We start from the raw sequence: 143,134 nt of genomic DNA on the forward strand, positions 1-143,134 counted from the left end.
CCTGGGTGGTGCCCCGGGGCGCGGGGTCCAGGACGGACCCTGGGGGGCCCGGCAAGTGGGGGTGTGGAGATCCGGCCAAGGAGCAGGAGGAGAGTCCGGCAGGGGCCAGGACCCCGGACAGTGACCAGCGGGCTGGGGAGGTGGAGGCCGGAGAAAGGACGGCGGGACCGGGGACGTCCGTCGGGACCGGGGATGTCCGGCGGGACCAGGGGATGTCCGTCGGGACCGGGGACGTCCGGCGGGACTGGGGGATGTCCGGCGGGACCGGGGGATGTCCGGCGGGACCGGGGATGTCCGGCGGAACCGGGGACGTCCGGCGGGACCGGGGACGTCCGTCGAGACTGGGGATGTCCGGCACTTTGCAGAGGGCATCCTAGCGGGGTCAGAAGCTGGACAGCGAAGCCCTGAGAGGACAGGACAGGCCTCCTGGAGGGCGAGCCACGCAGGCAGAAGGTCCAGAGAGGGGCTTTTCAGAAGGGACCGAGGTGGGAGCTGAGGTGGAGGTGGGAGGGAGCCGGTGGGCATGGGCAATGCCATTCCCAAACTCCAGTGGGCAGTTGAAGTGAGAGACCCAAGGTCAGCGGAGTCTGCCCAGCTTCAGGCCCCAGAAAGCTCTGCCCAAGAGGCAGAGCAGGACTCTCCCCACCTTTGCCCAACAGCCCTCCACCCTGGCCTCTGGGGTATGTTGGCAGGTTTCATGTCCCGGATTTGGGGGAGGGGGATGCTTTCACCCAACTGCTCTGCTGCCATGCCTCTGGGGTCTTCAGCTCCCTGTGATGGCCACCCCTATCCCGTTTTCTGGGGCCGTCTCTTCCTCCCCTTTAGACTGTAAGTCCTGGAGGGCAGGGGCTGTCTTTAGTCATTGTGTGTATCCCCAGTTCTCAGCAGTGCCTGCCCCGTAGTAGATCTTAATAAATACATGTTCTTTGCACTGGGTTTTTCTGTCCCACCTTAGCGAGATCTCCTTTCTCCAAGCTAATCAAGTCTGGCAGATTAAATAATATCAGTAACCTTGATGATAACCTTGGGGAGAGGGGAACCACACTGGTGGGGGCTCATGAACTATATAGCATTAGAAAAGACCCCTCCCCTTCCCCAACCCATTATGGTACCCATGGAGGGGAGGTAGGACTGTGCTCCGCTGCTCTACCTACCTGTGCCCTCCATCCCTGTCTCTGTGCCTTTGAAGGGTCCTCTATGTCAGGAATGCATTAATCTCCAGCTTGCTTCAAAGCTCAGTTGAAAGACCACTTTCTATATGAGGCCTTGCCCACCTGCCTGCTCCCCCAGCTTCTAGTAACCCCCCCAAAAAAACCCTTACCTTATGCTCATGTAGATGCATACGTGGTATTTCTAACAACAGAAGTGAGCTCCCTGATCTCTGACTGCAGGGACAATCTCATTCATGTCTTTATATCCTCTGAACTCAGTTCACCTCCACACAGCGCATACAGCAGGAACTTAATAAAATGCTTCTTTCTTGGTTGATGACGAGTGCCTTTCATTCTCGAGAGTCTGGAAAGGGTGGGGAGAGTAGAACTTAACCTAGATCCAATTCAATTTCACAAATATTGATTGGGCACCTACTATGTGTTAATAACACAGCCTTTCAAATTGATTGATCACCTACTATGCCCAGGCACTGCATTTGGTCAGGGGCAGTGAGGGGGGATGAAGAAATGACAGCGCCTGCTTTCCAGCTCTCTCCTGGGTGGGGCATCTTGTGGATGAAACATCTCTCTGGACGTGCAGGCTCTCAAGGTCCAATGGTCCTCAAAGCCTCCTCCTGGACCACCTTTGGACTCTAGGCCTGTAGAGCACATGTTGAGGCAGGTTCTACCATGCCAAGTGACCTCCTGTGCACCCATGAGGCATCTAGACTGTCTGCCATTGAAAGACCAGCCTAGCCCAGTGCAGGCAAGCTCCATACCCAGCCAGGGGTCGACCCCAGAGAATAAAAGTTTTTTAAACCAATCAACAACTCTAGAAAATGGTACCCTAAGGCATACAGACATTAGGATCCAAATCATGGAAGAGAATCCTGAATTTTGAGAAGGTATAGAATTGAGGTCAAAACCATGGGTCTCTCCTTCAACCAAGCCCAGAAACAATGGCAGTGAAAATACCCCCAGAACTGGGTCCCAGGATCCCAGGACCTCAGTGCTGACAGGAGGGGCTGAACAAGAAGCTCCCAACAAATGGGCATCCGCAGGGAGCCCCTCTCACAAGTAAGAAGTTACCTGACAGCAGGCTTCCTAGCCTTTGATTTGCATTCAAACTCCCTCCGATCTTTCTCAACAGGTAGATGAGTTTTCCTCATGAGTCCTTTGGAATTTTCTTAGCTCATTTGTATTGCTGAGAATAGCCAACTCTTTCAAAGCTGATCATCCTACAATATTATTGTTCCTGTGCACAATGTTCTCCTGGTTCTGTTCACTTCACTTTGCACCAGTTCATGTAACTCCATGTTTTTCTAAAAGTATCCTGCTTGTCATTTCTTACAGCACAATAGTATTCCATCCCAATCATATACCGCAACTTGTTCAGCCATCCCTTAATGGATGAAATGAAATTCCAATTCCTGGCCACTACAAAAAGAGCTGACATATATACACACACACACACACACACACGTATGTATGTATGTATACACACACGTATGTATGTATGTATAAGTCCTTTTCCCTTTATCTCGTTGGTGTACAGACCTAGTAGTGGTATCTCTGGGTCAAAGGGTCCACAAGGTTTTACAGCCCTTTGGGCGGAGTTCCAAACTGCTCTCCAGAATGGTCAAATCAATTCACAACTCCAACAATAGTACAAGTGTGCTTGCTTTTCCACTCCCTCCCAACATTTGAGATTTTCCTTTTCTGTCATATTAGTCCATCTGAGAAGTGTGAGGTGATATCTCAGAGTTGGTTTAATTTGCATTTCTCTAATCAATTGTGATTTAGAGCATTTTTTCATGTGACAGTAGATAGCTCTGATTTCTTCTGAAAACTGCCTATTTATATCCTTTGACTGTCAATTGGAACTTGTATTCTTAAAAATTTGACTCATTTCTCTCTATATTTGAGCAATGAGGCCTTTATCAGAGAAACTTGTTGTAAAAAAACCCAAACTTTCCCCCAGTTTTCAGCTTTCCTTCTAATCGTGATTGCATTGGTTTTGTTTGTACAGAAACCTTATAATTTGATGTAATCAAAATGATCCATTTTACATCCTGTAATGCTTCTTATTTCTTGTTTGGTTATAAATTCTGGCTTTATCCATAAATCTGACAGATAAAAATGTCCATGCTCCCTTAATTTGCTCACAGTATCTCCCTTTTTGTCTAAATCATGTACCCATATTGACTTTATCTTGGTATACGGTGTAAAATGTTGGTCTATGCCTAGTTTCTACCATACTGTTTTCCAGTTTTCCCAGCAATTTTTGTTAAATAGTGAATTCTTTTCCCAGAAGTGGGGGGTCTTTGGGTTTATCAAACACTAGATTACTGTGGGTCATTCACTGCTATGTATTGTGTACCTAACCTATTCCACTCAACCCCTGCTCTATTTCTTAGCAGATTATTTTGATGACTATCTTTAATACAGTTGGAGATCTGGTACAGCTAGGCCACTTTCCTTCACGGTTTTTGATTAATTCCCTTGATATTTTTCACTTTTTTTTCTTGCAGATGAATTTTGTTACTATTTTTTCTAGCTCTACAAAATAGTTTTTTGTACTTTGACTAATATGGCACTAGGTAAATTAATCTAGGTAGAAGTGTCATTCTGTTATATTGGCTCAGCCTACCCATGAGTAATTCATATTTTTCCGATTGTTTCGATCTGATTTTAATGCTAGGAGCCTTCTTTAAGGCCTCTCTGTATGCCAAGCACTGTGCTGAGAGTCCCTGCCTTCAGGAATGTTACAAGACCACCCACAAAAAGGAACTGGATAATGGGGAGACTGGTGGCTAAATCAGAGATTCATAGGCACAGGTAGAAAGGAAATTAAGGATGACTCTCCTGAGCCCACCCCCAAAGACAGGCCCTGAAGGAATGTCCCAATGGGAAGAGGGGGCCAGCCCAACTGAGGAAAGTTCATATGTGACTAGCCATCAGCTCTATCACTGCCTGGTCTTTCACCCATGGGCATGTTCTCCATGGACCTGCTCCCTGTGACTTCCCTGTACAGTATGGATCCTCAGCAGAACCCCAGCTCATCACTTCCATTTTGGACAGCAAACCTGAGCAACTGATGGCCCCTTGGGTTCCTCTAACAATTGATCTCCTAGTCGAGAACCACGTGGACCTTCTATGTTTGAAATGCTGTAGTGCCAGTCCCAAGGTGAGCAAGGCTCTCTCCCAGCTGAGCCTGGGAGTATCAAGTGCAGGGGTGGATACTGATCCCCAAAGGGCTTTGACACAGTACATGCTTAGAAAAGGGCCAGGAATGTGGCTAGACAGGCCTTGCTCCTGGTCTCTGGGAAGTGAGGACTGGGAGGGGAGGAGGGAAGGCTGGAAGCAGTAACTAGGTAGTGTGAGAGCTTCTGCAGCTGAGGAGGAGCACAGGTGAAGCTCACCCAGGGCAAGGACTTGACCTCCACAAGAGCTGGAAGGAGAAGGGAGCTCCCAGGTTTGTGGGGAGCCAGGGAAAAAGTGACCAGCAAGAGCCTGGGGATGGAGCACAAGTCCAAGAGGGAGCCAAGCCCAGCTGCTGCCTGGCAGCCACCAAGACTAGGTGGCTCAGTCCCAGACCAGCTGTGGACCACAGCTCTCCCTGAGCCATCCTGGGGCCACCCTTATTTATCTTGCTGTAGACAAGCTTTCCCACCCCAATAAAACTCCCCAGTCACCATGTGAGTCACTCTGTCCAAGGCTTGAGCTGTTTTCTTCATCTACCCCCAATCCAGCATCTGAAGACTGCTCTTTGGTGGCCCACCTTGTTTTCAAGGCTGTGCTGTCTCAAGACCACGTGGAAACCTCTTTCCTTGTAGCAAGGCCTGAGCTGGGACCCATCCAAGGAAAACCTGTTGGCCTGCCAGGCATGGAGGTGATTCTGTAGGTGGGGCTCTTTCCTCTGAGTCATGCTTGAAAGAACAGGCGAGCATTGCACCGGGGAATGCAGTCCTGTTGGAGGCTTCCCTTCCCCTGGAGGGCCTACTCTGGGTGAGTAAGGGGCTCAAGCCCAAGTCCCTGGCATGCTTCAGATGAACCTGTGAACAGTTTGTGCTCCTGAATGAAGCAGATCAGATTTCAATCTTTTCATCTCTCAGAAGTTAAATAGACCATGCATGGCATGCCTCAGTCAGTCCAAAGAGATCCATGACTACAAGAAAAACCAGAGGAAAATGGACAGAAGAACTTCTCACAGACATGGGAGAGAGGTGACCCTAGGTGAGAAATTCAGGCATTTGGGTGACAGAATAAAGAAGCTTTTGCATGAACAAAAAAAAAGGAGAAGAAGGAAATCAACCATCGAGGGAAATATCTTTGCACTAAAATCTCTTCTCAGTCTGGTATCCAAAAGATGGAGGAACATTAGCAGCCAGTCAGTCAGTCAATAAACTTTTATTAAGTGCTTGCTGTGTGCGTTAACAATCGGTCAGTCAGTAAGACCCAGGCCACCATCAATATGTGGTCAAAGGATAAGAACAATTTCTAAAAGAAATTCAAGCTCTCAACAACAACATGAGAGATTTCTCTAAATCACTAATAAGAGAAGTGCCCATCAAAACAGCCCCAAGGTTTCACTCAGCGGTGAGAAAACTGGCAAAGATGACAAAAAATGGAGGGACTGTGGGAAGGCAGGCCCAGCTAGTCACTCTTAGAAGAACTATGAATTGATCTACCTACCCGTCGAGGGCAGTTAGATGGCTCAATCGTTAGAGTGCCAGGCCTGGAGTCAAGAAGACTCATCTTCCTGAGTTCAAACCTGGCCTCAGATACTTATGAGCTGTGTGACCCTGTGCAAGTCACTTTACCTGTTTGCCTCAGTTTCCTCATCTGTAAAATGAACTGTAGAAGGAAATGGCAGACCCCTCCGGTATCTCTGTCAAGAAAACCCCAAATGGGGTCATGAAGAGCCTGACGCAACTGAACAGCAGCAAAGGCATTCTGGGAACCACATTCAGGAGGTGGAGTGAAGGTCCTGGAGTGAACTGAACACTCAGTTGGTCCTAGTGAGATGAGGCCTCCTTCTTGGGTATGGGTTGGACTGGAGGGCTGCTGAAGTAGTTTCTGTTTCCATACAGTCTTTTAGAAAGGTGCTTTGGGGACACCTAGGTAACCCAGTGAATAGAGCACCAACCCTGGAGTTAGGAGGACCTGAGTTCAAATCTGGCCTTAGATGCTTGACATTCAGTAGCTGTGTGACCTTGGGCAACTTAACCCCAATTGCCTTGCCTTCCTCCTCCAAAAAAAAGGCAGAGGAGGTGGGCAGTGCAGTGCTTTTATGTAGTATGATTTTATACTTTGCTTTGTACCTTGAGACCTAGAGTTTCAGGGCTTTGATGGGAGCAAAATGTCAACCAAAAAGAATGCAGAGAGATTGAGAATACTACCTTCTGCCACCTCACACCTATCAGATTGGCTAACATTACAAAACAAGAAAATGATAAGTGTTGGAGAAGATATGGGAAAATTGGAACCCTAATGCGTTGTGGGTGAAGTTGTGAACTGATCCAACTGTTCTAGAGAGCAATCTGGAACTGTGCCCAAAGGGCTATAAAACTGAGCACCCGGCTTAGATTCAATCCAGCTCAGACTCTGTCTGTCTGGGATTGTGTCTGGCCCGTTTGTGAATACAAGCGTCACAAATGCTTAGGCTCCTTAAGAGGCAACCCAGTTAGGTGAATCCTTAATAAACTTTGTTTTCTTTGGCTTTAAAACAAAACGAAACAACAACAAAAAAAAAACTGAGCACCCTTTAACCCAGCAATACTGCTGGTAGATCTGTATCCCAAAGAGATCATAAAAGCAGGGAAAGGTCTTACATGCACAAAAATATTTATGGCACCTCTATTTATGGTGGCCAAGAGTTGGAAAGTGAAGCGAGGTCCATCAGTTGGGGAATGGCTGGACAAGTTGTGGTATATGATTGCGATGGAATCCTATTGTTCCATAAGAAATGATGAGTAGGCAAACTTCAGAAAAAACCTGGAAAGACTTAGATGAACTGATGCTGAGTGAAAGGAGCAGAGCCAGGAGAACAGTGGACACAGGAACAGCCACGCTGTGCAGTGACTGACTTTGATAGACTCACCTCTTCTCAGCAATGCAATGACCTAAGACAATTCCAAAATTCTCCTGATGGAAAATGCCATCAATACCCAGAGAAAGAACTTGGGAGTCGGAACACAGATGGAAGCAGATGATTTTTTTTCTCCTTTTCTTTTGTTGGTTTGTTTCTTTCTTGTGGTTCTTCCCATTAGTTCTAATTCTACTTTATATCATGACTAACGTGAAAATAGGTTTAATGTGAATGTAGAAGTAGAGCCTATATAACATTGCGTGCCATCTTGGGGGGGGGAGAGGAGAGGTGTCGGGGTTGGAAGCTCAATTCCGTGTGGACAGTCTTGGGCGGGTAAAGGTGGGAACTTCTAAATCTTAGAGCTCTCACGAGACCCCCCCAGGAAACGGCTGGGAATCGAGGTGAACCGAGCTATCTCGTGTATTTCCGCCTCTTCCCGTGAGAAACGTGATGGGAGAGAGATCTCCCCGCCCTCGAGATTGTCCCGGATCTGGGCACACTATTGTTATCTAACAGCACGGTATTTAGATGCAAACTATGCGACTGGAGAGTTAAGTAGGATCAGGGAAGCCTGAAAGCTCTCTTAGCACGTGAGGAGCCAAAGAGGACACAAGGCTCTGCTTTTCCTCTTCTCCTTCTCTCCCCTCCCCCTCTCTCCCTGCTTGTACTTCTACTTCCAATCTCTTATTGTAAGATCTTTGCCTCCTTGGGAGATTCTTCTATCCCTCCTAAGGAAGAATTCCCCTGCACTTGTAACTAGACCCTGAAATAAAGCTCAACCCTTGTTCGACTCTGGAACGTCCTTTCTCTCATACGAGCATCTGGTTTGGCCAACCGAAGACCTCGGGAGGTGAGGTAAGAAGACTCGGGTAGCCCACAGGCCTCTAGGCCTGGCAGAGAGGGAGGAACAGAATTCAAAACTCAAAATCTTATGGAAGTAAATGTTAAAACTAAAAATAAAGAAATAATTTTTCTTTAAAGAAAAATGCCACCTTCCCACTGGACACCATCTCCCTCCCTCCATGTGTGTCCTCAGGGCCTTGGGCTGGCAAACATCACCTTTCAGACCCGTTATAAGATTCTGTGTTGGGGCAGCAGCCCCAGGAATACAAGGGAGGGACAGTTGGCTGCTGGGGTGGCCTTTCTGGTTCTGATGACCAAAGAAGCTCCACTGCTTCCAAAGAAAATCCTCTGTGTGGCCTTCAAATCCTTCCCCATCGTTTCCCACCTTTATCCTCTTCTGTGTCTTCTTTGATCCAGCAACGCTGATTTTTCTGTGGTTCCTCACATAAGAAATCCCATCTTTGGACCTAAGGCATTTGCACTGGTGCCTCTCCTTCCTCTCTCCCCTCTTCTCTGGCCTCTGGCTTCCTTTAACCCCTTCTCCCCTTTCTAGATCCCCTCCATACTAGAGCCTGGCCACCTCTACTCTACCCCATAGGTAGCTTATATGGACATGATGGACCTGAGCTCCTTGAAGGTGGGAATTGCTCTTGCCTCTCTTTGTATCCCCGCTGCTTAGCACACATAGTGCCTGCCTGGCATATAGTAGGTCCTTAATACATGCCCGGTGCTGGAGGAGAGCTTATGCTTGTTCTTATCAAGTTGCCTGGGGAATAAGCTTTCCCAGCATGTTCCCTGCCTTGGTGCTGCTTTCTAAGGGGAGAAGGAAGTGGTAGAGACCCCACATCTCTCCCTAATGTTACCCTTTCATCTGTGCGCTTGTATTGGAGCAGCCAATACTGACCAGCAGAGATCTTTAGTTCTCTGGAGTAGGTTTTCCAGCTGCCCCATGGTCCCATCTGTAACCAGGGTGGTGGGAGTGTGACACAGGCCCCATCGTCTCAATTACATCAGCAGGAATCCTCACCAGCCCAACTAACTCCACAGTCTAATAAACAAGGTTGTAGTTTGTCTGGGGTAAAAACAAGCCAAGAGTAGGTGCAAAGAGGGAAGTATTTGGAATAGGTTAGTGATTGTCAATCCAGACGAAGCCATTTAAAGCAAGACTTGAGGCAAGAGTCAATAGCAATTCATGCCTTCAGCAGGGAGTCAGTGCTTCACAGCTGCATGGGCCTGAGAGCTTGGATATGATGGGTGGGCTGCTCTAGGTTGCGAACACTGGAAATTCCCCTTCTCCTGGGTTAGCCTAATCCCATGATTTGGATAGAATCCAAGTGTGGTAACTCCTCCACGTGGGCAGCTAGGGGATGCCACAGTGCACAGAGTGCTGGACCTGGAGCCTGGAAGATTCATCTTCCCAAGTTCAAATCCAGCCTCAGACACTTACTGTGTGACCTTGGGCAAGTCACTTCACCCTGTTTGCTGAAGTTTCCTCATCTGTAAAATGAGCTGGAGAAGAAAATGGCAAAGCACTCCAGTATCTCTGCCAAGAAAATGCTAAATGGGGTCATGAAGAATCAGACACAACTGAAAAAACAACAAGAAATCAAGAATTCTAGACAGCAATAATGACTCCTTGGATTTAAAAGGCCTAAGCCGCGGAATGAAGGGACTGCCAAGCAAAGCGTTTGGTAAGCACTTAACCGCATGCAAAGCGTTTGGTAAGCACTTAACCGCATGCAAAGCCCTGTTCTAAGTGCTGGGGACGCAAAGTGAGAAGTCAGAGAGTCACTGCACTCCTGGTAAGGTGGCAGGGCCGGGCCGGCAGCAAAGCAGATGGTGGACTTCTTCCACATGACTTCCACTGACCATATCCGTCTTTCTCTGGTGCCGAGCCATCTGACAGGGTCAAAGACTTTGGTGCCAAGCACTTTGTCTTCTGGGTCTTTAGTAGCCGTAGCCATGGCACCATAGGAGCAGGTTGAGGCTGTGCCCCCTTAGAGCCAGCTTCCCAGGGTTCAGGGTGTGTGGCACCAGCCTCCTGGGTTCAGGGTCCTGTGCTGTCTCCATAGTGGTCTAAGGAAAGAAGGTTTTCCAGGAGGTGCTAGCAGTTTGACCTGCCTGGCACATGCTGCCACTTGTCTCTCCCTCAGGGTATGTTGCTGCTTGTTTGCTGTTGATAAATTGAGTAAGGTATCCATCCAGAGTCAGTCAACAAACATTTATGAATCCTCTATTACAGTGGCAGTCATTAGGCTGAGTGCTAGATGGAGGCAGAGGGTCTCTAAAGTGTATCTCCACCATCTATTTTTATTGATTTGAATGGGAAAATGGCAGGATTATAGGGTCATAGAATTGGGAGGTACCTTTGAAGATCATCTAGGCCGACTCCTCCCTTTACAAATGAAGAAACTATGTCCCAGAGAGGTTAAGCTGCAGGCCCAAGGTCACAGAGCTGGAATTTCAGTTCAGGTCTTTACTCAGCACTCTTTGATGTCCTGCAGGGCACAATGCCCTAGATAAGAGTACTGCTTGAATGCTGAATCAGCAAAAAGCCCCCTCCCCCCTCCCCAATACACAGACAGAACTGAGAGACCCAACTGATCCTGTCCTGTTCCAGAGGGATTTATGCATGCATGGCCTCACACGTGGCTTGTATAAGTGGTTTAAGTTTACCTTGTTTGGTTGGATGCTACAATTCACCTTCATTTTTTTTCTCCTTAGAGCAACAGGCACATATCTAGCTTTTCAATGACTTAGTGCAACCTCTGGAGGCAGATGGAATAAGACTGGCTTCCCAAGATCAACTCCCAGGTTCTCCCAAAGCACCAGAGAAACCTCCTGGCTACTGGCAGTCCCCATGCTCACTGCCTCTGTGTGGCTTTCTAGGGGAGGAGGAAGTGGTAGATTCGCCACATCTCTTCCTACATTGAACCTTCCATCCATATTCTCACACTGGAACACCCAATCCCTTATCTCTATATGCAAATTCCTGCCAGGATTTATCAGACTCAGCTTAGTTTCCACTTTATTGCTGCCCCACACAGACAAGTAGATCTTCCGCAGAGATCTTTAGTTCTCTGGAGACCAGAAATGAATCAGGCATGGCCTCTTTGTTGCTTCTCAGAGCTGGAAACCACAGGAAGTAACACAGAGCTCATGAAAAGGAGATAAATGAAGGAATGAAACTCAGTCCCAGTAGCACCCTGAAGTCTCACCTCAGGCACCATCTAGAAAACAACCTGGGAGCGCCAGAACGAGTTGGCAGACCTGTGTCCTGAAGGTTCTCCAGTTCTCCATTTCCCAATGCTTGCTGACCAGAGTTAGGCTGCTCTTGTAATGCCAGTGCTTTGGAAGTGGAATCATAGGGAGTCAAGCGTTCCTTTCCAAGTGCTGTCTGCTCTGCCTCCTTGCAATGAGGAGTAGAATTTAAAACCTAAGCTCCTGGGAGGCAAGGGCTGTCTCACTTTTGCTTCTGTATCCTCAGCACCTAGCACAGAGCCTGGAACAGAGTAGGCACTTTTTCTGCCTGTCCTGCCCATTCGCAGCACAGCTGCTTGCAACACAAACTGGTTTGTTATTGTAGTGTTGAAGCCTATATAGTGATCTTGCTACCTTCGGCTAAGGTTGCTATGTTGCCTGTTTCAACTCCCACCTGTCATTCATGAGCATTTAGGAGAACTAAGGCCAATAGAATCCTGAAGCTGCTACTGCTCTGAGGCCTGCCCATCCGGATGGCCAGACACTGGGCCACCGGTTCTGCTCTGAGCCTTCCTCAGTATTCTGACTACCAATGTATTCAGCAAATTTCCTCACAGCATCTCTACACTCATCTCTCCCACACCTCCACCGGACCTTCATAGCCAAAGCCAGGATGAGGACTTTGGAGCTGAGATGCAGAGAGGGTGACTTGGACATTTCTTACATCCTGCTGACCCCACAGACAAGGGCTCTCTTCCAGTGGCTTCTGAATGATGTCTGTATTCTAAGTGGTTCCTGGAACCTGAGATGTCTCATGGAGCACACTCCCCAGCTTGTGACTTCCTACCACAAACATCAAGTTTTGTTCAGTCAAAGGGGCCACCGGCAGACTTCACTGTGAACCTAGAAGGTGATCCTGTCCAAATGGTATTTAAAACTTCTCAGCCTGGTATTTAAAAGATTTTTCTCAGTCAAGCTTCCACCCTCCTTCCCAGACTCATTTTCTAGGACACTTCTTCATGTGCCCTGTGTTCCAGCCCAACTGGCATCCTGGCAGATTCCTGGTTCTCTCTCTGCATGCCTAGAATGCACTTTCTGTGTGCTCCAGACCTCCTAGAACACTTACCTTCCTCCAAGGCTTAGCTACTTAGAACCTTCTCTAATCACCTCCATCTCTTGATGTCCTTTGTAGCTTCCCTCCTCAAATTGTCTGCTTCTCTGATTCGGAATGGAGCCCCTGTGTAGGCAGGGGTGGGTGAGGGCCCTCTGGTCGGCAGTCTCAGTGTCTAGCACACAGGGTACTTTGGATAGAGCAGACATACTAAAGCCTTGTAGAAAAAAACTGAGTGAGTTGAACTTCAGAAAGCACAGCTCGGGCTGTTGAACGTCTGTCCCTAATCCCACAAGTTCAACAATTGTTTGTTTGTAGGGAGAGCTGAGTGCGGGATCTCATTAGGGCCTGCCAGGATCAGGGCAAGGTTCACCCCCCAGCTCTACTTTAAAGCAGAAGCACTTCCCTTCTCACTGGGAATTCCAACCACTTGGTTGAGTCAAGGCTCGATGCTTAGGTCTGCAGGCCCAAGGACTAGTGCTTGTTCTCAACAAAAAATGGCCATTTCAATATATGAACAAAATTTTTTTAAAAGTAGCTTGTATTTGGAACTGTGAATTTCTCTCATGTGCAGTTTTTAGAGTCCTGGGGGTTCATGAATGTCACTACAAACCCCACTGCTTGCCAGTCTCTCCAGAAGATAGAAGCCCTCCTTCATCCTTGGCATCCCTGCTCCCTCCCTGTAAAGTCTCCAGACTGGTGAATGGAACGTGGCCCAGAGGAGGTGCTTACTACACATTTGCTGGAATCCATTGATTTCAGTTAACTGCAGTTAAGCATTAATTAAGCATCTGAGTGTTTGGACTCAGGACCTAGAGACACAAAAAGACCAGAGCCCCAGAAGGAAGAGCTAAATTCTTCTTGTGTAAGGGAAGTGGGTGATCCCCAGAGTCCCAGGCTACAGAGAGGTAGAGACCATTTGGCAGCTAAGAGATCCTTAGTATCTTTGGAGAGAGCAGTTTGGGTGGAATGTGATGATTGGAAGCCAGATTGTAAAGGGCTAAGAAGAGAAGAGAGGGGGGTGGAGGCCCCTGGTGAAGACCAGGGGTTTAACTACCAAGGGCAGGGAAGAGATAAAATGATAGCCAGCAGGAATGGAAAGATCTAAGAGAGAGATTTTTGTCAGGTTGGGGGAAACTTGGACATGTTTGTGGGTTGTAGGGAAGGAGCTGGCAGAGAGGGAGAGATTGAGGGATGACAGAGGGGACGATCTGTTGGAGGAGATGGGCTGGAAGGGGATCACTGGTGCAGGTAGAGGCTGGCCTTGGTTGGGAGTGAGGCTGCTTCATCCTGTGAGACAGGAGAGGAGGAGGAGGAGAGGGGGAAGAAGGGAGAGCTCCCAGAGAATGGCCTCACTTTTTTCTGTAAAATATGAGGTGAGGATCTCAGCTGAGAGAGAAGGGGGAGAGGTTTGAGGAGGGATGAGGGGGTTTGGAAGGGCCTCTGTGAAGAGTGGGAGAGTGAGCTGGTGAGGGTTAGAGCAGGACTGCCTGGCAGTGGTGAGAGCCCAGTGGAGGCTGTGTAACGTGCATTCGGATGGGTCCCAGTCAGGATGCTTTGTGATAATATCCTTCACTTACTAGAAGGTGTGTAGGAGCAACGGTGAACAGCGGTAGTGAACCAAGAGCGAGGCTTGTCTGGATGTAATCCGTGAAGTGATCGGGGGCCATGGATTCCAAAGAAGACAGTGCAGTTGAATTGAGGCCCCAAGGGGTTAAGAGGGGGAGGAGAGAGAGAGAGTGGCTGGTGCCGAGGATATGGCCTGGTAGAGAACGGAGGGGGCAGAGAATGGAAAGTCAGACACGTTCACTAGAATGGATCCAATGTGTCTGGAAAGAGAGCCTGGGGTCTGACTGCTAAGGGCTCTCAATTCCAAGGCTGATCTTGGCCCTGAAGGCAACCCTTGTGGCTTCTGGGGTAGGGAAGGGGGCAGATCAAGCCCATGTCCCCCCCTCCCAGGACATGGAACTAGAGGGAGTCAGTGTGACCGGAAGCAGCAGGAAGACTAGTTAGGAGGCTACCGCTGAGGTCTGGGGGAGAGTGCTGGGGAGCTGAACTAGAGGTGGACACGGGTTGGAGAGGAGACAGTGAGTGTGACAGCAATGACTGTTTTCACAGCGTTTGGAGGTTTGCAAAGTGCTTTTCAAATATTATCTCATTCGATTCTCATGGCAGCGTCACTATCCCCACTTTACAGCTGAGGAAACCGAGACAGGCAGGGGAAACAACTTGCCCAGCAGTGTCTGAGGCTGGATTTGAACCCAGAGCTTTTTGATTCTGGGTCCAGGACTGAGCCCATGGTGGCACCTTCTCAGATGCCTAAAACCTTGAATGCGAAAAATGGATTGGAGGACAAATGGACAAAACTTGGCAATTCATTGGCCAGGACCAGAGGGGCGGTGGCCTGATGCCTCTACTTCCTTACTTCCCAAACACCCTCCTGTGCCCTCAAGCACCACTGGCTTGCACTAGTGGTCAACCATCTCTCCTCCTTCCCCTCCCCCTACAAATTCCTTTGTGGTGTTTTTTATGTTTCTGATCTGCTTCCTTACATCCATGGTGGATACTGTCAACACCATGTACATTGGGGGAACCATCCTAGGATCTCAGATTTGGAGCTGCAAAGGAACATAGTCCAATGCCCTCAGTTTTATAGCTGAGAAACTGAGGCACAGATGCTCCAAGCCTTGCACTGTTGGGTGTCTGTGGCAGGATTCAAACTCAGTTATGTCATCTCTGCGCTCTGTGTCCTCTTAGCTGCTCCATGTTTTTCCTTTCTGTCCAGTGTCCTTCGGAATGAGCATAGATGCTTGATGAAAGCTTGCTGAATGGACTTGAATGGTGCAGAGCTCCTCCTTTGGGCATCTTGCTAGAAGTGTTCAGGCCCGGGCTGTGCTTGTGCTGCTTTTTTGGACCCTGCTCAGAGCAGGCAGCATGCTGTAGCAACAAGATAGACCAGGGGAAGGTGACCAGGGCGCAGAGGGTTTCGAATGAAGCCAAGTCACAATAGAATAGTGATAAACACAAAGCTCCCATTTCTAGAGTGCTTCAGGGCTTTACAGGCTGTGACCTTTGATCCTGAGACCCCAGTGGGTCGGTGGGCTCGGGTCCACATTTGAAAACAAGGAAATTGAGGCTGAGAGGGGGTTAGCAACTGGCTTAGGGTCACAAGGCTGTAAGTATCTGAAGCAGAATTCAAACCCAAGTCTTCCCAAAGTCAAGTCTGACCCTCTAACCACTGAGCTGCCTAGTTGCCAAACGAGACTCAGGGAAAGGAGCTGAGACACCACCTCAGGAAAGGAAGAAAGGAGAAGAGGACAGACTCATGGGGGCAAGCATGTGAAGGCCTCTCACTCTGAAGAGGGAGAAACCCTATTGGGTTAGGACCCAGGCAGGCAGTTGTTTATAGTTGGCTCCACAAAGGGAAGGATTCTTCCCACAGGCAGAGCTCTCCAAGGTGCCAGGGGCCCTGGTCTGAGCCTAGCCTCCAAGCTAACACTGGGAATACTAGTTTGCATCCCGAATCAGAGAGAGCCTCAGAGAGCACACAGTGGAATCCTTCACTGTTCAGAGAAGACAGCAGGGACCAGAAACGAACTGTCCAAGGTTCCAGAGAAACAGGCATTAATTAAGTACCAGACCTGAGTGTAAAGACCCAAAGCCCCAAGGCTACTTTCTGCTGTATTTTACACTTTGCCTGCCTTGCCCATCCCCCAACTGTCCAACCATGATTGCTAACCTCCTCCATCCCAGGAGATCTTCTGGAGGATGAGTGGATACATGGGCCTTGCCTCATACAACATGGACCTCAGGGTGGAGGATGGGACAGAACCACTGGGACAACCTGTCCTCAAACACCAGGTCCTGATCCTTTCTGAAGGGGTACCCGCATGGATTCCTATTCCTCTGGCCTATCCCCGCTCCCTCCAAGCCCCATTCTGGTCTGGATCTCTCAAGCCCTTCCAATTCTGAGATTTTATTACTTAAGGATACAGAACAACACTATTGCTATGAAATGGGACCATTTTGTTGGCTAGTGTGGATGAACTACCTTTGTTCTGAGGAAATATTCGATGTGGGGAGAGACAAATAATGTTGAGATAATAGTGTTGTCAAAAAAATCCGCAGCAGAATGCTCCGCTTAGACAGCTCAGACCGATCCCCCTCTGCTGCCAGGAACTCTGCATTTACAATAATTTACTGTTTCTTCTAGGACATCGTGGAGTCTGACTGGTGCCTTTAGGACAGATGGTTAATAAGAATGTCACAGTAAATATTCCCTAGTGTTTTAAGTTTTGTAAAGTACTTTATAAATATTCTCTCATTTGATTCTTACTACCACCCTAGGAGGGAGGTGTGAATATTCTCCCCCTTTTACAGATGAGACTGAAGCAGGGAGAGATCAAGTGACTTGCCTAGGGTCACACAGCTAGGAAGTGTCTGAAGCTGGATTTGAACTTGGATCTTGTCACTACATATCCAGTACTCTCTGCCCATAGAGACAACTGACCTTGGAGGGGGATCTTGCCCCGAGCAATGCTTCAGGTCTTCCCTAGAACTGAATCTTGCCTGACCTGTTCCCAGGGCATTAGTGAGAATTAAAATGACCATCCCAGAAGAAACAGGGAGGCACCATTTCCATCCTGGCTCTCTTTTCCTTCCCCCAGACTGGGGTTTCCAATGGCTTCGAGGAGTTCTTGCCTTGGATCTCCTGTTGAGACTCGAAGTTTTGTCTGACATGGATGAATTCTGAGTCATCCCAAGGGTCAAATAAACAAAAGAAAGACACTGTGTCCCATTGGATTGTGACCAGCTGAAAGGTCAGTGATGGTTCTGACTCTGATATCTCATTTCCAAAGGCCCTCTGACCATTGCCCCTGTTTTCTGTCACCAGCAGGCTAGAACCTGGGAGGTTCAGACAATGGGTCCAAAGCAAGAAAACTTTCCATCTTGCCAAGACCCCACGAACACTGCATCCAAGTGGCACCCTCCTCTTTTCTGAGCTCCTGGAATCTGGAGAAAAAGCTGATGGTAAATGCCCGAATGCTGCCAGCTCCCTGGGGCACTGGCCAAGAAACGTGTTCCAGGAATGTAGGCTCACTGACAGATAATTAGCAGTCAAAGGGAAACTCCGACTTGATACAAACATTCTGCAGTATTGAAGAGTGGTGCCCAAATCAATCTAGAATCACAGGCTGAATCTGCCTCTGGATGGATGGAAGAAGCGTTTGGAGAGAAAATAAAGTGGCCAATAAATGCATTAAAGGAAGAGTCAACTTGAGCACAAGAGGCAAGGAAAGGGAAATGGAACAACTCACCAAAATGCACCAGGAACATCAAAGGAAAAAGGGGAAAGCTGAATCAATGCAATGGAACAAAGTTTACAAAGAATGAAATCCAAGAAGGGCCTGAAATGTCACAAGAATATAAACACAGTTAATGGCAAGGTCAGATTGAGAAACAGACTTGGAAGGGAGACTAGGAAGTTCAAACACCAGAGGTGAGAGGGAGTACAGAGTCCATATTAGAAAAAACAGTGAAGAAAGTTGCCCAGAACGGTCAACAGAAATTCCTTTGTAAGTGGGAAAATTTAGTAGTATTTCAGCATGAAGACACCTAAAGCCTGTAACTCTAAAATTTCAAAATGACCAAGACAAAGAAAGAGTTACTTTTAAAAATAAGTTTTGCTGATATCTCCTCTGTCCCAAGGAATCCCTTTTCCTCCCTTCCCAGAGAACTACCCCAGACTAAACAAAAACAGGCAAAGAGAGCTGAGGAACCCTAAATAACACACAAGCCAAGTGCAGCCTTTACTTGGTGCCTCTGTGAAGAAGCTGTTGGGACAAGGCAGAGGGAGAGGCTGCTCCTCCATTGTCTCTGGGCTCCAACTCTGTCAGATGTTACACCATTCAGTTTTAGTCCCCTGACTTTTCTTCTGCCTGTTGATGGTGTGACCATTGCTGTGCATTGTTTTCTTGGCTCTGCTTACTTCCCTTTGCATCCATTCAGAGAAGTCTTCCCCTGATTCTCGGGGTTCATTCTCATTAATGAATCTTGTAGCACAACAATATTCCATATATTCACGGATTGAACTTGGTTTAGCATCCCCCAATCAATAGTGAAGTACTTTGAGTCCAGTCTTTTGCTATCACAGAAAATGCTGCTATCAGTGGTTAGGAGGGAATTCAAGGTCAGTAGGCAAGAATTTATCATAAAATACAGCGACATTGTGGAACCCCAGCAAAAGTTTTTAGGTAAGAATTTTAAGTAAGATGTAATCTGTACAGGAGTTAATAACAAATTTTAATTTGAAATAAAAATGGACAAGTGTAGCCTCACATGTGCAGGGAAAGCCACATGTGGCAAGAAAGCCTCTTGTGTGTGGCTGGCAGGGAGGCAGAATGGAGACCTCTGGCCTCTTCTTTCCCCACCTTTCTCCAAGGGAGACTTTTAATTCCTGCTGAGAGGAAGCAGGAAGTTGGGGCCAGAGGCCACTTTTGTCTCCTCCAGAGGGTTTATGGGACTAGAAGTATATCTGTCTGCTCCCTTAAATATTGTTCATGTAGGGGCAGCTAGAGGGCACAATGGCGAGAGCAGCAGGATCTGGGTTCAAATGTGGCCAAAGACACTTACTAGTTGTGTGACCCTGGGCGAATCACTTAATCCTGATTGCCTTGGGAAAAAAAGAAGGTTTATTCTACAGTGTTTGATGACTGACTTTGATAGACCTAGCCTTTTGCAGCAATGCAAGGACCTAAAACAATTCCAAAGGACTTATAATGGAAAATGCCATCCACATCCAGAGAAAGAACTATGGAGTCTGAATGCAGAATGAAACAGACTATTTTCTTTTCTTTTTTTTCTTTTTCATGGTTCCTCCCATTAATTCTATTTCTTCTGTACATGACTAATGTGAAAATACATTTAATACGAGTGTATATGTAGAGTCTATGTCATCTTGGGGGAAAGGGAGAGGGGGAGGGGGAGAAAGCTTAAAACTTATGGAAGTGAATGTTGAAAACTAAAAATAAATAAACTTAAAAAAAATAAAACTAAGTCCAAAAATTGTTGTTCGTCTAGTGAATATGATCATGTTTGAGTTAATTCCTGATTGCTTTGTCATTTTGGGAAAAAAGGACCCCAAACTCTCTATCCATGCCTTGACCCCTTTCTTGCTTAACATCACAATGAATATACATAGTAAATAGCAAAGAAATCCAAATGATGGCAAAACAGAAATCAAAGAAGACGCTCATGGGAGAATCTGTACCAGATGATATGAAATGAAGGAGCTCTCTCTCTCTCTCTCTGTCTATCTGTCTGTATGTTCAGTCAAGAGAATGGGGTCCTTCAGCACATCCTAGGGAAAAATCCCCTAAGTCTTAGGAGTACAAGCTAGAAATAGGGACATGATAGACATTTCCAGATCCTCTCATGTCTTCCCAGAATCTTCTCCTTCAGGGACCTGGGATTCTTCAGGGATTGGCCTTGTCCATCTGCCCACTGGAAGCCAGAATCTGACTTGATGGCCAAAGATGCTTGAAGCTTGACATTTGAAGGGTGCTTCCTGAGGGGCACTGGGGAAGGCTCTCATCAACTCCACCTGCCCCTCAGAGCATTAGCCTCCACCAATAAGGACTTCAAGACAGGAGTTACATAGGTTAGGAAAAAGAATGAAATAGCTGTTGCATCCTAAGTTAGAAAGAATTTAAAATGGATGAGGAAGAATGACTACCAAATATGGGGCTGGGGGTGAAAGGAGTTGATGGTCCTAAAGCAAAACTCCCATCTTCTACAAAAAGAGGTCCGATCAACATGGAATCACAGTGAGTGGCTAGTTTCAAAGACAGTTGGAAGCCTAGCTTGATTGGATTTCTTAATTAGTTTTAATGGGTTGTTGAGGCCCAAGAGCTTGTCATATTGTGGCCTGCCTGGTGGTGATTCATCTCTTTGTACGTGGCCAGACTGGTCTTGAGATACAGGACACAGAATTGATCACAGGGCCTGAACTAAAAGCCTTTGTAACTTGGTGGGACCTGTCAGAGTTTACCAAACTCTGCCTGAATGAGCTTAGAGACCCTAGGGTCACCTGAACCTTATCACAAGGCATTAGAGGAGACTTTACTGCTTCACATTAGAAATAGCTAGAGGAAAAAATATGATTAATTTTACCTCTCTAGACATTAGTAAAAAATGGAAAAATGTCAGAAACTGAGATTATCTTCTATTTGCATTGTAAATATATTATATGTACAGCTATTTGCCTCTTTTCTCTGCTGTTAGAATGGGAGCTACATGAAGGTAGGGATTGTGTTTTTACCTTACTTTGTATCCCTAGAACTTAGCACAATGCCTAATGCATAGTAAATGCTTATTGATTAAATGGGAGGAAAAGTATAATGAGTATTTATTTATTATATTAAATGTCAATAGTATAGATTCTCCTCCTAAAAAGAAAAGAGCTATAGAAAAGTTTTTAAAAAAAAAATGAAATTCATTAACTTATTACTTACAGGAAATACAGTTAAAGAAAAAAGATTTAAAATAAGAGGTCCTAAAATAGATCACCCCAAGTGCAAGTCAAAAGAAAAGTAGCAATACCAGTGACAACCTCGGATAAAATGGAATTCAAGTGCTGTGAAAAGGCACCGAGGCTATTCTACAATGTGAAAAGAGCTTCAGATGACACGCAGGTGTGGGACACCAGGCACCCACTCATCATTATTCACAAAAGACTCTTTCCATGTGGACACTTCCTCAGCCCATACAGGTCACAACTAGCCTACAACGGAGCAAGTAAGTTCTAGGGAGTTGCTTGAGGCACAAAGTTAAGTCATTTGCTCCTAAGTTTCAGCAAGAGATTTCTAACTCATTTCTCCTTGACTCCAAACTCAGCACTCTGGCCATTCTACCACACTTCCTTTCCAATAAATACATACTAACGTTAAATTTACATGTACCCAATACTTTGGCAGGCCAATTTATGAAAGACAAATAGCACTGCAAGAAGTACATATGTCGTAATAGACTTCAATGGTCCATTGTCAGAATATTTTAAATCTTGTAAAAAGATTTAATAACAAAGGTAGCAGACACGACAAACTGATTCTTAAGTTCTGAGTAACATATATATGGGCTACTAGGTGTACAGCAGAACCAGGAAGACTCGTCTTCATGAGTTCAGATCCAGCCTCAGACACTGAACTAGCTGTGTGACCCTGGACAAGTCACTTACAGATGTTCCTCATCTGTAAAATGAGCTGGAGAAGTTCAGTCTCCAAGGCCATGGCCAACTACAATCAATGACTAGCACTGAGCTTGGAATCAGGAAGACTCATCTCCCTGAGTTGAAGTCTGACCTCTACACTCACTAGCTGGGTGACCCTGGGCAAGTCACTTAACCCTGTTTGCCTCAGCTCCTCATCCGTAAAATGTGTTGGAGAAGGAAATGGCAAACCACTCCAATATCTCTGCCAAGAAAAACCCTCAGTGGGGTCACAATGAATTGGAAATGAGTGAAATGATTCAACAACAACAAAAACTTATATTTGAGGCAATTAATTAAAAGAAACTAGGAGTATTTTCTTAAAGAGTCCACATAACTCCAATAAAAAAAATTGTGGACTTGGGCAGGAAGACACTGGGTCAATTTGAAAAGACAATTGACACAAATGATTTTCAGATAATGTGCAATACACTGTGAAATAAAAAACAGAAACGAGGTAAAAGATATGAGGCTACTTTGAAGGGACAAATGGTTGGACCAGAATTCTGTTTAAGGAGACATCAGAAAACCAAAATGGAACATTTAAAAGATAATAACATTCATACCATTCATCCAAATCTAAGCAGCCAAGACTGTTCTTAGAGGCAAGTGGATAGCACCACATGAGTGCCTACTTGGATAAGAAAGAGAGATACTAAAGGAATTTTGAAGGAAGGTTGGACTTAGAGTCGCCCAAAGGCATTTTAAAAAGAACAGTCCTAATACAAAGGACAGGAGCAAAGGAGTGGCAATAAATACTGGACCCCAAATAATTAGACCAGTCATGGAAAAAGCCCTCCCCTTGATAAACATCACCAAGTCCTGTTTTTTTAAGCAGATCAATAAAAATGAAGAAAGAACTAGAAAATTTAGTAATAATAGGAAATCAGCAGAGTGGAAATGAAAAAAGAGCACTATAACAAATGTGAAGGGAATTCAGCCCGTCCTCAAGGCAGATCCACATATACCAGTGACAACGTAGGTGAAGTGAATGCCTAAGTGCAAAAAAGAAAAACATTCAACATGAACACAAAGGGAAATCTCAACCTGACAGATTCAGAGGAAGAAAGTAGACAAGTTATCAATGAAGTGGCCTCCCCAGAAGAGTCATCACGATATGGTCAGCTGGTCAGTTTTTCCAAGGAACAAACAGCCCTGACCTAAACAATCTGTTTCTAAACTTGGAGTTTGAATTTTCCTCAGTTCTTCTCATGAGGCAAATATGACTTGATCCTAAAAACTGGTAGACATAACTGTGAAAGAAAATTACGGGCCAACTTCATTGTTGCGGTTTTTTTGAGGGGCAAAGCAATTGGGGTTAAGTGACTTGCCCAAGGACACGCAGCTAGTTAGAGTCAAGGGTCTAAGTTGGATTTGAACTCAAGTTCTCCTGACTCCAGGACCAGCTCCATTCACTGTGCCATCTAGTCGCCCCACCAACTTCATTGTTAAGTGTAACAAAATACTAAACAGTATTAGCAAACAATACATCAACACATTTTTAAAAATTTGCTCGTATGATGAAGTTGGATTTTGAACCGGTGTGTAAAAAAGGCTCTGTGTAAGAAGTGCGCCAGGACAGTACATCAAGGTACTAGGTTATCCACCTTGGGGTCTGAGGGGAGATGACTGACTCTCAGGGTGATGGTGGTGGCTTTATTTGCCTGATCTGGGCTGCTTCCTGTGTCTTGCAGCTTCTGCTGCCCTCTGGGTGACTGTTAGAGAAGATGCCAGGCCCTTCTTCATAGGAGTTATCTCCCTGGATGAGGGCTCCAAGGAGTGTGCTGAAAGCAGACCTGAAAGTTTAGGGGTAGGGTGGGGAGGGTGCTGCTACCCCTCAGGCCTGTTGGATTTATGGAAGGAAGCTGGAATTTTTAGCCTGGAGAGTGGCAAGTGTGGGGGCAACATGTTATCTCCCTGCGAGCATAGGAAGGACCATTGCACACAGGAGAATAATTAAGGCTAGTCCTTCATGGTACCACACAAGAGCAGAGGCATCTGATTCCCAGGTGCGAACTGGAGTGAGACACACAATTCCTGAGTAGGGGGCCTTGGACAAGTTCCCCAAAAGTTACTGTTTATTTATTTTTAACATTCTTTTCTTTTTTAATTGAAGAAATGATTGAGGATAAAATGGTTGGATTTTAGATTGCATCTAAGCAAGCGTTATGTGATCCATACAAAAAGAAAAGTAACAGATTGGGAAGAAATTGAGGTGGTGATAGTTGACAAAAGTCTGACCTTGAGAATCTGTTACAAACTGCCACGAAATGACAAGTGATGTGGTCTTAGATGGATAAAGAGAAGGACAAGATGATGGGGAGAGGGAAGGGAATGAGTACTTATGGAGCGAGTCCCTGCTCACCATGCTCTGTGCCAAGCGCTGATCTGCACAACTCTGGAAGCAGGGGATATTATCATCCCCATTTCACAGTAGAGGAAACTAAGGCAACAGAGTGAAGTGACTTGCTCAGGATCACAGACCTAGGAAGTGTCTGAAGCCAGATTTGAACTCTGTCTCCTGACTCCAGACCCAATGCTCTATCTGCTGTGCCACCCACCTGCCTCTGATAATTGATAGGCACTGAAATTCTGGAAAGCAGAAAAAACAAATGATTATTAATTATTGAAAAATTGTTCAAATTCTGTTTTTGTCTTTCATTTTTATGACTTCATGGATTGATGTCTTGACTTGTGCATGAATTGGATTGAATTGAGACACAAAGTTGTCAACCTCAGCCTCTCTTCCAGAGTCATTGAGGTTCAGGGGCAGAACAAAAGTCAGATGGCTGGAGATGACTGGAGATTGTTGTGGGTAACCTTGGCATTGTTGATGTCAGACTAAGGTCTAAGTTCTCTGCAGCACCCGCTTCAGATGCCTTAGCGACCACTGGAACAACCTGCTCCCATCCACCCATTCTGATGGGAAGTCGTCACATGTTCAGGGGAGACGCCCCCCATTCACTGGTAGGCCTGAGATCTGTTGGCTAACCTCGTTTAGCCTGTCTGCCCAGATACTTTTCTGGGCTATGGCAGCTGCTTGTGCTCCAGCTTCTGGAGCCCCAGTTGAGAGCTAAGTGACAAGGGGATCCCACAGGTGGATGAGCAGCCCTCACCCTAGAGGGGCTCATCCTCCTGAACACCTCAAGTCCCAAACTCTCTAGTTATCCAAGAAATGAGAGTTAAACAGCTTGAGAGTACCACTTTACACCCAATGGACTGGTAAGAAATAGTTAAAAACAAAACTCAGTGTTAGTGGAGCTGTGGGAAAACAGGCACTCTCTTACATACAAGTTGGTGGAATTGCAAATTGGTGCGGTCTTATTGTATGACTCCCTGGAAACACATCGGAAACATCACAAAATGATCATGGCTCTGTCCTCTGCCCTGGTCAGATCACTCCCAGAGGACAGTGGTCAATCCTGGACCCCAGGGTTGGAGAGAGTCCAGAGGAGGCCACCATGATGGAGAAGGGCCAGACTTGTCCCTGTGATGGGAGGGCAGGTTGAAGGACATAGGAATGTTTAGCCTGAGAGAAGAAGAGATTCAGAAAGACATGAGAGCTGTCTTCAAGGCTCTGAGGACCCCAGACTCTTTGGACTCAGAGGGCAGAACCGGAAGTGCTGGATGGAAGCTGCAGAGTCCAATGCGGTGCATGGAAGGAAGAATGCAGGCTGCCGCCAAAGGTAGGGTCACGTGTCAGGGATGGGAATGGGGGATTCCTTCGAGGTGTGAGCTGTACTTAAGGGAACCTCCCAGCTTGCAGATTCAGTGATTTTCAGATTCTGCTGATGCCTAGGTGCCTGACCCTAGTCTCCTCTCAGTTCCTCAGGTTCTGTGCTCCACCATCCCCAGAGCACCCTGGACAAACACTGGGCTCTCTTCTACTTCTCTGCCCTCACACTGACCATTTGTGGGTGGCAATGTCATTAGTCTCAAGAGCATGCATTTATTCAGTCAAATGCCCTCTCCCCATATCTGCTGCATTTCCATGGAGTTCAGTCATACACATGCCATAAAGGTATATAGCTCTTTTCCAACAAAAGGAATAAAATAAAATGTGTTAACACAGAAAACGGTACTGTGGGCGTTTCCTTCCCACTTACAGCCCCTCCCAATCCCAGGCAGGTCTAGGCAGCTGGGGGCAGGGGGTGGTGCCTGAGGAACCCTGGGGTGTCTTCCCTACTACTCTGTGTCCTGTGGCCTCCCTGGGCATCCCTGCCACTTCTGAGGAGGAAATCTTGCCACCATCACCAATCGGTTCATTTTGTGTCATTCCCTGTCACCGTTGCTCATACAGGGCATACAGCATTCCTGACAGTGGTTCAGGAAACAGGCTCAGTGGAGGAAGCCTTGCAAAGCTGGGGGTTGGCAGGCAGCGTGCCAGGCTGCTCATCAGCTCTCCTCAGTTAGCTCCCTGGCTCCCTGTGGTTTTTGGCAAGCCTGAAGCCATGGGAACACTGTGTGTGGAGAAGGTGGTTGAATGCCCACAAGTAATCGGTAGTCAAAGTCCAGAGAGGAAGAAGCAGAAAGGTAGTGGGGGGAGGACAGAGAATCCCTGGCTATGGCTGCCTTACTCCCCCTTCCCTCAGCTGTGCCTGCTGCATTCAGCCTGGGTCCCCTACTCCCCAAGGTTGAAGGGGGCTAGCAGAGCCAGGCAAAGGATGGACTCTCCAGCTCCCAGGAGGGCAGTGCTGGCAAGAGGCACTTGGCTCAGAGGCCAGGGTAAGTGACACCCTGAGCTTGGAGAGGATGAAAGGGTGCTGGCCCCACCAATGTTGCTAAAAACAAAACAAACAAACAAACAGGCTGGTGACCGGGTGCCGCTGTGGGCCTGGTGGGACATCTGAATGGCCCATGTCCTCCTGGCTTTTGTTTGGCCTCTAAGACCCCTGAAATCCACGCTCTCAGGTCAAGGACAGAGACTGTCCACTACTGGATACACTGGGGTGTGGACAAGGAGAGTCAGTCAGTCTAGGGGGAGGTGCAGAGAGTACCAGATCCTTGGCTGTCCAGGGGCCAAGGCAGCAGGAGGTTGAGCAGGTGTGCTCAGGGCTCTGTGAGGACAAGGCAAGGCTTGCCCATGTCACCACTAATCTGGGACAGCTGAACTGGCAGGAGAACCTGGGCATATCCCCTGTCATACTGGATAAGGCTTTGGAAGAATTGCTGCATTTCAGAGGTGGAAGGAGCTAAAATGTCCTTGTGTCCAGAGTTTCCTAAGATCATTTGGCCCCAGAATCCTCTGGGGCTTGAAATCTAACAATGGACAAAAGAGGAAAAAGCAGAGAGGATGTTCATGGGGAACATGTCCTGTGTGCCAGATGCTTTTTTCTCTTAGTGCAGGCTCTTGCTTTGGAGGGACTCGGGGGCCACGACCACCTCCTCCCAAACTCCTGTCCCCAGATGGTGCTGACAGGGCTGGTCATAGACTTCGATGATCTTCTGACTGGCAGGGCCTCAGCATGGACCTGAACAAGGACCCTGGGTCTGACATCCCTAACGCTGTGCAGGGGGCCTTGAAGAAACTCCAGGGGCCCACAGACCTGCCATTTCCTCCATTGCTTTGCCTTCTTCCCTCTGGGGCCAAGCAGGGTGGACTGTAAGTCAGTGGGTCAGTCAACAGATATTCTCCAGTGTCCACTCTGCACCAGGCATGGTGTGCTAACACCAGATAAAATTCATATTCCCTTCCACGTCTAGTACCTTGTTAGATGGGGACCTTCATATCCCCCTGATGTCTTCTTTTCTGCAGGCTAAAAACTCTGAGTCTTGATCCTCATGTGGTGGGAACTCAGGACCTGTCCTTGTCGGTTCTCCTGGTCCTTCTCAGACTGTGGGAACCAATTCCATCCTTCCAGAGGAGGCCTGACCACCCCAGAGTGCAAAGCAGGTCCTTCCTCTGTCTGCTATGAAAACTTTTTTCATTTAGCTGAAGGCTGGAGGTGTGGGGTGGGGTTGTTTTCTTGGCTGCACTGTCAGACCATTGGTGCACATCAAACTTGCACTCAGAACCCCAGATCTTTTTCAGATAGATGGGTTCCATTGGATGGTGCCATTGGATGAGGCCCATTGTTCTAGTGGCCAAGCTCTTTTTTGGATCTTGTCTGTCACGTGGTCTATGAGCTCTTTCTCCCCTTCCCCCCCCCCCCCCCCCCGCCAGGTGCATGTTATTTAATAAACATGTGCCTTGCTAAGATGTTGCCCAGAAGAGGGCTGGGCCTGGGCCCTGTATCCCATCACTAATGGCTTCCTTTGTCTCTCTTTGCTTCCTGGCCCTTAGTCATCACTGGATAACTGTTTGTTGCCTGATTCCCTCCAGATGAACTCCGTTAATCCCAATGACTCTCCCTAGCTATCCAATCATCCCATACATGCTTCTCCACCTTATCCCCAAAGATGGTGTGAGGGACTGGCAGAAACCTAGGTGTGCTATGCCTGCAAGTGGCCTACTTGGCAGCTCTCTTGGACAGCACATGTGCCCTGCCTCCATTCGAGTTGTTGACGAGGCCCTGAGTGGTGCAGGGCCTGGCCTGATTTGGGTCCTCATGGAGGCTGGTTCTGGGCATTCAGTTGGTGCTGAATCCTCCATCAACGTCTCTTGTCCACTGAAGGAGACATGGTCAAACTGAGACAAATTCTGCCATATTTCCTTGACCCACTAGCCTAGGGACCCTGGTAGGCAGGCAGGCAAGCATTTCACATTTATTGAACACCTACTGGGTGCTGGATACCATGCTGCACTGAGGAGCTAGAGCAGGCTAGAGGCTCCCGGTCTGCAGAGGGCTGAGTCAGAGGCCTGGCTGCCCCTAGCCAAGCCTTAGTCCTTCTCTGCATCTCAGTTTCTTTACCTCTAATGTGAAAGAATTGGCCTGGGTGCTTACTAAAGTCCCCTCATCTCGGTCTCCTGGGATCCTCCCAGGAAAGCTGCACCTCCTGTCCTGCTAGTGTCCACTGAGGACCCCCTTGGGCCCCTGAGGAGGAAGTCAGGGGCTCAACCCAGCGAGAACTCTGCTCCTCGGAAGCTTCTGGGGTCCCTGGCTGGTCTGCTTTTCTGCTCAGGCCTTGGGTGGGGCTCAGTGGGGCTCTGTCTCCCTTGGTGGCCTCAGTGCCAAGTGCTGTGTGCCCACCATCTCTTGCCCACCAGGTGTGATCCCTTCCTGGCTAGCATTTGCACCACAAAAGCACTCTCAGGAGCAGGTGACCAAACCCCTGACCACCCCTTTATCTCTTGTCCTGCACTGTCCTCACAAGCAGGTGCTAGGGAAGGTCTAGGTAGTTCTGACCTGTGGGTGTCCTCCTTTCCTCCTTTACCTCTCATGGCCCTTCCCCAGGGATAGGTTCTTTAAGCTCAGGCCTCTCCAGGAATTCTCCTCTGTGAATTATTTCATATTTATCCTGCAGAGTTTGTTGTGTGGCTGTTTGTTTGCATGTGCTCTCCCCCATTTGATTGTGAGATCCTTCAGAACAGGAGCTGTCTTTCCATAAATTTGACTCAGTTCTCTACATATTTGAGAAATAAAGCCTTTACCAGAGAAACATACTGTAATTTTTTCACAGTTATAATTACTGTGCATTTCCCTCCATCCTATCTTCTCTCTCTCCTTTTACCCTGTCCATCCTCAAAAGCGTTTTGCTTCGGACTTTGGCCTCCACCAATCTGCCCTCCCTTCTATCAGTCTCCCCCCTTCTCTTGTTCCCTTCCCCTCCTACTTTCTTGTAGGGTAAGACAAATTTCTATGCTCAATTGTGTATGTGCATTATTCCCTCTTTGAGTCAATTCTGATGAGGGTAAGGTTCAAGCATTCCCTACATCCTCCCCCATCTTCCCCTCACTATAAAAGCTCTTTTCCCCTCTTTTATGTGAGATAATTTCCCCCACTCTACCTTTCCCTTTTCCCTTCTCCCAGTGCATTCCTCCTTCTTATCCCCCTTTTTTAGATATCCCATTAAAATTAACTGACACCTATATCCTCTAGGTATGCTCCTTCTATTTGCCCTAACGGTGATAAAGTTTTTAGGAGTTACAAGTATCATATTCCCAAATACTTTACTATTTCCCTTTCCTGTTTACTTTTTAACGTTTTCCTTGAGTCTTATATTTGAAAGTCAAATGTTCTACCCCCTGATCTTTTCATCAGGAATGCTTAAAAGTCCTCTATTCCATTGAATATCAGTTTTTTTCCCCTGAAAGATTATACTCCGTTTTTCTGGATGGGTGATTCTTGGTGGTAACCCCAGCTCTTTTGCCTTCTGAAATATCCTATTCCAAGCCCTCTGACCCTTTAACATAGAAGCTGCTAGATCTTGAGTTCTCCTGACTGTGACTCCACGATACTTTGTTTCTTTCTGGCTTCTTGCAATATTTTCTCCTGGACCTTGGAGCTCTGGAGCTTGACTCTAATATTCCTGGGAGTTTGCGTTTTGAGATCTCGTGCAGGAGGTGATAGATGGGTTCTTTCAACTTCTATTTTACCCTCTGGTTCTAGAATATCAGGGCAGTTTTCCTTCATAATTTCTTTATTTGATCAAAGTTTTTAGGTAGTCTGGTAATTCTTAAGTTATCTCTCCTCAATCTATTTTCCAGGTCAATTGGTTTTCCAATGAGATATCTCATATTTTCTTTTATTTTTCCCCTCTTTTAATTTTGTTTTTATTGCTTCTTGATGTCTCATGGAGTCATTAGTTTCCATTTGCCCAATTCTAATTTTTAAGGAATTATTTTCTTCATTGAGCTTTTGTATCTCCCTTTCCTTTTGGCCAATTCTGCTTTTTGAAGGAGTCCTTCTCTTCAATGGAGTTTTGTGCCTCTTTTCCCATTTGACCCACTCTTTTTCTAAGGTGTCATTTTCTTCAGTATTTTTCATGCCTCCTTTACCCAGCAGCTGACACTTTTTTCATTATTTTCTTGCATCATTCAATTCTTTTCCCAGTTTTTCCTCTACCTTCCTTGCTTGAGCTCTTGCAGGACCTGAGACCATTTCGCATGTTTCTTTGAAGCTTTGGAAGCAGCAGTTCTGCCTTTGTTGTCTTCTGCTGAGTTTGTGTTTTGCTCTTCCCTGTCACCATAGTGACTCTCTGCAGTCAGGCTTTTTTTTTTTTTTTGTAGCTGTTTTACTCATTTCCCCAGCCTAGTTCTTGACTTTTAACTCCATGCTATAGTTTGACTCTGTTTCTGGGGTAAAGAGGACACTGTGCCGAGCTTCAGGGGTCTCCTGCTGCTGCTTTCAGGCGGTGGGACCTAAGGAGAGGTGAGGTCGCTGCTCTCCTGGCCTGCGCTTGGACCACAAGCACTCTTTCCTGCCCTACAGCTATAAGGAGGGTTCATGCTCCTCTGTGGCTCTGGTGTGCTGGTACTCCTCCTCAACCTGGGAGTGTGACCGAGAACTGTAACTCAGATCCATGTATGGACAATTCAACAGGCTCCTGCACCCAATGCTAGCCAAGGGACCCCTGTGATCTCCTTCTGATGTTTTGTCTGACCCCCTTATCATCTGTGGGCTGAGAACTCTGCAGTTCTCACTAGTGATTCAGTCACTTCCAAGGCCTGCTTTTGGTTTACTGAGGCCAGGTCTGCACTGGACAGCGCTCTGCTCTCACCCCGGTTTAACAGACGTTTCCTTGCAATGCCATCAGCTGTCTTGGGCTGGAAAACTGTTTTACCCCATACTTCTGTGGGTTCTGCTGCTGCAGAATTTGTTTTGAGGTAATTGAATGACTCTTAATCTGGGATCGAAGGACTCTGGTAATACCTTGTGGGTCCTTGGGCATGTCACAAGCAGAAATGTCCTTCTCTACAGTGGGGACAACAATGTCCACTCTTCTCCTGTGAGGGAATGTTGTCCCTCCTCTGCTCTATGTGCTAATCAGTCTACTTTCTCTGTTCCACTGTTATCTTTGCCCTCCAGGTGTTGATATGGTGCCCCCCCCCTTCAAGGTGTAGGCTGAGGGCTGCCATCTCCCTGAGGTCTTCCCTGATAGCCCCTGCACTCAGGAGTGGCTGGTTCCACTGAACTTAGGGAGCACAGCAACCCAACCCTCGATTGAGAGGTGGGAGTCTTGACACCCCCCTGATATCTTGGGACAAGATGTGAAAGTCTGTCTGGGCCCTGGGGCATGGGGAAAGGCCTGGTCGGATCTTAGGTGGGAAGACATAGTTCCTGAGGCCTGGGCCAAGTGCCTGTCTTGGAGGAGACCCATCAGGCATTCCCAACATCCAGCCTGGGGGGTGAGGGTGGGGGAGTGGTATGGAGGGTTTGGAAGAGGCAGATTTGGGGTTGAGGGCTGTTGAAAATCCCCCCTCACGAGAGTGTTCTCATTGGGGGATGGGCTGCTGAAGAAGAGATCTCCAGGCAGAGGCGGAATGACTGGAGTGGAGGATACTGGAGAGGGGGTTCCCATTTAGGCAGAGACCTGAGGTCCCTCCCAACCCTGCAGGTCTGGCCTTCTATGATCCGTTGGAAACACTAGGGCTTGGGCTTAGAGATCTTCTGTGCTCTGTGATTCTGTCTGACTCATGCAGTTCTTGATATGAGCCCTCTTGTCTTGCTGCTGGGCTCTGTGTGTGGGCCATTATTGTGTCTCACCTTTATGAGCATCCCCTCCAAGGTATCAGGGCACCAGGCAGCATCTGAAAAGCAGGATACCCCAGAGACAGAAGAGCCCCTGGGCCTCATCTTGCCTTCCCTTCCCCTCTACCCCCTCATCCTCTCCTCCCCTGCCTCGTCTCCCCTCCCCTCTCTTTTTCTCCCCTCCCCTCCCTTCCTCTCTCTTCCCCTCTCCTCCCCTGCCCTCAGCTTTCCTCCTCTACCTCACACAGGCAGGGTGAGGACAGCCCCCTAGTCTCCAGGGACCTCTGTAGAGGAAAGTTTGAGCCAGGCCTTTCACATTTTCATGTGCTCACTCTCTAGAGGAAAGGTGGAAGGGGAAAGCTATAATGGGGATCATTATTAGTGAGTCGCCAGGGGTGCTGTTTTTGTATACAAGGGAGTATCCGCATCTCTTACCCTGGGACTATGAAGTCACACAGCCTCCGACGCCAGGAAGGTTGGACAAACAGCCCAGCAGGGTAGAGAGAGACAGCTTGCATTTGGAGTCCGGGCTTCCAGCTCCACCTTGAGGCCCTGGGACACCCAGTCTACCAGCCATGGCCCCTGGGGTAGGCAGTGTTCTCAGGACCATCTCTGAGCCCTTCCCTGGGTGCTCCTTCAGGGTGGGTGGCCGAGCCAGAATGCACACCTCTGACACACTAACACAGCTCGTTGGTGTTATGCCCAAAGGGACAGCAGCCAGCAGACAACAGGAGGCATGCCCTCTGGGGTCTGGCTGTGCCACACTCTTCTGGGCTCCTGTCTTGTTTAGCCTCAAGCAGTAACCCCTAGAAACCCTTTCTCAGGAGGTATCTTTGGCGCCTGTGGGGCTCCACCCTTCTAAGTCTCCTGGCTCTGGGCAGGACATGAAAGCCCTTGGCTGACCTTTGGGCCAGGCTAAGTACAACCATGGGCTAGGCTTTCACCATATCTGGTCTGGAAGCCCCCTCTGCTGCACTACCCAGCCACTGGCTCCAACACCTGCTACCATGTGTGCCTGTCCCGGCCTCCTCAGCTCCTGCACGCTGGGGACCCCCATCAGTTCTTGCTTCCACCCCTGCACCTGCATACAATCTTCTTAGACTGATGTCTCCTCCTCTTCTCACAATCTCAGATCCCTCATTAACCAAATGGAAGGTCCCTCCTACTTGGACAGTTCATGTTCTAAGGGCCTCCTCAGTGCTGACTCTGTGCTAAGATCACTTCTGGGTCTGATATTCCATGTTCTATATGCTAAGGTTCTTCTAGCACTGACATTCCCTGTTCTAAGGTCCTTACAGCTGCAACATTCTATGTCTGAAAGTTCTATATTCTAAGGTCCCTCTAGTCATGACATCCAGTGTTCCAGGGGCTCTTCCATGCTCTATGTTCTACCCTCCCAACTCTGACATGCTAAGTTCCATGTTCTAAGGCTCTGATGTTCCTTATCTTCAGTTTGGCCCAAGAATTTACACATCCAAAGGAACTCTGCATCTCCCAGAAAGACGAACTTTGACCCCTGTAAGGGGATGGATGCTGGGATGTCCAACCCCACCAGTGCAGGGTTGGTCTTGTACAATCAGCGATTTCTATTGAGGACCCTAGGCTGAGGTGAGTCTCCATAGTTTAGGAGGCTTCATCTTGCTGAGGTGAGAGCACCAGAGCTTCTAACAGAGATATATAGATAGACAGACAGATAGACAGACAGACAGACAGACAGACAGACAGATAGATAGATAGATAGATAGATAGATAGATGGATAGATAGATGAATAGATGGATGGACGGATGGATGGATGGATGGTTGAATAGATGGACAGATGGATGGATGGATGGATAGATAGATAGATGGATAGATAAATAGATGTATGTATGTATGTATGGATGGAGACATAGATAGATAGATAGATAGGTATATGGGCAGAGAGAGTCTTTATTAAAGCTTGTTATGTGGCAGACGTCCTAAATGCTGTAATACAAAGACAAGCAAACAAGAGCATCTCTGCTTTCAAGGCCTTTCCACTCAGGTGGGGACTTCAGTACCAAAGGGGAGCTGGCAATGGGGAGTTGGGCAGGGTACAGTGCTTTAGAAGACACAATTTGGAACTGGTGGCTGGGTTCAGCCTCTGAAAAGAAAGCTGCCAAAAAGGAATGCTTCCAGGGCCCCTCCCGAAGAGATGATTCAGGGAATGAGTTGTGGGCCACGGCACAGGTCCATTCTCTAGGACCCAGGAGGAGGCCTTGGAGAGGTGCGAGGGCCCCCTAGTCTCTCCTCTGCACTCACCCTGCTGGAGCTCTGCTTGGCCTGTCCATCCTTTGGGGATGGACCTCCAGGCCCAGAGTGTTTGCAATTAGCAGACCTAGCCAGGGCTCGCACTGACCTGGTTCAGCATGGGGTTAGGTGCTTACCAGCAAAGACTTTGGAGCAGGATTTGGTGGGGGAGAAAGGCTGGTAGCTCGAACTCTCCCAGCATTGCCTTCGGTTCTCACAAGGTCCCTGTGAGATAGTCCAGCCCTGGGTGGAGCAGAGGAGGGGGCAGGGCGGGTGATGAAGAGTCGTCTGGTCATCTGTCTACCTCTGTTCCCAATAATCTTTTACAAATGTCTTGTAAAAAACAAAGCTATCATCTCCCAGCATCATCCCCTACACAGAACCTTCTTGTTGACTTTTAAAAAGGAAAGTTCAGCAGAGCTAACCAACACCAGCCTATGTCTGATGGCGTGCGCCTCCTGTGGCAGTCCCCTCCCCCCCCCAAACTCCAGGGCTGAGGTCAGTAGGCACTGACAGTGACATTCGGCTGAGTGCTTCCTCGGATCCTGCTTCCTGCTCCCTGCACCCTGCTCTGGCAGTCAGGCTTGCACCCTTGGGACACTGGGGGACCTCATGCCGCCCAGATCCTGAGCCCAGGAGGCTGGGCTGCCTCTAAGTCGGCTGCTCAAAAGTGCTGTCTGCCAAGGCTGACCCCGTAAATGTGAATGTTGCCTTCCTCTTTCTAGAGTAGAAGGTCTTCGAGGGTAAGGACTGTCTCTTTAACAATATTTGTGTCCCTAGTGCAGTGGCCAGCACGTGGAAGTGCATGGTAAATGATGTTTCATTTATTCCATCCATGCCCAAGTCTCCTTTCCAGACTGTGGGCAGTGTGTTAGCTGTCCTCCTGGTTCTGTGCTCTTGGTAATTCTCCCACCTCCTCATGTTTGTCTTAGATTCTGGTGCAGCTGTATTCCATTGTGTACACACACCACCATTTATTCAGTCAATAGCACCCAATCCATTTCCACTTGTTTCTGTGAAAGGAGCTGCTGGGAATAAGGTAGAGCTCTTTCCTCTGTCTTTGATCTCCTTGGGTACATGCCTGACAGATCAAAGGGTGTGAACCACTGAGTCACCTCCTGAGCACGACACCAAGTGGTTTCCAGCACAGTTGGACCAATTCTTGACTTCTTCAACAGTGCCTCCGTGGGCCCACCTTTCCACAGCCCCTCCAACATGGATGGTGGGTGCATTGCGTCTTTGCCAGGTCGCTGCGTGCCTTTTTATTCAGGACTTGGAGCCACCTTGCATGCTGACCAGCTGGCTGGAGCATTTGGAAACCCTGGCTCCTCAGAAGTGGGCTTGCTGAGGACCAGAACTGGAGAGCAGCAGTGTGACTGGGGCTGGATCTGCCTTCTCTTCCTTTGCAAACTTCCTTCTCTCATCACCGTTCAGACTCATACTCTTCTGTTGCCCCAAATTCCTGGAACCCTCTGCTGGGCGCAGCCTCAGAAGCTGTTTAGAAAGCAGGCACAAGAAAATTGAGTCTCATTCCCTGATACGGCACAGGCATACCTCGGAAATACTGCAGGGCAGGTTTCAGATCACTGCAACGCGGTGAATACCACCGCAGAGCTGGTCCCACCAGCTTTTCGGTTTTCTAGTGCATGGGAAAGTGATATTTATACTGTGCTATGGTTTACTAAGTGGGAGATAGAATTACGCCTAAAAATGTGCATGCCCTAATATAAACAGACTTTACTGCTAAGAAAGGCTACCCATCACCTGCACCTTCAGCTAGCTGCATGTTGCTGGTGGAAGGATGTTGATAGTGGCTCCCTGGTCAGGGAGGTGGCTGCTGAAGATCCAGAGGGCTAGGACAGCTTCTTAACATTAGACAACAATGAAGCGTTCAGCATCCTTTTACTGGACCGCTTGGAGACCATTGTGGGGTTATTAACTGGCCTAATTTCAACATTGTTGTGTCTCAGGGAAGAAGACCAGAGGAAAGGGAGAGAGACAGGGCTGGTAGAGCAGCCGGAACATGCCCGTGTTTCAGCTAAGTTCACTGTCTAACGTGCGCGCTGTTCCTGGTGCCTCCAAATGGCCCCCACAGTGACATCCAAGATCTCTGATAACAGATCTGCGTAACAGACAGAGGAACAGTGAAAAGGTTTGCAGTATTGCGAGAATGGCCAGAGCGTGGCACCGAGGCGCCATGTGAGCGCTCCCAGAGACTTTCTCGATGCAGGGCTGCCACAAACCTTCAATCTGTAGAAAAAAACCCAGTATTTGCAAAGCACAATAAAGCCAAGAGTGATAACGAGGGATGCCTTACACAATTTTCTTTTGATCTCTAGTGCCCTCTGGTGTCCTTTTCCTGTTACAAAGAGGACCAGAAAGCTTACTGAATACAACACTGCTTTATTTTACAGGTGGGGAAACTGAGGCCCATTTAAGAGAAAGGGACTCGTGCCACACACGAATGTTCATGAGGGACTGGGCCAGGATAAGTGCCGCAGGCTTCTGACTTCCAGCCCACGACGCTCTTTTTCCTTTCAAAAATTTACTCCAAACATAGCTATTAAAGAAAGCCATCCAAGATGCTGATCTCTCTCTAGGCCTTTTTGCTCCTCCCCTTCCACCCACTCACAGCCCAGAAAATGTCTCTCAGTTTTCTCTCTGAGGGGACTGGGTACCCCTTGCTGGGCTAGCCTCCTGCTGCTAGGCATCTGGCCAGGCACTGCCTCCATCTGGACCTCAGGCTCCCATGAAAGCTGGTCCAGGACACAGTAGAGAGAAAAAGGCTGGAGGGGGGACTTGCCCAAGGCAGTCCTTGATAGCCCGTCTAAAAGGTGGTGTCACTGGCAATGAGCATCCATGCTGGAAGACCTCTCGGGGTCTGTGGGGTGGACCTTGCTTTCTTGGGGTAGATGACAATACATATGGGCTCTGTCCCGTGTGGTTCTGGGTCAAGTCCCTCTGTAAATCAGGGGTCTGCCTGAAGGGCTGAGCAGAGATAGAGTGGTGATGCTGGGACTGACCATAGCTATGCGGCCAGCCCACTTCGCTCCCCAGGTACAAATGGAGTGGCTGGCCACTGTGGTGCCATTGACACCACTTCCTGAAGGACACCTTTCTGGAGCCCCAGTCACCCTGCTTTCTGTTTCTCCTGATTTTAACAATCAGAGGGATCTTTTGGGGAGGGGAGCTTTGAAGGATGGGCTTTGCTGCAGTGAGTCAAGCACTTTTTAAAAAAAACCCCAATAAACGTAAGGATCTTCTTTGTCCCTCTCAGTCACCTGACTGCAGTGCAGTCAATTGATGAACATTTATTACTCACCTACTCTGTGCACCTGCTAGGCTGATCCTTGGTCTGTTGGGGAAAGCATCTGAAAAAGTCTTTGCTTTAGTGAAGGACCTGCTCATTACAGGCTCGCTGTCTAATGATCTGCTTCAGAAAGGCTTTCCAGAGACGCTCAAGAAGGCAGGCGGAAGGGCCTGGCTGCTTGTGTCCTCTAGAACACCTGCCCATGGCAGGTTTTTATTCCTTCTCTTGTCCTTCCAGCGACATTGGAAAAGATTCCTCAAGTGTCTCCAAACTGTAAGAGTCTATACTGACTCAAAGAAGACACGAGTGAATGCGGATTAATAAAAACAACTAGCCAAGGGAGTTGGGACAGGCAGGAGAGGTCGCATGGGGCCTTGAGCTCAGCAGAAGGCCATGGTGATGTTTAGGCCAGAACAGGGAGGACTCTTGGAGGACAGGAGAGCTAGGATTTGATTTGTCTGATTGACTCCAGTGGCCAGAAGCAGAAACTACAAAGGGGAGCCTTAGGTTTGATGTAAGGAGAACCTTCCTAAGAATTTATGCTCTCTAGAGGTGAAATGGGCTTCTGGGAAAGGGAAAGGTTGGGGGGCACTAGCTGGGAAGGACTCCCATCCTACTTCAGGCCTGGCTTGTATCTGAAGGCCATTAAGCTGCCTTCTAACTCAGAAGTTCTGTGATCTTGTGAAATGGGAAGTATTTCACTTGGCTCCCTTCAGTGACAGCTTAGCTAGACAGCCCAAATGAGCAGCCAACTGGGCCTGGAATGAAGTAGGAGCACAGAGCAGGTTGGATTCCACAGGCCCTTTACTGACCCCAAACTCCTCTCAGAAACACACATCTTTTAAATACCAGTATTTATTGCATGTCTGCCAAACCAGGGACATGGTGTCCCCAGAGAACTCCACTTCCTGTCTGTGGGATTGTGGGGAAGTCACTGAGCTTCCTTGGGGCTCAATTTCCTGATCTGTAGAATGAGAAGATTGGACTAGGTAACCTCTGAGGTCCCTATAGCTCTAGACCTGGGAGCTCACAGATTAAAAATATTCATCACATGGAGGGCAATGGAGAGACATGCCTGGTGGGCATGAGCCACCTGCAATGGGCAGTCAGTGAGTTACTGGCATAAAGGACATCCTCAGGGAAATGTGTGATTGGAAAAGAAGACAGGGTGGTTATAGGATGAGGGCAGAAAGTCTGCATGCTCTGCTGGTATCCTTGTGAGGTCAGGAGAAACCAAGGAAGGGCCCCAGGACATTGGGGAAATCCCCTCCAGAAATCTGATGGAAGGACCTGGGTGAAGATGCATAGAGCAGACAAACAAAGATGAGCTACGACCTTGATCATGGGAGGGAAGAGCCATATCTGGGAGCTCAAAGATCCATTGGAGTCTTTTTTGAGTAAATCAATTTTGCTTATGTGGAGGAGGGAGGTGAAAGCTAGATTTTGTGGAACCTAAGCCACTGGGGAGATTTGGCAGCCAAGAAAGCAGATGTGACCTCAGATGGCATGAGAGAGACAATGTCCAGACCAAGGCTGTTGAGACTGCTGTACTCTGCCCTCATCACACCACACCCAGAGTCTTGTGTTCAGGTCTTGGTGCCACATTTTAGGATGAACATTGACAAACTAGTGGGCATTGGGAGGAGAGCCAATAGGTGGGTGAAGAGCTCGTGCCCTTGAAGGTCCTGGGCTGTGTGGACTGGAGAGACATCTCAGGGTATTGTGGTAGCCATGTTCAAAGGCTGGCATGGGAGAAGAATTAGGCATGTTTTAAAACTAGGAAGGATGGATGGAAGCCACAAAGAGGCAGGCTTGATTTTAGCACGATGAAAAACTTCCCAACAGCAAGAACACTACCCAGGTGTGTGTGGAGGTGTGCTAGCTGCCTTCAGGGGTGGCCAGGTCCCCTTCCCCTAAAGGTTTCAGGCAGGGACTAGATGAAGACCTTTTCTGATCTATGCTGTGGGAAGGAAGGGGGCTCTTCTTCACGTTGGTGGTCTCTGGGCTCCCTTCGGATTCTAGATCTTGGGCAACTGGTAGTGGAAAGGGTTGAACCTGGGGTCCAGAAGACCTGGCCCAACTCTTGCTGACTGTGAAACCTGGAGCCAGTCTCTCCAGTCCTTGCTCCCCCTGTTTTGTGAGTTGACAGTGGCACAATCCCTGTGTACATGTGGAGAGAAACCCACGTGACATCGAGGTGCTTGAGCAACAAGGACCTGAGTCCTACTCTTTACAAGATAACTAGAAAGGTGGGCAGTCACTCAGTCCATCCATCACCAGCAAGGGATTTTAGTACACGAGGTGATTGACCACTAGGTGGCTCTAGACACAAACTCCCTCCCACCAACCCATGGTTTCATCAGAGTGTGTGTCCAGTGTCCATGGGCAGAGTTTCCCAAAGGGAGCAAAAAGCCTCCAAGCTTTTAGACTTCTTACTTTCCACTGCCCTGGAGCTGCAGGATTTGGGTGCTCTGGAAGCTGACTCAATTCAGTATTGATCCAGGAGTATGAAAATGGGATATTCCTTAGAAAAATTATCATTCGGTGAAGTGCCCACGGTTCTAGGAAATTTCCTCCAATCTGACCAACGCTTTACATTTATGTTACATTGGCAATGTAGCATACATAACATACATACACACGTGACTAGACACAGGAAAAGAAAATGTAAAGCTGCTGCTTTCACCCAACCTTCTCCCAGACTACATGGAGCAGGAGAGATTATGGGAAGGTGGGCTCCCCCACTCTGAATCAGATCTGTCATCACCAGAACAACCGACAGGCAGGGGCTGGGAGCTGGGCGCCGCTTCCCAGCTCTGTTTCAGAAACTTCAGGCAGCTGCCTCTGATCCTGCTTTGTTTCCACCTCTGGCCACGATATGTCTTAGAAATGCTTGGCAAGCAGTAAGTGCTGAGCCAGCATTTCTTGTTGACTGGCTCATCTCTTTGAGGAGTCATCTCTCTCTGCTTTGACAGGAAGCTGTCTTGGACTGGTGCCAAGATGGCGCCTACCCCTGGCACTGTCAGTCTGAGCATGGAGCATATTCTGTGCCCAGCAAGGCTGATGGGAAGTTGGGCCACCCTGCCTCTTCCTCTCCTTTTTCTTGCTCCAGAAGCAGGTGAATGACTGATTAGTCTTCTTGAGGACAACAGGAAAGAGAAGTTCGCACATTTGCCTCTACCCTTGCCCGTACACACTTTCTGCTTTCCTCACCGTCTCCCTGCTCTATTCCCCTAGCGCAGGGCAGCAGAGCCTCTGCCATTCTTGGTCTTCCCACTTGTTCTGTGCACCGACGTCAGGCCTTGCTCCCGGGTCTTTCTGCTGTGTGGCATGGCGGGCATGTGCTCCCTGCCACCCTTTGGCTTCCATGTGGCAGTCACTGCTTTCCATGGGTCAAGGTCTCTAAGAAGTGGCGATCCTCAGACAGCCGTGTTTTTGCTCGGCATCGGTTCCTTCCTGGTGGGAAATAAAATTTCCCCTTCCTTCTTCTTACCCAGTAGGTGTTGGGAGCACTTCTGCTGGGCCCAGGTTGATGACAGATTTTGGAATGCATCTGCTCTCATCTTCACTTTTTCTGATCGATCCAGCTCCAGCTACCACAGACAGAGCATTCTATGTCCTCCTGAGCCCCTACTTGTCTAGCACTGTTTATAGTATCACCATCCTCCCTGCCCCCCAGGCTCACAGCCCAGGAGTCAGCTTGGGGCCTCACACTTTCTCACCACCCCCCCTTCCCTCCTCAGACACTACCCCCACCCTGGCGAAAGCCCCCATCACCTCCCACCTGGATCACTAGGGAGGTCTCCAGGGCAGTGAATGTAGAATTGGGCAGAGGTGGGGAAGGTTGGGACATGCAGAACGGGGCTGGGGGAATGATGAGCCTTGAGCACAGGAGGCGTGAATGTCGGGTCTCTGGCATCATTCTCTCCAGGCCTCAGTCTTCAGAGGAGGAGACATGGGCCCGCAATGGGGAAGTGGCTGGCCCTGGCTCACCTCGGGGGGCCCCCCACCCCGCCCTCCCTTCCCTCAGGAGCATGCAGAGAGCTCAGCTCGAGGCACCCTCTGCTCTTGAGGTTTTTGGGGCCACAGGAAGTGCTTGAGGCTGCTGAGGCAGTGGTGACTCTGGGCTGGGGCCTTTGGGACAGACACGTCCTCTCTGCACAGGGGTGCCATGGAGAGCCTGGGTGGGGGAGAAGCCTCTGGCCTGCGAGCCCAGCCGGCCCCTCGCCTTTACGGAACAGCCACCTCCTCAGCCAGTCCGCACCCACAGGGGGCCAGGGAAGCCCGGAGCAGCACCCCCTGCAGGACTTACGGGGCTGTTGCTGTCCTCTGCTTTATCAACCTGCTCAACTACATGAACTGGTTCATCATTCCAGGTGAGCTGGCCGGGCAGAGGAGGAAGGGAAGAAGGGAGGCCTGGGACTCGTCACTCAGTCAGCCAGCAAACATCAATCCAGCACCTTCCATGAGCTGGGCATGCAGCCAGTAACAACCCCCACTCCACCCCTGCCCTGCCCTTAATGAAAGAGTTCACGTTCTGGCAGAGCAGGGGGTGGCACAGTGGATTGAATGCCAGGACCAAAGTCAGGAAGACCTGGGGTCAAATCCAGCCTCTGACACTGTGCCCCTCTGTCTGCCTCAGTTTCTTCATCTGTAAAACGGGGGCTAACAATGCGGAACCTACCTCCCAGGGCTGTTGTGAAGATCAGATGAGAAAGTAATTGTAAAAGCACTTAGCCTAAGGCCTGGCACATAGTAGGGGTGCTAGTATGATGAATAATTATGATTTATAAACATATATAATTTATAAATTATGATTTATAAACAAGCTGACTGAATAGAGTAAATTGGATGGTGATAGAATGAAATTGCATTTATTAAGCACTTGCTGTATACAAAGCACAACGCATACATAGTATCCATACTGGATACTAAGCACTGGGGACAGCAGAGGGAAGAAGCCAGTCCCTGCTGGCCACCAGGCTAGGTTCTAATAAGAGGTATCCGATCAATTGAGACTGAAAGGCCCCCAGGGTGCTTGGGAGAGGAGCAGAGCAGATGTCTGGACCACCTCTTCATTGGCGTTTCCAGGGATACAAGGCTATCCCTCCCTGATGCTGACCCCTGGTCAGGCTGGGCTGCCCCAGAAGTCTCGCTGTGCTGGCTCTGACCCAATGGGAGCTCGATTCTGGGGATGAGGGTCCTGGGGTCAGGCTGGAGGCAGGGCTTGTGACTGGTGAGGGGCCAGATGAAGCCAGATGAAATGAGGTTCTGGGTGAGCTTGGGGATCATAACAAGGGATTTGACCTGGTCAAGCAAAGCAGCCGGAAAGGCTTTGTCCAAGTCTAGGAGCTGGCTGACCACTTGAAATGGAGATGAGCCTGGCCAGCTCAGGCCCTAATCCCGATAGCAAGGATACTCATGGGAAGCATTTCGGGTAGCAGTCCCTGGGGACGGCCAAAGTACTTTACACAGACCCATCCATAAATCTCACAACAACCCCAAAAGTCAGGAACTCTTATACCCATTTTGTGGAGGACAAAACAGGCAGAAATGGGTAACATATCAAGGAAGTGTCTGAGGCTGGATTTGAACTCAGATCTGCCCACCTCCCAGTTGGGTCCTGGGGTATCTGCCTAGCTTAGGGGCTGTGTGACCCTGGGCAAGTTGCCTGACATCCCTCTTCCTTTTATAATGAGGATAGAAGGTGAAGAGTCTGCTGAGGTCGGAAAGATTTTCTCCTAGCTGAGGGGGCTTTACTGGTGCACACATCAAGGGCCAGCCCCGGGTGTGGGGAAGATCAGCTCAGGGAAACAGAGGTTTGTGTTTATACACAATTTTGAGGCACTTAGCCAAGAGTGGAGCATGCTCCTATGTGAGGAGTGAATCCCAGGGAACAGGGCTCAGGAAGGGGGAGCAGGAGAGCTGAGGACAATTCCAAGACATGATTGGCTTGCTCCAGCTTGGGGGGCTAGGCACGTACACAGAACATGGGCCAAGGAAGGGAGGTTTTGGTTATCTGACAGAGTTTCCGGTTGCTGGGCAGATTCAGATGAGGCCTTCATAGGTGCTGGGCAAGTCAGCCTCATCACAAGGGACTTGTCCATGGGCTCACAGGCAGGTAGTACTTGGCATTGCTGGGATCCAAGCCCAGGCATCTCCCATCTGGCCTCTAGACCTTCCACCATGACCTCCCGTGTGTGCATTGAACTGGATCCAGGAAGCAGAACGAAGCTCCCACATCAGGCCCGAACAAGCCCTCTGTGAATGTCTTGTATCTGACGGGTTTCTCATTCGTACTCTTAGATGGGATTTTAAGGGCCCTCCCTGAATGTGGACCCTCCCTTAGTTATGTGACTTGGTGCCAGGCAAGTCAAGTGCTGGAGATAACAAATTTTTAAAAGGGCAGGGCCTGGCCTTAAAGGGATTACTCTCTAATAGTGGACAGGCATGTAAAAGAAAGTTGAAGGGGCAGCGGGCAGGGTGGGGGAGGGGAGGCAGGACAGAGCCCAGGCCCCAGGCCCGTACATGACGCCCTGGAGCCCTCTTTAAATGATGGCCTTGGGAGGAGCCCTCTGCTCAGCCCTCTAGTCAGCAGGCAGAGGATATTGAGGGTCTTGATGAGGATCCCAAGGAGCAGCTGATGGGAAAGGGAGTGGGCACTGCCTTTTCTGGGCTGTATTTTACTCCTGCTTTAAAGAGGGCTATGAGAGGGGGCTGCTAGTGGGTGGGACAGTCAGTCCTGGGGCCCCGAATTCTCCCAGGGATTCAGGCACAAAGAGATTCCTGAGGAGCTGCCTGGATCTGGGGCCTCCCTTCACCTGGAGCCTTGGGGAGGAGGTCCATGAAAGGGCTAGTTAGATCCCCTGTCACTCCTTCCATTCCTTCCCCTTGGGCTTTGACACATTCTGAAAACACCAATGCCCATTGAAAGTCCTATTCATGAGGGAGACTAGGGAGTCTAGCGCCCTTGAAGGGCTGTTTTGTGTGTGTGTGTGTGTGTGTGTGTGTGTGTGTGTGTGTGTGACTGTATGTATGTGAGCATGAGTGTATATGGATGTGAAGTGTGGTAAGTATGTGATATGTGTGGCAAAGGTGTGTGGATGCCTGCATGCATGTATGGTATGTGTGTATGTATGAATGCATGCAAGTGAGTACATGTGAGTCTGCATATGTGTGACACATATGCGCTGTATGACGTGTGTAGCAAAGTATGAGTGTGTATGTATGTGAATGTGTGATGTGTGTATGTATGTGAATGTGTGATATGTATATAAGTATGTGACAGGTGTGATGATGTACAAGCATGTGCATGTCCATGTGTATGTGTGTGAAGTGTATATACATGTGATATATGTGGCAGGCATGTGTGTTTGCATATATGTGTGGTACATGTGAGGGGGTATATGAGTGTATGTGAATGTGTAGGGTTGTAGATATGCATATGTGCTGGGCGTGGGTGGTTGCTGGAACTGTTGCATTTTCTCTTTTAAAGATTCTTTTATACTTTGGCTCATTCCCACACCCTGGGTATCTGGCTGCAGGGTGCTCTTCCACCTTTGAGCCGGGCCTGAGGTAGAACCCTGGGTTCTGACTCAGACACTCTGCATGGCCGCTAATCCCTTTGTGATCTTGGGCCTGGAGACTGCTTCTTCATTTATCAAAGACCAGATTGCCAAGGTTCCTCCTCCTCCTCCCCCTCCCCAAACCAGGTCATGAGCCAAGGTCTCTGACTTATTCCATAACATGGTGTCTTTGGGAAGGGTATGTGTGTTGTGTGTGTGTGTGTGTGTATATGTGTGTGTGGTGTGTATATGTGTTGTCTGTGGTGTATGTATATATGTGTATGTTTTATGTGTGTGTGGGGCATGTGTGTGTGTGTGTGTGTGTGTGTGTATGAGAGACAGACAGAGGGAGACACAGAAACAAAGGGAGGGAGTCTGAGGGAGGCTCTTCAGGTACTGGGCAGCAGCTGCCTCAGTTTACCCACTGGCCTCTTGGTTTGCAGGGGTGCTGCTGGACATTCAGAAGCACTTTGTTCTCAGTGACTCAGAAGCTGGCCTACTGCAGACAGGTAAGGGGGGTGGGGAGGCTAGGGGAGATTTCCAGGCACTGGGGGCCTTCAGATGTCAGCAGGGCTAGCTGGCCCTCAGCCTGCTCTGCCCAAGCTTAGGGCATAGCCACAGCCACAGGCGGATCAGGGCCTTGGCAGGCCTGTCTTCCTTCTGGACCATTTCTGGGTCTTATCCTAGGGAGCCACACTGCTCAGCTCAGTTGGCAGTGATGGTGTGCTTTACTGGGCCAAGGAGCCCTTTGCCTGGTCCATCTCTGCAAGGTTGGCCTCTGACCACACTGGCTGACCACACTGACCAACCACACTAGCCCACCGCAGTCAGACTGAGATGAGACTGGTGCAAGGTCACTCAGTGTCTTGATTCTCCTCTGCCCCCTTTTCTCAGGCCTTGTGTGTGCTCCCCAGGTGCCAGTACAGCAGATGGGCACAAAGGGAGGGAGGCCAGCTTTAGGACCAGAGCTGGAAGTAGGGGCAGAGACCAGGAGCTCCATCTCCCTCACCTCAGGGAAGACTAAGCCCCTGCTCAGCCAGAACACAGGGAACCATTCTCCCACCTGAAGCCCTGAGGCCTGGTCTTGGGGGTCACTCAGGCTGCCTTCAATCTCTTCTATCCTGAGTTGGGGGGCTTCAGGAATGTGGGGGGACCAGAACGTCTGTATCCAGCTCTGGAGCCATTGTTAAGGAAAGGGGTTGATGAGTTCATGAGCAGCAGAGAACAGATGGGGAAAGGAGCCAAGTTCAGGTCTTTGGAGGAAAGGAGGAGGACCATGAAGGTGCCCCTGGGGCAGTAAGGCATGAGCCTGCATGGACTCAGGAGTTACCTACTGTGTGGCTCCAACAAGGACCCCCCTCTCGAGGTTCTAGGTTCTGCAGGCCCCAAGGAGAGCAGCCTTAGACTGAAGACTGTCTGAATCCCTGGGCTGATGATCAGGAGACATTCACTGGAATGTTGGGAGCTTGCCCCAGGAGCAAACCAGGGCTGCATCCTTTCCATTTGGGGACGAGACTACAATGTGGTCTGAATTTGAGGGTGTGTGTATGTAGATGGCGCAGTCGAGAAGATCTGAGTTCAGATCTCAACCTCAACCACTTAGCCAGCTGTGTGACCCTTCTTCGCACATAACCTCTGCTTGCCTCAGCTTCCTCATCTGACAAATGGGGATGATAACCACCCCTCCCTCCCAGGGGTATTGTGAGGCTCAGCCTTTGAAGCATTACGGAAAAGTTAGCTGTTATTAATTATTATAAGGAAGGAAGGTGGAACCTAGTGGAGGGAGGAGAAACACTGAGCAGTAGGGGCTGGTGCCCATTTTATGGGGCAAAGTGCTTGCCTAGGAGATGGAGACCCCTCTATCCACCCCTGGGGAGACCCCTCTATCCACCTCTGGGGAGACCTTTCTATCCATCTCTGGGGAGATCCCTCTGTCTACCTCTGGGGAGACCCTTCTATCCACCTCTGGGGAGACCCAGGCACCAGCTAGATCGGACTGTGGCCTGGGAGCTCGGAAAGAATCCTGTGGGAGTCTGGGATCCTGGCTATCAAACTGAGCAGGAGACCTCCAAAGGAGAGAGCTCCCTGGCTTGGGAAATGCTCCAGCCTGGGCAGGCTAGTATGGCCGCGATGCTCCGGGCCAGTCTTGTATCTGTCTCCTGGCTGGGTGATCTCCGGTAATCTGCTTCAGGAGGAGCGGCCTCTTCTCCTTCCCTCCGTCCTCTCCATTCATCCCTTCGCCCCGAAACTCTCTCACTCATTCACCTCCCTCGGCCAGCCCTGGGGGTGGGGCATCTTGTCCTCTCCCCTGTCCGGGGGATGGGGAACGGGGGCTCCCCAGGGCAAGCCTCAGGCACGTCTGCTTCCCCTCCCTGCAGTGTTCATCTCAGGTCTGCTGCTGGCCGCTCCGCTGTTCGGCTACCTCGGGGACCGCTACAGCCGGAAGGCCATTCTGAGCGTCGGGATCGTCCTCTGGTCGGGCGGGAGCCTCAGCGGATCCTTCCTCCCGGGCCAGGTGGGTGCCTGCGGGCCCCGGAGAGCCCAGACCGCAGCGGCCGTTGGTGATTTCTCCACGTCTTCAGGAGGGAGTTGGGAAAGACTGAGCCCAGTGCAGGGCCAGCTGCTCGCTGGGGCTCCCTCCTCTCCCTGACCAGGACTGCTTTTTTCCGCAGCCCTGGGCTTGGGGGTCCGTCCCCTTTGTAACCTTCCCCAGCCCAGGTCCTGAAAATCACGGATCTGGACGGTTTCCTCTCAGAGGAGAGCCCCGGGCAGAACCACAGCCCCTCTGCTCAGAGGCTCATCAGTCCCGAGGGACCGTTAAGCTCATGGCCTCCCCTTCCTGACTCCTGTCAGAGGCCCAGAGTGCTCCAGCTGCCTCCTGATAGACCAAGGGCTAAGTGACCTCTCCCAGGCCCGAGCTCTGGACAGGGGAGATTCAGCCCTGGAGCAGTCGAAGACCTTCCGCAGGACTTCTCTGCCCGGAGCATCGAAGGTCTCAGGGCATCTGGGAGCCGCCAGGGCTGGGGTGGAGAGTCTGCTTCTCTGTCAATTCCAGGGACCTGAGGCATAGGAAATTCCTTTTGGAGAGGAGAGAATTATTTTGGGATCATATCAAAATAAAGTTGTCAGGCAGAGGTTGAATTTCCTTTGTGTAGACGTCCTGGCACAGTGCCCCATCTGCACGTTCGCTGCCCCCCTCCTTCCTTCCTTTCTCCCTCTCTCCCTCTCCCGACTCAGATCAACGGAGATTGGTCATAGCAATGGTCATAGCAGACCCTATAGACCCCTACCTCCCCTTCCCCTCTCCTCTCCCTCTCTTCTCATCCCGCTTTTCCTCCCCCTTCTCTCCCTCCCCTCCCCATTTTCCTCTCCCTTCTTCCTCTCCTTCCCCTTCTCTTTTACCTCCTTTCCCCCCTCTCCTCTCCCTCCCTTCTCTTCTACCTCCCCCTTCCCCTTTTCTCCCTCCCCTTTCCCTTCTCCTCTTCCTTCCCTTCTCTTCTCTCTCCTTTCCCCTCCTCTTCCCCTCCCCTCCCTTTCCCAGTTTCCCCTTTCAGAAGCCCCTTCAGCTCCTCTTTTCTCACTCTTGCTCCGGGTCCCCAGGAGCTGACTCCTTTTTGCTGTCTGTTCCTGATAACTTATAACTCAGGTCAGCTGGTAATTCAGGGTGTCCTACCCCCATATTTGCATTGTAACAGAGGACTCTTTGAGACCCTAAAGAGGAAAGCTATGATGGTGGAATGCCAGGCAGTTTGTGGGGGATGGGTCTGGTGAGCAAGGTCAGGGGCTGGGCATCAGGAGACCCAAGTTCCATACTCAGCTCAGTCACTAATTTTCTAGGTGACCTCAGACAATTCACATGCCCCTTCTAAGCCTCTGTTTGGAAGATTTCACCCTTCCTGGTCTAGAAATCCATGCTTCCTTCTCATTTTACCTTGGGCAAACCTCTTTGCTGGTGGCTGTTCTGTCCCCTTTATCTCTGGTTCTGACTCCTCAGGAGCTGTGGAGGAACCCAAGGGGGAAGGAGCAGGCTTTCTGCAGCTTTCTGCCTCCTATCTTGTACACCTCTTACCTCCTCGGTGACTGTTTCCTCCCCTTCTCCCTCTTCTGTAAGCCCGGAAATAACACGTTCTGGGCTGGGGAGAGCATGGGAGGAAGAGAGGCCTTGGTAGGGGCTCCCTATGTGACCTCGACCACATCCTTGCCCCTTTCTGGACCCCTTGATGTGTCCCTGGTGCTAGAGAGTGGTGGACAGAAGAGGAAGGAACCCAGGGAGAGTGAATGATCCCTAGGGATGGGAAGGCTGTCTGTGTTTGCTTCAACTGGCCCCTATGGAGTCTTGAGGGGATTTAAGGGAAGGCCAAGTTATGCCTAGGTGCATTGACCCCATCCAGATGTAGGGGTAGTTACACCGTCCCTTCTTACCAGACTCTTCGAGAAGGGTGACTAGGGAATGCTGTAGGAGCTCCTGCTCTTGTTATCAGCAATCTTCTGAGAAAACTGGGCTAGAATAAAGTAAGATTATTAACCCCTGGGGGAGGGCTTGCCTGAGGAGGTGGTTCTTCCCCCTCCCCATTAGGGGTGCTGAGACAGCAGCTCTATTCATGGGGGAGCTCTCAGGAGAGCTGTTCTGGAGTGAAGCAGGCTGCCTGCCCAGGGTGGTAGTGAGTTCCCCACCCCTGGAGGCTTCAGGCAGAGGCTGGGTGTGGGACAGAAAGGACATCTCCTCAGGTCTGGGCTGGAGTTCCCAGGATTCCAAACCCCTTCTCTTCAGACTGCTAGCATTTGCGGCCACTCTGAGGCCCAGTCTGGCTGGGGGGAGCCAGCAAGACTTGACGAGGTGCAGGCTCTGGGCAGAGGGGCAGCGCCAGCCCAGAACCTCACGTTACATGCTACCTCTCTTCTCGTTTCCCCGGGCAGTATTCCTGGCTCTTCTTCCTTTCGAGGGGAGTTGTGGGTATTGGGGTGGCCAGCTACTCCACTATTGCCCCCACCATCATCGGGGACCTCTTTGTGAAGGACCAGAGGACCCGGATGTTGTCTTTGTTCTACGTCTTCATCCCAGTTGGAAGGTGGGTGGACAGTCTTCTGAGGGGCTCCCCTTGGATTCATCACAGGCCTGTTTCTTAGGGGGATAGACTGAAGCCTAAGACAGCCCCACTGTCTTGCCATTTGTCCTTAGAGTTTTATGGACAATGTAGTTCCACCACAAGAGTTTATTAGCCACCTTGCTTGGGTAAGGCCTTGTGGTGTGGTGGTTAGGGTGGGCCAAGCTCTGAGTCAGGAAGACCTTCCTCTGACACCTAGGGGCTGGGTGGCCCATTATTCTGACTTGGCCCCATAGGCTTTCCAAGGTCACAGCGACAGAGAAGGCAGGAATCTGCTTGGGTAGATGGTGGGTGGGAAATATTGCCTTGCGCTAGTGAAATCAGGGATCTGGACCCAGATAAAAAGTGTGGGTTCCAAGCTCTAGCCAGAGACAAAGTCAAAGGGGAATTTGTCTTTGTGGGGCCTCGCCTTTCTTGGGGCAGGCTCCTGAATGTAGGACAGTTCACGGCAGGAGAGACAATTAACATCTGGGGCATCAGGGAAGGCTTCACCTGGGAGATGGCCCATGGGCAGTGCCTGGGAGGAAGATGAGGATTCTTGGGGGCTGAGATGAGAGGGAGGCCATTCTGACCTAGGGGGCAGGGCATCGAATTCCAAGCCAGGCTCAGAGCTCGGTATGTGGAGCTGGTGCTTGCTCTTTTGGGGCTGACCTGACCCCCTTCCTGGGGGCTGGGAGGAGGTGTTGTGGTCTTGGTTCACAAGTGTCCAGCTGTTTCTAGGTGACTTCCTGTCGCCTTCTGATTCTTCAACCTAGTGGAGGTTTCTGTCTTTTCACAGTGGTCTGGGCTATGTTCTCGCATCTACAGTGACTGAAGCTACCGGGGACTGGCACTGGGCTTTCAGGGTAAGGGTCATCTCCCTCTTCGCTTTCTCCCTTTACCACTGATGCAATTCCACCCACTTTATTTGGAAGTAAAGCAGAGTGGAGAGGCAGGGGCAGGGAGGGAGCAGCCAGGCCACCAGCTGGATGCCGGGAGCAGCAGCCCCCTGGGTCTCGGGACACGGTTTAGTTGGGCCTTGAGTCCAAGTGCACAAGAGCAATCTCCACCGGGGCACATTTACTCCCACTCTGAGACCTTCCCACCAAGGAGAGGCAGTTGGAGAGCAGAGAGGGGCTACTCCAGACAAGGATCTTTGGCTCTCTCCAGATCATGCCCTGCCTGGAAGCTGTGGCTTTGACCCTGTTGGTCCTGTTGGTCCCAGACCCACCCCGGGGAGGCATGGAAGAGCAGAGCAAAGCTGGTGGTTCCAGGACCAGATGGTGTGAGGACATCAAATATTTGGGGAAAAAGTGAGTGCTGGTCACATCGTGCTAGTCCTTGGCAGCCAAAGGGGCCCCCGGGGGCAGTGGGGAAGAAGCCGGGTCTACAGTCAGGGCTTGGTGAGGTGCCTGACTCTTACTTACTTTCTGGGTCTCAGTTTACTCATCTGTAAAATGGGGGAGGGAGGTTGGACTCTGTCTTGGAGGCATCCTCTACCTTTAGCATGTTAGGCCTTCTAAACAGGAGTCCCCCCATGAAGCTCTGCCAGCAGTATCCCAAAGACTTTCGTTGTCCTAGGGGAGCACAGGTGTCAGCCAGGCAGCCAGGGAGAGCTGCTGCAAGGGGAGCCTCCGCCTTCCATGCTTCACCCAAATCCCAGTCTCCTTGCTGTCTGCATGAGGAGGGCTGGCAGGGGGTCTGTATGCAGAGAGGATGGTGGGCTAGTGTGGACAGAGGTGCCCAGCTGAGCGCCCCAGGCCCTTCCTGGCTCTGGGGTTTTTGAGGGAAGAAGGGCTTGTGCAGATTCAGAAACTCTAGTCTCAGAGCTGGAGCGGAACTGAGTCACAAATGCTGGGCTGGGGCAAGGTGGGGCCCTGGAGCCGGGCAGGGAGGTGCATGCCCACCAGGTGGTGCTGTGGACCTGCCAGAACTCCAGGTCACAGTTTAGGGCTTGGATAGGTTCGCATTTTCAGCCTTGAGTGTCAAGAGATGGGGGGATGGGGAAGAGGCAGAGATCCCGCACCCAGAGCCCAGCAGGCTGCCTCTCCCTCCTGTCCCAGTCCCAGCTCATCTGTGAAAGGAAGGGCAGGTTTTGGCCAGGGCTGGGAGAAGCAGCTCTGTCTGCAGCTAGGACTGTCTTAGGACAGCTGGGGGCCCCAGGCCTGGAGTCAGCAGGACCTGAGTTCAAATCCAGACACTTACTAGTTGTGTGACCCTTAGCAAGTCACATGACCCTGATTGCCATTTAAAATAAAAGAGATCCTGGAGGTCACTGAGTAGGAGAGTGGCAGTCTGATCTGGGTCTATCCCAGACTTCCCAGCCTGCTCTGGGAAAGGAGGGGAGGGAAGAATTGGTACCCGAAACAAGGGAGGCCCCCACCCCCATCTCCTCTCTGCCTCTGGGAGCACAGATGTCCTGCCTTGGGCACAGACCCATGCCTTTGTCGTCCAGTGAGGGAAACTGAGGCAGAGGCAGATTGCAGGGCTAAGGAACACACCTCGAGACTCCAGCTCCCACCCTCTTTCAGTCTCCTGCCTTCTGCTGAGCTGAGGGGAAAGGGCTCAGCTGGACCTTGAATGACTAGGCTGGGATTATGGGCCAGAGAGCTTCCCTTCTTCAGCCTCCTACCTCATCTGTAAAATGGGCTAACAATGTGGGTTGGTGCAGGGCTGCTGAAGGGTGCCTGCCCACTCACACTGTTCTCAGGCCCCCATTGTCTCGACAGCTGGAGTTTCGTGTGGTCGACTCTGGGAGTCACAGCCATGGCCTTTGTGACGGGAGCCCTGGGCTTCTGGGCCCCCAAGTTCCTGTTCTACACCCGGGTGCTTCATCACCTGCAGCCTCCCTGCCTCCAGGAGCCCTGTGATTCTTCTGACAGGTGAGGGAGCAGGCCAGGGCTTCCAAGAGAGCCTGGGCTGGGAGCAGAGACGGTAGGAGGCAGGGAGAGCACCTCTCCCGAAGGGCTGGTATGCCTGGGGATGCCCTTGCTGTGTGATTCCAAGTCAGGCTCTTAATTAACTCCTCTGACCCTTTGGAAAACACAGTCACTTAGCCTGACCCCTTCTTACTCGTAAAGAAACTGAGGCTCCAGGGAGAGAAAGGGAGAGGCTTGTCTGAGTCTGGCGGCTGTGTGTGGGGAAGTCTGCCCTGGGCATCCATCTGGGCACCCTCTTCCTCTCCCTGAAACTGATTTTAAAGTGTTTGAACATCAGGGATGGCGTCTCCAGAGCCCTGGTTAGCCGGGTAAGTCCTGGTAAACCACCGAATCTGGCAAATTCTGGACACTTTCTGCCAAATGCTTGGGCAGATCTTGAGACCCTTGGGTTCAACATGATGGCACATTCCTGGTGAGGGAAGACCCAGACTCAGACCCAGAGAAAGCTTCCTTAGGCCTCTTGAGTGCTTGGGGCAGGGGGAGCTCTGAGTGGCCAGGGGCTCCTAGTGGGAATCCAGGCTCCATTGCTTACAACCTGTATGACCTTGGCAAATCCCTGCTCCTCTTTGGCTCCTCAGTTTCTCCATCTGTAAATGGGGGTGGTGCTTAGTGATCTCTAAGGCTCCTGCTGGTTTAAAATCCTGGATTCTCTGGACCTGAGTTTTCTCATCTGTAAAATGGGGGCAGCATGAGCTGCCCTCTCGCTCCCAGGGTGGGCAGCTTGTGAGAGGTTTCTGGGAACCCCAAATTGGGGGCAGGTGGGGAAAATGCCATGGGCAGACCCTTTCCAGGAAGTGTCCTTTACAAAGGAGCCTCCATACTGGGAGGAGGCAGAGCCTGGGGTCAGCAAAGAGCCCTGGGTCTGCTCTGGTCATTGAGATGCATTTCTTTTAAAATCCTGGCAAAGATAATTTAATTCAGCAAATGTTCACCAGCAATTCAACAACGTTCTTTGGGAGGCAGCATTGAAAAGAAATAGAGCCAGAGACCCTGGGTTCAAATTCTCTCTGTGCCATCCACCTATGGCAACCCTTCTGTGCTTTGGCTTCCTCATCTGAAAAATGAGGGGCTTAGTCTGGTCAAGCTTTGAGGCCCCTTCTTGCCTCATGATGGAGCATCCCTTCATCTGATCTGGAGCAGTCATATCCTCCCTGATCTACTCTGGGAACACAAACAGAAAAGGGCTCAGGCCTTACTCTAGCACTCACCATCCACTGGACACACTGGTCCTCCCACTGGTGTTGAATGCACCCTGTTTATGAGGAAGGAGGTTTCTGGCAGCTGCTCAGGCTCAGCCTCCATGAGCCCTGAGAAAGATGGACGGTGACTACCAGTGTGGTCAGACCGGCCAGGGCCTTTGAGATGCTTTCCTTTCCACCACCATCTGAGGTGTAGACATTCTAGCCAGAGTCCTGGCTTCCCTGCCTCCAGAGACTTTGAGTGCTCTGGGCTCTAGTTTGGTTCAGTCTTAACACTACCTAACCCTGCTATCGGCTGGCTCATACTACTTTACCTAGTGTGCCGCCGAGATATTTAAAGCACTTTTGTAAATACCTCAAGGACCCTGGGACATGCAACTTCACCAGCAAGCCTCAGTTTACCTGCCTTAGCAACCTGTCCCCACTCTCTGCCTCCTACCCCCAGGAAGGCTAACTTAGTGGCTCTTGTGAGCCCGTGCTGGCTTCTGATGATGGCTCCTTTCTGTTCCTGATGCTTCATTACCAGCAGCACTGGCGGCACTCTGGGGACCCCCCCCCCCGCCAAGCTTCCTGGATGTCCCCATGAGTGTCCACCTCCTCCCTCCTCCCTCTGGCATCTGGCTGCCCACCAGTCCTTCTTTCACATCATTGCTCCAGGATGGCATGTGGGGACACCCCAATCCTCTGTGTCAGAGCCTTCAGTCACTGGGATGCCATTTGTCTCCCTCTAGAGCCCTTGAAAACACCTTTTTTTGGGGGCCTGCATTTAGAGGAACACTTTACAGTTTGCAGAAAGTTTTACAAAGATCATCTCATTGGAGTCTCCCAATAACCTTGTAGGTAGGCACTATTAGGACCCCCATTCTACAGAGGAGAAAACTGGGGCAGCCAGAGGTGAAGTGACTCATCCAGGGTCACACAGCCAGGAAGTGTCTAAGTTACCCTGTGTCACTTATAGAAGAAACCTGGCCCAGGCTGGAAACTCAGTGGTGACTCTCAGGGCCCCCAGTTTGAACATCTCTCTTCCTGATCTTTGATGGTTTGTCCTGCTGGTGGCCCCTGCCCCTGGGGGCTCATGATGTTGGTGCCAGGTGCACTGCCAATGCCTTGGGCTTCAGCCTGGCCTGCTTCTTGTGACTCAGATCTCTGGAGCTCAAGTGACCCAGCAGGCCCTGCCTCCCTAGGAGCAGGGTTATGGAGGCTTTTTCTCCTTTCCCTGTTGCTCTGGCTCTTCTCTCTGCTTCTGCCCATTCCAGTTAGGAGACTTTTGGGTGGAAAAAGCCAGCCAGGAGTCACTGGAGGTGGAGTAGGGAGGGGTGGTCTCTGAGGCCTTTCTGCTCCAGGCAGCAGGTTTTCCTCAGTCTTTTCTTCCTATCTCAGAGCAGAAAATAAAAGCCTTAGAACAGTGCCTAGGCTTTCCTCTTTCCTCCTTGGTGCTTGTAGGGCCCTGGCCCACTCTTTTATGCAGATGTATCCCTCCTTCAGTTGTTTTCAGTCATGTCTGTCATACTGTGACCCCATTTGGGGTTTTATTGGCAAAGATACTGGAACAGTTTAACCATGTCCTTCTCCAGCCCATTGTACAGATGAGGAAACTGAGGCAAACAGTGCCTTGCCCAGGGTCACACTGCTAGGAAGTGTCTGAGGCCAGACTGGAACTCAGGGAGAGGAGTCTTCCAGACTCCAGGTCCAGCGCTCTATCCACTGCACCACCTTGCTGCCTCATCTCCATCCTGATGATTCCCAAATCTACTTAGCCAGCCCTAGCCCTTGAATCTCCAACCACACATTGAACATCTCACACTGGATGGTCAGCATGTCCAGAATGGAATGCATCACCTTCCTCACCCCAAGGCCTCGCCTCTTCTGAATTTCCCCATGACTTTCAAGGGCACCACCAACCTCCCTGTCTCCCAGGCTCACAACCTAGGTGCTACCCTCAAGTCCTCCCTGTCTCTCACCCCTAGATCCAATCTGTTGTCAAGGCCTGTCTGTTTACCTTGGGAACATCTCTCCCCTACACCCCCTTCTCTTCTCTGAGCCTGCCCCAACCCTGGTGCAGACCCTCTTTCCTTCACACCTGGACTATTGCAGTAGCTACTGGGGAGGGGGGTCTGCTGCCTTGGGTCTCTGCCCCCTCCTCCACTCAGCCACTCTTCCTAAAGTTGACGATATGCGCCCCCCCCCCTTACTCAATACACTGCAGGGGCTCTCTCTCACCTCCAGCATCAAATACAAGATCCTCCGTTTGGCTTTCAGACACCTGACCCCACCTCCCTCTTTAGTCTTCTTACACCTGTAGCTGGTAGATTCAAATGGCTGGAGAAGACAGTGAGGCTGTCTTAAATCCAATTGACTCAGATGTCACTCTCCTGATGTCATCGGTCCTCTTGGAGCCTTGAGGACAAACAGCAGACAATCCTTCTTTCTGTCTTTTGTCCGTGTCTCCTATAAGACCAAGTCCATCAGAGATCTGCCTCGGGAGTCACTCCTTTGGAGGCCTGCCTTCCTCCCATCTGCTGGTCTCAAGTTCCCTCCCACCAGTCCTTGGTGTCCACAGGGTTCATGCTGCAGGTTACATCTGCCGGTCTGCAGACCCATGAGAACATACATGCAATCTCTGATCTTCCTACTGAAGGTCAGAGCCTGTTTCCTTTTTGAACTGGACATTCCTTTGATGCTCCAGCTCTTTTCTGGGGTTCCTGATGCAGCTCCACTACATGAGAAATGGCAGTTTCTTCCTCATTCCTGCTCCCACTGGTGATTCAGCCCCCTGAGGGTGGGTCAGTGCTCCTTCCCTCAGAGTGTGATCACTGGTTAGCCCTGAAGGGCAGACCTTTCTAATACCATTGCTCCTAGGTCCCCATCTGGAGTGTCCCCTGAACATCAATCAGTCAGTTGATATCAATTTACCTTTACAAGGAAATATTTACTAAGAAGACCCATCACTCTCCTCACTTTCATGGAGTGGGTTTAGGTTTGGGAAACACTTTACATACGTTTATCTTACTTGCTTCTCAGAACAACCCTGGGAAGTAGGTGCTAAATGTTTATTTGATGGTTGAGGCATAGAAATGAAGTGACTCACCCAGGGTCACCCAGCCTAGTGTCTGAGGCAGAATTTGAGCTCAGATTCTCTTGACTCCATGTCCAATACTCTATGTACCATGCCACCCAGCTGCCAAGTGATAGCAAAGACAGAAATCATGGAGTTTCCCGTTTGGCCCATGCCCACACACATTCCTTAGGAGGGCAGTCTGGCTCAGCAAACACATAGTAAGGCACTTGAACTGGTTGTTACTTACTCCTCCTGGCCCTGGGCATCTTTTCCTTCATTCTCAGGATCCCTGTTACATTGGATCCAGGGCACAAAGCTCTGCCTCCCCTTTGTCCCATGCCTCCTGGTAAGACACTGAGGAGGTCAGCAAAGAAGGAGGCTGGAGGGTGTGGGGGCAGCAGGGGAGAAGGCTGTGACCCAGCTACTGGCTGAGCCCCCCATGGGTCTCTTTACAAAGTATCTGGCTGTGCTAACCCACTTATCTCTGGCATTGGGGAAAGGGACAAGGGTAGAAAACAGTTCCTGGGCATGTGAAGGAAGAAGCCAAGATGGCAGAGGAACTTTGTCACTGAAAACAGGTGTATGCGTGTCAGAAAGAGCCTTTAGTAGGGTGAATATTCAGTCGTTAGAGTGCGCTCAAGAGCTCTAGTGGTTTGTGGACTGAACAGGAGACAGTCTGTGTATGGGGGAGAGGCAACAGAGGGTGGGGAACAGGGAGAAGGGCTTTCTCCTCTTGCTAAGGGGGCATCCCATGAGCTGAGAGCTGAGTGCCTCTATTCGGCAACCTCTGGGCTCCACGGTCATGTTCCCTTCCTCTTCCTGGACTCTCTCTCTTGGCTTTTTTTCTTGAATTCTCCCTTACGTCCTATGCAGGTGCCCCTCATCCCCCTTCTAAGCCAGAAGTTAGCAGGGCACTGCCCCCTTCCTTCCCTCTCTTCTAAAGCAGGCACATTAGTTTGATTTATATCAGAGCCATGGGTGAGTGCCTGAGGCAGGAAGACTGATATAGCACATCCCGTTCTTCAGTCTCCATGAGCCCCGTCCCAAGTTCATGCCAGCCCTCTGACTGAATAATTATTCCTGTGGCCCAGCTTGCCCCCAACTCTGTCTGGGCTCCTTTTGGCTCTGTTTCTTGAGGGCCACAGTGAGATCTGGAAGCTGGGGTCCCTCAGTGGACTTCTAGAGAAAGCCACAGTGATTCCCTTGTCAGCCGACCTTCTTAGATCAGAACTGGGGCATCTGCAGAGCCTTGCCCTGGAGGGAGTGGATGCCTTGGCAGATGGCTATGAATAGCTCTCCCAGGATGATTAGCCAGGCAGCATGTCAGTTCTGTCTCTGTGGAATGTGAAAACAATCAGAGTAATAAGCCAGGCAGGAGAGGGCTTGGCTGCTGACCACTTGAGGGGCTGCAAGGCCATGTTGGCCATGACTGTGCCTGTTTCCATTCCCAGAAGGAATTTCTTTAATGAAGACCTATTTCTGCCCCTTCACTGGCATTGGGTTCAGGCATGGGGCGCATGGGGAGGAGTCTGTTGTTTGGTCGTGTCCGGCTCTCCATAACCCCATGTGGGGTTCTTGAGGCAGAGATCCGGGAGTGTGTGCCAACTTCTCCAGCTCATTTTATGGAGAAGGAAACTGAGAAGGAGGTCTGGGCTAGAGCAGATGGTTGGGAGGCCACTACACTCTCAGTCTGAGCAATGACAACTTTGTGACCAAGAACATCATTACAGTCACTGGGACAGGGGGCATCTGTGGTGGCCATGTGTCAGAGGGGACTTCTGGGGCCTTGACTCAGGCAGAGATTCCACACGGTTGGCTACACAAGAGGATATCCAGGTTGAGGCAAGACAGCCAAGTCCTGGCCCAATGGCAAGGGGATGCCCTCAAACCCCTGTGTGACCCGCCACTTGTTTGTCATGGTTGGGAGGCAGGATCCTGGGATGATTGCTGGATTCAGGGTCCAAGGTTCAAATCCTTCTTTCCTTTTTGGGTTCAAATGCTTTCTACTTGTATGAACTTGGACAACTCGTGATGGCTCCTGGGGTCTCAACTTCTTTATCTGTAAAATGGGGAGGGGGTAGACTAGGTATCCTTGAAGGTCCTTTCTGACTCCATATCTCTGGTTCTATGATCCTAATCGCCCCTTGAGTCTCAACACATACAGAGTCACACAGTCTTCGAGTCAGGTTGGACTTTTGGAGTCATCAAGGCCCCCCACAAACCAGGCTGACAACATCCCCATCAACCACCCAAGGTAGCCTGGGCCATTTGGGGTCTCTAATTGTTAAGATGCTTTTTCATACATAGGAGAAGGGATGACCAAGTGAAGCCTTGATGACTTTGAGGAGTTCCCCAACCCACTTGAGGAAGGTAGAGAACATGGGACACAGAAAAGTCACTGATCAAACTGATGGCACATAGGAAACTCCTAAGCACTTGCTGTGTGCCAAGCACTGTGCTAAACACTGGGAATAGAAATACAAGGAATAAGGAGAAAAAGGAGAAGAGGAGAGGAAGGAGAAGAAGGAGGGGGGTCCTCTTCTTCACTCCCCCTGACTTTCCCAGAACAGGGGCCAGAACCCTGGCTTAGGGGTGCGATCAGAGAGAAGGTGGGGAATGAGGAAGACAACACTGCCTCACATTCCTACTGGCTTTTCTCCTGATGGCCCTGTGAGGCCGGTGGTGATTGGGATCCCCATTTTACATCTAAGAAAATGGAGTTTCTGAGAAGGGATTTACTTGAGATCACATGGGAAGCCCCAGACATGGTGCTGATTGCTGGTGTCTCTGGGCACCCAAGGATAGCCTCTTTCTTCTGGCCCTGAGAAGGGTGGTGCCCCGTGTGGCCACCGTGGGCCATGTCACCCTGGATGAGCCTCTACCCTTACCCCTCCAGCTAACCGAGTTTCTTCTGCTTCTCCTATCAGCCTGATTTTTGGGGCACTGACCGTCGTGACAGGGATCGTTGGAGTCCTTGTAGGTGCAGAGATAGCAAGAAGGTTTAAGAAGCGCACCCCGAAGGCCGAGCCACTGGTCTGTGCTGGGAGCATGCTGGCTGCTGCCCCCTGCCTCTACCTGGCCATCATCCTGGCCCAGAGGACCATCCTGGTTGCTTATGTAAGTGAGGGCTGGAGGAGGGGCTGGGGGACCAATGGAGTTAGAGCTGCCCTTCCGCCTGTGGGTTCATTCATTCCCCTTCATCTCTGTGCAGCCATCTCTGTGCATCTCAGAAGGGGAAGTCCTCCCCATGTTATGGATGAGGAAACTGAGGTCACCCTGGCTTGGTGTGTGTGTGTGTGTGTGTGTGTGTGTGTGTGTGTGTGTCTGTGAAATTCTGCCTCCACTGTACTGCTGGACTACCCATCCTCAGGTGAGGAACAACCTAAACCCCAATGCAGGCCACATAGGTCCAGGCTCAGCCCCAGGGGCCAGAACCAGACTATTCTGCCTCCCCAAGGCAATCCTTCAGAACTTGAAGATGGCTCTCAGGGCCCCCACCACCTTCAAGGGCTCTTCATGGGCTGTGGTCTCTGGTCCCCTTCCCCCAATGTTGGCTGTGCTCCTAGATGGTCTCCAGCTCTCAGAAGGGCCCAGAGACATGGCCATGAGAATTCATGGGCCTGAACCTCAGAAGAGTTAGGCAGAGCTCTCAAAGGAATCTCTCTGATGGTGGAGGTCTGGGCTATGTGGTCCATTAACCAGTTTGTTCACCAGGTGCCAGGGACTCCTTGCTCTTTGTTCAGCATGTTGTTTGGGGTTGGGGTAGGTTCTTGATCTTCCAGAGCTTTTGGGTCAGGGTTGGCACAGCTTCACTGTTAATGCTAGAAACTCTGGGAACACATCCTAGCCAGGACTCCCATCCCTGACTCCATGACCTTGGACAGCTCAGCTCCTGCCTCACTATGAGTTCTATGAGTTTTTGGGGCTGCGTTTTGGGGATTCAGATGACCCACCTTGAGCCTGGCAGCTGCCTAGAGCCCAATCCCTCTGCCTTCTTCAGTGCATTCTTGGCCAGCCTGGATGTTTCCAAGAGAAGCCTCATCTGAGGGTAGTCCTGATGAGAGATGGGGAAAAGATAAGGGAGAGGGAGGCACAAAGACTGAGCTAGAAATGGTCTCAAACACCTGGAGAGATCCAGGTCTTCCATGGCACCACTGGGACTGGACATTATGCCAGAAGCTTGGGGCTTTTCCATCTAGTGCCCAGGAGGATCATTGCTGTTGCATGGGGGCCCAGCCTCTGTGGACCAGACAAGAAGGAGAGAGCAGAAGCTACAAGAGGAAGGGTGTAGGCAACATTTCCTGAGAGGGGGACACTGGTGTGGTCCCCAGAGTTATTGGCTTGTGGGATTTCAGGTGGAAGATGCCTTGGAGAGGGATTCAAACTTCCTCCTCTTGTGTGGAGAGGGCTCAGAAGAGGGGGTTCCTGGGCAATGGTTCTCTAAAGATGCTAGGGCAGCTGCTCTGTCCACATGGCTCAGTCAGAGCACTTGGTTGACCCACATGGTCTCACAGCTGGGAACCCAGCCTGGACGGGAGCAGAGATTCTCCCTATGTCTGTCCCAACAAAGGCTCTACTTGCCTCTTCCTGAAGACCCACCAGGCTGGGGAGTTCACTACCTTCTGAGGCTGCCTTTTCTGTTCCTTCCCAGCTCAGATCCTTGACAAGCACTTCCTGGCACAACCTGGGTCTGCCTACCATATCTCGCCTCCTCCCATGGCTCCTGGATCAGGGATCATTCAGCTGGTTTGGGGCTAGTGACCTTGGTCCTGGGGAACTCACCTATTTTGTCAGGGTCTGTATGTCCTGGGGATGCTGTGAGACTGTAATTACGGTTATTAACATTTTATGGTGAAGGCCTTCCTTCCTCCTTTCCAGGAGTGGAGCTGCCTCCCCCCAGGGGGTCCATGTTACTCTCTCCTTGAGTGTTGATTGAGAGCTCAGAAGGGCCTCTGACCCGGATTTAGGCCTTGGTACTGGGCTGGGGCCTTGGCCACCTCTTCCAGGTGACTTTGTCTTTCATGGGGGACAGGGACAGATGGGAGCCAGGGCAAGGCCCCTGCAGGCCTCCAGAAGAGGCATGTCTATCATGATGACAGCTATTCCAGAATGGAAGGGTCTTCTTCAGTGGGCAGCATGCTCTTGTCCATGGGAGCCTCCATGCAAGGTCAGGTGAGGCCATTGGGCATATGTACTGAAGAAAGATCCTTGTATCACTGTGGGTCACACTGGATTCCCTGCCACTCTGTGACAAGCACAGGGTTCTCTTCCTGAGGGAGGGCCCCCAGGGGCCACTTCTTTGGGGTTCTTTTTGTTGACTTGGGCAGAAGGTCACACAGACTTCCTCATTCCTAGCAGTAAAAAAAAGTTGCTCCCAACTACTCCCCTCATTTCTGTCCCTCTTTGTTTTTGCCATAGAAAAGTTGAGGGACCAAGATATTCTCTGGTGCTTTATCCTCCAGGAGTAGGTGGAGTGGGGGAGAGATGGACAGACAGACACAGAGAGGCACAGAGAGAGACAGACAGAGACACAGAGATAAGAGAGGAAAAGAAAGGAGAAAGAGAAAGAGGGAAAGAGGGAGACAGAGAAACATGACAGAAAGTCACAAAGAGACAGATTCAGAGGCAGACACAGAGACACACAGACAGACAGAGAAACAGGTAGAAAGAGCCAAGACCAAAGACACTGTGACAGAGCTCCTTTCCTGTTTTGATTCCAGGCTGGGATGAGGGTGGGAGTGCAGTCAAGAAGATGCCTCTTTTAGGAGACAGGGAGAGGTGGCAAGGGTCGAGGAAAGATTTCATAGTTTGGCAATGAAAGAGAGGAGAGTCACAGAAAAGGAGCTGGAAGAGACAGAGGAGTCCAGGATGAACTGTTCTAGAACATCTCAGGAGCCAGTGGGAGGAAAGACCAGAGGCACAGGTGGGTGGAGCAAGGCCTAGGAGGAGTGAAAGAGGATGGAATCAAGGTTCCTTCCTTTGAGACAAAAGAGAAGGAGAATGTGGTGACGATGCTGAATTTTAAAGGGTAGAGGAAGGGCAATGGACTTAGTCTTCTCAAGGAAACTGGGTCATCTGTTGTAAGCAGGTTTATCTATGTGAGTGTGTGAGTGGGAGAGGGTAGAACACTGCTGGAACCTGCCAAGAGACAGGTAAGCAAGCAGAGATGCACAGAGAGAGAGAGAGAGAGAGAGAGAGAGAGAGAGAGAGAGAGAGAGAGAGAGAGAGAGAGAGAGAGAGAGGGGAGAGAGAGAGAGGGGGAGGGAGAGGGCCTTTCTAAGCCCACACTAGTTTGTCAGGCTTCAGTCTGTCCTCTGGGGATATCACAATGGACATCATGGCAGGGTCAGATTGAACCAACAGCTGCTGAGGTCCCTTCCACCTCTGAAGTCCCACAAAGCCACATGGCTAGCTCACGTGGGCTTAGGAGTCACTCAGATTCCCAGGTCTCTCATTTTCACAGGAACTGTTATGTAGCCAGCTTCTTCCAGGTTTTATCTGCCAAGCTGACTGTTTGAGGCTGAGTAAAACACTTGCCATTTGTGCACACTATAAGTCATCTGGTTCTGACCATCTTTCTAGCCAGCAAGATCGCTTAAACCTTTATGGATAGCTTTCATTTACACATCGCCTTCATTTCCCAAAACATCCTTCCCCCTCTCCCCCAGAGAAAGTCATGTCTTGCAAAACACAAGGAAAACAATACAGCAAAATGAGCCACTCTATCAGCTCAATCCAGCTTTGGGTTAGGGAGCTTTCCACACATGCAGAGAATGTGGAGAGGTGCATTCTTGGGAGCTAAACAGCAAGAGCTTTTGGGATTCTAATCTGGACATACCACATGCTCACTATCCCTTAATCTACTATTGAAATTCTTTCTAGCAAACCCCATTTCTGTAATATAGTTTCCCCCATTATTTCTCTCCCTTCTCTGCTCTCCCAGTGCACCCCCTTTCCCCACACTCACATAATTCTTTTGAGATCATCCAGACATGATGGAATCACACCCAGGCTCTCTGTTTAATTGGGTTTTCTCTTAGACTGTTGGTAATAACCAGGTTCAGAGGGGTTGCATGTGTCAGTTCCTCATATAAGACTGTGAACACTTCAGCCGTATTAAGCCCCTGAGAATGTTCACTTTACCTTTTCAGCTTCCTCTTGAGCCTTGTGTTTGAGTGCCAAGTTTTCTGTTCACCTTCCTGTACCACAGTGGCTGCTAGATCTTGTGTGATCCTGAATTCTTTTTGTGGGCCCTTGCAGCGCTTTTTCTTCGACCTGGCTGCTGTATTCTTGAAACTTCTCCTATGTTTTCATTCCTTCTTTGCCCTCTGGTTCTCAGAGATCTGGGCAGTTTTTCTCTATAATTCCTTGAAATACAACATCGATGCTCTATTTCATGGATTCCAGGTAGTTGAATAACTCTTAAATGATCATTCCTTGAGATACTTTCCAGATCAGTTGTTTTCCTATGAGATAGTTTACATTTTCTTCTATTTCCCCCAGTTTTTGAACTTTGTTTTACCACTCCTTGATGTTTCATGGAGCCAATAGCTTCCATTTGGCCAGTTCCAATTTTCAAGGACTTATTTTCTTCAGTGAATTTTTGTACCTCTTTTTACCAAACTGTTAACAGGTTTCTTTCATAGCTCACATTTGGTTTTGAAAATCATTTTAGCTCCTTTGATTCTTTCTTTAACCCTTCTAGGAATTTTTCTGGGCTCGTGTTTTCTTTGAGGGTTTATTTATAGATATTCAGGAGTCATTTTCTTCTTCTGTATTTGCATCTACCCTGCCACCACATGGCCAGGTCATTCCTGTGTTTGCTCATTCTTCTAGCCTACTTTTTTGACTCTGGACTTTGGTGTTGGGCTCAACTAACTTTGCAGCAGGGGGGGTGGGGGGGGAGGCAGGAAAAGGTTGGTCTGAGCAGCCCTCCTTAAGTATCCTTTCACTGTTTTCACAGCTCGGTCTGGAGGTCTGCAACCTTTCAGAGTTTCCAAAGGAGTGTGGCCTGGGGAGGGAGCTGCTCAGGGCACAGCTGTACTTCTGGAGCTTGTTCTATGCTGGTACTTAGGTAGGCCCTGTGCTTCCTCATGGCCAGCCCCATCCATCCTGTGTCTGTGACCTGGCACAGGGCTGCCAGATGGCTCTTGTTCCTGCTCCCACTGCTAGATTGGAGTCTTCCGGGTCCTCATCTGACCCTGGTGCTTCCTAATGTTCAATCTTGGCCCCCCACCATTGTCTCTGAGTGCTGGGATGCTCTCTGCCACTGCTGCAGCACACTCTTGGTGAGCTGCCACCTCAGTGGTGGCAGATCTCTCTCTCTCTCTCTCTTCCCCCTCTCTCCTTTCTTACTCCCCCATCTTTCTCCCTCCCTTTCTACATCTCTCTCTGTCTGTCTTTTTCTGTTCAGAATTCTAACTGGTGAGTTTTCTAGGTTTCTGTGAAAGAAGTGTGCTGGACAAGCTAGGCAAAAATCTTTCCTCTCACTCTTAGATCCACCTAAGTGGATGCTTCTTGCCCCAGCCTCTCTGCCGACCTCCAGTCTCACATCTCCAAATGCTTTATAGACATCTCAGACTGGATGGTCAGCAGAATCTGAAACTCCCTATGTGCAGAACAGAACTCATTCTCTTTCCCCATAAACTCTTGCATCCTCCTACCATCCCTCATCTCTTTACACTTTGAGCTTTGCAGTAGCTGCTGCTGATTGCCTGCCTCAAGTCTCCCATCCAGTCCATTCTCCATTCAGGCTAAAGTTTTCTTTCTTTTAAAAATTATTTTACTTGTTTTCATTTTTCTACAATCACTTCCATATATCTTAGATTTTCCCCCTCCCTTTCTCTTATGCCCTGCTCCCTTCCCACATCCTTCCTGAGATGGTGTCCAATCTTATACAGGTTCTACACATACATTCTTATTAAATATATTTTCACCTTAGTCATGTTGCATAGAAGAATTAAAATGAATGGGAGAAACCATAAAACAAAACAAAAACAAAACATAACACAAGAGAAAATGGTCTGCTTCATTCTGCAATCCAATTCCATAGTTCTTTCTCTGGATATGGAAGACATTTTGCCTCAAGAGTCCATTGGGAATTTTTTAGATCTTTGCATTGCTGTGAAGGACTAAATCTACCAGAAAAATTCCTTGCACTCTGTGGTTGTTGCCATGTAAAAAGTTCTCCTGGTTCTGCTCCTTTCACTCAGCATCAGATCATATAAGTCCTTCCAGGTCACTCTAAAGTCTTTCTGTTCATCATTTCTTATAGCACAATAGTATTCCATTACATTCATATACCACAATTTGTTCAGTCATTCCCCAGTTTTTGACCACCTCAAGGAGAGCTGCTATAAATATTTTTGTACATGTGAGACCCTTTCTTGTTTTTATGATCTCCTTGAGATACACAATCCTAGAAGCAATATTGCTAGGTCAAAGGGTATGTACATTTTTGTAGCCCTTTGGCCATAGTTCCAAATTGCTCTCCAGCATGGTTGGATTAACTCACAGCTCCACCAGCAATGAATTAGTGTCCCAACTCTCCCACATCTTCTTCAACATTTATCATCTTCTTATTTCGTCAGGTTAGCTAGTCTGATAGGTGTGATGTGGTACCTCAGAGTTGTTTTGGCTTGCATCTCTCTAATCAATAGTGATTTAGAGCATTTTTTCATATGATTATAGATAGCTCTAATTTCTTCCTCTGAAAAATGCCTGTTCATATCCTATGACCATTTATCATTTGGGGAATGACTTGCATTCTTGTACATTTGACTCAGTTCTCTATATATTTTAGAAATGACGCTTTTATCAAAGACACTAGTTAAAAAAAATTCTTTACCAGTTTTCTGCTTCCCTACTTTTCTTGGTTGCATTGGGCTTGTTTGTGCAAAAACATTCCAATTTAATGTAATCAAAATTATCCATTTTGCACTTCATAATGTTCTCTTTCTCTTGTTTGGTCAAAAATTTTTCCATTCCCCATAAATCTGACAAATACACTATTCCTTGCTCCCCTAATTTGTTTATAGTATCTGTCTTTATACCTGGATCATGTATGCATTTGGACTTTATTCTTGTATATGGTGTTAGGCATTGGTCTATGCCCAGTTACTGCCACACTGTTATCCAGTTTTCCCAGCAATTTTTGTCAGTGAGATCTCAGAAGCTGGGGTCTTTGGGTTTATCAAACAGTAGATTGTTATATTCATTGACTACTGTGTCTTGAGTATCTAACCGATTCCACTGGTCTACCCCTCTATTTTTTAGTAAGTATCAAGTGGTTTTGATGATTGCTGCGTTATAATACAATTTGAGATCTGGTAGGACTAGGCCACCTTCCCTACCATTTCTTTTTGTTAGTTACCTTGATATTCTGGACCTTTTGTTCTTCCAGATGGATTCTGATGTTATTTTTTCTAGCTCTAGAAAATAAGTTTCTGGTAGTTTGATTGGTATGGCATTGAACAAATTAATTAATTTAGGTAGAATTGTCATTTTTTAGTATATTAGCTCAGCCTACCCATGAGCAACCAATGCTTTTCCACTTACTTAGAACTGACTTTATTTGCGTGAAAAATGTTTTGTAGTTTTGTTCATATAGTCCCTGGGTTTGTTTTGGCAGGTAGACTCCCAGATATTTTATAGTGTCTATCATAACTTTAAATGGGATTTCTCTTTCTGTCTCTTTCTGTTGAACTTTGTTAGCAATACATAGAAATGCAGATGATTTATGTGGGTTTATTTTGTAATCTGCAACTTTGTCAAAGTTATTTATTATTTCAAGTAGTTTTTTACTTGATTCTCTGGGATTCTGTAAGCATATCATCATATCATCTGCAAAGAGTGATAACTTAGTTTCTTCTTTGTCTATTCTAATTCCTTCAATTTCTTTTTCTTCTCTTATTGCGAAAGCTAATATTTCTAGTACCATATAGAGTAATAGTGGTGATATTGGACACCCTTGTTTCACCCCTGATATTGTTGGAAATACATCCAGCTTGTCCCCATTGCACATAATGCTTGCTGAAGGTTTTAGGTAGATACTGCTTATTATTTTATGGAAAATTCCCTTTATTCCTACGTTCTCCAGTGTTTTTAATAGGGATGGGTGTTGTATTTTGTCAAAAGCTTTTTCTGCATCTATTGAAACAATCATGTGGTTTTTGTTAGTTTTGTTGTTGATATGACCAATAATGCTAATAGTTTTTCTAATATTGAACCAGCCTTGCATTCTTGGTATAAATCCTACCTGATCATAATGTGTTAGTCTCGTGATAAGTTGCTGTATTCTTTTTGCTAATATCTTATTTAAAATTTTTGCGTCTATATTCATTAGAGAAATTGGTCTATAATTTTCTTTCTCTGTTTTGGCTCTTCCTGGTTTAGGTATCAGAACCATATTTGCATCCTAAAAAGAATTTGGTAGGACTCCTTCTTCACCAACTTTCCCAAATAGTCAGTATAGTATTGGAATTAACTGGTCTTTGAATGTTTGATAGAACTCACTTGTAAATCCATCTGGCCCTGGAGATGTTTTCCCTAGGGAGTTCATTGATGGCTTGTTCAATTTCCTATTCTGAGATGGTGTTATTTAAGCACTCAGCTTCCTCTTCTGTTAATCTGAGCAATTTATATTTTTTAAAATAATCATCCATCTCATTTAGATTGTCAAAGGTATGGGCATACAGTTGGGCAAAGTAATTTCTAATTATTGTTTTAATTTCCTCCTCACTGGAGGTTAGTTCACCCTTTTCATTTTTGATCTTGGTAATTTGGTTTTCTTTTTTTAAAATCAAATTGACCAAAAGTTTATCAATTTTATTGTTTTTTTTTCATAAAAACAACTCTTAGTTTTATTTATTAGTTCAATAGTTTTCTTAATTTCAACTTTATTAATCTCTCCTTTGGTTTTCAATATTTCTAATCCGGTATTTACTTGGGGATTTTCGATTTGTTCTTTTTCTAGCTTTTTCAGTTGCATGCTGAATTCATAGATCTCCTCTTTCTCTATTTTATTCATGTAGGCATTCAAAGATATGAACTTCCCCTAAGAACTGCTTTTGCAGTATCTCATGAGGTTTGATATGTTGTCTCATTATTGTCTTTCTCTTGAATGAAGTTGTTGATTGTTTCTGTGATTTGTTGTTTAACTCTCTCCTTCTTTAGGATTAGGTTATTTAGTTTCCAATTAATTTTTGGTCTATCCTTCCATGATCTTTTATTGCATATAATTTTTACTGCATTATTATCTGAGAAGGATGCATTGACTATCTCTGCCTTTCTGCACTGGATTGTGAGGTTTTTATGACTTAGTACATGGTCAATTTTTGTATATGTGCCATGTACCACTGAGAAAAAGGTATATTCCTTTCTATCCCCATTCAGTTTTCTCCAGAGATCTATCATATCTACTTTATCCAGAGTTTACTCACCTCCTTAACTTCTTTCTTGTTTATTTTGAGGTTAGATTTATCAGGTTCAGGGAGGGGAGGTTGAGGTCCCACACTAGTATAGTTTTGCTGTCTATTTCTTCCTGTAACACCCTTAACTCCTCCTCTAAGAAGTTGGATGCTATATCACTTGGAGCATTTATGCTTAGTAAATGATATTGCTTCATTGTCTATGGTGCCTTTTAGCAGGATATAGTTTCCTTCCTTATCTCTTTTGATTACATCTGTTTCTGCTTTTGCTTTGTCTGAGATTAGGATTGCTACCCCTGCATTTTTCATGTCAGCTGGAGCACAATATATTCTGTTCCCTAAAGCTTTCTTAAAGCACAGGTTAGAACATATCAGCCTTCCCCTCAGTAAACTCCGCAGGCTCCCTATTGCCTCTAGGATCAAATATACAAAATATTGTGTTTGTTTGGCATTCAAAGCCCTTCATACCCTCTCTCCCCACTCTTGCAGTCTTTTCACACTTTATACCCTAGCACCTACTCTTCAATCAACTGTGGTCTTCTGGCTGTTTCATGAACAAGATACTCTGTCTCAGTTCAGACATTCTCTCTGGCTGTCCCCTATGCCCAGGACACTCTCCTTCCTCCACTCCATCTACTGACCTCCCTAACTTCCTTCAGTCCCAGATCAAATCCCACTTTCTACAGAAAGCCTTCTCCAAGCCCTCTTCATTCTGGTACCTTTCGTCCTTTAATTATTCCCTACTTATCCAAGATATCCCTTTTCCAGTGCACATTTGCAGGTTGAGTCTCCCATTAGATCATAAGCTCCTTGAGGGCAGGGACTGTCTTTTGCCCCTTTGCATTCCCTGTGCTTCACATAGAGCATGGCAGTAGAGTAGGAGCCACCTAATTAATGTTCCTTGCTTGAGATCACAGAGAAAGTTGTTGACTTCCATAGAGCCAAGGGCAGATGCCATTAGAGACTGTCTTCCAAATTTATGTCATCTTATTAATAGCTGTGTCTTGGGTCTGGCAGTCTACTGGGTGGGAATCTCTCTAACAGCACTATGGGCTAGCCCAGTGGAGTCAAACTCAAACAGAAATTGGGTCACCAAACTGGACACAAGATTCTGGGGCCACATATTTATTGACTTATATATAACATCCCTTATGTTCTATTGGATTTCTATTTATTCTATTAAATGTTTCCCAACTACATTTTGATCTGGTTCTGGCAGCCTGCAAGGTTGCCCTTGTGTCTGCCACCTCTGGTTCAGCCTATGTGTCTCCATCTTGACCACAAGGAAAGCAACCAAGACAGCCAAACTCCTTGCTGACATCTAAGCATCTTAGATCTCTGGTATCCCTCAATACACTGATCTAGTAACCCTGTCTGTCTAAAGTGAGTTTCAGCTGTTCACTCCTGTCTTGGAGGAAGCCAAGCTGGGGTTAGGAGATCATTGTCTCCCTTCTAAAGGGTCATGGCCCACAGAGGACATGGATCACTGATCCTGGTGCAGGGGCAGCAGGACTCGGCATCTACCACTGCAGAGCCCCTTCACTAGGGTCCCTTCACTATTTTCTCCTTCCAAGACAATGCTGGAGATGGGGGGTGGGGAGTTGGAGAACAGAGTATTATGTAAGTGACACTCCAAAAGAAGTCTCCCTTCCCTGTAACTGTTGGCCTTTGATATTTAAATGTCCCCCTTGGAATCTGGATGGTTTTTGTTGTGTTATGTTTTTTGGTGGCCTGTAAGCTCTAGAGAATACCTGGTGTCTGATAGGGGATGCTCCCTGGAGCTTCTGCCTTTCTAGATGGGGCTGCCATATTGACCAAGGTAGGACAACCCCAGAATGGGATGGAGTGCTTCTCCATGGCTTCTTCCTGGGTGGGGGCAGCAAAGAGAGGAACCAGAACTGGCTGAGGAGTCATTAGAGAAGAAATTCAGGACTAGAAGTTTTGGAGGGCATCTAGACCAAGTCCACCTCACTTTACAGATGAGTACGGTGAAGTCCAGAGAAGGAGGCAAAAGTCAGTGGGGGGAGGGCTAGTGAGTGACCTAGTGGGGCAGTGAGGTGGCCAGAGGGATCTATGTGTCCATGGCTGTGTCAGCACTCTGGACGGTACCCTGCCCACCCCTGGGGCTGCTGCCTTAGACACTGCTGTCTTCTTAGCTGTCACAGAGCCTCCCCTCCCCACTTTGCTTCTATCTTCTGTGAGGAAGCACATCAGCTCATTGCCCAGCCTCCCCCTCCAGTCCCTGCTTGGGGGAACCCCCTCTCTTCAGGGAACTGCTCAGGGTGAAGGTCAGGCTTTTGCCAGACCTCAGGAGGTGTGGCTTATGGGCACATGTGTCGGGCCAGAGGATGCTGGGGACACTGGGAGGCAGCTGGTCCTAGTGGAAAGAGCCTTACCTGAGCATCAGGAGGTCCGTGGTTCTGAATCCCAGGCCAAGTGTGATCTTGGGAAAGCTATTCCCTTCTTCTGAGCCTTGTTTCCTTTTTGGACTGATGCAGATTAGTGGTGATGCTTCCTTCCAGTTTGAAGATTCTAGTCCACTTCCTTTCTGGAGCCTCAGTTTTCCTCTCTGTAAATGGGGTTGAGCTTCCACCTCCCAGGGTTATTCAGGAGGAGATGGTAAAACTGACATGCTGGAGAACTGTGCTTCAGGATGAGGATAATTTACATAATCCACGAGCCAAACCCCCCACATCCTGGGCTGGAGGCTGGCATCAGAATCATGCTGTGCCCTTGACTCACTTGGTGCCAGCTCCTTCAATGAGGAGGTCTGGCACTGGCTTGGCATCCTCTGTCCTTTATTCATTCACTTGCTCCTCATGAGCTGTGTGGGCACCTGGGCCTGCTGCAGCAGCCAGCTGACAGAGGAAATGAGTGAGTGGAGGAGGCCTTGAGCTGCCTTGTCTTTTGCCTCATTTTTCTTTGCCCACTCTCTTCCTCAGTCGCCACAGTGCCAGGAAGGTTTTCTGCCTAGTTTTCTGCAATGGATTTTAGAGCCAGAGGAGGCTTTTATTTTATTGTTTTCAGGTGGTGCCCAGCAGAGAGAAAGGGTGAGGATAGAACCTTATGCCAAGGTTAAGGAATTTGAGCCAGTGTCCAGGGGATGCTGCTGCTGGGGCTGCAAAGGTTGGTAATGAGAAGCTGTGAGCCTCCTGATCCCCCTGAGTGGGAATCCTTCTTTCTTTCTTAGCAGCTGGTGGCACAGTGGATAGGCCCTGAAGTTCAAAGCCAGCCCCAGGCACTGACTAGCTGTGTGACCCTGGGCAACCACTTTCCCCTGTGTGCCTCAGTTTGCTCATCTGTAAAATGGGGATAATAACAGCGCCTATTTCCCAAGGTTGTCATGAAGGTCGAGCGAGATATGTTTGTCAAGTGCTTTGCCCAGGACTTGGCACGCAGTAGGTGCTCTGTAAATGTCACCGTTTCTTTCCTGCCCCTCCTACTGGGCTGAATACCTTGGCCCTTCTCAGTCCCAGGGTGAGGAGGCTGTGTGTATGTTCAGAAGTACCTGCATCAAAGCGGGTAGTTAGTGGTGGGACTGAGTCAGAGGAGGCAAGCAGACTTTATGGTTTCCATGACAACCAGGGCAGGGCCAGGCGGCAGGGAGGAGGTCCTGGGTCTGGAGTGGAGGCCAGAGATGTGAAGGGACATTGGCTTCACAGTGAGGTGCTTGTTGTTTCCTTTGGATACAATCTCTCAGCTTAAAGTATAATTGAGGCAGAGAAGGAGGCTGTCTGCCCCGTGTAAATTCTGTTTATTTAGTTTGTGCCATAGAAATGCCTTCCTTTAAAAAAATTAAATGTTTCTTTTCAGCTCCAAATCCTTTCCCTCCCCGTCTTTTCCCCCCACCCATTGAGAAGGCAGTTATTCCTATGAAGTCTTGAGAAGCATCTTTCCACCCAGAGTAAACTTTAGGGGGCCCTGAATAGCTAACTGAAGCCACCTCCCTCTCAGCCTCCCACTGAAGTGGGAATGCCCAAGCCTGAGGAGGTCCTCTAGAGACACATGAATGAGGGAACACCATGCCAGGCACCCCACTTCCCAACCTCTCTGGGCCTGGCTTAGGCTCCATTTTCATCAGGACAACAGACCGTTCATCCCAAGATGGTTCATCCTCTTTCAGGGACATCTATGTTGCCTGTTCCAAGTGCACACCTAGACCGAGACCCCTCCTCTCATTTTAACTTCAGAGGCAGCAGTGAATCTGTGTGAAAGATGGTCCTAGCCCACTGATTCTGCCCTCTGCCTCACGCTGTGCCCAAGACTGCAGTGACTACCTCTGTTTGGGCCCTCACCGTCTCCCACCCAGATAATAATCTAGGTGCTTCCTAACCAGGCCCTGCAGCCAAGCTCCCCTCTTTCCCAGCCTCCCTTCACACAGTTGTCCTCATGTTCATGAGACATTTTGCTCATATAACTTCTTGTCTTTAAAAACCTAAAACTGTGCCCTGCAGCTGACCAGATAAAACACAAAACCCTCTGCCTGGCATTTTAGGACCCCCAAAGTCTGGCATCAACATCCCTTCCCATCGTTTACATTCCAGGCCACCTAGACTCGTCACACTTTTCTCATCTTTCCTATTCCAACCTCCATGCCTTTGCTCATGATGCACCCCTCCCCATGTCTGAAATGGACTCCCCTGACCCTGTATCTCAGGGACCATCTGGTGAATGGACCTTTCCCTATTCATGTGTCCCCGTTTCTGCAATCACACAACTGACTGACTTAGGAAGGTAGACAAAGGATCCCACTGCTACACAAAAGCATTTGGTTGAGCTCAAGAGAGACTCTGCTCCAAGGAGTCTCCTGGTCATGTGCCAAGGTCACATAAGATTCCTCCATAGGCATAAGGACAGGAAGGATGCTCTAACAATTCTCTGATTAGTCACATCAGAGATGGCAGAACACGCCATTTGGCTAAGCAGGTCTTTGTTAAATCATAGACCCTGGCAGTTCCCTAAAAAGTCCAAATGGAAACAGAATTCCTTGGGAGGGGGTGGTGCTCCAGATGCTCCTCTGGCCAGATGACATGGTGCTGTTCCCATCAAACCCACAAGGCTCCAGGGACTCTTATGGCACATCCAAGAGATTTAGAGCCTCCATCTGCCAGACTGGGATGGTCAGTTAGGTGGACAGCCCATTGAGGTAGTGTGGATGTAGAATGCCCATCTGCTGGACTGGGATGGGCAGTTGAATGGACAGTCCATTGAGGTAGCGTGGGTGTAGGATGTCTGCCACACCAAAATGGACAGTTGGATGGACAGTCCATTGAGTATATCCAACCACATATGTGGTAATACAACCACATGTCTTGCTTGGAGAGATGATCCATTAGTGGATAATGATTTGGGCACAGTTTAATGGGATGGAAATGGTCTGGATGAATGTAGTCTGTGCAGGGATTTCAAAGCACTCCTAAGGGCCTGACACAAGACCTTGCCTTTTGAATATTAATACTTCCCCAACTTGGGGCAGCTAGGTGGTGCAGTGGATAGAGCACCAGTGCAGGAGTCAGGAGGACCTGAGTTCAAATCTCACCTCAGACACTTGGTACTCACTAGCTGTGTGACCTTGGGCAAGTCACTTAACCCCAACTGCCTCATCCTGGGTCACCTCCAGTCATCCTGACGAATATCTGGTCACTGGATTCAGATGGCTCTGGAGGAGAAGTGAGGCCGGTGACCTGCACAGCCCTCCCTCACTCAAAGCAAAGTCAAGTGCAAGTCATGTCGTCATTTCTCTGATGGCATGATCTTCTTGGGCAACGAAGGATGAACACACACACACACACACACACACACACATACACACACACACACACACACTTCCCCAGTGATGGTGCTTGGTGGCAGTGAAGCACAGGACACCAAACAATGTTACCTGTGAGTCCCTCAAGAGGGAAAAGAGAGAAACATGGCAGCTGAGTAGAAGCCTCGGAGTGAGAAGTGACATCCTGGCACCACTGGGGATGTGGAGGACCTCTGACAGAGACAGAAGGGCAGAGACTCTCCAGCACTTGGGGAAGAGGGGTGTTCCAAGCCTGTGGGTGGGTCACGTTTGGGCCATTGGCACTGGAGGCTGCACTGGGAGCCACTACCTGCCTGTGGAGGGGTGGGACCACTCTCTCTCCAGCTCCTTCCAGCTCCATCATTCTGGAATTCTCCCTGAAGCCTGGCCTTTCTCCATTGTCCTCTCTGGGAGTCTAGTCTCTGCTTCTGAGGATGTTGCAATTCCTCAGAGTGTTTTTCTAAGACCCACCTCTGCCCTTAGGGGCCAGTTCGAGGAGGCCCTTGGAAAACCTGTCCTGTTACTTCATAGTCTCACCCATTCCGTGTTGAGCAACCCTGGGCTCCAAGTGACAGACATTTAGCTATTCCAGAAAAGCAAGTCCACCCTCAAGAGACAAAGTACAAAGGATCTCCACTGAGGGCAACTCCCCCAATGTGTCGTGGAGGGAAGTGTGGTCTTCTGGGAAGCAGCTGGCCTGGAGCCAAGGCACCTGAGTCCTCTCCTTACCTGGCTCCCATCAGGGACTCCTTGTGTGGTCTTGGGCCAACCCTTTTGCTTCCATGGGCCTTAGTGTCCTCATCTGTAAAATGGAGACAACCATCCAAGGAGCACACCCTGCTTGAGGGATTGTTGTGGGAATCTGCCTGTGGAGTCACAGGCATGAAGGGCTTTGGGGTACGGCAAGGGCACCCTGTTCTGGGCTTCCTTCAAAGAACTGGCTAAGTCAGGTCTTGTGCCATGAGCCTGCCTGCTTCCCTGGGATGCTTTGCCAGATGGAGGTACACACCGAAAGGAAAACCCTGGGCCAGTGGGCGGTGGGCCCTGGTGCTGGATGCCAAGGGACTTGACACCCCCCCCAAAAAAAGTTCAACCCAGCCCTGGCCACAGACACACACCATCTGTGCTCAGTTTCCCAGATATAGCAAAGTTCTTGACTCCATACTCGGCATGGACACTTACCCCAGAGTCTATGGGAAGGTCCAGGGATATCAGGCCTAGAGTCAGACCTGGGTTCAAATCCAGCCTCAGCCACTAGCAGTGTAACTCTGGGCAAGTCACTGCTGTCTGCTCAGTTTCCTTGTCTAAAAAAGGAGGATAATCACAACCTTCACTTCCTGAATTTATTGTGAAGATCAAATGAGAATATTTGTAAAGTGCTTTGTATACCTCAAAGTGCTCTGTAAATTCTAGCTAACACTAATAACATCCTCACTGATTCTCAACGTCCTCATCTGGGTAGTGGGGATGTACAGTCTGACTCCTGGAGTCATGGGGAGGACGGGATGAGACCATGCCTGTGACAACACATTGGAAAGGGCCAGAGCTGCTGGGAACAGGCCAGGCTCTTCCCACCTGAACCCAGCCCAGCCCTTGGAGCCCACCTGGGGAGGGGAAGGGGCAACTGCCCAGAGCCTTCACCTACACAAGGGCTCCAGCAAACAGTTTGCTGGGGGGGGGGAAGGGGGAGAAGAGGGGGGAGAGTCTGAGGGAATGGGGGAGGGTGTCTGGAAAACCTCAGCAGAATCTAGAGGTAGTGGGCAGGAGGACCAGTGATGGTGGGCAGGGCTAGGAGATGGCAATCTCAGGAGGTAGGGTAGCAGTATGTGCCTCTCCTTGCTTTCTCACTGAATTAAAGAGATTCCAGAGAGAAAAGTGGCCTTTGAGGCTCCTCAAGTCAGCCTCTAGTCATGGGCTAGGGATTGCTGTTGCTTCTCTCCCACACCTGAGTGAGCTCAGAGCAGAGAGGGCCCTCCAAGAGTGATGGAGGGAGCCCTGAGAGGGCTGGGACCTGTCCAAGGTTCCAAAGCCCCTCCCAGTGAAGAGTCAATCCCTTAGACCTCACCATGACATCCATGGTGCTGACTGGCCTCGCTATAGAGATGACAAGGCCACAGGTCATGGACGTACAAAGAAAGAATTTAATAAATGCCCTTTGACTTGATCTGTAGACTTGGGTTGAGTTGTTCTAAGTCTTGGAGCAGATCTTGGGGCAGAGGGAGGCAGGAAAACAACCCAGGCCTGCTGGTTCTGTTTGCCACTGCCTAGCCATATGGCTATTTCTAGGCTTTTGGTCATGAGGAGCAGATGAGCAGGGGATGGGATGGGGAGCCAGACTGAGGGGCCCAGGCCAGAGTCAGGAAGGAAAGGGAGGAAGGCCAGCCTGGCCCCCTAGTGCTCACCTCCCAAGGGCTTGAATGACAGCAGTTCTTCTGTCTGCAGGTTTTCCTTGCGCTTGGAGAGCTCCTTCTCTCTTTCAACTGGGCCATTGTCGCTGACATCTTGCTGGTAAGTTGGCCTGGTCTCTGGGGGCTATGCCTTGGGGCTGGTTCTAGGAGGGAAGTGCAGCCAGTGCCCAGCTGCTGTGAGCTGGATGTGGGTCCTGAGCAGAACTGTGCTCAGGGCTCCTGAGCTCAAACCTGGGCCTTGCCTGGAGCAAAACACAGTGGTACAGGTCGGTGAGGAGCTGGGGGAGCAGCCTTGGAACCAGCCATCGCTGGGCACAGGAGAGAAGGCAAGAGCCCAGGGTCCTCTCAGCTGCTGTGGAGGCCAGTCCAGTGCCAACTCCCCCTCCTTGCCCATTGGACTTCCTGGAGTGATCCTACTGTCCCACTGGGGCTTCCCCAGGCTGATCTGAGCCCATTTGCCTTGGTCAGCTCATGCATCACTAGTTTGCATTGAGCATTTTCTGGGAGTCACAGGACTCTGCTGGACAGGGCTAGTTGCCTCTGGTTGGTGGAAGTTCACAGTCTAGCCAGAACGGGAGCTACTGGAGATCAATACAGGACAGGGCTGGTCCTTTCTAGTGTTAATACTGTATCCCTTTGATGACCCTCAGATCAGAGAAGGAGGAAGGAAGAAAGGAAGTAGGAAATAAACGTATGTTAAGTGCTCAGTATTTAGCAGGTGCTGTGAAGAGTGCTGGGAAAACAATACAAACAAAAAAAAAAGACGGCCTGTCCTCAGGGAGCTACCATTTTGATGGGGGGGAGAAAGACAGGGGAGGAGGGAATGAGGGAGTCAGTGGCAGGAGCAGAGTTTGAGGTGAAGAACGTTCAGGGGATGGATGATAACAATTTAGGTTTGTTCTGAAGTGACTCTAGAACCTCAGAGCTAGAAGAGCCTCTAGTCTAGCTTATCGGGACCTAGAACCTCCACACCACAACCAGCAGGTTGTCATCCTTTAACATGCCCTGCAGCCTGAGGCCCACTTTGCCCCAGGACAGCTGCCATCTCTAGGGTCTTTGTCCTCACCCCTCCATGATGTGAGCTGGGCATGAGCACTGTGGATGTGTTGGGGAGGAGGGCCAGGTCCTCCCATCACGAGTCCTCTACCTTCTCAAAAGTCCTCCCCTCTGTGCAGGCCTTTCCCTCAAACCACACTTTCCCCCTCCCCATGGTTTTCTTTTCAAAGAGTTCCTTATAAGCCTTCCCCCGTCCCTCCGCTACAGAAATCTGCCCACTCTTTGGGCAGCCTTAAAAAGGCTGAGTCTGTTTTCTCTCTTCCTGTTCTGGGGAGTTACAAAAATCAATCAATAATTCTCTTTTGTTTAGTCTGAGGCCCAGGCAGAGAAAACTATCTTTGGTGAATATGTGTGTGTTGGTGCGCGTCAGTGTGGACTGCAGTTGGAGCAGAACTCAGCCTTGCTCAGGCGTTTCCCCCTTAGCTGCGCTTGTGCAAGGACACACGCTAATTGTAAGGTCGAGGTGAACTATATTTACCTTAGAAAACCAACCTTAAAACAAAAAGAAAACAGAAATGGAAGCTTAAGAAGTGGAGATTTGAGGAGCCGACCTGCCTGCCCCAGAGGTGGGGGCCAGAGCGCGGGCTCAGCCCTTCTAACAGCCCCCAGCCAGTCACACCGAGCTAAGCCCAGAGAAGCCAGCCCTAGGTCAGCAGACAGAGACAGGCTGATTTCTGGAAGCTTATACTCCAAGGAGGCAGACACCTAGACAATAACGATCTAGTATCTGCCGTGCCCTCCAGGAGCTCAGGCTCAAGGGAGAGTGACCAGCCAAGGACCAGAGGCAAAGCAGGTGCCTGCAGGACAAGGTTCAAGATGATGGGGAAAGGACTTTAGGGCGCTTCAGGTTACAGAATAAACTAGGGGCTTCACAAAGTGCTGGAAAAGCAACTCTTCAGCCTTAACCCTTAGGGCACTGCTTGTATCCTCACCTTTTCCCACTCAACTCAGGCAGGAGAAATCTTTTGGAGAAAGGGTGAAGGTCTTTATCTTCTTGGATCACTTTTCTGGCTGGTCACCTCCTGCTCTTCTTGGCTACCTCTGGTCCCGCTTGCTACAGGTGTCCCAAGCACTCTTTTCTACACCCAGAAGGATGCCTGGGGGAAGGGAAGAGGCAGACATGCATTCAGAAAGGCATGGGGCAGCAGCAGGATTTGGGACAGACTGGGTGACTGGGAGGGACGAAGGCCCGCAGTGCTGCTGTACTCTAGGCTTTTTCTTAGAATTGTAGGCAGTTCTAGTCTGGTTGCAAAATGACTGAACAATTCTATGCTGCGTCTTCTCTCAGGATGGCCCCTGGAGTGGGCCTGGGAGTGGTGGTGAGGCTCCTTGTCCAGTGGTTTCAGAACCCCCCCTGTTGCAGCAATCTAAGCAGCCATCACCTCCCAGGGACCCTGGGGGCAGTGTGCCTTTTTTTGGAGGACTAGCTGACTCTGGATATAAGGAATGGGAGACTGGTGGAAGACTGTAAAGATCAGCCAAGATCAGCCAGGCTTTTACCAGGAGAGAGAAGCCCAGAGAGGGGAAGGATCTGAGACTAGAACTCAGCTCTCTGGACAGCCTGACTAGGCTTCTTTCCAGGAACTAGCCAGACTTTTTTCCTTCTCACCCAGGGAGTGAATTCCCTCTGCGCAGAGTTTGAGGACTGGTCACCAGGAGGAGGGAGGGGTGTTTGCTCTGCTTGGCTTGGTGGGGAGGGAGCCACAAAGAGGAAATGTGGAGACTTCCAAAGGTGAGAATCATTTGCCCTGGAGGGGCTGAGGTGGCTGGGGGCTGTGTGACTTCCAGGCCCAAGCACAGGGGTGTCTTTCAGGAAGCGGGAGGGCCAGAAGAGGCTTCTGCGGCCCTTCCCTTGCTCATCGGCACCCCCTTCCTATCGGAATCACATGTTCTTTGACCTTTTGTTTCCCTTGTTACTGATGGTCTGACTCCAGACTGTCTTCTACAAGAAGCCTTCCCAGATTACTCCTGTCAAGGATCATTACTCCCATCTCTGCACTCCAAGGAGTGAACTGTCTGGCACAAGACCCTCATAAACCCCATCTCCAACTGGCCACCCCTCAATGGAAACTGTGTTTCCCCAGTGAGATGGAGAGGATCTGCCAGTCTTCTCCAAGCCTCCGCCATCCCCTTCCTGGCTCTGGGCAGAATGTAAAGGAGACAAGAGGATATGCTTTGCCTGGGGGGATGTTCAGAGGTGGGGACCACCCCTGGCCACCATTCTGCTTTCTTAAGGACATCTCAGCCTCCTTCAGAGATCTAATTACTTGCAAAGGCTCCACCAGTAAGAGGGCAGTGTTACTGTAGCGTTCTTGGAGGGCGAGGAGGTGCCCACTCACAGAAGACAGCAGGGTTCTCTCTGGCTTCCCAGGGTGAAGGCCTCTCTCAGGGAGAAGGTTCTCAGCTCCTGCTCTCCATGAGGACCAAGGCTGGTGACTCACTGAACCGGCACATGGTGAGATGGTCCAGGAGTATCGAGAGTGGAGGTGGCCCCCTCTCCGTGCCTGGGCTCAGCCCCTCTCCAGGGATGGATTTCTGCTGGCTGCCTTTGTCCATCCCAGGGGAGACTTTGTTCTGCCATCTCTTGGCTCAGCAGAGTGGGTCGATATTTCTCATCTGGGGAGGTGGCTGAAACTACTCCTGGAGCCTGCTTCCATGTGGGGACAATCTCTTCTCCCTCTGAGTTTTTTTGTCCTTGAGGAGAAAGTGGCCTCCACTGGAGCGAGCACCATCCACGCCAGGAACATCAGCTGAGCAGATGCAGAATGCTGGAGTTGCTAAGGGCCTCAGAGGCAGATTCTCCAGTCTGAGCTTTACCCAGGCCCAGTAAAATGAAGTGACTTGTCCGAAGTCCCAAAGTGAGCCAGGAGTAGGAGTGGGGCTGGCAGCTGGGCTCTGCCCTCTGTGCCCCTACCTGGGATGTGACCCAGGTGTAGATGGTGTGTGTATGCTTCTATTTTAGGCAGGTTGGCAGGCATACCCAGGAGGAGGAGAGTGTACTGGAGGACAGCTGCTCTGGATTCCACCTTAGCAGGGTGAGCAAGTCCTTGAGAGAACAGGGAAAGAGAAGAGAATCCAAGAGGCTGATGGGGAGCCAGGCTTGTGCCAGGGCTGGAGGGCAGAGCAAGGGGACTTGGAGAAGGGTGGGAGAAGGAGGACCACAGAGACTCTGTACTTGGCTGAGACTCCTGAGGGAGGACATGGAGCCTCAGAGGAAACAGCTGATTGTGTTCATTGGCAGGAGAGATTGGGGCAGTGGGAGGGATCATGGGCCCTTCTCTGGAGTGTGATAGGGCCCCTCACCAAACCTGAGAGTGCCTCAGGCTCAGTTCTCCTGCTCTGAGGGAGTGGAACAGGAAACCTGAAGGGCCTGAAGTCTCAGGCCAGAAATTGAGGCCCTGAGGATAGAGGAGGGTTTTCCTCATTAATGCTGATTAAACATGGACTTCAGAAGGGAAAGGCAGAAATGGAGAGCTAGGGAGAAAGCTGCCCATGTGTCCATGAGGGCCATTATCACTGAATGTCCAGGAGGAAGAACAGCTAAGGGGGCTGATTTTCAGCAAGAGTGGAAGCAGAGACACCCTGATGTTTGTCCCCAAATGCACAGAGAAGGCAAAGTGAACAGTGAAGGCAAAGTGAACAGTGAAGGCAGGAGAACACCAGCTAGTATTTCGGCAGCGTTTTAGCATCTCACAAAGATTCCCTCGTTGGATTCTGGCAGGAAGGTGTTATCATCCCCATTTTACAGATGAGGAAATGGAGATTGAGAGGGGGGAGGTGGTTTGGCCTTTGATCACACAATTCATAGGTAACTGAGGCAGGATTTGAACTCAGGTCTTCTAGACTGAGTGTAGGGGAAAGTGCCTTCTGGCAACAGAGAGGATTTTGAATGGAAGAGAAATAGAGTCAGGGTGTTGGATTAGGAATGGGGGTGGGGTAGACCTGTGGTCCAACAATGGACCAAAAGGCCCTTTGTAAAAGCAGCAAGAGACCAGGACTATTTCACTTCTGTCATGCTAAGAACTTGATCCCAGTTCTAAGAACTTTTAAGTGACTTGGTAATAAAAGATAAAAATATGATTGGCAAGTACCTGGACAAGTACTCAAGACTTCCAGCCCCCACAAACTACATCTTGGCATGTGGCTGAGCCCATGGCCTGGGTTGTCCCAAACAATGAGTGAGATAGAGGCATAGAGCACATGCTTGTGACATCTCCTAATGTCAGGAAACTGGGAGACAGAGCTGCCTTGTTGGATGGCAGACTCATGATCCCCAATGGTCTTGGTAAGCTGAGATAATGGTCTGAATCTATAATGAAATGAAATTTCATACACTTTTTAAAAAGACCTATACATGAATTCAAAAATTAACTACTCCATGTTTTTGGAGAGTGAAGAATATCTGGACACATGTCGAAGGTCTGGTAGTCATCCAGGACTCTATTTGGGAGCCCAATGAGACAACCAAGAAAGTCAGGGCTCTCTTAGGTTCTATTCTGGAATCAGTGTCTGGAGAGAGGGAAGCATGTTCACTGTCCAGGGTTCTCACTCACATCTCAGAGTGCCAGATCACACCTAGAAGTCATGTATTAGTACCAGAATTACCCAGTCTTCATGGATTCCCTTACGATAACTACCTCCCCTGGAATGATGCCCGGTACAGCACATAGAACAAACACCCAAGGGAGGATAGTCCTGACAGGTCACAGGGGTGGGAGCCCCAGAGATTGGGAGGCCAACAAGTCTAAGAAGGAAGATTGATCTTCGGGTAGAGTTATCACATTGTCAGTAGTTGTTTTGGAGTACTTTTTAGAGAAAACTTGGCCTCTGGTGTTTGATTCTGTCGCTCAATACAGTTCTTATACCAGTAAGAAAGCTTAACTTAGATCCAGCTTAGAAAGAAATGCAATGCTCCTTAGAACATAAATCCATTTTAAGAGACTTTGATGGACATGCATTGTCACATACGTTCACCTTCATTAGATGGCTAAACATTTTTTTTCTCAACTTAGTCAACTCTTAACATTTGCATGTTGTGAAAAACTAATAGTCATTATGGAGGACATATTAGCTCCGATTTACATGTCACAAGGCACTGCTCCCCAGGCAGCCCTCCCAAGAGTCAAGGATAACGAGGCACACAGACCCATGCTTTTGCAAGGGGGAATATCCTCTGGAGGGTCAGGCACTGAAGCCATGCCCTTCCCAATCCTGGAACTTTACCCAGGCCCAATCCTCATTCTCCTAGTAACTAATTTGGCTCAGAAGCACCAGGCTTGTGGTCAAGGTAACAAAGGACCTTACATTCTCTTCAAAGGCCCCTGTAGGATGCTGCTTCTGCCTGGGTCCCATCACTTGCTCTGTGTGTTTCTTGCAGCATCTCCAATTGTAGCTTTGATCTTATGGTCCTTGCCCTGGTCAGGCCACATCTGGAGAAAGCTCAGGTGCACATCTTAAGAAGGTCATTCTGCACTGAAATATGTCCGGAGGAGAATGCACTAGATGCTAGAAAGACTCAAAGCTCCATGTGGACTTGGTAAAGGAGCTAAGGCAGTTTTATCCAGAGAGGAGAAACCTCACAGAGGCATGCTAGCTGTCTTTGATTATTTGAAGGGCTGTTACTTGGAAGAAGGATCAGCCTTGTAGTGTTTGGCCCTGGAAGGCTGAGCCAGGAGCAATGGGGGAAGTGGCAGAGGCCAGTTGAGGCTTCTGGTCAGGAAAAGTTTCTCTATAATCCAGTGGTTCCCCAAGGGGGAGCAGGCTGCCTTAGGTAGGGGTGGGAGCAGGGATGGACTCCTCTCAAGACAGGTTGTCACCAGTGCCATCAAGGCATCCTGGGCATTTCTGGCATCTTAAGGATGACAAAATGGGTTACACAATCATCTTATTTGAACCTCATAACTGCCTTGGAAGTACTCTGGACACCATTATTCTGTTTTACCAGTGAGGAAACTGAGGCTCAAAGTGATTTATCCAGGGCCATAGAGCACATGCGGCAGTCAGGGAGTCAAGTTTGTGACCACTTGTTGAGCAGGTTGTAAAAGGCCATCTTACTCTGGTTTGGCTTTGACTTGGTGACCTCCAGGGTTCCTTCTAATATGGAGATTCCAGGATACTACAATTTAAGTAGAGATTCAAATCTTCTAAATGAAATTCCAAACTTGGCTAATAATTACCAAGCTCATCTTGGCCTTAGCCATGGCTGATGATGGTTCATGACAGAAGAAGAAGCAGAAATTGTCTGCATATTTTAGCACAAAATTAACACCACTAACAACTTGACATTATTTTAGCACTAAATTAGCACGATTAACAACTTGGAGCTATTAGCATCTGAACTGTGCAGTTGACACCTCCTTGCTAAGCAGAGTTAATGATCCTGTCCTTTCCATTTGTCCTGTGCTACTTGTTGGCATTAGATACGCATCTGGGCTGTATTTCCACCAGTACACAAACTCATGGGGACTTTGTGCTTTGTAGGACACAGGATCACAGAGTGGGAGTACACAGACTCACAGAATCCTAGGAACAAGGGATCATAAAAGCACAGGATCCTAGAATAGAAAACCATTGGATGATGTAAACCTAAGACTATAGAATGGCAGGACCATATGATCCTAGAACCATAAAATGATAGAATGATGGGACTATGGAGCTAGATCCTCAGGGTCATTCTATGACTCTGCAGTTCTATAGTTCTAGAATGTTAGAACTGGAAGGGCCATTACAACACTCCTATAGCTCCTTCATTTCATAGAGGAGGACACTGCAGTCTAAGAAGATAACTTGCCCAAAACCATCAGAAAATTAGAAGCAGGCATAGACAAGACAAGTGATTTCTCCAGGGTCAATGGTGAGTTTGTGCAGAGCAAGGATGACATGCTGACCCTCCAAAGGCATGGGAAGCATGGATATTGAAGAGAAGAGAGGAGAGGGATTTAAAACTGGTCCTTTGAGGATAGGTGAAAAGAACCTGACATGCTTCCTCTCCTCAGGAATTTGGAGGGTGGGGTGGGGAAAGGAACTAGACCTGTGATTTCATTGTTGAACTCCCTCTGCCATGGCAGGTTGGCCCTGCCCCCCCAGTTTGTAGGCTTAGAGAGCTGTCCATGGTGCTGAAGGGGGAAATGCCTTGCAGAGTCCTACAACCAGGTTGTGTCAGGTGTCCTAAACTGAAACCCTTGTGACTCTGAGATCTGGCTGATGTGCAGGATGAGCAGATTCCTCCTCATCCCTTTAAATTAGGATGAGCAGATAAGCTTGAATACAACAAGTGAGGTAGTGTCTGGGCCTGGGGAACACTTTGTGATTGATTGTCAGGCAGATGAAACCTGGGTATTGGATCCTGGGATTCCCAGCAAGGTGAGAGTGAGAGGAAGGTTCTGATTTGGGTTGGGTTAGCGCCAGCATCACTAGCAGCTGCCAGAGATCTGGAGGAAAATGAAGGCAAAATCTGAGCTACGTAAGGTCTCAAAGCATCCCTTGTTTGAAGAGAGAACACAGACTTCCACCCTTTCTGTCTTTCTGCTCTTCCACAGAAGGACCAGTGCATGTCTCCTTGAAGTCCTTCCCCTCCCAAGGAATGGGGATCTGCAATGCTCTGGTTGGGATCCATGAACTGGTCTCAGGCAGGAAGGAGGCAGGGACATAACAGACCTTGAAAATCATTCTCGTAGGGCAATTTGGAACTATGCCCCAAAGGTTAGAAAGCTGTGCCTACCCTTTGACCCAGCAATACATATCACTGATAGGTCTCTATCCTAAAGAGATGTTTTATTTAAAGAAAGAAGGGGAAAAGAACCTATATGTACAAAAATAATTATAGCAGCTCTTTTTGTGGTGGCAAAGAATTGGAAACTGAAGGGATAGCCATCCATTGGGGAATGGCTGAACAAGTTATAAGATGTGACTGGAATACCATTGTGCTTTAAGAAATGATGAGAAGGATGCTTTCAGAAAAACCTGGAGACATGAACCGACGCAAAGTGAAGGGAGAAGAACCAGGAGAACGTTACATGGCAGCAACCATATTGTGCAAAGATCAGCTGGGAGTGACTTGGCTCTTCTCAGCAACACAATGACCCAAGACGTTTCCCAAGGACTCATGAGGAAGGATGCTCTCCGCCTCCAGAGACAGGACAGATGAAGGTGAATGCAGATCGAAGCGGACTTTTTTTGCTTTCCTTATTTTCTTTCTTTTTTGTCTGTTTTCCTTCATAACACGACTAACATGAAAATGTTTTGCATGTCTGTCATGTGTAACCTATATCAAATTGCTTGCCTTCTCAATAACAGGGTGTGGGAGAGAGGGAGGGAAAGAATTTGGAATTTGAAATAAAAAAACCCAAAAATGTTTAAAAACAATCACATGTAACTGGAAAAAACAAAATATTTGAAACAAATTTAAAAAAGAAAAGAAAAGAAAATCACTGTCCCAGACGGACTCTGAGGGAAGGGCTTTGAGTCTACGTGTGTGAGGATCAACGACAAAGGACCGAAGGCAGCTGCCATTAAAGGAAGGGTGTAGGCTTATTCTACTGCCCCAGAGGACAGAATCAGGAGCAATGCAAGGAAAGACTTAAGAGGACGTCAGGACAACTTCCTACAATCAGCGCTACCTAGAATTGGCATGGGCTTCTCTTCAGGAGGGAGGGAGCTCTCTTTACTGGAGCCTGCAAGCAGGAATGGTGCTGAAGTGAATCTCATTCAGTTACTGACCACTGGAGTCCCTTCAAATGCTAAGATTCATCTAACTCACTTGACCTCTGCCTCAGTTTCCTCATTTGGCACACCTACCTCACCATGTTGTTGGAGTTGTTTTTGTAAACTTGCTAGAGAATGTTGAGTTCTTAATAATTATCCTGTTAGAAGGGGGCAAAGTGACCAAGGAAAGGCTATGTCACTTCTGGGGCAAAGAAGTAAAATTCTCTTTTCTTCAGACACCCCGTGTCTCTTCAGAAGATACCATCCTCTCCAAAGCCAAGCCATCAAACTCTCCCATCTGTGCTGACTCGCACCTGGCCAGTGAATGAGGACAGTCTCTGGTCTAGTGCCCTACCTGGTGCCAGAAGCCCAGTCCAGCTGTGGCCAATGCACTCTGCACTTAGCAGCCAGACAGAGAGAAAGCCTAGGAGATACCCCTGAGGAAACTGAGGTCCAGGCAAGTGGAGTGACTTTATCAAGAGGCAGGCAGAGAGGAAGTGCTGAAGGTGGGCTTTGAAGCCTGGGTCTCCTGCTGGTCTCTCTCTAGACCCAAACGTGGACCTCCAGCTCCTGGCGGGAGGTTTGGGCCTTGGATCCACTTGCAGAAAGAGGCTGACTAGACCCTTTCAGATCAGAGGATTCACAGGGTGCTGTGTTGGACTCTAGGTCTACCTCTAGAATTTCCCAGGTCACTCTATTTCCTTTGGCCTCAGTTTCCTAACCTGTAAAATGAAGATGTTAGGACGGACTGCCTCTGAAGCCCCTTACTTCTAGATCTGTGGTCCTCGGATTCTTGTATCAGACAGGAGGCTCGACTGGCAGGATGACCTCTGTAGCCCTCTTGTTCAGCACCGAACCCCTGTCATTCTCCTTAATTATCACATATGTGGATGTGCTTCCTTCCCTGTTCCTTCTTGGTATCATGGGGGAAGGGAGAACAAGGCCCCTCAAAGCAGCAGCAGATCTTTGTCTTAGCAAACAGTGCATGTGACTCTGTGGAAACAGAGCCTCTTCATGTTCCCAAAATCATCCCTTTTGGAGTGCTCGTGATGTGTAGAGTGGCATGAGATACGCGTACAGAACACACTGTACCCATTGGGCATGGCCCCTCCTGGTACACACCTTCCTACAGCTCCGTGCTTCCATTATCTCTGTCCAAAAGACTTCCTTCCCCTGAACAACAAGATTCTGTTTTCAAAACCCACATAATTATCCATAACGTGTTTCCATTCTCCAGACGCCAATGCACACCTTGTTTCTTCAACCTGTTATTTCACGGATGTGTAATTAGCACGCATTCCATCTGCTGGCGACAGGGAGATGTGAAGTCTGCTGGCGGTGTCTGATATGGAGATACTTCTTACCCTTTCCTGTGGAGCTGAGCCCCAGGAGATGTGTGTGCCACAGCTCAGGAATCCAGTGGGTGGGGAAGGGGCCCACCCCTGGGTTTCAGAGAAGATGGACCTCCCACACACATGAGCATAAGCTTTGGGCATGCAGCCTCTGAGAAGATACTTTTCATTAAATAGCGTCCTGGGACCTGCTGGGCCCTAAGCAGGGCCCTTTGACATGGAAGGAGATGAGCTGGCAGGGACCTTCCCTTCTGAGGGAGATTCTGGTCATCCCCAGACAGGAAGGTGAAGGGATTAACACTTTGGAGTGGGATGAGTCTGGAGCCTGGGCTAAGAAACGTAAGGTTGTGGATTAGGGCCTGTAAGTCAGCCACAGACTGACCCCAATTTTGGGTGCAGACTGACACCCCAGGGCCATTTAGCCACCTCATCAATGTGTGCTATAAGGAGCATGAAAGGCTCAGTACAACCCATACCCACAGCTGAGCGACAGCTCATGCTCACTTGCTGCTTGCTGGACTGGGTTCAGGATCAGGGCACTCCTCCCTGTGGGCTGGGAAAATGGTTTATTAGTACTTGGCTTCTCATCCCAGGAAATGGGGCTAGTCTTCCCCTCCCCCTTCAGACAAGGCAGGATCTTCTCCAAACTTGTGTATCTTGTGTGTCTTGTTACCGACCCCCACCATTTAAGGCATGCCATTGCCTTCCTGAGCTAATTCTTCCCCCTTCTCTTTCTGCATTCCAGCCTCCCCGCCTAGGTTTGGTTGCTAGATAGAGAGATGATGGATGGGGTTTGTGGGAAGCACCTGGTAGCAGGAGATGGCAGTGAGTTCCATGGGTCTTGCTCAGGAAATTAGCCATTTGAGGTTTAAATTTTAGCCTTCTCAGTAGGGACAGAGTAAGTCTTTCCATCCATTGAATAGGGGATAGTAGATTCAAAGAAGCCTACTTTGCCAAAGGGGTTGGTGGGATTCTCTAGAGCAGAGGATGGGCAGACCCAGCTGGGAGACAGGTCTTCTGCTGCATTAAGAGAGCAGAGTCCAGTACAGCAAAAGGAGGACTTAGGGGCCAAGCGGATGGCTTTGATTATTGGGAAGTCAAGGTTTTTAGAGGCTGTTGGTACCCCTGCAATGACATCCATCTTCCAGCATCCATCTTCCCCATTGAACTGGGGTCCATCCATCCCCAGGGTGCTGTGGATAGATTTTGGGAGGGGGGGTGGGAATTGCATCTTCATATTAGCATAATTTGCTTTCTTTTCAATCCTGTGTCTTCCGTGTAATATATTTAACAATAGGATTGTGAGAAGTCCCTGGGCTTTTGCCAGACACCATAGGACCATGTCCTCTAGGAACTTCTGGGTGGGGTCAGCACCTGAGGGACAATGTGAAGACAGAATGGATGAGACTTGGCAGAATGGGGAGCCATGTGGGAATGAGCAGGGAAATTGTCTCCAAGGTCATGAACCTTCATGACCAGGACAAGAGTGATGCCCTTGACAAAAACAGGAGACTGGGAGCAGGGCTGGGAGGAGAGATGACTTGATATTTGAGATGGCTCTGAGACATCTGACAGGTGGTTAGAGACTGGGGAGCTGTAGTTCAGGATAGAGATGAAGGCAGGACATAGAGATCTGGGAAGTATAGGCATCAGGAAGATAGATGAATCCATGGGAACTGGTGAGATTACCCAGAGAAAGAGAAGGTGACCCAGGACAGAACCTGGGGTGAGTGGGACCCATAGGTGAGAGGCAAGGCATGAATGATGATCCAGCAAAGGAGACAGAGATGGAGTGGTCAAACAAGCAGAATATGTGGGGCTAAGTCAGGTGTAAGAAGACTGAAGAGGGAGGTGGGGTCAGGTGTCTGAATGCCAAACAGAGGATCTTGTATTTGATGCTGGAGATGAGAGGGAGCCCCTGCAGTGTATTGAGTAAGGGGGGGCATGTGGTCAGCTTTAGGAAGAGTGGCTGAGTGGAGGAGGGGGCAGAGACCCGAGGCAGCAGACCCCCTCCCCAGCAGCTACTGCAATAGTCCAGGTGTGAGGGAAGGAAGTTCTGCACCAGGGTTGGGGCAGGCTCAGAGAAGAGAAGGGAGTGTAGGGGGGAGATGTTTCCAAGGTAAATGAGACAAGCCTTGGCAACTGATTGGATCTAGGGGTGAGAAACAGGGAGACCAGGATGGCACCTAGGTTGTGAGCATGGGAGACAGGGAGGTTGGTGGTACCCTTGAAAGTCATGGGGAAATTCAGAAGAGGCGAGGCCTTGGGGTGAGGAAGGTGATGCATTCCATTCTGGACATACTGACCATCCAGTGTGAGATGTTCAGTGTGTGGTTGGAGATTCAAGGGCTAGGGCTGGCTAAGTAGATTTGGGAATCATCAGGATGGAGATGAGGCAGCAAGGTGGTGCAGTGGATAGAGCACTGGACCTGGAGTCTGGAAGACTCCTCTCCCTGAGTTCCAGTCTGGCCTCAGACACTTCCTAGCAGTGTGACCCTGGGCAAGGCACTGTTTGCCTCAGTTTCCTCATCTGTACAATGGGCTGGAGAAGGACATGGTTAAACAGCTCCAGTATCTTTGCCAAGAAAACCCCAAATGGAGTCACAGAGAGTCGGACATGCCTGAAACAAGCAAACTCCAACAGTCCATAAATGAGAACCGAATCAATTGGAGCCAATGACATCACCAAGTGATAGTGCGCAGATGGAAGGCCCTTTGAGTCCCAGCTAAGATCCCCCTTCTACAGGAACCTTCCCCAAGCCCTTGTGCAAGCACCTTCCCTCCGTTCACACTTTCCTGCCTACCTTGAGATGACCAGTTTTGTCTTGGGCTGTTTGCATACTGTTTCCATCTCCAGACTCTAAGCTCCTTGAGGGCAGGGACTGGCTTTGGCCTTGTTGTGTCCCTGGCACTCAGCTGGATGCCTGGCACATAGTAAGTGTTTAATAAATGTTTATTCATTGACTGAGCCTCCAGGGACAGCCACAGTTAGCAGGCATGGCTCAGAGGAGAGTCCAACAAAGGGAGGCAGAGAAGGAGTGGTCAGAGAGGGAGGAGAAGAACCAGGAGGAGTTGGGGATGTCAGGGAGGAGAAAGTCCTCCCTGAGGTGTCAGGAGACCGGCAGTGTCCAAGGCCCCAGAGAGGCTGAGGAGGAGCGAGACTGAGAAGAAAAGCCCCATCTCTCAACTCGTTGGTTGTTTCTGAACCAGGGGGAACATCCCTCCTGACCTTTCATTTCTCTCAGTCCCTTCACTAAGTAGGTGATTGAGAGGCTGGGGAAGGGGAGAAATGGGGGCAGAGACTCTGGGTTTATTTTCCTTCTGACCAGAAGGAGGTCAAACTCTTGGTGAGGGTGGGAGGGGTAACTCAGCCAAGCCTCTAACTTTGCTCCGGGTCATCACATGGGCCAGCACCCTGGCTGCTGCTCTCCAGCCTTCCTTCCCTGACCCCCAGATCACCCTCCCCTTCCTCTCTATCCCAACCACTCTTAGCGTCTCTCCCTTCCAAGAGTTCACCATCACCCCCAATCGCCATCAGGTCATACCAGCTTCCTTCCCTAGACTTCAAGGTGTCCCATCAATCTGGTCCCACACTGCGATGGCCCCACCAGTCAGATTGCTCCCTGGCATTCAGTCCATGAGTGTCCATGTACTGCCATGTTCATCCTCACCCTGACACATAGACCCCTCAGTTATTCAGGGCTGGGTTTCTTTTATTCTTCATTAAAATCCTGCTTGTCTAGAGAGTACCCAGACCTCTCACCATCTTCTATGCCTCCAGGTGAAGGCAGCCTTGTGGCTCATATGTGGCCATGCTAGGACAGGTGGGCACTGACTTCCTGGTGGGGGAAGGGAGGGGATCTGGGGATGCCTTTTCTGATGCCCATAATGAGTCTGGCTTTTCTCTCCTCTGTCTTGCAGTCTGTGGTTATGCCCAGCCGGCGAGGGACTGCAGAGGCGTTGCAGATCACTGTGGGTCACATCTTGGGAGATGCTGGCAGCCCCTACCTCACTGGACTAGTAAGGACTTGGGAAGGGCTAGGAAGGCAGAAAATGGTGCTTTCCTTCCCTGATCCTAGACCACCTATGTCAGAGTGTCTGAATTGGAAAGTCTCTCAGGGGCATCCCATTCAGCCCACATTGCACCCCATAATCTCCTCTGGAACACCCCTAATAAGTGGTCGTTTATCCTCCTCCCACCAAACAGGCAACCAGCATTTTGGGACAGCTTTCAGTGAGAGGGAAGCCATCCTGCTCTCTTGCTTCAACTGACCTCTTTGAAGCTCCCCCGATCCCCCTTTTTGTGACTCCCACCTCTGCCTTTGGGGGCCAAGGAGAACAAGCCTGGTCCCTCTTCCAGATGTAGCCTTTCAAACATCGGTTCTGAGACTTACTAGCAAGAGGCTGAGAATGTGGGGATGACTAGCACTTCAATCTGTGGGAAATGGGGAAAGAGGAATTCAGGGCAGAGCTGGAGGTGAAAAGTCATGACCAGCTCCAATTTTGGCAGCCAAGCAGAGGGTGGATTGGCGGGGGGAGAGATGAGTTGGGGCTGTCAACCAGGAGATTACTGCTACAGTCCAGAAGGAGTGAGGAAAGTCTTCACTGGCTGGTGACTGGGGAATGGAGAGAAGAGGTGACTGAGAAGTAATAGCGAGGTAGAAAGGACCTGATGTGACATCACTTCCCCAACAAGACATGTAAGAAGGAATCAGACATGACAATGAGGTTGTGAGTAACCAAAAGTACAGAGGTGCCTTCAATAGTAGGAGGAAAATTGGTGAGTAGGGAAGGTTTGGGGGAAAGCTGATGAGTTCTGTTTTAGACATGTTGAGTATGAGATACCTGTGGGACATTTTAGACACATTCGAAAAGCATTTGAAGCTCAGGTGAGAAACTCAGGCTGTCTTTATAGATCTAGAAATCCTCTGCTTGCAGATTCACCCAAGGGAGCTGAAGAGATTACCCAAAGAAATAGTAGAAAAGAAAAAGAGAAGGGGGCCCAAGGCAAAGCCCTGGGGGATACCTGTAGCTAATGGGTGTAACCTGGATAAAGATCCATGAGAGAAAGTCAAGAAGCAGTGATCAGGTAGGGAGAGAATTGGACCAGAGCAGAGTCACGAACCCAGCAAGAGGAAGCCATCGAGGTCTCTCTATACAAGCTCCATTTTTCTTCCTCATTGGAATCATTTCCTTTTCTGTCCTGACAAAGTCATTCTTATGAGTTTACCATCACCTCTAGATAGACTTCTCTTACAGAATTTTAGTCCATGAGGTCCAACCCATCCTTACTTCTAAAATTTGTTTTCCCCACATCTAGAGGGCAGATTGGACTGGCTTTGGCTTTTCTCACCTCTCACCTAGATTCTAGGGAGGAGTGATCACTTTCTCCCATCCAGGATTCCCATCCTTTCAGTCCTAACCATCTTTGCCTCCTGAGATATGAGAATCAGATCTTGGATTGGTTCCTTTTTCTTTTGAAAGACAAACTTGTGATTTGGCTAGTTCAGGCATCATTGCTGGCTACTTTTTGCAAAGAGAGAGAGACAGAGAGAGAAAGAGGAGAGGGGGAGAGAGAGAGAGAGAGAGAGAGAGAGAGAGACAGACAGACAGACAGATGGATAGAGACACAGAGAGAGACAGAGAGAGACAGACAGAGAGAGAGAGAGAGAGAGAGAGAGAGAGAGAGAGAGAGAGAGAGAGAGAGAGAGGAGAGGGGGAGAGAGAGAGAGAGAGAGAGACAGACAGACAGACAGATGGATAGAGACACAGAGAGAGAGACAGAGAGAGAGACAACAGAGAGAGACAGAGAGAGAGAGAGAGAGAGAGAGACAGACAGACAGACAGACAGAGAGACAGAGAGAGAGAGAGAGAGAGAGAAACTCCAGCCTGCATATGTGTGAATATTCAAACCTAGATAGCAGCCACTTGGCTGTGACCAAAATATCAATATTGCCCTTTCTGGAAGATGCTACAGAAGTCATCCTGCTTTCCCACTGATGGAACCCGTCAGTCTTGTTTTGGAAATGCTTGTGGATGTTTCCACTCCACCCCCAAACTTCCTTCTTAAAACTTTAGATTTTCTTCTGAGTGTTACAGTCGCACCAAACTCCTCTCTCTCCAGGTCAGTCCTGTAGTTATTTGATACTTTGGTCTAATTACCAGTTTTGGGGCCGATTCAGTCACTGGCTGCTTGCTTGCCTTTTTACTCCTGCCTCTCCTTCCCAGCTGCATTCCCCTTGTGTCCCTCTCTTCAAAAATGTTCTCAGTCACCCTTCTAAATCCTTCCTCCTGCTTCTCCTGTCTTCTCTGGGAGTGACTAGAAGTAGCCTTTGGGTGGGAGATGATTCTCTTTCAAATTGTCCTAATTGTCTCTAGAAATTCATTCAGACTCTGGCATTCTTTACAAGTACAACCCCCTTCACACCTCCTTCACAATTTCCTTCTCCTTATTCAAACACTATTCTTTTGTCTTGCTCCGTTCCCTCCAACTTTTCCCCATAGAAGGTGGAGGGAGCTACTTTGAAGAGAGTTCAACAGGTCTGAAGCTTTTAAGATGTGCCCTCAATCCACATCTGAAGCCAGAAGCTTCTGGTCTGCTGGGGCCAGACCTTCTTTGCACAAAGACATCTCGAATTCAGTCCAAAATTAGTGGCAAACTCTGTCTAAGGTAAACTGCCAGCATGGGACTGATAGTCCAACAGTAGTGGACAGGGACCTTGGAGAGCACTTGAAAGGGGAGTCAGCAGAGCCCCTCAAACTTCTGAAACCTCACGGTGAGCTGACCTGGGTGAGAAAACCTCATTTTCCAAAAAAGGTAAACCAGGGACATTTTACATTGATGTCTGTTTGCTTGAAGAAAAGTAATTTGTACAGGATTTCTTTAAGTAGCAAATTTCCCCCAGGGTACTGAGTATCCCAAATAATTGCCCAGAGATCTCTTTTTACCCATCTTTTCAAGAACAAGTGAGGTGACTCATGCATCGATGACCCCCACATGCCTAACCCTGCTAGATCTTAGGGCAGAGACAAGATAAGGTGGTCACATGCCCCTACCCTCCCTTGGGAGATGGCACCCACTGCCCCAGGGGAAGGCAGCTTGTGAGCAGGGCCCAAGCACTATAGAAGTTCAGAAAGGAGAGGTCTCCGCACCTCCTGCAGGAAGCCTTCCCTGATCTCGCCCTTGGTCTGTCAGTGCTCCCTCCCCCAAGTTATCACATGCACATTAAGCTGTGGGCAGTTTCCTAAGGGCATGGTCTGTGCCTGATTTTTGCCCTGGTCTTTGCCTCCCAATACTGAGCACAGTGCCCAGGCCATTCTGTAGCAAGGGACTAATAAAGGTTTGTTGAGTTGTATTTGATAGGACCAGAATCACCAGGAAAGGCCTGGGGGGATCCCCTGAAGGACAGTTACAGAAGCAGGTGACCTGGGGGAAGGGGCAGGGTATGGCTGGTGCAGTCAGAGGGAAGAGGAGGACCATGGTCCAGGTAAAGAGCGTGACCCTCAGACCCTGCCAGGGGACTGCAGAGTCCCCAGTCAGGCTCCCTCAGCCTCTCCTTCTCTCTGGGCAGGTGGCCAGTGCCCTTCAAGCAGTCCACGGGGACTCCTCCCTGTGGCTTTTCCGAAGTCTGCAATACAGCTTCTTCATCTGCATCTTCGTTGATGTGCTGGGGGGTGCCTGCTTCCTGGTGACTGCATTCCACATGGAGCATGACCTGCCTCCAACCCCAGGTCATTCATTTGCCTATCTTCCTTTCTTGGTTATAAACTGTCCTGGCCTCATAGTCCATAAGCACAAAGGTCTGGTGCTAGAAGGTGCCTTAGAGATCATCCAGCTCACCCTCTCATTTGACAAAGGAGGAAACTGAGGAAGGCCAGAAAAGAGAAGAAACTCACTCATGGTCACCTCAGAGCCCAGATTTCTGTCCCCATGTTCTGTGCTCTCATATTACCCCTTGGGCTCTCTCTGGGTCCTGGCCAAAGGTTGACCTGTTGACCCACACAGGTTGGGGGAGGGTGACTGAGCTCATTGCTACCAACTGGTGTTAGTCCCCCATAGCCCCTGCCCCCTTAGTGAGAAGTGGGTGCCTGCCATATGCAGCCATTGGCTATCTTCTCCCCATACTGATGTTCGCCTTTCTGTCTCCATAGCCATCGAAGAGTCCTAGGAGTACAGAGGATGAAAGTCTCGGCCTCTTGGGTCTGGGCCTCCCAGGAGTGAGCAGCCTCCACCTGCACTTTTCTCTGACCCTGCCCTCTGGCTGTCTCCTGCTACCTTGACCTGGGCCTGGGCCATGCGAAAGCTACCGAGTCAGGAGGAACATCAGCAGGCTTGACCAGGGCACTGCCCTTGGTGCTGGCTTTGGAACTGGCTGCCTCAGGGAATTGAGCTGTTGGTCCTCCGACTCCAGGCTGAGTGTGCCAGGGCCTCTCTTGAGGGCAGAGAAAGGGGGATGAGGGGAAGGCCGGGAAGAGTTCTTGGCCTGGGGGCAGATACCTTGTCAGGATCTGTCTGGGCTTTGGGAAACTACAGAGCATGTGGCCCTTGGGGACTGAGAAACTGGTAACAGAGATAATAAAAAAGCACTGTGGCTTCTGTTGTGAGCAGGCCTCCCTGGGGGCATCGGGAGAGAAGCCTGGGCAGGCAGGGACATGCCAACTGTGGGCTCAGTTAGGTGACTCTCAGGCTTTGCTTGCTTGGCTCATTAGCCACATGTCAGCCTCCAGCAGCCCCTGGGAGGAGGTGGGAACCATGCACTTGGGAAGGGGCTGCTGTGGGGCAGGAGAATGGATGAGCAACCTCTGGTCTGACTCAAAGGGAGCTCAGGGAAGTGGGGGAAGCTGCTTGTGTTCCACATGTGTCTTAGGGCTCTTTGACCCATCAGGAAACATCAGGGATTCGTGGAAAGCCAAACCTCTGGCCTGTCCCTCTTCCCCAGCTGGGTCTAGAGCCCTTCTTTCACACAGAAAGCTCCCCAAAGGTGCTCCAGGCATCTGCTTGAGGCAGTGGATAAGAGACACTTAGCAGCTCTCCTCTCACCCCTGCTGCCTTGATTTCCTCAAAGGCTCTGATCAAAGCCCACCTTCTATAAGAAGCTGTTGGAGCCTTCCTCTGACATTAGCTTCCATCTACTCTCTCTGTCTTAGTCATAATAATTAACCATGATAACTGGCACTTTTAGGGTGTGCAAAGTGCTTTTCAAATGTCATCTCCTTTTATCCTGACAACAACTGTGGGAGGTAGGGCTGAAATCATTCCCTTTTTTATAGATGACCAAATGGAGGCAGAAAGGGGTTAAGTGACTTGCCCAGGACCACTTGGTTCCAGCGTGATCCAATGGAGCACCTGGTTGCTTCATCTTATGTGTGACTATTGTTTCTATGTTATCTCCCTGATTAAACCACAAGGTTCTGGAGGGAAGCCTCTGTTTTACACCATTCTTTTCTCCTGAGCACAATACCATGCCTGGCACATAGTAGGCCTTTAGTGATTGCTTCTTCAAAGGCAGAGAAGAGGGCATGCATTCCTGGAAGGGGCCAGCTTGGACAAATGCACAGAGCTAGCATGTGGGATATAATCTGGGGAGCATCCAGCCACTCAGCTTGGCTGGAGTCCCGAGGGCAGACATGTGAAGTGAGCAGGAAGCCAGGACCTTTGACTGGTACCAGCTATCAGCCTGGATTCAAGGGACTGGACTTTGAACCCTAACTCCCTCCTTCCTCCCCCACAGTACCCCTTCTTTTTTGGGACCCCCTTCCTCATCCAGGCCAAACAAGGAGTAAGGGGAGCATGGAGTGAGTCAGTGAATATTTACTAAGTACCTACTATGTATGCACTGGGCACTGTGCTAGGCACTTGTGATACAAACAAAGACAATCCCTATCTACTAGAGATGCATGACCCAGGACAGGCTCGGTAACAGGACAGCAGCAACGGGAGAAGAATGGGGAAGATGGAGGGGCTGATGGACAGGGCAAGAGAGAGGGCTTGAGAAAGTGCTGAGGTTCTGGAAGGCCCAGGGGTCACCAGGAGGAGAGGACTGAGATCAGGGACTCAGGGAGGGTGCTGGGGACTCTGTGGAAACTGGAATGAAGGAGGGAGGTGGAGCAGGAGGGGCAAAGTGGAGGAGAAGGGGAGAAGAGGGAGCTCTTGGTGTGAGAGGAGAAGGTGGGATTATCAGCTGAGGAGGGGAAGGCATCGGAGGTGAGAAGACCCAGGTTGGAACATGGGTCTGGGGAATGGTGGTAAAGGCCCATTGAGACTGGGTGGCAGGATCTTTGGATTGGATGCAGCCACCCTGTCCAGACAGCTCCACCCTGCCTTGGGGTTTTCTGTCATCTCTCACCTCCTGCTCCCCTGCCTGCTGCCTTCCGGGTGGCTCCCCCAATGCAACCCTCATCCAGGTAAATCCTCCCACCCCAGCTGTCAGTCCCTTGTTCTGAAGTCCAGCTCAACTGTCACTTCCTCTGGGAAGCCCTCTCTGATCTTCCCCTCCCTTGAGAGGCCCAGCTTCCTTTTCTATTCTTACTTTGTCTGCACTTTTTATTTTGGTGTCTGTGGGGGCGGCTCCACAATCTAATGGGGGCGACATATACAGGATGAACTGGATAGAAGTAGCAGTAAGGGGGTCAGCCACGGCTTCCTGTGGAAAGTGAGTCTACCTGGCACGCAAAGAACACCAGGGAAGGCAACATCAGAGCAGAGGAGAGCGCTCCAGGCCTGTGGCACAGCCACAGGGAATGTCTGGCTGACTCACAGAAGAGCCAGGAGCTGGTGTCCTGGGTTCCAAGAGGAGATGCTGGGGAGGGGGTTGTAGGAAGGCAGGAAGAAGGGGAGGGGCAGGGTCCAAAGGACCCTGAATGCCAGTCATGGAGTTGTCAGGGGCCACTGGAGGTTATGCTGTGGGGAGTGGCATGGTCAGAGCAGAGCTTTAATTCTGAGGTGAGAGACTTGCTTTCCTAGGGTGCCAATGCCAGTGTGCACACGACCTAGCTATGGGGTCATGGACGTTTCATTTCCCATCCTTCGGCCTTAGTCTTGTCCTTTGGACTAGATGGTTCTCAAGGGCCTCCCTGGTTGGAAATACTCCGTTGGTGGCCTCACTACATTGCTAGAAAATGAGGCAGGCTGTGAGTGAGGCAGGATGGGTTGTGCTCTCCATCGTAGGAAGCCATGCCCACTTGATGGTGCCACAGGCCCATTGGAGCAACCAGCCAGGCAGCACAGACAGCCAGGTCTGTGGACTAGAGAGAACTAGGGGATCAGCCAGAGATGTTTCAGCATCCTGGTACCACAGACACTGATTAGCAGCCATCAGGTGGGCAAGAGCTGGGCAGACACTGGGTATCTGGGCAGGCGTGAAGAGTGCCCAGTCCTGGCTGTACCCAACAGGTGGCACCTGCTTGTGCCCAAACCTTGATGTCCATGCTGGCCCTGACACTGACCTGGAGCACAATCTGTCTCAGGAATCCCCAGACAAGGACCAGATGGCCAGCAAAGGAAACAGAAAGGCTCCTGGGGCTACTCGGTGGAGCGGACAAAGGAGGAGATGCCTGGGAGTGCTGTGGCCAGAGGAGCCTGACCTAGAAGAGCCCCAACCTGGTTCTTTTCTCCTTTCTGTAGAGGAAGAAGGCTGTGACTTGGGGATCTCAGCAGCTCCCTTGGACTCAATAACCATCTCTGTGTTGATGTTTCTGCCTCAGCGTCTGCTGACTTCTGGCTTCCAACTACCCTCTCAGCCACCCCCCACAGGACGGCCCATACACATCTTAGACTCCACAGGTGCAGAATCAAACTCATTTTCTTTCTCCTAAAGCCTCCCCCTCCTTTCCTCCCCTATTGCTATTAAAGACCTCACCATCCTCCTGGTTCCTTGGGCTCCCTACCTAGGAATCATCCTGTACTTCTCACTATCTCTGCCCCCTCCCAAAGTGTGGTGCCATCTTGCACCATCTCTTGGATCCTCCTCCTCTCCTCTGACCCTGCTTGTACCGCAGTAGATGCCGGGGGGTGGGGGTGGGGTGTCTGCCTGTCTCCAGTGTCTCCCCACTCCAGTCCATCCTCCATTCAGGGGTCAAAGTGATTTCTTCAAAGCATAGGTTCCACTATGCCCCACACACGTGCCCCCTCTCCAATTCAGTGAACTTCGGTGTTTCTTCACCCCCTCCAGGAGCGCACCCAAACTGCTCTGTTGGCATTCAAAGCCCTTTATCACCAGCAGTCTTGTACCCACCCCCCACATACTCTGTTTCAGTAACCCTGGCCTTCTGACTGGGCCAGACCTGGAACAATCTCCCTTCTCTGCTCTGACCCCTGACCCTGCTGGCTTCTTTTGAGTCCCAACTAATGCTCTCACAGGAAACCTTCCCCAGTCCCCACTAATTCCAGAGCCTTCCCTGTTAATTACTTCTTGTTTATCCTCTGTAGACCTTGCTTTGTATAGATTTCTCTGCTTGTCTCTTCCATTAGACCCTGAGCTCCTTGAGGACAGGGACTCTCTTTTGCCTCTTTTTGTGTCCTGGACATTTAGCACAGTGCCTGGCACTTAGTAGGCATGTAATAAAACTTGAGGATTGTGCATCTACTCCTGGAGGTGACAGGGAGCCCCTGGAGTGAAGTAGGTGGAAGGACAAGACGACTGGGAGTCACCCCAACTCGATCCATAATCCAGCCTGTCAGGCATCATTTGACTTGGGATTCTGTCCTCCAAAATCAGTAGGACTTGGTGACTGCTGAAATGTGGGGGATGGGAGGGAAGGAAGAAGAGCAGACTTACGGTGGTGGGAGCAGTCAGGGTCTCCCTTGGATCTGGACCAACGTCCCTCAGCCACGGGACAGTGTTTGCTCACAGGGACAGGGACAGGGAACTCCCTCCCTCCTGACCTCCCAAGGCACCCCATACTCCTCTGGAGTACTTTAGGATCCAATCCAGTTCAGCTCAACTAACACTGATGGAGCATCTGTTCTTTGGTGCTAGGCCTGGGCCTGAGAACAGAAGAAGGAAACAGCCCCCACTGGTGGTGTCTGCTTTCCTGGGGGAGCCGCCCCCACAGACACCAAAATAAAAAGTGCAGACAAAGTAAGAATAGAAAAGGAAGCTGGGCCTCTCAAGGGAGGGGAAGATCAGAGAGGGCTTCCCAGAGGAAGTGACAGTTGAGCTGGACTTCAGAACAAGGGACTGACAGCTGGGGTGGGAGGATTTACCTGGATGAGGGTTGCATTGGGGGAGCCACCCGGAAGGCAGCAGGCAGGGGAGCAGGAGGTGAGAGATGACAGAAAACCCCAAGGCAGGGTGGAGCTGTCTGGACAGGGTGGCTGCATCCAATCCAAAGATCCTGCCACCCAGTCTCAATGGGCCTTCACCACCATTCCCCAGACCCATGTTCCAACCTGGGTCTTCTCACCTCCGATGCCTTCCCCTCCTCAGCTGATAATCCCACCTTCTCCTCTCACACCAAGAGCTCCCTCTTCTCCCCTTCTCCTCCACTTTGCCCCTCCTGCTCCACCCCCCTCCTTCATTCCAGTTTCCACAGAGTCCCCAGCACCCTCCCTGAGTCCCTGATCTCAGTCCTCTCCTCCTGGTGACTCTTGGGCCTCCCAGAACCTCAGCACTCTCTCAAGCTCTCTCTCTTGCCCTGTCCATCAGCCCCTCCACCTTCCCCATTCTTCTCCCATTGCTGCTGTCCTGTTACCGAGCCTGTCCTGGGTCATGCATCACACAGCCATGTAGACAGGCCAAGGTATACATTCTTGTCATCCCAGGTCAACTGAGCCCTCGATGCACCAAGACAGCCCTTTTATTCTTCCCTAACTGATTCATCTAGTTGGCAGTGGGGTGGTGCAGTGGACAGAGCACTGGGACTCCAGCCAGGAAGACTTGAGTTTGAATCTGGCCTCCGACATTTACTGGCTGTGTGACCTTGGACGAGTCACTTCACCCTGTTTGCCTCAGTTTCCTCACCTGTAAAATCAGCTGGAAAAATGGCAAACCACTCCAGTATCTCTGAGAACCCCAAATGGGTCATGAAGTGGAACATGACAGAAGCAACTGGACAACAATAAAAATGGACTTCCCATGATGCTCCCTCAGCCGTTACTTCAGCCTCTCCCTTTCCTTCCCTCCCAACCTGCTCCACCTTCCTCTCACCCAGGTGAGGACCTCCTCTCTTACTCTACTAAGGAAACCGATGCCACCCACAGCAGTTCCCTTTTCCCCCACTCTCTTCCTCCCCCTCAACACCATCACCCCCACGATATCACCACCTGTGACATCATCCCCCTGTGACATCACATCACCCTCCGTGACATCACTGTCCCTCTCCCAGTCTCTGATGGGGGTGCCCTTGACCTCCTCCCCTCCCGTGTCCCTTACCCCACCTCCAGCCTTTAGTCTCTTCCTCTCCCCACTCCTGCCCTGCTGCCTTCAGCCCAGCCACTACCTTCCTCCTCCTAAACCAGCAAAGGAGCCCTCCTATGGCTGGTTTGTCTCTCCTCCCTTCCTTAGCCAAACTCCTAGAAAAAACAGTCCTAGATAAAGAGGACTTGCCCTTGTCGGGGCTTGCCTCCCTTTTAGATCACAAGCTTCCTGAGGGCAGAAACCATTTCCCTGGGATTTGGGTTTCCCTGGCCCTCAGCATAGTGCCTGGCGCACAGTAGGAACTTATGGACTGATGCAATCCTGGAAGTCCTGTGGCTCCCTCTTAGCTCCAAGATCAGATAGAAAACCCTGTGTTTGGCACCGAAAGGCCTGAGGCCCCCTTATGTCTGGTCTTCTTAAGAGGTATTCCCCTCCACATAGTCTGTGCCCCAGCTACCAGCTCTTGGCTTGAACCTTGGCCCCATCTCTCCACACCTAGAACGGGTCTGCCTCCTGCCTGCCTGCCCTGGCCTCCTTGAAGTCTCAGTAAAGCCTGGCTTTCCTTCTCCCTGGTCCTCTTGGCACTTGAGCTCCCCCATCTCATGATCCCCATTTATCCCCTGGCTTCTTCATATTTAGTTCTGCACACATCTCTCCCATTAGACCCGGAACTTCTTGGGGTCAGGGATTGCTTTTATCTTTCTTTGCCTGATTCCCCCATACTTTGCCCATTTCCTGGCATGCACCAGATGCTTAAAATGCTGCTGGACTGATTTAAGGGGAAAGGAGAGGAAGGGAATGGTCAGGGAAGTAGCCAAGGCCAGCTGAGTCCTCACCTCCCTTTCCCTCAGGACGCCAGGGAGGCTGGTGAGATGGCTCTCTATTCTCACTTTCCTTTGCCTCCCATGGAACAGAGTCAACACCAATCTGGGGCTGTAGCAAGACTGAGTCAGAGTGTGGAGGAGGAGGGAAGGAGCCCAGCAGACTCCCAGGGACATGTCGTGGGGCGACAGCCCCCCTCTCGTCTGGAGATGCTGTCTGGGCCCTAGATGGGAATGGATCAGACAGGCATTGGGCACAGTGGAAGGCAGAATCCTCGAATGTCAGAGCCTGCAGGGACCTCAGTGGCCCCTGACCCAGACCAGACCCTCCCCATCACACCTCTGTCCAGCCTCTGCTCGAATTGTACCCCTCACCCCTCGCCTCTGAGGCAGTCCTTCCCACCCTGCGACAGAACCACTGCTCAGAAGCTTTCCTGACCTCTAGCCTAAACCTGCCTCAAGGTCATTCTCACCTGTTGCTTCCAGCACTCGAGGGCCCTGTCAGAGGTCTCTCCTCATCCTGCTTCTATTTCCCATGTCTGCTGAGAAGCATTTATCAAGTGCCCATCATGTGCCAGGAACTGTACCAACCTCTCCATACGGCACTGTCTTGGGCCCTTCACCACCCTGTGGCCCCAGGACTGAATGTGACCCTCCCAGTGATAGCGGACACATGGCCTGGTCCCTGTGGCCAGCATCTGGCCAAGGTGCTGTCCTTTCTTTTGCCTGGTGGGATGGGCATGAGGCTGCCCCCAGGTCTGTCCTTAACCTAGGACTAAACAGAAAAAGTAAAACTCCACTTTCCTAGGTGAGTCCCCCCCCAAGTTTTCTCTTCTCTAGGATAAACATTCCCAATTTCTTGGACCAAACCTCCTATAAACCAAAATGGGGGCCCTTCATCCTCCTGAAAGGTCTGGGGCACCCAGAGCTAATTAGCCCCAACACTCTAGAGAGCCTTGGACCAGGATAGAGGAATGCTGGCACCTCCCTGGGCCTGAGCACCAGGCACATGGTGGCTGTAGTGCCTTTCAGTTCCACATAAGATGGAGCTTCCTCTCCTGGCTGTCCCCACACTGCTGGCTTCTCTGGGAAATCCCATTCACTCACTCCCTCCCCATCCTTTGCAGAACAACTGGTGTCTATCCAAACCTTCCTTATTTTGTTAGACAGTGAGCATTCTGAGGCAGCAAGGAGACAGAAGCAGGAGGTCGGAGGCTGAGTCCAATGGACATTCGAGGTAGCCCCGAGTAGGCTGGCTCCCCTCTGGGGGCCTCTGTTTCTTTCCAGGGGTCCTGCCTCCTTCAAAGGAGTATTGCTATGATGACTCACAGGCATTAGGATGTGCCTCAGGGTTTAAGACTTTCCCTAATCCAGAAATAAGGCCAGAGGCTCCTAAGCTGCCCCTCCACAGAGATGGCAGAAATCAGGCTGTGCCTTGTACTCTCCAGCCCTTGGGAAAGTTCTTCTTACATCAGACCTTGCTCTTTTCACATTGTCTCCCTGGTCTTGGGATGTCCTCTCTGGGAAGAAGCTCATGGAAGCTACATTCCCCCCCCGCCCCCAATTCCCAGGGAGCTCAATTCCCTAGCAGGCATGATATCAGTGCCTGACACCAAAGGCTGGAATTCTAAAGCAAGCCAAAGGCTTTCACATCTCTGCTCCCTGGTGAAGATGCCCTTCTCGATGCAGGAGCCATGATCCTGAAATGAGCTGTTTGTGCATTCTCCCCACCTTAGGCTACCTCAGGTTCAAGGTTTCCTACAGCATGAGACCTTCCACTGCTGCTTCCAGCCCCTAGCCTCCTCTAAATCTCCCCTGATCCACACAAGTGATATGAAACCTAAGCAAGAGACATTGCTAAGACATAAAGGAGCCCCAGAGAGTTAAAGGAAGGAGGCATCCCCCTAGGGCCTACTCCCCAAGCAGCTGCCTCCTCCTCCAAGCTGCTGGGAGCACAGTATGATTCTCAATTCTGTGTCCCCCACATACTCCACTCACACTCAGAACTGTTAGCAGCAGCAGCATCTGTGGGCCGCTCTGAGAGAAAGTCTCATAGTGGTTATCCTAAAGGACCAGTATGGCTTCACAAGCACATCCTACCAGAGTTGGGGCTTGGGAAAGAGCATTGCCCCAGGCAGACTTCACCTAGATTTTAAGAAAGCATTGTGGGAAACATGGAGAGAAAGGGGGTACATGGTAGTACCATCAGGCAGACTGGGGCCAAGTTGAATTACTGAATCCACAGAACGGCCATTAATTATTTGATATCACCCTAGAAGGATCTTTAAAGGTGTTCTCTGGGGATATGTACCTTTTAACATTTCTTCTGAATTACTTGTGTGAAGGTAGTGGTGGGGGTCCTTTGAGGGCTGATTGTTCCCTTGCCCACCCCCAGGAATTGCCTTTGTTAGAGGGAGACTTTTTTGACTGAATCAATGAATTAGAACCAGCTCAACACCCAGGAAACCTGCTCTCATTGGGTGTGGGTGCAGAAAGGCAGAGGGTCCTGTTCTAAATAGCTTCATGAAAGCAAGATTGAGCTCAGAAGCTGAGAGAGATTTCAAGGATCTGCAAAGGAGGGAAAACATCTAGAGCTGAGCTGGAAAGAACCAGCAGTCCTGGAAAATCCATGAAAGGAGAAAGAAAATTGAGCTGTAGCAGAGGAGGGGGAGAGTTTAAGGAGGGTCCTCAACCTGGTTGGGTAGTTGGTTGTGGTTTTGTACTCAAAGAGGACCAAAATGACCTCAGTGTGTCAGGTTCAAGTCACAACCTGCCCACCTGTGGCTGATCAGACCAATACAAGTTCAGAATGCTCTCCCATAGGTCAGGCACAAAGAGGTCATATGAACAGTTGGAGTGGAGATGTCTCTAAATTTGTGCATCTCATTTCTTTTGAGTTGCAGCAGTTCTGCCTTCTTTAATGCAGGCACACCGTGCTGGGCAGTTGTGTACCAGTGTCTCCCATGTCTCACAACTGATACTAAAGTTCTTCAGAGTGTCCTTTTATATTGCTTCTTTTGACCTCCACGTGAGTCTCTATGTTGTATGAGTTCTCTGTAAAATAGTCTTTTAGGAAAGCATATATTTGGCATTTGAACATGTCCAGCTTATCAGAGGTGCACTCTCTTCAGTAGAGTTCACCTTGAGAAAGGATTTCATTGTCCAGTTCCCCCCCCCCAAAAGCAGCTGCATTGGACCACATGTATGTCCACCCCCACTCCTAATTCAATACTATGATTTCCAAGAAATCAGTAGCAAGACCAGCCCAGACCTTTCTTCCAGAAGTGCAACAGAAATCAGCCCTAACCTCAAGTCCAAAGTTATGAAGTAGACTTGAAACAAACAAACAAGAACCCAGTCACAAAAACCTACTGTGGTGACAGAGAAGCTCAAGACAGAAACTCAGAAAAAAAGAATAACTCCAAAATGCCTGTAAGCAAAGCCTCAAAGAAAAACAAAGCTTGGACACATATTCAACTAGAATTCCCGGGAGAAATGAAGCAAAAGTTTTTTTATTTAAATTTAAAATGTTTCTATAAATGAAAAAGTTCTAGAGAAACAGGTGGAAAAGAAATGAGAGCCATGGAAGACAGAAACAGAAAAGGAATGAACAGCTTGACATAAGAACTACAAAAACTTTACTCAAAAAAACAAACTCCCTGAAAATAGGAATAGACTAAATAAAACATAACCATTCCATGAGACAACAGTGTGTGCTCATCCTTTGTTGCCAAAGAAGACCATACCACCAGAGAAATAATGACATGACTTGAACTTGACTTTGTTTTGAGTGAGGGAGGAATGTGCAGGTCACCAACCTCACTTCTCCTCCAGAGTCATCTGAATCCAGGGACCAGATATTCATCAGGATGACTGGAGATGACCCAGGATGAAGCAATTGGGGTTAAGTGACTTGCCCAAGGTCACACAGCTAGTGAGGGTCAAGTGTCTGAAATGAGATTTGAACTCAGGTCCTCCTGACTCCTGCACTGGTGCTCTATCTACTGCAGCACCTAACTGCACCATGAGACAACAGTAAAAATTAAAATAAAGTCAAAAGATTGAAAAAATAGAAAGATTTAAGGTATTGCATATAGCAAAACTGTTCAACCTGGAGAATAGATTGAAGGGAGAGAGTTTAAGAATCACTGAGCTATCTGAATGCTGATAAAGTGCCCCTGAGATTAATATGTTTACTTCCTATGAGTACCTTACCAGACACTGGACACAGAGTAAGCCTGGGTACAAAAAAGAGTCAATCAGGAGCCTGCAATGAGCCAGTCTTACTAACTCACAGATGCTTCTGGTGGTGTTCACTGGGTGAATTGTGCACCCTAAACCAGACTAAACCAGCCTTGTGGTCAACTGCTCCTGCAAAACAACCTGTTTCTGTGTCCTATCTATTCCTGGGAAAGACTGTCCATTTTTTTCCTAATCCCTTCTGTAACCTCCCTTCGGAGTTTTCAAGCATAAATCTCCCCTGCTTTTCTCTGTTGTGGGGTCCTTTAATTTTTTTTATTTTTATATTAGTCATGTAATTATTTTATGTAATATATTTTCATTTTAGTCATGTAAGTTTTCTTGTAAAGAAAAATTAGAATCAATAGGAGGAACCATGAGAACGAAGAAATAAAATTTAACAAACAACAACAAAAGAGAGTGAATAGTCTGCTTCGATCTGCATTCAGACTCCAAAGTTTTTTTTCTGGATGTGGATAACATTTTCCATCTTGAGTCTTATGAGTTTTCTTAGATCCTTGCATTTCAGAGAAGAGCTAAGTCTATCCAAGTTAGTCATCACACAATGTGGCTATTACTGTGTACAGTGTTCTCCTGGTTCTGCTCACTTCACTCAGCATCGGTTCATGTAAGTCTTTCCAGGATTTTATGAAATCTAACTGCTCATCACTGTTAAAGAAACAACAGTATTCCATTATATCCATATAGCACAACTTTTTCAGCCATTCCCTAAATGATAGACATCCCCTCAATATCTGATTCATGGCTACCACAAACAGAGCTGCTATAAATATTTTTATATGGGGGTCCTTTCCCTATTTCATGATCTCTTTGGTTATAGATCTAGCAGCATTATTGCTGCGTCAAAGGATATGCATACTTTTATAGCCCTTTGGACATAGTTCCAAATTGCTCTCCAGAATGGTTGGATCCACCAACAATACATCAGTGTTCCAATTTTCCCACATTTTCCTGTTTTGTCATGTTAGCCAATCTGACAGGTATGAGGTGCTACTCAGACTTATTTTGATTTGTTTTTCTCTAATCAATAACGATTTATAGCATTTTTTCATATGACTATTGATAGTTTTAATTTCTTCCTCTGAAAACTGATTGTTCATACCTTTGGCCATTTATCAGTTGGGGAATCATTTGTATACTTATAAATTCAACTCAGTTCTCTATGTATTTTAAAATGAGGCTTTTATCAGAGACACTGGCTGTAAAAATTGTTTCCCACCTTTCTACTTCCCTTCTAATCTTGATTGCATTGGTTTTGTTTGTGCAAAACCTTTTCACTTTGATGTAATCAAAATAATCTGTTTTGCATTTCATAATGTTCTCTAACTCTTGTTTGATCATAAATTCTTCCCTTCTCTATGAATCTGACAGGTAAACTATTCCTTGCTCTCATAGCTTGCTTATAGTATCAGCCTTTATATCTAAACTGTGTACTCATTTTGACTTCATCTTAATAGGAAGTGTAAGATGTTGGTTTAAACCTAGTTTCTGTCATACTACTTTCCAGTTTTCCCAGCAGTTTTTGTTAAATAGTGAGTTCTCACCCCAGAAGCTGGGGTCCTTGGGTTTATTGAACAGCAGATTACTATAGTCATGTGTCTTGTGTCCCTAACATATTCCACTGATCTAGCCCTCTATTTCTTAGCCAGTACTGAGTGGTATGATGATTGCTGCTTTATAGTAAAACTTAAGGTCTAGTGCAGCTACCCCACCTTTCCTTGCATTTCTTTTCATTTACTCCCTTGATATTCTGAACCTTTACTTCCTCCAGATGAATTTTGATATTACTTTTTCTAGTTCTAGAAAATAACTTTTTGGGAGCCAAGATGGCAGAGTGATCACTAATTGCTTTCTTCTTCCTCTTGTTGACCTTGACAAGTCCAGAAAATATATCCTGTGAATCTCCCCAGGAAAAACCCTGGAACAGTGGAAGCAGCAGAAGGGGTAAACAGTCTCATAGTCCATAAGGCTAGGAAGATCACTAAGGAGGGTCCCTCAAGAGGACCAGTGCAGGACCAGACCTGTCCCAGTCAGCCTCACCTCAGCAAACTGGGAGAAGATTCTGAGGCCCAGGGGGGTGAAGCCCACAACCGCCAACACCAGGACCCCAAGTGTACCTCGGTACCCTACAGGAATCAGGAAGACACTAACACAGATGGGATCATCAACTGAGGAGCTTGCCTATGCTCTAGTTCAGCAGAGGAGACCTCCTGTGGCCAGACCACCCCTCCCCAACACTTAACAAGCTAGCTCCAGGGTAACTGCAGGGAAACCCAAAAAGACCTCACCTAGCCTCTGCATTTCAACACCAGCCAGCTCAGCATCAAGTAAGCTGCAGTATTTTAGCTTCTAGCTGAAAGAACCAAAGGCCACAACACACAAAGCCTCAAATTTTAGGCACAAGAATGGTGGGACAGAGCCTCCTGTGCCCCAGACACACAGATCTACTTTAAAAATAAGGAAAATGGTGATTATCATTAGTAAGAAGAAAAGCAGAAAAGAAAAGACCATAGAATCTTTCTATGGGGAAAAGGACCAAAACACAAATACCAAAGAGGTCAGCATTGACACTGTACTCCCATCTGAAACTTCAGAAGGGAATATGAACTTGTCTGAAGCACAAAGAACCTTCTTGGAAGAGCTCAGGAAAGATTTTAAAAGCCAAATTAGAGAAATAGAAGAAAAACTGACCAATGACTTTAAAAATATGAAAAAAGAAGAATTTAAAAGGACAATTGGACAAACGGAAAAGGAAGTACAAAATTTAATTGGACAAAATAACTCCTTAAAAGAAACAATTGGACAGATGAAAAAGGAGATGCAAAAGTCAATGGAAGAAAACAATTTGATAAAAATTAGAATTGGGCAAGTAGAAGCTAATGAATCTATGAGACATCAAGAACCAGTCAGACAGAACCTAAAGAATGAAAAGATAGAAGAAAAATGTAATGTATCTAATGAAAAAACAACTGACCTGGATAATTGATCCAGGAGAGAAAAATCTAAGGATTATTGGTCTACCAGAAAGCCATGATGAAAAAAAGAGCCTGGACAATATCATCCAAGAAATCATCAAGGAAAATTGCCCAGAAGTTCTAGATCCAGCGGGTAAAATAGTCATCAAAAGAATCCACCATTCACCTCCTGAAAGGGACCCCAAACTAAACACACCAAGGAATATCGCTGCCAAATTCCAGAACTATCAAGTGAAGGAGAAAACACTTTAGGCAGTCAGAAAGAAACCATTCAAATATCAAGGAGCTGCAGTCAGGATCACACAGGACCTGGCAGCTTCTACATTAAAAGACAGGAGAGATTGGAATCCGACATTTCTTAAGGCAAAGGAGCTGGGACTACAACCAAGGATCAATTACCCAGCAAAGTTCAGCATAATATTTCAGGCAAGGAGATGGACATTCAGTGAAATAAGGGATTTCCAGACCTTCCTGATGAAAAGGCCAGAACTCAATAGAAAATTTGATCTTCAAATGCAGATCTCAAGAGAGGCACAAAAAAGTAAACAAAGGAAAAAAAACTTGTTACTCAATATGGGCAAACCATTTACATTCCTCTAAGAGAAGATGATACTTGTTAATCTTGAGAATTATGAAATATAAAAGTGATAAGCATAGATAGAGGGAGTGGGTATAAATTAAATGACGTGATGATAACAAATGTGATTTAAGGGCACAAAGGGATTGTAAAGGCAGATGTGAAAAGGAGGAGGCAGAAAACAGTAAATTCCATCACCAGAAGAGGCACAAAAATATATTACAGTAGAGGGAAAGAGGGGGAGGGAGATGAGCATTGTTTGAGAGGTACTCTCATCTGTTTGGATTCAAGGAGGGTACAACAAACTCAGTTAAGTATAGAAATACAACTAGCTCTATAGGCAGTAGTAGGGGAAGGGAGAAAGAAAAGGGAGGGGAGGTTAAAAGGGAGGGAAGAAGTAGAAAGGGAAAAGGGGATTAAAAGGGAGGGGGGCTGAAAGAAGGGAAGGAATATTGCAGAAGGTGGTGGTCAAAAATTGAAGCTCTATTGTGGAGGGGAAGGGAGAAGGGAGAACTAAAAGCATAAACAAGGGGAAAGGGGATGGAAGGAAGGACAGATAGTAATCATAACTGTGAATGTGAATGGAAGGAACTCTCTGATAAAACTGAGATGGATAGTAGAATGGATAAAAACCATAATCCAAAAATATGTTGTTTACAAGAAACACATTTGAAATAGGGGCATACACACAGGGTAAAGGTAAAATATTGGAGAAGAATATTTTGTGCTTCAGCTGATGTAAAAAAAACAGGGGTAGCAATCTTAATCTCAGGCAAAGCAAAAGCAGAAATAGATCTAATCAAAAGAGATAAGGAAGGAAACTATATCCTGCTAAAAGGCTCCATAGACAGCAAAGCAATTTCATTACTAAACATATATGTTCCAAGTGGTATAGCATCCATATTCTTAGAGGAGAAGTTCAGAGAGTTACAGGAAGAAATAGACAGCAAAACTATACTATTGGGGGACCTCAACTTCCCCTCCTCTGAACTTGATAAATCTAACCTCAAAATAAACATGAAAGAAGTTAAGGAGGAGAATAAAACTCTGGAAAAGGTAGATATGATAGATCTCTGGAGAAAATTGAATGGGGATAGAAAGGAATATACCTTTTTCTCAGTGGTACATGGTGCATAAACAAAAATTTTCCATGTACTAGGCCATAAAAACCTCACAATCCAGTACAGAAAGGCAGAGATGATCAATGCATCCTTCTCAGATCATAATGCAATAAAAATTATATGTAATCAAAGGCTATGGAAATATAAACCAAAAACTCACTGGAAACTAAATAATCTAATCTTAAAGAATGAGTGGGTTAAAAAACAAATTATAGAAACAATCAACAACTTCATTCAAGAGAATGACAACAATGAGACAACCTACCAAACCTTATGGGATACTGCAAAAGCAGTTCTTAGGGGAAGTTTTATATCTTTGAATGTCTATATGAATAACATAGAGAAAGAGGAGATCAATGAATCAGGCATGCAACTGAAAAAGCTAGAAAAAGAACAAATTGAAAGTCCCCAAATAAATAAAAAATTAGTAATACTGAAAACCAAAGGAGAGATTAGTAAAACTGAAATTAAGAAAACTATTGAACTAATAAACAAAACTAAGAGTTGGTTTTTATGAAAAAACCAATAAAATTGATAAAATTTTGAACAATTTGATATAAAAAAGGAAGAAGAAAACTAAATTACCTATATCAAAAATGAAAAGGGTAAACTAACCTCCAATGAGAAAATTAAAACAATAATTAGAAATTACTTTGTCCAACTTTATATCCATAAATTCGACAATCTAAATGAGATGGATGATTATTTTAAAAAATATAAATTGTCCAGACTAACAGAAGAGGAAGTTGAGTGCTTAAATAACACCATCTCAGAAAAAAGAAATCGAACAAACCATCAATGAACTCCCTAGGAAAAAATCTCCAGGGCCAGATGGATTCACAAGTGAATTATATCAAACATTTAAAGAACAGTTAATTCCAATACTATATTGACTATTTGGGAAAATTGGTGAAGGAGTCCTCCCAAATTCTTTTTGTGATACAAATATGGTTCTGACATCTAAACCAGAAAGAGTCAAAACAGAGAAAAAAACTTATAGACCAATTTCACTAGTGAATATAAATGCAAAAATTTTAAATGAGATTTTAGCAAAAAGAATACAGAAACTTATCACAAGACTAATACATTATGATCAGGTAAGATTGATACCAAGAATGCAAGGCTGGTTCAATATTAGAAAAACTATTAGCATTATTGATCATATCAACAACAAAACTAACAGAAACCACACGATTATCTCAATAGATGCAGAAAAAGCTTGTGACAATCTACAACACCCATTCTTATTGAAAACACAGGAAAGAATAGGAATAAATGGAATTTTCCATAAAATAGCAAGCAGTGTCTATCTAAGACCATCAGCAAGAATTATGGTGCAATGGGGATAAACTAGATGCAGTTCCAACAAGATCAGGGGTGAAACAAGGATGTCTATTATCACCACTGTTATTCAATGTGTTATTAGAAATGTTAGCTGCAGCAATAAGAGAAGAAAAAGAAATTGAAGGAATTAGAATAGGCAAAGAAGAAACTACATTATCACTCTTTGCAGATGATATGATGATAGAGAATTCCAGAGAATCAAGTAAAAAACTACTTGAAATAATAAGTAACTTTGGTAAAGTTGCAGGTCACAAAATAAGCCCACATAAATCATCTGCATTTCTATATACTACTAACAGACCCCAACAGCAAGAGATAGAAAGAGAAATCCCATTTAAAGGGTAGACACTATAAAATATTTGGGAGTCTACCTACTAAAACAAACCCAGGGACTATAGGAATACAATTACAAAACACTTTTCACACAAATAAAGTCAGATCTAAATAAGGGGAAAAACATCAGTTGCTCATGGGTAGGCTGAGCTAGTATACTAAAAATGACAATTCTACCTAAATTAATTTACTTATTTAGTGCCATACCAATCAAACTACCAGAAAATTATTTTCTAGAACTAGAAAAAATAATGTCAAAATTCATCTGGAAGAACAAAAGGTCCAGAATATCAAGGGAACTAATGAAAAGGAATGTTAGGGAAGGTGACCTAGGCTTACCAGATCTTAAATTGCATTATAAAGCAGCAATCATCAAAACCACTTGGTACTGACTAAGAGACAGAGGGGTAGACCAGTGGAATAGGTTAGGTACTCAAGACACAGTAGTTAATGAATATAGCAATCAACTGTTTCATAAACCCAAGGACTCCAGCTTCTGGGATAAGAACTCACTGTTTGACAAAAATTGTTGAGAAAACTGGATAACAATGTGGTGGAAACTGGGCATAGAGCAATGCCTGGCACTGTACACAAGAATAAAGTCCAAATGGATACGTGATCCAGGTATGAATATTGATGCTATAAACAAATTAGGGGAGGAGGGAACAGTGTATTTGTCAGATTTATGGAGAATGGAGAAATTTTTGACCAAACAAGAGATAGAGAACATTGTGAAGTGCAAAATGGATAATTTTGATTACATTAAATTGGAATGTTTTTGCACAAACAAACCCAATGCAGTCAAGATTAGAAGGGAAGCAGAAAAGTGGGAAAGAATTTTTGCAACTAGTATCTGTGATAAAGGCCTCATTGCTAAAATATAGAGAGAACTGAGTCAAATGTACAGGAATACAAGTCATTTCCCAATTGACAAATGGTCAAAGGATATGATCAGGGAATTTTCAGAGGAAGAAATTAAAGCTATCTATAATCATATGAAAAAATGCTCTAAATCACTATTGATTAGAGAGATGCAAGTCAAAACAACTGTGAGGTACCACATCACACCTATCAGACTGGCTAACATGACAAAACAGGATGATGATAAATGTTGGAGAAGATGTGGGAGAGTTGGAACACTAATTCATTGTTGGTGGAGCTGTGAGCTGATCCAACCATTCTGGAGAGCAATTTGGAACTATGACCAAAGAGCTACAAAAATGTGCATACCTTTTGGTCCAGTAATATTGCCTCTGGGACTCTATCCCAAAGAGATCATAGAAATGGGAAAGGGTCCCACATGTACAAAAATATTTATAGCAGCTCTCTTTGTGGTGACCAAAAACTGGAAATCAAGGGGATGCCCATCAATTGGGGAATGGCTGAACAAATTGTGGTATATGAATGTAATGGAATACTATTGTGCTATGAGAAACGATGAACAGGAAGACTTCAGAGAAGCCTGGAAAGACTTATATGAACTGATGCTGAGTGAAAGCAGCAGAACTAGAAGAACTTTGTATACAGCAACAACCACAGTGTGTGAGGAATTTTTCTGGTAGACTTAGTATTTCATAGAAATATATGGACCTAAAAAATTTCCCATGGACTCTTGAGGCAAAATGCCTTCCAGATCTAGAGAAAGAAGTATGGAATTAGATCGCAGATAGAAACAGACCATTTTCCTTTGTATTATGTTTTGTTTTGTTTTATGATTTCTCCCATTCATTTTAATTCTTCTATGCAGCATGCATTTAATAGGAATGTACATGTAGAACCTATATAAGATTGTACTCCATCTCAGGGAAGGAGTGGGGAAGGAGAGGGGAATGAGAGTAAGGGAGTGGAAAAGAATCTAAGATATATGGAAGTGGTTGTTGAACACTGAAAACAAATGAAATAATGCAATACAAAATAATTTTTGGTATTTTGATTGGTAGGGTACTGAATAAACAAATTTAAATAGAATTGTCATTTTTATTATAATAGCTTGGCCTACCCATGAGCAACTGATATTTTCCCAAGTATTTGACCTGATTCTATTTATGTTAAAAGTGTTCAATAATTGTGTTCGTATAGTTCCTGGGTTTGTCTTGGCAGGTAGACTCCCAAATATTTTTTAATGTCTACCATCACTTTAAATGGAATTTTTCTATCTCTTGCTTTTGGGTTTTGTTAGGAGGTTGTGGGCTCCTTTATACTTTGTACTGGGATGCCTCAGCATGAGTGTCTGATTTTCCTCCTTCCCTTTGCTTTCCACTCACTTTGGACCTCTTTACATTTTGTGGGGTGGGCTTTGCTCGATTGACAATGCCATGACCAAAAAAAGAGATTACACATCCTGTTTCAAGAAATCTTAAAAGAAAACTGCCAGGGAATGAAGTGGGAATAAAAAGAACTTAGGGGTCACCGAGGGCAGCTAGATGATGCAGCAGATGGTGTGCCAGGACAGGAGTCGGGAAGACTTATCTTCCTGAGCTCAAAGAAGTTGTCAAATGAAAACTCCCAGAGACATGATAGTCCAAGTCCAGAGTTTCCAGTTTAAAGAGAGAGATAAGCATAAAGATGAAAGAAGCCGTCACAGGTGTGCAAGAATATTTACAGCAGCCCAAGAGCTGGAAAGCGAGGGGATGCCCATCAGTGGGGAATGGCTGGACAAGTTGTGGTGTATGAACATAATGGAGTACTAAGAAATGATGAGCAGGCAGACTTCAGAAACACCTGGAAAGGTTTACATGGACTGATCCTCAGTAAAATGAGCAGAACCAGGAGAACATGGTACCTCCCCACCCCACCGTGCCATGGAGCTCTCCCGGGAGGGCTTATCAGAGGAGGGACTGCCCCAGTGCTCCCGCTGTTAAATCTGCCAGTGTTCCCGCCCATGGGCCCTTTTCTGTGGGGATAAGGGTCCAGATCCTTAGGCCCGCCATGGCTCCCCAAACATCCCCTCTGGCTGCCTTAGAACCTGGGAGGGAAGTTAATAAACCTCGATCCTGTAGCAGCACGAGGATCAGCCTCGCGTTTTCCCTTGCCCAGCATGAGGAGTACTCAGCATGGAGGTACAACATGTATGTGATCCCCAGACAAGCACTCCCTGAAGGTAGGGACTGTTTCTGTCTCGTATTTGTACTCTCAGGAGCTATTGTTTGCTGAACTGAAAGAATGAAATGCCCCTCCCCCCCGCCCCCATTCATCTTCCCTGAAGGAGTAAGAGCACGAGGTTAATTTGTGCAGGAGAACTGAAGGGGACAGAGAGCATCTGAAAGGATGAAGGGAGGCTTCCTTCCCTTCCTCCCTTCTTACCCTCCTCCCTCCCTCCCTTCCTTCCTTCCTTTCTTCCTTCCTTCCTTCCTCCTTTCCTTCCAAAAGTGGCCCTTTGTGCCATCTGCCTGTGTGACCCTGATCTTGGCTCTCTAGAGATGCTGGGAGCAGGAGGTGAGAATTCCTACTCTTGGGTAGTTCTTGGACTAATTTAGGAAGCCCAGGTCACAGATGAGGCAGGTTTAGAACCGTGTTTGGGCAGTGCCACCCTCAGGGTGCAGAGAAGCAGTCAGCCCCCTCCCCCCCCATCATGTACAACATTGAGAGTTCTTAATTTTTGTCCCATACCAAGATCATGAGGGAAGTGAACTAGGCAGTTTGACAGAAGGATGGGGCCCAAGAGATCTGAGTCAGCAGAGTCCCTAAGATGGCCCTGGGGTACTGCCTGGGGTAGAGATCTGAGTCAGCAGAGTCCCTAAGATGGACCTGGGGTACTGCCTGGGGTAGAGATCTGAGTCAGCAGAGTCCCTAAGATGGCCCTGGGGTACTGCCTGGGGTAGAGAGCATGAATTCTTTCATGTCCCTAGATGTAACCCCAATACCAGGTCTGTCAGTCAGTCAGAAAGCTTTTATGGAGCACCACTAGGTGACAGGCATTGTGCTAAGTGAGGAGCCAGAAAGACAGATAGGGGCTGGGAGCCAAGGCTGGCACACAGCATCTGGTGGCTGGACCCTTCAGGATGCTCTGTCCATTGGCTGGAGAAGGTGGAGCCACTTCTGCCTCCCTGCCAGAAGGGGACAAGAGATGGTTTCCCCAGCTCTGGCGATGGGGCCTGTGCCAAGGGCAGGCAACTTGCCCTATGGTCTCAAGGAGTCAGACTGTCCTTTAAGTCCACTGTCTTCCATGACTTCCTATCTCATAGCAGATGCTCTGCTAATAGTTTCTTCCTTTCATAAGGCACAGCCAGACAACCCAGTGGCCTGGGGAGTTCTGCCTGGCCTGTGCCTGAAGACAGAGTGCCAGATGAAGACAGAGCTGGGAAGCATTGGCCATCTGTGTCTCCTACCCCAGCTCCTGCTGCTGCCACTTGGCACTGGCAGCTTGGGTCATTGGCAGAGGCCTGGCCATTTCCATGGGCTCTGGCCTGACTTCTGTCTCCCTCCCTCCCAGCCAGTTTCTCTCCACACTCCTTCTCCCTTCCTGCCACATTTTTAGTGGCAGAGGATGGTGAGGCCTCATTGTCACTGGTGTTACGGTGAGAGTAATGCTGTCACTATCTGAGTAACTGTCTGATAGTGGGACCAGAGACTCCCAAGGTCAATGAGTCAGATCCCTCCAGGCCAGAGCAGGGCTGATTTAGAAGGCCAAGAAGTAGGGAAAAGAGATCCTGAGGTGCCGAGGCCTCATTGTGCCTCCACTTGGCTCAGTATGAAGTCTGGAGCTCTTCAGCTCGGTGGCATCCAAAGCTCACTGACCTTTGGAAGTGGCCAACATTTCTAAAATTCTTTAAGGTCTTCAAAGCACATATCTGCCCCACTGGGTCATCATGACCACCCTGAGAGGTAGGCACTCTTCTCTCCATTTTATAGAAGAGCAACCTGAAGTTCACGAGGTTACTGACTTCTTCATGGCCACACAACTACTGAGTAGGATTTCTGGGCTCCAAGTCCAACACTCTAGCCACTGCACCACCTAGCCTGCCTTTTAAAAGTATATACATTTATTTAATATTTTACCCAACTACATGTAAAAATAATTTTAGAGGGGGCAGAGCCAAGATGACTGAGTAGAAAGACACACATATGCAGGCTCTCCCCACACAGCCCATAAAATATCTGTAGAGAGGGACTCTCAACAACTTCTGGAGCAGCAGAAGTGGAGAACCACAGAGTGGAGGAGATTTCCAGCCCAGGGTGACCTGAAAGACCCACGGGAAATGTTAGTTGCACTGGATGCAGAGTTGAACCCAGGCCAGCCTTGGCTGGGCGCCATGGCTTGAGAACAGTCCTTGGGGGCAGAATCTCCAGTCAATGAATCCTCAGTCCCAGTAGCAGCAATTCCCAGATCCCTCAACCCACAGACACCAAAGGTCAATGATGGGGTATTTTCAGCTGGCCAGGAAGGGAGAAGGGCCTTCCCATAGCTCCAGCAACAGGCAGTGGTCACAGAAGCTGCACAGCAGCCCATACAGACTGCTCCATTGCGTAAAAAACCCTGGGGCCACTGAAGAGCTGAGTCTTATCTCAGCTCTGTGTGGAGGCCCTGGCTGAGCTGGTCTTTGTCTCACACTGAATGGTGGCCCTGACCATCCAGCTTATCTGAAAGTCAGCCCCCAGTATTGACTTGGCAGAACTGGTGGCCAGGAGGCCAGGAGAGGTAACTGCTAAGATTCTGGGCACAAAAATCCCTGTCTGTGTCCAGATCAATACAAGCTTGATCATGCCACCTTGGAGGAACTGAGATCTCACGGATTCCCAGAGTATATCCTACTCTTGACAAAGGACCCAAAAGTCAAGTAACTGGTTGGGGAAAATGCCCAAAAAAGGGAAAAAAATAAGACTATAGAAGGTTACTTTCTTGGTGAACAGTTATCTTCTCCCATTCTTTTGGATGAGGAAGAACAATGCTTACCATCAGGAAAAGACATAAAAGTCAAGGCTTCTGTATCCCAAACATCCAAAATAAATATTCAATGGGCTCAGGCCAAGGAAGAGCTCAAAAAGGATTTTGAAAATCAAGTAAGAGAGGTGGATGAAAAATTGGGAAGAGAAATGAGAGAGATACAAGAAAAGCATGAGAAGCGGGTCAACACCTTGCTAAAGGAGACCCAAAAAAGTGCTGAAGAAAGTAACACCTTTAAAAATAGTCTAACTCAATTGGCAAAAGAGATTTAAAAAGCCAATGAGGAGAAGAATGCTTTAAAAAGCAGAATTAGCCAAATGGAAAAGGAGGTTCAAAAGCTCACTGAAGAAAATAGTTCTTTCAAAATTAGAATGGAACAGATGGAGGATAATGACTTTATGAGAAACCAAGAAATCACAAAACAAAACCAAAAGAATGAAAAAATGGAAGATAATGTGAAATATCTTATTGGAAAAACAACTGACCTGGAAAATAGATCCAGGAGAGACAATTTAAAAATTATGGGACTACCTGAAAGCCATGATCAAAAAAAGAGCCTAGACATCATCTTTCATGAAATTATCAAGGAAAACTTCCCTGAGATTCTAGAACCAGGGGTCAAAATAAATATTGAAAGAATCCACCGATCACCTCCTGAAAGAGATCCAAAAAGAGAAACTCCTAGGAACATTGTGGCCAAATTCCAGAGTTCCCTGGTCAAGGAGAAAATATTGCAAGCAGCTAGAAAGAAACAATTCAAGTATTGTGGAAATACAATCAGGATAACACAAGACCTAGCAGCTTCTACATTAAGGGATTGAAGGGCGTGGAATAGGATATTCCAGAAGTCAAAGGAACTAGGACTAAAACCAAGAATCTCCTACCCAGCAAAACTGAGTATAATACTTCAGGGGGAAAACTGGTCTTTCAATGAAATAGAGGACTTTCAAGCATTCTTGATGAAAAGACCAGAGCTGAAAAGAAAATTTGACTTTCAAACACAAGAATGAAGAGAAGCATGAAAAGGTAAACAGTAAAGAGAAGTCATAAGGGACTTTACTAAAGTTGAACTGTTTACATTCCTACATGGAAAGACTATATTTGTAACTCTTGAAACTATTCAGTATCTGGGTAGTGGGTGGGATTACACACACACACACACACGCACACACACACACAGCACAAAGTGAATTGAAGAGGATGGGATCGTATCTTAAAAAAATGAAATCAAGCAGTGAGAGAGAAATATATTGGGAAGAGAAAGGGAGAAATGGAATGGGGCAAATTATCTCTCATAAAAGAGGCAAGCAAAAGACTTTTCAGTGGAGGGAAAAAGAGGGGAGGAGAGAGAAAAACATGAAGCTTACTCTCATCACATTCGACTAAAGGAAGGAATAAAATGCACACTCATTTTGGTATGGAAACCTATCCTACATTACAGGAAAGTGGGGGATAAGGGGATAAGCAGGGTGGAGGGGATGATGGAAGGGAGGGCAGTGGGAGGAGGGAGCAATTTTGGGGAGGGATAGGATAAAAAGAGAGAATAGAAGAAACGGGGGGCAGGATAGGATGGAGGGAAATATAGTTAGTCTTATACAACACGACTATTATGGAAGTCATTTGCAAAACTACACAGATTTGGCCTATATTGAATTGCTTGTCTTCCAAAGGCAAGGGGTGGGGAGGGAGGGAGGTAAAGAAGTTGGAACTCAGTATGAACAACTATCGAGTACTGTTCTTGCCACTAGGAAATAAGAAATATAGGTAAAGGGGTATAGAAAATTATTTGGCCCTACAGGACAAAAGAGAAGATGGAGACAAGGTTAGAGAGGGATGATGGAAGAGAGAGCAGATTGGTGATAGGGGCAATTAGAATGCTTGGTGTTTGGGGGGGGAGGGGACAAAAGGGGAGAAAATGTGGAACCCAAAATTTTATGAAAATGAATGTTAAAAGTTAAATAAACAAATAAATTTAAATAAAAAAAAGAGAGAAGATGGGGATGAGGGAAGGGATGGATGTTAGAAGGGAGGACAGATTGGTGATAGGGGTAATTAGAATGCTCAGCGTTTTGGAGTGGGGGAGGGGAGAAATGGGGAGAAAATTTGGAACCCAAAATTTTGTGGAAATGAATGTTGAGAACTTAAATAAATTTTAAAAAAGAAAAAAAAGAAAGTGAAAGAAAAAAATAATTTTAACATTCATTTTAAACAATTGAGTATCAAATTCTGTGCCTTTCCTTCTTCCTTGTTGAGAAGGCAAGGAATTTGATATAGGTTATACATATGCAGTCATGCAAAACATATTTCCACATTAGTCATGTTGTTAAAAAAATAGACAAAAAAACCACAAAAAATAAAGTTTAAAAAGTATACTTCGATCTTCATTCAAACTCCATCAATTCTTTCTGTGGATGCAAATAACATTTTCCAGTATGAGCCCTTTGGAATTGTCTTGGATGGTTACATTTCTGAGAAAAGCTAACTCATTCACAGTTCTTAGTCATACAGCATTGCTGTTACTGCATACAACATTCCCCTGGTGCTGCTCGTTTCATTTTGTATCAGTTCATGTAAATCTTTCCAGGTTTTTTGAGAGCATCCTGCTTGTCATTTCCTATACCACAATAATATTCCATCACAATATTATATAATAACTTGTTCCACCTTTCCTAAATTGATGTATATCTCCCCTGAATCTCCAATTCTTTGCCACTACTAAAAGAGCTACTATAAATATTTTTGTACTATGTACTATGTATTGGGTCCTTTTCCTTTTTGGGGGGTATGGGAGGAAATGCATACTTAGTATCGGTATGATTGGATCAAAGAGTATGCATGATTTTATAGCACTTTGGGCATAGTTCCAATTGCTTTCCAGAATGGTTGGATCAGTTCAAAACTCCACTAACAGTGCAGTAGTGCTTCAATTTTCTCACATCTTCTCCAACATTTGCCTTTTCCTTTTCTGTCATATTAGTCAATCTGATAGATGTAGGGTGGTAGTTTAGAGTTGTTTTGATTTCCATATCTCTAATCAAGAGTGATTTAAAGTATTTTCTTCATATGATTATAGACAGCTTTGATTACTCATTGAAAAACTGCCTCTTCATGTCCTTTGACCATTTATGATTTGAGGAGTGATTCTTATTTGGCTCCTTTCTCTATATATTTGAGAAATGAGGTCTTTAAGAAACTTGCTGGAACATTTTGTGCACATGTATGATAACTGTGTATTTCCCTCCATCCTATTTTTCTCTCTGTTTATTTTGCTCTCTTTTTTTGCCGTATCCTTCCTCAAAAGTGTTTTGCTTCTGACTTTTATCTCCCTCAATCCACCCTTCCTTCTGTCAGTCCCCTCTTTCTCTTCATCCCTCCCCCTCCTACTTTCCTGTAGGTAAGATAAATTTCTATACCTAACTTGAGTGTGTGTATTATTCCCTCTCTGAGCTAATTCCAATGAAAGTAAAGTTCAAGTGTTCCCCTCCACTTTCCCCACATACCCCTTCACTGTAAGGGTTCTTTCACACCTCTTTTATGTGCGATAATATGCCCCCATTTTACCTCTCCCCTTCTCCCAGTGCATTCCTCTTTCTCACCCTTTAATTTTATTTTTTAGTTATCATTCCTTCATATTCAACCCACACCCATGCCCTCTGTGTTTATTCCTTTTAAGTGCCCTAATAATGAGAAAGTTCTTATGAGTTACAAGTATCATCTTCTGATATAGGAATGTAAATGGCTTAACCTTATTGAATCCCTTATAGTTTCTCTTTCCTGTTTACATTTTTAAGCTTCTCTTGAGTCTTTTATTTGAAAGCTAAATGTTTTATTTAGCTCTGGTCTTTTCATCAGAAATGCTTGCAAGTCCTCCATTTCATTGAATATCCTTTTTTCCCCCCAAAGGATTATATTCAGTTTCACTGTACAGGTGACTCTTTGTTGTAATTCTACCTCTTTTGCCCTCCAGAATATCATATTCCAAGTCCCCTGCCCCACCTTTTGGATCCTTTAATGAAGAAGTTGCTAGATCTTATGTTATTCTGACTGTGGTGTCATGATATTTGAATTGTTTTTTCTGGCTACTTGATTTGGGCACTCTGGAATTTTCTGGGAGTTTTCATCTTGGAATCTCTTTCAGGAGGGGATTGGTGGATTCTTTCAATGTTAATTTTACCCTTTGGTTCTAGGATATCAGGACAATTTTCCTTAATAATTTCTTGAAAGACAATGTCTAGGCTCTTTTTAAAAATCTTGGCTTTCAGATAGACCAATAATTCTAAAATGACCTCTCCTCAAAATATTTTCCAGGTTGGATGTTTTTCTAAGGAGATATTACACATTTTCTTCTATTTTTTCACTCTTTTGATTTTGTTTTATTGTTTCTTCATGTTTCACAGATGCATTAACTTCCAATGGCCCAATTCTAATTTTTAAGAGATTATTTTCTTTAGTGAGTTTTTGCACCTCCTTTTTCATTTGGACAATTGTAATTTTTAAGGAGTCTTTTTCTTAAGTGAATTTTTTGCAGCTCTTTTTTTTCCAGGTAGCCAATTTTGACTTTTAAGAAGGTCTTCTCTTCAGTAGATTTTTGTGCCTCTTTTACCATTTGTCCTGTTTTGGTTTTTTAAGGTGTTATTTTCTTTCTTCTTTTCCCCAAATTTATTAATTTATTTGTTTTCAGTTTTCAACATTCACTTCCATAAGTTTTAAATTTTCTCCCCCCCCCTCCCCAAGACAGCATGAAATCTTATATGGGTAAGGTGTTATTTTCTTCAGTGGTTTCTGTGCCTCCTTTACTGAGCTGTTTGACTCTTTTTCCATGATTTTCTTGAATCACTCTCACTTCTTTTCCCAGTTTTCTCTCTACCTCTCTTTGATTCTTAAAATCCTTTTTGAGCTCCTCCAGGAATTCTTTTGGGGCCTGAGACAAATTCACATTTTTCATTGAGACTTTGGATGGAGGAGTTTTGACTTTTTTGTCTTCTTCTGAGTTTGTGTTTTGGTCTCCCCTGTCATTATAGTAATTTTCTATGATCAGGTTCTTTTTTGTTATTCACTCATTTTCCTAACTTTTTTCTTGACTTTTCACTTTGCAGTAAAGTTGGGCTCTGTTCTCAGAATGGAGGGGGCATGGTCCCAAGCTTCAGGCTTTTTATGCTACTGTTTTCAGAGCTAGTTATGGGTATCTGTAAGTTTACAGTTCTTCCAAGGTGGTAGAACCTAAGGGGAGGTGTGGTCACTGCTCTCCTGGCCTGTGCTTTGGTCTGTGAGGGACCACAAGCACTCTTTTCTACCTTAAAACTGTGACCAGAGTTCCCCCTCCTCTGCTGTGACAAGTTCTGATGTGCTAGTGTTCCTCCTTGCCCTGAGACTACCATCTAGTATTGCAATACAGATTCATATATGGGCCCTTCAACAGAGTCCTGTACCCAGTGCAGGCAAACAGACCCCTGGAATCTCCTGACCAGTTGTCTGGCCCTCTCACCATCTGTGGGCTGAAAGGTCCAGAAGCAGCCACTGATTCAGTCATTCCCAAGGCCTGCTGCTGGTTTATTGGAACTCAGCCTGTGCTGGACTGCGTCTACTCTTACTCCAGTGTGGCAGACCTTTCCTGCTGACCTTCTAAGTTGACCTTTTGTGGGTTCTTCTGCTCCAGAATTCATTCTGAGGCATTATTTGAAAGTCGTTTGGAGGGGAATTTGGGAGAGCTCAGATGAGTCCCTACCTTTTCTCCACCATCTTGGCTCCACCTCTCCTAGCTTGCTTTTAAAAGACAAGATGTATTCTTTAGTGAGGAGTCAAGGCAGGAGACATCTTGGAGGTATTCTAGGACCTCTGTGAGTTGAGAAGAAAGCCAGCTGTAGAAGAACTGACCCAGGACAGAAAATCATTCTTGAACTAGAGGGGGTGGGAGTAGGGGTAGGGACATTCTCTCCTTCCCCTCTCCCTGATCCACTCCCACCAGCCAAGTAGAGATGCCTTACTCCTGCTGAGTGAGAAGACTCAGCCCTGGCAGCAGGAACTGAGCTGCTGAGAGGAACAGGCCCAGGGAGCATGGCTCCATACAAAGGGAAGCAGCCTGAGGGCAGGCACTACATGGGGGCTGTAGGGATTTTGGTGTTCCTGTCTTTGACCTCCTCAAGAGTCCAAGGATAGGGCCATTAGAGTCTCATTTTCCCTACATAATTCCAAATCATCTCCAGGATGTTTGCACCCTGCTCCCCTCCCCTCCATTACTCCACCAGCAGCATACCAGCATGCCTGTCTTTGCCAGTTAACTGGGTGTGAGGTAAAACCTCAGAGTTCTTCTATCAGTGGCTTTATCTGCTTCCCCCTTAAAAAGCCAGGTCAGGAAGGAAGGTATGAGCAAGTACATAGCAGCCTGGCCCAATTCATCATTCATCCTGCTCAGGGTCATGTCACAGATTAAGGAAGACAGGAGGCAAGAGGCTTGTTCACTCCCAGTAAGGAGACAGGCTGAATCCAGGTCAGAGTTTCAGGGGCAACATCAATCCCCTTGTGGAAGGGGATATTTTCAAAGCTAGCACAAAGGTCTCATTCTTTAACCTTATGGGATTCTTCCTAGTCAACTCCAGGCCCATGTCTCCAAGTGGCCCTTGGGAGATGCTGGAGCCAGGGTGTCCTAGGAGTATACAGTGTCTTCCCACCCATCATCCACATTGGGGATCAATGAAAAGGGGACCTAGTGACCAGGCAGAGAAGGAGAAATTGAGAGGTCAAGGTCAAACTGGAAGAGTACACAGAGTTCTTTAATTGGTTCAATTAATTAGCCCTGTGTCTTCTCTGCCTGTGTCTGCTTCTGTCTACTAAAGACAATTCTATTTCCTGCTCGAACTAAACTGCCAAGCATTCAAATGGTGCTTCAGAGAGGGCAATGCCGATGGACTGGCCATGCTGTTCAAATGCAAAATGTGCACTTGCCAAAAAGACTATTTTATGGAGAGCTCGCATGGGGCAGGCTATCATATGGTGGCCAGAAGAAGCGATACAAGGACACTCTCAAGGTCTCTCTCAAGAACTTTGGATTTGATTGTATGACATGGGAGACACTGGCACAGAACCATTCAGCATGGTGTGCCCACATCAGAAAGGGTGCTGTGCTCTATGAGCAAAGCAGAATTGAGACAGCACAAAGTAAACGCAGGATGCACAAATTTGAAGCTACCATCCCAAATATTCACATGGACTATCTGTGCCCAACCTGTGGCAGAGCATTCCAAGCTCGTATTGGTCTGCTCAGCCACAGTCAGACGCACTGAAACTTCACTTTATCATGGTGATGTCATTTTGGTCCTCTTCGAGAATGAAGAACAACAGCCAACCAGCAACTCAGGCCTACCCTCTCCTGCTTCTCATAGCGACAGGAAGTTGAGGAAGATATCTGGGGATCAATAGCAAGATAGGGAGATTTCATCAGAAAATTGGATTCTATCTTGTGTCTTGCCTTATTTGATCTGCTAAATAATTTCCTTCAGTGCTCTGTCTGACTCACAATACATTTCCCACAGCCACATGATCTGAACACTAATAGTCATACCATGGAAATAGGAAGAGAGCAGGACCAGGGAGCTTGGACAGCTCTGACTGTCAGATGGAGGGGAGGAATTCTTCATCAATCAGTCAACAAGCATTTATTAAGCACCCATTCTGTGGTAGAGACTGAGCTAAACGCCAGGAAGATAAACAAAGGCAAAAAGTAGTACCTGCCTCTAAGAAGGTCTAAGTCTAATGGAGAGGCAATATACTGAGAACTCTCTGCAGAAAAGGTATAGACATGCAGGGAGGACACCGAAGGAGGGCGGGAGGCCAGCAAAGTCCTCTTGCAGAAGTCGGGGTTTGACATGGGGCTTGCAGGAAGCCAGAAGTAACTTTGAAGAAGGCAGAGGTGGAGAGAATTCGAGGGATAATGTCAGAGACACTTGAGAGGCAGAAATGAGAATCCCCTCGGCAGCAGTGAGTGGGAGAGGGGAATCAGGGATGACCCCAAGGTTCAGAGTCTAGGGAATGGTGGTGCCCTGAATGGTGACAGGGAAATTGGAAAGAGAGGTGAGCTGGAGGTCATGAGATGTTAGGGGACTCCTAAGGGAGATGTCCCAAGGCAGTGGGTGATTCTGGTCCAGAGCTCAGGAGAAAGGGGAAGACTGGATATAGAGCTCAGAGGCGGGGCTGATGAGATGTCTGAGAAAGGTGGTGAGAGGGAGAAGAGAAGGACTCCCCAACAGTGAATGTGTATGACCTGGTTTAAGATTTCCCAAAAGGCACTGGAAGGAGGAGGAGAAACAGGAGAGAACAGTGTCCCCCAAACTAGAGACTGACATTGAGGACACTGCAGAAAGGTCAGGAAGGAGGAAGATGGAGAAAAGGCCTCTGGATTTGGTAAGAGACCCTCAAGGACTTGTGAAAGAGGAGTTTCTGGTGAGGGATGAGTCAAAAGCCCAAGGGCATCAGGCATAGAAGGGGCAACAGGAGAGGAGCTGGGGGTAGGGGGCATGGATTGTTTTTTCAAGTTTAGCCACAAAAAGGAGGAAAGATATAGGACCTTAGCAAGTAGGCATGACTGGATGGAGTGAAGATTTCTTAAGTGTTTACTGCATGCCAAGCACTGTGCTAAGCCCTGGGAATATCCATAAAAACCAAAGGAAAACCAGGCCCTGTGTTCAAAATGCTCACATTCTAAAGGGGAAAGATGATGTTGGAAAGGGAACTTTCCATCAGGACCAAGTCCAGAAAGTCAGAAGCTGAGCCAGGAGGAGAATGAAAGGTAACCAAGCTGGGACCCTTCTCCACCTCCCCTCGCCCCAGGCCCTAGGACCCTGACCCTGAAAGAGCTCCCCCATGAGAGAAGGGGTGGGCTGAGTGGAGAGGTGTATGGGGGAAGGCGGCCCTGAGTGCTGGCTGCAGAGGAAGGCGGATGCAGGGGGAGCATCCTGGAGATAAATGGGCCGTGGGGATGGGGGAGAAGGTGGGATAGGACCAGCTTGCCTGTGTAGGTGGAGGGCTGGCGGGAGTGAGGAGGAGAGCCACCACGCCAGGTGAGACAGGGGAGGACAAGGCTGGGCTCTTCCCTCTCTCTATTGCCGACTTGCCCTTTTGTGCCTCCCTGCCTCTGGGGCAGCACGCATTTATGAAGCGCCTTTGGTATGCCAGGCACCCCACCGGGTGTGGAGGAGCAAAAGAAATGCCACAGCAGCACTTGCCTCAGGGAGCTCCCAGGACATAGCCCCACCCTAAGCAAATATTTGTCTAAACCCAGAAGAACCGAGGCCTGGGTGCAGAGCTGAGTTGCCCATTGGCCACGTCTGGAATCTGGCCCTGCTGCATCTTCAGCCCTTGCCCCTCTCTGAGAAGGCAGGAGGGGGAAAGGAGGAGAAGGGAGGAGTCGGGAGAGGGAGAGGAAGGAGGAAATGGGGGGAGGGGAGATGAGGGGGAGGGAATGAGAAGGGAGAAGGGGAAAGGAGGAGCGGGAGGGGAAGGGTGGAGGGGGAGGAAGGAATGAGAGGAGCCTTCTTCCTCAGCTCTCTGTGCTCAGAGGTCCAAAGTCTTTCTAGGTGGCTTTCCCTCTGGATGTTGTCATTGCTGTTGGCACCCAGAGGTCACCCCAGTTTCATCAAATGGTCTATTTTGTCATTTCTTGGGACCCAATTGCCTTGCGTTGATAGGCCCCATTTGTTCAGCCATTCCCCACTGGGGGGAAGTGACTCCTTAGTGGTGGCACAGCTAGGCCAAAGGGCACAGTTTGAGAACTTTCTGGGTTCCTGGTGTGGGGCAGGGGGGAGATAAGCATTGTACCCAAGGGGCTGGGGACTGAGGCATGGGAAAGGCCTGATGGAGTTGGGAGGGGAGGAACCAGGAGGCAGAGGGGCGGAGGGAGAGTATTCCAGGAATGGGCGACAACCAAGGCAAATGCCCAGAGGTGGGAGATGGGGTGTCTCAAGGGGTAACATGGGCAGACAGCACATGTGGAGGGGAGGTAAGCTTCCTCAATTTCTTCTCCCCGCTCCCCTGGATTTACTTGTGCATATCTTGTGCCCCTCTCTTTCTACTTGGATGGTCTCTGTATCCCCAACTAACTCAGCTGTTGGCTAGAATCCCACAGGAGGGGGGAGGGTATTGGGGGGCCAGGCCAGGCAGGCCCATCTCAAGCCTGGGAAGGGCCTCCAGGCTCTGCTAGGGGCTGAGGCAGGACCCAGAAAACCACCAGGCAAGTTCAAAGAAAGCAGACAATCACCTGGTTATACCCATAATTATCCCAGGCACCAGGCCTACGAAGGCGGGATGAATGGGCTGCTTGTCTCTGTGCCACGGGAGAGGATAGATGCCAGGCCGCCAAGGGCCTAGTCTCATTGGAATGTGGACCCAGCCCCAGGGATTTCACTGAGTGGAGGCGGGGGTGGATGTGGGAGTGGGTGGCAGGCAGTCACATGGGATGTGTCCCTAGAGGGCCACCTGTGCCTCCTTGCCCAGTGCCTCTGTGAATCTCCTGCAAGAGGCCCTCTGAGAATGGGAAGGGGCAAACCTCCAGGCATCTGGATGTGGCCTTTGCATCAATCCTGGAGAGGATAGCAGGATGCATCTGAATGAGTATGTGTGGATGTGTGTGAGTATGTGTGAGTATACATGTGTCTGTGTACGAGTGTGTGTGAGTGTATTAGCGTGTGAGTGGCTTTGTTTGTGAAAAAACTCTTCAATTTAGTGTAATCAAAATTATCCATATTGCACTTCATTATGTTTTCTATCTCTTCTTTAGTCACAAATTCTTCCCTTCTCCATAAATCTGATAAATACACTATTCCTTGCTCCACTGAATGTTTATAGTATCAATCTTTATACCTAGATCATGTACCTCTTTGGACTTTATTCTTGTGTACAGTGTCAGGCATTGCTCTGTGCCCAGTTTCCACCACATTGTTATCCAGTTTTCCCAGCAATTTTTGTCAAACAGTGAGTTCTTATCCCAGAAGCTGGGGTCCTTGAGTTTATCAAACAGTAGATTGCTACATTCATTGCCTACTGTGTCTTAAGTACCTAACCTATTCCACTTGTCTACCCTTCTGTTTCTTAGCCAGTATCAAGTGGTTTTGATGATTACTGCTTTATAATACAATTTGAGATCTGGTAAGCTTAGGTCACCTTCCCTAGCATTCCTTTTCATTAGTTCCCTTGATATTCTGGACCTTTTGTTCTTCCAGATGAATTTTGATGTTATTTTTTCTAGCTCTACAAAATAATTATCTGATAGTTTGATTGGCATGGCACTGAATAAGTAAATTAATTTAGGTAGAATTGTCATTTTTATTATATCGTCTCAGCCTACCCATGAGCAACTCATGTTTTTTCACTTACTTAGATCTGACTTTATTTGTGTGAAATGTGTTTTGTAATTGTGTTCCTATAGTCCCTGGGTTAGTTTCAGTAGGTAGACTCCCAAATATTTTATGGTGTCTACCCTAGCTTTAAATGGGATTTCTCTTTCTATTTCTTGCTCTTGGGCTTTGTTAGTAATACATAGAAATGCAGAAGATTTGTGTGGGTTTATTTTGTAACCTGCTACTTTGCCAAAGTTGTTTATTATTTCAAGTAGTTTTTTTACTTGAATCTCTAGGATTCTCTAAGTATGTCATCATATCATCTGCAAAGAGTGATAACTTATTTTCTTCTTTGCCTGTTCTAATTCCTTCAATTTCTTTTTCTTCTCTTATTGCTAGTTAACATTTCCAGTACCATACTGAATAATCCTGGAAGGATTTCTATGAATTGATGCCGAGTGAAGTGAGCAGAACCAGAAGAACATTGTACACAGTAACAGCCACAGTGTGTGAGGACTGATTTTGATAGACTTAGCCCTTCTCAGCAAAGCAAGGACCTAACACATTTCCAAAGGACCCTTCATGCAAAATGCTATCTACATTCAGAGAGACAACTACGGAAGTGGAAGACATAATGAAGCAAACTATTTTCTTTTTTGTTGTTTTGTTTTGTTTTTTCTCATGGTTTTCCCCATTCATTTTAATTCTTTTATGCAACATGACTGATATGAAAATGTGTTTAATAAGAATGTATGTGTAGAGCCCATATAAGATTGCATGCCATCTTGGGGAGGGAGGTGAGAGGGAGGGGGAGAAAATTTGAAACTCATGGAAATGATTGTTGAAAACTGAAAACAAATTAATAAAAAAACGAATAGTTGAACTAACAGCTCTAAAAAATAAAAAGACACCAGGATTGGTGCCACCATCTTCCAGAGGAGCTTAACCTGAGGAGATCTCCAAGGCCACAGGAGGTCAGATTTAGGGCTAAGGGCAGGAGATGGGGTAGGAAACCTCAGAAGCTGTAACTGGAGAGCCTGGATTCTGAACCAGCTCCTCTCATCCCAGATCCAGCCCCTCTTCCACTGCCCACCCCCAAGCATGGAAAGGGAACACAGAGCCATTTCAGATAAGCCCCCCCCCCCCCCCATACACACACATCCTTGTGTTTACACAGCCTGGGCTAGTCCCCAATCTCTCTTCTCACTGTGGAGACATCATAAGCTGACTTGAGCTTTCTTCAACCCTTGGGAGGGAGTAAAAGCTAAGACCACCTCCATGCACCTGGGAGCCTGAGCATTTCTCCAAGATGATTAGGAAACATGGGTCAGGACCTCAGGTGACTGGACATTCTTATGTCTGAGATCTTCAGACTTGAAGGGCTCAGGTGCCCTTGCAGGAGCAGGCAGGGCTGGGGTCTGTCTGCACTCAATTGGGTGACACCCAGCAACGTCCTGAATGGGGCCCTCATCTCCCATGAGCCTGGCTCATGGGCGGCCACACCATCAGCTGCTGGCAGTTAGTACAGAGCACTCCCCCAAGGTCCACCACCCACTCTCTGTGCAAACCCACAGAATTAGCAGGCATTCATCACAGACAGCACAGAAAATGCAAGAAAGGACAAAGGGCCAGGGCCAAAGGGTCAGGTAAAGAAGTAGGTCCTTCCTCTTTCATGGGCTTCTGCCTTTGCACAGGGACCTGGGCTGCCTTCCAGGGGAAAGATATACAGAGTTCCAGAGGGCCAAGTCCCATGTTCCTTGCCCCAGCCACACGCACAGTGCCTATTTCTCACAGCACCCACACTGATGGGGGCACAGTCAGGGTTAAGCAGTGGGTGTGCCCCCAACATTGGGGGCGTAGGGTCTCATCACCCCTTGGACCACCCTTCTTCCAGTCACTTGCTGCTTCTCACTCCAAGGCTCCTGCTCCCAATTCCCTTCTATATTCTGAGGCAGCTGTGCTGGGTCCCAAAGATAGCTTGTGGTTGTCTCAAGAAGGCTCTGACATTTTTGTGGGGGGAGAGGCAGAGTTGGTGGCTGGAAGATGGGATGAGACAGACAGAGACTGGGGGAGGCCTGGGCAGTGGCAAAGATGGATCTCCCAGCTTCCTGGACCTCTCTGCATCCTGCCCCACCCCTGTGCCTGACACGGAGGACATTTGGATAAACATGGACTCTGTAAATAGCTCTAACAAATAAGGAAGACCTGGGGGGGAGGGTGGAGTGGCATGTCATCTCAGAGGCTCTGGCAAATGAGGAAGGACAACCAAAGAATTGTTTTGATTTGCATCTCTCTAATGAGACAAATGAGGAAGAGCTTGGCCCTAGGAATGACCTTGTTACCAAAGGGGTCAGAGATGACAGGGAGGGGGTCCTGGACATAGCTGCGCCTCTATGTATCCACCTACACATGTACACATACATGCATGCACAAACATGTACACACAAACACAGTGCTCACACCCATGCTTACATACAAATGCTTGTGCATAGACACACATATCCCAGGCTTTAGGATTTGAAGGTGTTCTGAAAAACGATGGATGTGGCCCCATGGTCTGAGCCAGACTCTGAAGGCAACTGTGGCTGAGCAGGGATGCTGCTGTCCACCACCACCTTCCCATGGCTTTTCCTCCATCTTCTCTCTAGAATTCCTGTGCTTGGTGATGTCTCAGGGTGGGTGTGAGGGTCCTAGTCCCATTAAGATGCCTTAAAAGGGGCCCACGAGAGCAGGTCCCTCATTGTGGGGGGTGGGCTGGGAAGGTTCTGGACTTGTGGGTAGCCAAACAGGTCAGTCATAGGGCAGCTCCAGACGGGAAGGACGTTTGCTTAAAGTGTGACCTGAGGGAAGGAAGCCCTGTAGCTTCCACAACACAGAGCCCAAAGTGATGAGTGGCCAACTGGCCAGGGTCAGTGGGCTGAAGGAGGCAAGCAGCCTCCCCCACCCAGAGTCTTCCTCACAGCTATGTCTGTGATCAACGAGGGACATCTCCAAAGTCCCCAGTGCCCCCTGGAGGTGCCTGAGAGGTCATGGGGGTGGGGGGCTAGGCTCATTCTCCTGAAGGAAGGGTAGCAGTGCTGGGGTTGGCAAGGGACAGGCCTGAGACAAGGACAGGCAAGGGCCTAGTCAGGCAACAGATGATTGAGGGGAAGGATTAATGGACACAGTTTAATATGAGTCAGCTGTTCGGTACACAGTCCCCCAAGTCCTGTGTGAGCATCTAGAGGGTTCACAGACATGGGTGACTCCAGTGTCACACACATTTAACCAACACAAGTCTAAAACCACAACAAGAAGGCAGGAAGAGCCTAAAAACGCCTTGGTTGTCAACAAGCATGTATTAATCACCTTCTGTGTGCCGAGCCCTGAGACACAGAGAAAGGCAAAAGACAGAGCTGCCCTCAGGAGCTCCCATCCCAAAGTGGAGACACTGGGTGAACAGCCGCAGACAAACTCCAGGCAGGAGAAATGGGGAATTGTCAGTCAAGGCCGCACTGGTTTAGGAGGGGAACTCTTTTATAAAAATGGCAGCATCAAGGCCTGAGGTCAGGAAGACCTGAGTTCAAATCCAGTCTCAGGTACTTCCAAGGTCTGTGACCCTGGACAAGTCCCCTCTGCCTGCCTCAGTTTCCTCATCTGTGAAATGGAGGTCATCATAGTTCCTATCTTTCAGGGTTGCTGTAAAGACCAAACTAGAGAATAACCGTAAAACACTCTGCACATAGTAGGCGCTATTCTAGTGTTAGCGGCTGCTCCTACTGAGGTTGTTATCACCACACTGAGGAAGTTTGGTCAGACCAGGACTCAACGTCTCAGTCCTGGGGGAGGTAGAGACAGGCCGGCAGTCTGGCTAGCCCAGAGGAGATCCTGGCAGGAGGATACACACTTGTCGGGAGCCTGAGGAATTGATTAGAAAGGAATCTGAAGAAGGGAGAAGAAAGGTGGGACCTCCTGGGTGTTGATGTGGAAAGAAAACTCAGGGGACCCGGAAGTTGCACCACTTTGCCCTCCCCTCCAACCCTGCCACCGCAGCCTTTCCAAGCCTTGGGAGGTTCCTGCAGGAAAGCGTCCACGGAGCAGGTTGCTTCCCAGTTCAATGTCTTGCATGAGACCTCGCTTGGGTGTCACACAACTGACAGGGAGTCTCCCATCCAACCTCTTGTTTCTTGACTAGTAAAAAGCACTTGGTTCAGGAAAGGCAAATGCCTCCTCCACACACAAGGGTATATGTACACACATTGGAGGCGCTCACATCCATTTGCAAACTCACACAACACACATACAGGTACACAATACAGACACAATACACACATGCACACACAACCACAGGCACACACATGACCAGACACCTACCTACCTACCTACATCCCTGGGGAGCCTTGGGGCGGAAGGTCTGAATCAGAGCCTACGGGCCCGGCTTGGAGCCTGGCTCCCTTACTGCCTGTGTGCCCTCCCCAGCCTTCCTCTGAGGCCCCTTCCATATCTAAACCTGCTCATTCCTCTCCCCTCCTGGTGTGTCAACGTTCTTCAGGATTTCTGGAAAGATTTCACAGTAAAGACCACCATATTCAATGCCCCCGGGGCTGTTAACAGTCAGCAAGTCATAAAGCAGGGAGCCACTTGCCCTCCCCCATTATTCACCACTGTCGTGGGGGATGAGCACCGAGGACACTGAAGAGGGAGCCCTTTCAGGCAGGGTCACTCTCTGAATGTGCCAGGTTTAGGGGTACAATCTGCCCGGGTGGAGGGCTTCGCTTGACTCTCTGAGTGTCCTCGTGGTTGGCTGGGTAGTGGCCAAAATGACGTGGGTCCTGACAGCCGTCTTCAAGGCAGGAGGGCTGAACCTTGTCCTGCTTGGCCCCACAAGGCAGTATGAGAAGGGGCGGGAGTGGGGTGGAGGTAAGAGAGACGGATGGAGGCTGGATGCTAGCAGAAACGTCTATGGAATGCGGTGGTCCTGGCCCTGGAGACAGAAAGACTTGAGTTCAAATTCGGCCTCCGACACTTCCTAACCATACACCCTAGGCAAGTCACTTCACCTTTGCGTGCCTCAGTTTCCTCTTCTGTAAAATGGGGATAAATATGCCATGTACCTTCCAGGATGGTTGAGAGGATTAAATGAGATAATCGTTGTAAAGGGTTTAGCACCATGTCCCGCACATAGTAGGTAGTATATAAATGCTATTGTAATTACGATTATAATTAATTATTGTTACAAGCTGTGGGAGCTTGGGTAAGTCCCTTCACTTCTCTCTGCCTCTATCTTCTCATTAATAAAATGGGAATTAATAGGGGTAATTGTGAGCCTAGAATTAGATATTCCTAAGACCTTGGCCAGCCTTAAAGCACTCAGTAAACACTGGTGATTGTTTGGCATCATTGTTCTCCTCCCCCTCATCATCATCGTAAGGACAGGAGCCATCCAGAGTGGCAGGGGCTGGCTGCCTGGGCGCAGGGGCTGGGCTCCCCTCTGCTGGGGATTTTCAGCACCCCTCTTTCTGGTCCTGGCACAGGGTGATGCTCCCTCAGGTACGTGCTGAACTAATGGGTCCAAGGAACTGTAGAGATCTCAGGTTCCAGGACTTGACAGTTCCCATCCCAGAGGCCTCTGCTTCCCGGCCCTTTCCTTTCTCTGGCCTCCCTCACAGCCACCCACTTCCTCCTAGGAGCCAGAGATTCTGGCTCAACCCGGTTTCTGACCCGTCCCAGGAACCTGCCAGGTATCTTGTTGGCATCTCTAAGAGAATGACTCAGGCTCTCTCCAACCAGACCTTAGCTTAATCCCTGCGGAATGCAATAATTACTCAGAAACTACCGGGCTCTGACGCAGACAAAATGGTCCTGGGCTAAGTGGATGAGAATGCAGGGAACCAGCTCTTCCTCCCTAGGGCTCTCCCCACCCTCCCACTGGGGACCTCAGAGCTCCCAGAAGGCAGAGCCGGAAGCCCTCGACTGCTACAACTGCTCCTGGCTGCCCTGAGGGAGCTCAGCCAGTGCTGCCCCCCACTCCAGCCTCCTTCCCCCAAGTATAATATCTGGTCTCTCCCTTTCACATGGGTTTCCCTTGAAAAATGACTCCAGTTCAGAGTGCTCCTCAGGTCAGCACCCACATAGAATCAAAATCACGAGCCTCTACTGATGTAATTACTGTTACGTTAGCCGGAGGATATGTTAGTTCAAATAAGAGACGTTTTGTTAAAAGCATAGCAAATGAGGTGGTAAAAACTCCTTCCTTGATGATATGGGGCACACTGTCCCACAAGGGACCCCACCAAATGGGGCTGCCATACACACAGAGAGGGCACCCACCTAGAGATCCCACAGGGCCAAGCAACATGTGTGATCAGGCAGGTGTCAGGAACCTGGTGTCCAGATATGGAGGAAACACACATTCTCTGAGCAACTTAGCCCTTTGCCCCAGGGTCTTCTCTAGGCACCATCTCAACCAATTTAGCCCACCTGCCTCAATGCCCCTTGCAGTCTTTGCCCCAGGGCCTTCCTTCTCCAGTGTCCTGGAGTCCATCCCCTGACTGACTGCTTCCCCCTGCCCCACACTGCTTCAGCAGACTGACCTCACACTGTCTCCCTGCCCTGGTCTCTTAAGCCCTACACCCTGCTGCTACTGCCAGCTGTGGGGAGGGCTCCCCAAAACATCACCACCTGCCATAGACTTTGAGGGAGAGCCTTGAACAATCTTGTCACCTCCCTCTCTCAGTAGACAACCCATAGTCTGGTCCTCAGTGGTTCTCAAGGATTCTGAACTCCTTCCTGATGAGGTTGGCCCCGCTGCCATCTCCCTTACTCTTTCCTCCCAGTGCCCCACTCCGCCAACGTCCCACCCCAGTGCCACACTCTCTGGGGTGCTCACTGCTTAATTCACCCAGACCCTCTCTCTTTCTCACTTCTCCCTCCTGGCCCTCTCTCTACAGCCTGACATCCCTGTCTACTCTCCTTTCCTCTGATGCAGTCACTGTTCTTAGTGAGGGAGTGGGCATAATCCTTCTTCCCACTGGCATGTCCCTCCTCTGAGGTTCCTGCAGTCCAAACTCATCCCCCAGAGGGGATCCCGGTGGCCATTATTTACCCTTCCCCCATTCTCCTTCTTCCCTGGAGGGGTCAGTGTCTGCTTCACAGTCTAGAATTCCCGTATCCACAGGGTGCTCCTTCAGCTCCCCTCCCTTCCCACTTCCTCAATCCACTCATTCTCTATGACCTCTCCCTCTTCACGTCGTCCCAGCCACACAAAGAGATGGACACACCCTTGGTCCAGTCATCATCCACAAATGTTCCACTTCCACCTTCATGAACTCTGAAATTCCCTCCTCGGCTGGTCACCTTTGTCATTCTGTCTGTCTCTCTGCCTGATGACCCTCTATTCCATCCTCCCTCAGTTCTTTTGAAGGCTGTCCCTCCTCTACTGGTTATGCTCCCCTCCTCCCTGCCCTAGCACAACTATGTGGTGAATCAACTCCCTCTACACAGCCATCTACACTGGAAAGTCTTGCCCTCCTGTCCTTGCCACTGAGCATCGACAAATCCCAAGTCAGATCTCCCCTCTGCTATAGCTATTGCTGTTGAATGAAGCTGGAGAACTGTGTGGCTGACTGGATCCCCGGCAAATCCCTTCCTACCTCTCGGACCGACGTCCCACCCATCTCAACCACTTTTCTAACCTTCCTCATCCTTCCTCATGCCTGACCTGCCCCAGGCACCCCCTCCCCCAGTCTCCTCACCTTACATTTCATTGAGCCAGTTGGCCACTCACCAAGAACTCCTTCTTTCCTCAGCCCCCATCATTTCCTCTCCCACCCTTGTCCCCCATGAAGAGGTGGCCTCCTTCTCTACATGCTTCCTGGATCCCATCTCTTCCTGTCTGCTCCAGCAGACTGACCCCCCATCAGGTCCACTTTTCAGGCTCCCTCCATCTACTCCCTCCTTCCCTCCTTCCTGCAAAAAGACTGACATCTGCATTCTTCAAAAACACCTTCACTTGATCCAGCTCTCCTCCCCATCCTGGCTGAACTTGAGGAAACCACTCACCTCCAAGCCCTCTGGAGTCTGGCCTCTGATCTCTTCATTCTGCCCAAGCTGCTCTCTCCAGACTTACTCATGATCTTTTGTCACGGAACCCAATGGCCTTTCCTTGACCCATCTGCATCCTCTGATGCTGGTGATCCCCCTTTCTCCGGGATGCCATCTTCTTCCTAGTTTTCCTACTGCTGCTCCCTGGCTCCCGGTCTACTGTCTGGATTCTCCTCCAGGTCATGGCAGACCTGACTGTTCTCCAAGACTCTGTCCTGAGTCCCTTTTCCTCTGTTTCTCCCCAGCAGGGAGGCAATGCTTGCTGTCTCTTTTGGTGACCTCATCAGGTCCCTTGTATTTATGCAGATGATTCCCAGATACCTGAATCTAACCTTAACTCTAAATATGCTCCTGCATTCATTGGTCTTACTTCAAATGCTCTGGCTTCACTGTGCATTTCCCTGGGGGAATCCTCACTAAAAAATGCCTTCTTTATATCTACAATGATCACTCCATCCCCCACCCCCATCTTTGCCTTTCCTGTTTCTCAGAGGAATTCCCACTTAAAGCCAAATTCCAGGCATAGGCTTCATCAGTGAATAAACATTTATTAAGGACCTACTATGTGGCAGGCGCTGCGCTAAGCATAGGGGATACTAAAGCAAACTTGAACCAGACTACGATGAGAGAAACCCTGCTGAGTCCCGTTCTTCTCAACCAAGACTTCCTCTTTTTTGATCATCCTTGGTGAGCTTCCAGGGGCAATGCCATCTGCACCCAGGGATTCACCAGAAGTAGGCAGCACTCAGGTATTGTAACAAGTCAGCTACAGCTCTGTGCCAAGTGCAGAGAATTTCCCAGAGTGGTAGTTCTTGATTATGCCTTGAACGGCCATCCTAAGAAGACAACAGATTCTCTGTTGTTGTCAGGACAGAACCCCTTTGCAGGGAGACACTGCCCACAGGCCTCTTCCCTTCTTCCTTTGTTTCTTACAGAAATGGACAGTTTCAAGCTCACTGATGGCCTTGTAGTTGCCAGATCCAGGGTTCTTTCCTAAGTCCTTCTCCTTGATGCCTCTAAAATCACCGCCTCCTCCAGGATCCTTTCTTCTCACCTGTTTTCTTAGATGCTTCTCTTTCTCTTGGTGGTCCTCCTACCTGCTGCCTAACCCCGTTTGCCCCTCTGACCTACTGGGTCAACATCTTCCTCCTGCATCCTCTATTCTGATGTCCTGAACCCTCCTCTCTCTCTTCAGGTAATGGTATCGATTCCAATGTGTTCAATTATCATCTCCCTGACGATAACTCCCAAATGTATAGATCTGCTTTGATTCCTGAGTTCCAGTCTAGCTAGCATCAGCTATTGGACACTTCCAACCAGCTGACCCTTGAACATCTCAAACTCAGCATTCAGGAAAGGGCAATAGATCTCCTCTAACCCCTCTTCCAAGCGCCTCCACTTCCATCGCTGTCACAAGCACCCTTCCCATCACCCTTGTTCACAGTGTTAGCACCATTCAGTTCCTCAGTCCCTCTCATCTGTTTAGTTCCCAAGCTTGGGTGGTCCTGCCTGCACGAGACGCCTTACTTCTATACCACTCTCCTTTCGCTTTCTGTCTGGCCTTTCACCAAAACCTCCCCGTTCCCACCTCCTAATGTGATAATAGAGGCTTCTCTGCCTCAACGATTCATCTTCCATAGCTGCCAAACTGATGTTCCTAAATTCACATCTGACTCTCTCACTGACCCACTGGAGAACCCTCAGTGGGAGCAGTGTCTACATCTGAAGATAGCCTGAACTGATGAGGACAGATAGACAGACTGCAGCCTCAAAGCTCTCTAAGAAGGCCTGCAGAGAAGTTACACAGACTGTTAGGGAAAAACTGGAGGGTCCCACAGCTGTTGTCCCTTGGCCACGTGTCCTCTCAAAGCCTGAGCCCCCTTTCCCCTGGATTCTCTGCTCTGGTAGGAGATGGTGCCAGAGACTTTTGGAGAGTGGCTTCCTAGCATCTCTACAGATGTAGCAAATATCTGGTTGGCTAACTGATGTCAGCTGATAACCAGTGTGGGAAAGCCCACCAGTGAGCGCTCAGCAATAACAGTCAACTGGAGTTGTGAACTGATCCAACCACTCTGGAGAGCAATTTGGAATTCTGTTGAAAGGGCTATAACACCATACAATACCCCTGCTAGGTCTGTATCCCAAAGACATCAAAAAACCAAAAAGAAAAAGCATATATATGAGAAAAAATATTTATGGCAGCTTTTTTCTGGGGGCAAAGAATTAAAAATTGAGGGGCTTCCCATCCATCAGGGAGAGGCTGAACAAATCATGGCATGTGATTATGATGCAACACTACTGTACGATAAGAAATGATGAGCAGGATGCTCTCAGAGAAACCTGGAAAGACATAAATGAGCCGATGCCGAGCGACACACAACCCTGCAGGACAATCAGCTGGGAATGCCTTAGCTGTGCTTGGTAATACAACCATCCAAGACAACTCTGAAGGACCTAATCATCCCCAGACAAAGAACTGATGGTGTCTGAATACAGAGGGAAGTAGACTTTTTTAGCTTTAATTCCCTTGAGGTTTCTTTTTGTCTATGCTTTCCTTCCCAACATGACAGTTATGGAAGCGTCCTGCATGACTACACATGTATAACCTCTATCTAACAGCTTGTCTTCTCCATAGTGGGGAAGGGGGAGGGAGGGAGAGAA

At 48.3% G+C, this 143,134-nt stretch overlaps 1 protein-coding gene across 1 annotated transcript; it reads left to right on the plus strand.

The window, feature by feature from the left end:
• The first annotated feature begins 41,920 nt into the window (after positions 1–41,920).
• On the plus strand, positions 41,921–97,988 carry SPNS3 (SPNS lysolipid transporter 3, sphingosine-1-phosphate (putative)). The gene is made up of 12 exons (XM_072618969.1): positions 41,921–42,188; positions 45,821–45,886; positions 47,756–47,892; positions 50,295–50,446; positions 51,261–51,327; positions 51,632–51,774; positions 53,191–53,343; positions 60,585–60,774; positions 78,316–78,381; positions 93,314–93,412; positions 96,964–97,123; positions 97,544–97,988. The coding sequence occupies exons 1-12, from the start codon at positions 41,984–41,986 to the stop codon at positions 97,558–97,560; spliced, it is 1,455 nt and encodes a 484-aa protein (XP_072475070.1). The 5' UTR covers positions 41,921–41,983; the 3' UTR covers positions 97,561–97,988.
• The last annotated feature ends 45,146 nt before the right edge of the window (positions 97,989–143,134 follow it).

The sequence above is a fragment of the Notamacropus eugenii genome, chromosome 6 (assembly GCF_028372415.1).
Source record: "Notamacropus eugenii isolate mMacEug1 chromosome 6, mMacEug1.pri_v2, whole genome shotgun sequence".
Classification (NCBI taxonomy): Eukaryota; Metazoa; Chordata; class Mammalia; order Diprotodontia; family Macropodidae; genus Notamacropus; species Notamacropus eugenii.

Coding starts and splice junctions, on each gene's coding strand:
- SPNS3 (XM_072618969.1), top strand. CDS start 41,984: ATGGAGAGCCTGGGTGGGGGAGAAGCCTCTGGCCTGCGAGCCCAGCCG. Junction 42,189..45,820: donor GAACTGGTTCATCATTCCAG/GTGAGCTGGCCG, acceptor CTTGGTTTGCAG/GGGTGCTGCTGGACATTCAG. Junction 93,413..96,963: donor GCCCCTACCTCACTGGACTA/GTAAGGACTTGG, acceptor CTCTCTGGGCAG/GTGGCCAGTGCCCTTCAAGC.